Source organism: Homalodisca vitripennis, chromosome 5, assembly GCF_021130785.1.
Source record: "Homalodisca vitripennis isolate AUS2020 chromosome 5, UT_GWSS_2.1, whole genome shotgun sequence".
Taxonomy (NCBI): Eukaryota; Metazoa; Arthropoda; class Insecta; order Hemiptera; family Cicadellidae; genus Homalodisca; species Homalodisca vitripennis.
In genome coordinates this window covers 169,315,720-169,459,898 of record NC_060211.1, presented here as the reverse complement: position 1 = coordinate 169,459,898, position 144,179 = coordinate 169,315,720, and the positions used below count along the sequence as shown (strand labels likewise).

Below are 144,179 nucleotides of genomic sequence, written 5' to 3'. Positions count from 1 at the left end.
TCACTAAGATTAAAATATACTAGAATTGTTTCGCTTCATAATCATTAACATTAGAGACAGTTCGTGGTACTTGGCTCCATGGCTGATACAGGCCAACTAGTGTAAACATACACATCCACACTTGTGCCGGAACTTGGTGTTCAACTCAATGTCGAAGAAAAACAATCGGAGGTGTTCAGTTAAGATAGTTTAATCGTATAAAATACAAATTATGCAAAAGCACTTTTGAAACTAGTGTATTCAGGTTTACATTATTTTATTTCTGGTGCAAAACCATTACAGAATATTAATTGTGATATATTGGAGTAGAGATAAAATCTAAAGAAGAAGGTTAACTGAGATATAAGCTAATATCATACAGATGGATAGTACAAACTTTACAATGCCTGTAAATTCACAACTTTGTCAAATGTTTCATGCCTCATGTGACGTTCATCAATAAAGTACGTCTGTATAAACATAACATCATGGAATCAATTTTCCTTTTGCAAAAATAAAAATTTCCTTATGATTTTATTTCTTGGTGATTCCACCATAGAAATTTTGAATTAAATAATTAAATTTCAATATTAGTGGCTGCTAGAATCGTTCGAAAACCTAACTCTGTGGTGATTTATTTCACATATTTTTCTTAAACATGTTATTTCAATATAAGTTCATTTGTAATTTAAATAAGAAACTAGAAAGTCGGTGGTTCTTGATATTTTTAACACTTTTTTAATCAAATTATGAACGTTTTGCATTTTCAAAATAAAAAAGTGCAATATATTAGATAGTAATTAAGTTAATAATGTTTATTGTGTTACCACAGTTTGTGATCAGGCGGCTAGACGTATTTCTTCAAAACTAATTTCTTGAGCAAACAGTTTGGTTGCCATGCGATGTATCTCAATAATTTACTATTCCATTCACGTTCCGGCTCTGAAAAAGCCAACAATGTTAGGACTGAATGTGGAAGTCTATTCATTAATGGCTCTGCACTAATTAAGGTCCCGTCCACCAGGTGCGTGACAAGTCGTGAGACAACCCCCTCCCCCCTTGAACTGTTGAATACCACTTAAAACATTACCCTCTCTTGTGAAGTTGTCGATTTAGTTAATCTATAATTAATTATTATTAAATACTACGTAGTTTTTTAATTTTCCAAATTTTTATTCATTATTATAGTTTTTAAATGTTAGTTACGCTTAACTGGTGACATGAAAATATTGGAACGATTCATTTAATGTTTACTCTTTCAAATTATGGGATAGATTTTATCACGGAAAAGTTTTATTACAAATTATAAAAATGTTTATTTCATTTTCTGTAGAGACTCAAGGTTTTGCTGTCAAAATTTAGTTGCACTAAAACCAAACTTCACGAGCTACCCTGGCAGGGAACGCACTTCTGCATCGTTCGCATTATTAGGGCAGTAAAACACCTCACATTGTCTGTATTGATGGCTGATGTGAAACTGCGTCGTATTAAGTTACAAACCGGCAACTTTGTTGTTACTTAATATTGTTAATTTGTTTCTCAATGAAAATTATTTTATTTGAATATGAATATATTTATTTATAAGTTTTATATGAATATTTTATATGAAATGTATCAGTGGAATAGGTTTGGAAGAAACATTTTATGATCAAATACCAGTAATTAAACATCATCCAACATCAAATAAATCTATTTATGTGTGTAAGGAATATCCTAACAATTAATAGAAGTTTCGCTAGGAATAAGTGCTTGCTTTTGTGAATGATTTATTTTTTTAAATGTTTATATTTAATTAAATGTGAATGATTTTGTAACTAAAACACTCATAAAGTCAATTTCCAAAAATATAACAAAATAAAATTAATTTGATACTATAATAGGTAAATAATAAAAATACTATTTATTTCTTAAAGATGTTGTATAATGTTGACGCCGATAGGTTAAATAGGGAAGAAATTCCAATAATATTTCAAATTCCCTTTTATGAAATATTGAATCGAATTGAGAAATGAGTTTATCATGAATACTGACAGTGATAAAACTTTTGCTTTTCCTTTTTAATATTATTATTGGATAAATAATTGTATATTAAACGATATTTAAAAATTCCTGATATATTTATTCAAACAAATTTACAAACACAAATAACATAAGTAAAACTTCCCTTATGCAGTACTGTGTATAGTTTGGATTGCGATATATATGTATATATATATATATATATACAAATTAAACTTCTATTTACGAAACAACTGGTAAGATTCCATTTCAATCCCTCGATTTACGAGTGCTAATAATTGTATATTTTACAAGTTATTCCATTGTTTAAACACTTTTTAATGTAAATGTAAACGATAATTTGAAATTTAATTCATTTATTCCGTTTTATTAATTTCTCAAAATGCTAAACAAAAACGTGTATTGTCTGGTAGAAAGCAGCAGCAGAGATAACGCTGAATAACGTAATTCTGAACAATTGTTGTAAAGCGACACCTGTGTTCGCTGCTATTACGTCACTAGTCGCTGTCAGCTGACAGTAATCTGCAAAATCTAATAATGCAAATGAAATATTAGTCGACATAGTTTTACAAAATAGATTACATTGGATTCATGTAAAACACCTACAGGCCCCCGTCTCCCCCTCCGTGAAAGCAATGCTAGCAGTTATTGGTCATTTAGCCTACAGATGATTTAAATCATAAACGTTACGTAAACAGTTTGTGTGTGTGTGTGTGTGTGTGTGTGTGTGTGTGTGTGTGTGTGTGTGTGTGTGTCATGTAATTTTGTGGAAGTCAGTGGGTTACAAATTAAAACCAAATTATATTTTAAAATAAGACATTGATTTTTCATAAGATCATTAAGTGGTGAGAAAAACACTGGCTGCAACTGAACGGCAAGAAAAACAATTATACCTACAATAGCAAATTTATTATTATCAACAATAACTGTAATTTACGCCTCCTTGCAAAAGATAATGGTAAAGGAATTATTAAATGCAAGAGGTGGTTGTAACAGGGATTACTAAATGCAAGATGTGGTTAGATCTCAATGGCGGGGCGCAGGGTTGACCGGACTGATTTTGTTTTAAGTGCCCTCGTATTTACAGTTAGGAACTAGAATATAGTTGGAATTTGGTCTAGACTAACTACTAGTATTAGTCTCATAATGTATTTACTCATTTAAACTTTTAGAACATCGTTACTTATTCTTAATAAATTTCTTCTTACTCCTTGAGGAGTCGTTTCACTTGGATAACAATTTTAATGATTATTGATAAATTACTGGTTGCCTTGACGTTGACAAATATCACATTAAATATTTCGTATTTTTAAGATCAATCGCCATGATTCCATAACTTCCTATTTCACTGTTTTCGTTTTAAAATTAGAAGATTATACACCTACGATAACTTTGGTTCTGCTGCACATAATTTGAAGGGCTGGTCTGCAAAAACTGCATTGTGACGATGTTGTTGCTGTTAAATAAATTGAATGAAGTCTCGGACTAGTTTATTTGCTCTTTCCATACGTTTTTTCTAGTTTCTTGCTTGTATTAGATTATATGTAAAATGTTAAATTTTATTTTTGTGTCCTAAAACATTTAGGTGTATAACGGTATTAGCCAATTAACGAAGTGTAAACTTGATCATATCACACCATGTGAACTCGATTAAGTTTTGCGAACAACTGCATTAGAAAGCTGTCTCTGCCACTTATCTGTTTATGTTTATGTTTTGTAAAATGTAACACCATAGGGATTATTGCACTTTCCAAAGACAAAATAAAAGAAAAAACGTCAATATTTATCGTTTAGCACTTCTAAATAATTAATTATATAATAATTATTAAGCCTATAACAATTACTTTTAACCATTCTTAGTCTTTACGCAAGGTGAACGACACTTTGTATACACTACTTTAACACCACTGCTTATAAAGGACTTGAACAATTCCTTCAGATCACACCTGGATGATTACCGACAACATCAAACATGAACATGAACACCATCCACCTTTGTCACATCATTACCTTCTTTATACTCACAGAAGGTAATATCTAGAGGTGTATCTGTGTACCAACGACAATGTGCAGCCCGCCTTGGAGGAAACATAATATAAAGGCGAAGGTGTCACAGCCGAGCGGCGGCAGCGACAAATTTAATTTACCGTCCCGTTTGTCTCCACCTCTGTCTGCATCAGTGGTAACGAGGGGCTGATGACGACAAAACTGCATCATCTCTTAGTAAAAGCAAAGTGATAGACAAGATTTTTCTCCAAGCCTACTCAATTAATTTTCAATAGTGAAGCATATTCTGTACTGACGTTTTTTTCTCTTTTAAATATTAAAAAAATTTTCTACTGATTTAAAACCATACTTACCAAAACTACTCTATAGGAAAAAGTACAACATGCAATAGAGCATCTTTCTTTTTCATTGTCTTGATTTAATTCCCGTACTAAATAGATATATTAAAACTTCAAGCGCCCTAAGACTTAATCAGGAGGAGTTACATAAATCATCTAGTTCTGAACCCTCTTTGTCCTCTATTTTTTAACAAGGTTTTCTTCTTTTAACTTTAATTATAGCAGTATAGGAAGGATTCTTGTGTGACCCGAGCAAGACATCCGTAGCCTCAAATATGCCATATCCGGGGTACAGTTCTTCCATGATTTCAGTCCTAATTTTTTGTAAGAGTTGAAAGTATCTCGCTTAAAATTTGCAGAAAATATTAGATTTCAGTTTACCCAACAAACCTCCAATAGTAGTGTTCTCTTTTGTGCAATTTATATTGATTGTTGCAAAACGTACAAGGTTTTTTAGAAATTTCATGACATTTTTGGAAGATTATCTGTAATGAACATTTCACCTTGGTGTATGATACAGTTTTTGTATTAAAATGTTATTACACTGAGAAGTTTTTGAAATGTAGAACATCCTTCATTTTTGGAAAATTATTTGAAAGTAATGAATATTAAGGAAGACTTATTATTATATAATAAAAAATTTTATTTGTTTTAAACTTCAAGAACTTGCGATCTGTAGCACTTATTGTTGGTTACTAACCAAGGAAATGCAGGAGTGAGTTGTTCTTTTCTCTCAGTGATGTCACTCTCGACAACCCCTGGAGCTGTTGACGCCGAGAGGTGTTTCTGATTCTCAGAGAGATAAACCCAACATCAGATGGATGTTATCAATTGGAGTGGAGTAGAGATAAACTGCGGAAAGTGGTTATGTCGTTATTGAAGCAAGAGATAAAAACTGTCTGCAGTGTTTTCTTTTATATTACACAAAGTTGTAGTTTTATTATGTCACGTGATAGCCATTATCTCGATGGTTTTATTTCGTCGCTATCAGTACAGGGCTGGAACGAGGCCGCTTATTTAAAACAAATAAATCATCATAAGAAGAAAAGAAATCTACACTTGTTTCTACAGTGTATGATGTATGTAAAACACGTGGATTATTTTATATTTATATTTACTGGTACAATGACCTTATTTATTTGGTTTCGATGTATTCATTCTGGCACATTCACTCTGTTTGCTGGTCACAGCGAAAACAAACACGTCCAGTCAGTTACTGATCACACGCATTGAATTATTGTTTGCCTATTGTATCAAATACTCTCATTGTTACATATTCAAACCACAAACAACACCAGTCTCTCGCTAAAATGTGTGACTTTTCAAGTGTAATGAACATGGAGCGTTAGGTTCAAAGTATTGACTATGACTTCATGTATAAAAGAGAATATCACTCTTTAAAATATATACACAGCTTGATATTAATAATTATAAACTGGTTGCAATTCTGATATATGCCATCCAAATATTAAACTTCTCTATGGAAAAAATAACGATCTAAAACAATGTTTTGCATTATTCTTGCATTGTTACGGATTACTAAGAATAAGTTTTAGGGCGTTATCAGTGAAAATGTTGGTCTTATCACTAAACATAACGTACTTAACTTCCGGTCAGCAGGGTTATGGTTTGGAAATTAAACCTTTCCTTGTAATTAGTACGTTAAACAATATTACACTGAATAAATGGATAGTTTAACTAGAGACTCTATGGATATACTTGGTAATAGTAACCTAAAACGTAAAGAAATCAAATGAAGAAATTATACATTAGCCCAAACAAAAAGGAACATCAAAACACGAAATCAAAAAAACACTTTTTACATATAAAATTCGGACGAACTGAGAAATCTCCTATAGCGAAACACTGTATTGAATCTGGGACACAACATTTTTAATACAAATTTTCAATTATTACTAGAAGTTTAACAAACAAAACACATATGAATGCTCAAAAACATTTTACATAATGAAAAATCAAGAAAAGTTTATTAATCATGGAAACGGACCTATGGAAATTTCAATTTTACTCTCATCACAATTCATAAGAAAATTAAAACGTCATTACATTAAATATTTTATAGTGGATAACTAGTGATAACTAAACTTTACAAATTCTTTCACCATATGTTATTTTTGTACTTATTGCTTAGAAAAAAATGTAAAACATTTATTCATTTGTGAATAATTTCTCGATTCTGAAAGGCCTAGCAAGATTAAATTAATATTGGAAAATGTGTTGTAAACTCACAAGTGGTCTACAATAATTTAGAGCAATGGTTGGGGAAGGGTTGATTCAATAACAATGTTAAGTTCAGCTCCATTTCACCTTTCACTTATTGCAGTGTCTGCAGTCTAACGCTGTGCAATATTTGGCTCCTGGAATCTGGAATCAACGTCTGAAGAGATCCAAAATAGTCCGAAGTGGTATTCTCATTGTCTTATCAGTAATGAGAACACCACTTCATCTTGATTACATTTGTTTGTAGTCCAAGTGTCTCTGATATCGTAACGATGTAGAGAGTTCGTTTTTAACTTCTACGTCGCCGACTGTTTTGGATCTCTTCGGATGGATATTGATTCCAGATTCCAGGAGTCAAATCTGTCACAGCGTTTAGACTTCAGATACTTCCACTAAGTTGAAGGTGAACAGGAGCTGAACTTATCATTCTCACAAGTGGTATTTAAAGAAAATAGCACTGCTTATACAGGTACTTTTAACACACTGTTCAAATAATGATAATGCAGCCTCGAGTTTAAAATGTACTATAATTAGTGCTTTGTTGTGAAAAAATGTGAAACTTGCATATTTACTTATTTACAGACATAGTGGTAGTGGATAAACACCAAAACTGACAGCAGTGGGTGGACACGTGCTTGTGTTTTTAACCCTCCACGTGCGCTGAGGTATAAACAAATGTTTACATCAAAGAGAAACTTCTGTAATAAACACAAGGTCATGACCATCTTTTTCTCCTGACTACAGTAGCTGGTGTTTTTTAGTTTATTTTCGGATCTGAAAAATCTGTAAACATAGCTTATTGGACATTTAAATAATATTATATAGCATAGTTTATTTCCATATTATTATCATTATTAGGGAACTATACCCACCAACTCCAACAGTCATCTCACGCAGTAGACTAGACCCTATCGAATTACCCTTGCCTGCCTCAGAATCTCGACATCTGCGGTTAATGATTTGCCTCTCTGGACATCCATAACGTTGCCTCAGGTTTAAGTGACACATCGGTTTGTGCTCTACCCACTGTGGGTTCAACTGAGGAAGGTATAAACTAGCCAGAAGTGAACCCTTCTGGGGAGACATTTCCATATCTGCCATTCATTAGGTTCTAAATACTGCCCTTAAAAATATTACAATGTTGAGTTTCTTCGAATTAAAGTTCACTTTAGCCATTTGTCTTTAATAACAGTAAATATTTACTTAAAGTTGTGGATTGGTATTTTATATTCTTATAGTAATGTTTTTATTAGTTTCCACACTATATAGTGAGCCAATGGCGCAGTGTAGCGAGTACAACGGTTATTACGAGATAACCAGATCAAGCAACGTCGAGCGTGGCTGCTGCCTTGGATGGGTGACCGCTGAGCGAGCCTGGTCTCTTGCAAGTGGCAATAGCATTAAATACTATTTTATAAATATTTGAAGAGTAACATGAAATTGTTTAGTACAGTAACATCCAGCAGTTTCAGTAAAGTACTATATATATACTAAGTAAATTATATACCACATACTGTCATTTGTAAATTAGAGCCAAAATGTTTTAATATCTATTTGAAGCCTTTTGCTTCAAAGACTTTTTTAAGCAGCTCAAACGCCATTAAATTTTACACAGCATGACTGTAATTGTTCCTGCATATAACATCATAAACACTCGCTGATGTTCCGCTAGCTTTACAAATTTTTGTATTTTGTAACAGCTTTTTTTGTTATGAAAGTGTTGTTTAATTTACCATAATATTCAAACCAAGTGGAGGTCTAAACAATTTATCAAGTTCATTTAAATATCACTCAAGACCTAAAAATGGAATGGGGTGGAGCCGTATTGCTCCAACTTTAAAAAAATAACAAAATGTATACCTTCACAGTGATATCTTTTAAATAACACATCAACACATTAAAATTAGTTAAGCGTATTTCCCTGCACAAATAAATGTTTGTGTACTAGTGTATAACGGATTTATTAAAATTACTTTTAATTTAGCTAGACTTGAACATTCATGTCGCAGCTGGACAAGAACAGCAAGGGAATGAACTACTATCGTGTTCAGCAGCACAGAACTTCGAACGATTCCTAGTAAAACTTGAAATTAAAAGACTTGACAGTTTTTCTCAGGATATTGACATTAATCAAATTCAAATCAACCATAAGCTCGATTGAAAGTCCTGTTAGATGGCAAATGCATTTTAATTATTTTAACGAGTTCTTTGGTGGACACGAGGGAAATCGACTGTTTTAACAAAACCTTTATGACCGTTAAGGAGACCGACATTGTTTATGAGTGTTTATTAAACTATTTAATATATGGTTTAAAGCATTTTCATTAACCTCTTGGATTTTAAGATCTCTATCAACTTGCCAATACCTAGGTTATTTAACACATTCTGTGAGATTTTGATACTATGTTTAATTCATTTCTAAATCAAGTTTTAGCATCACTATAATTTTACTGGTAGTTATAGCGAGAAATTACAACATTTCTGTCATGTAATTGAAATTTAAGGAATACCATATACTCTCTGTTAGCGGAACGAACCTTATCTCCAATTTTTCTCATAGGAAAAAGAAGGTCAGAGATTGCACTAAATACTAAAAAGTGTCACGTTGCTTTCGGAGTGACATGATATTCTGGATGGGTAAAGTTGGGTGTAAGGGTTTCCTCCTGTCGATTGACATAAGGACATATTTTTGTACAGTAATCTCAGTCATGTCTCCTCGAAAAGGGAAGCCAGTTCTGAACCAGCCTTTCGGCAGTCATGCAGGCACGCCCTTAGGTCTATACTAGCAACAGGCCTTAACAATTGAAGAGCCACATCAACTCCAACAGTCATCTTCCACAGTAGACTAACAGCTATCGATCTCCGCTCGTACCCCCAATATCTCTACATTAATTAAGGTTAGTGATGTGTCGCTCCTGGATATCCATTAAGGTTGCCCTGATTTAAGTGACACATTGGTTTTGTTGTTTGTGCCCAGTCGTAGGTTTAACTGGAAGGTATAAACCTGCCTGATTGAACCCTACTGGGGATTATTTTTATCTCAATATAGTACATTAAAATTTGGTCATAAAACAATTCAAGAAATATATAATGCTGAGAAGCATAAAGCACCGACAAACAGTCGCTATCTATAACACAAGCACGTTTTGTTTACGTCTAACAAGAAAAACGTTATTGGATGTTGGATGCTAATAGACATTAGCGTTTTCTGAGAAATATTTAAATATATAACAAAATATTATACAAATATCAAGCTTTTTATAGTGAGCTAATATCTGAATTAAATTAGTGTTTAATTTTTAATTGTTTTAGGATATCTGTTTGATATATACACAGGGCGTTCGGAAAACAGTTATATCCATTATTTTAGTTACATTGTACTGAGCGCGTTTTAAAATTTAAACACATTATAATCACAAAGGCAAAAGTTTTTTTATTGTACGGTACAAAAGTATCCAATTTCATTGTCTAAAATATGATTTCAAATTTAGTAATCTCTGATGATTTAACATTTGTCAAATTTAATTGTTATACATCACTTTGTTAAAAATTTATAAATGTTTATACGTATTGTGCGTATTTCCTTAACACGCACGCACGCGCGTGTTAAGGAAATGTTTAATTACCAATCACACTAAAACAGTGAGCGGGTTTTGGACGAAATTCGGCATATAAATTAGTGTATGGAATCAAACAACCATATTTAATTCTAAAATAACACTAATGTTTAATTTTTAGCTGAAAATAATCTTTTCTGATTGCTAGATACAATAATATTACAATTATTCATATTTTAACTGAAGTTTCTCTCTCATTTAAGATCAACATCCCAATTATGCGTTGTCTGTATTAAAGATAATCTATCGATATCCATAAAAAAGTTTGAGTCTAGAGTTCTATTGTTATCTTTATAAAAGAGGTTCCATCAAACTTGCATTAGAGTTTTAAAGTTTGTAATACGATGTAAGAAAACATAAGGCAACGAAGATGGATTTATTTATTTTTAACACAGGATAATAAAGTATCAAAATCAAATCAAATCAAAATCAAATCAAATCAAATCAAATCAAATCAAATCATAATTTATTTTCCCAAAAATATTTACATGCTAGCACATTTACTATCAAATCTATATTATCTTGTTACTATAATATTTAAATGTGTACTTAAAAAAACATTAAACATGAAAATATTACACTCATCAAATTAAAGTGGCCTAGGAAATGAGCCTACATGGGCAGAAAGCCTGTGCGTAGGCTCGAGTTGCTTTCCTGGAGATTGTGGACGAATTGAATCGGGTGATTAATTATCATATAACATCAACACAAAACACACACTCACAACACACCCACACACACACACACACACACACACACACACACACACACACGCGCGCGCGCGCGCGCGCCAAAAAAACCGTATTTACGTATTACGGTATTGAAATTTATCAGCGTACATACTACCAATAGTTTAAAGGAAAGATTTACTGAGATGAAAAACAATTAAGGAATGGTGTATTTTCAAGATAAAAAGGTCAACACGCAGACAGAACAACCTAACCTATTACTAGCAGATTTCTTGCCGAAATGTTATGAAATAAAAAATAAATGTATAAAATAGGAAAAAACCATAGAGGCATCAGTGCTGTTGAAGTGGCATTTAAGAGGAGGGAGGCAGGGGTCCAAAAGTCAGGTCCGTCTGTAAGTCAGCCGTGATAATTGCCTCGGCCTCTTCTGCGCTGATAGCATACAGCCATTCATTCGAGCGTTTCTTGCATGTATATATCGACGGTGAGTTGAATATTTTGGTTGTCAGGAAAGTATTTACAGATATTTCTATACAGAATATGGGATATATAAAAGAGAATTTGTAGATGAGAAGGATTTACTGATTTGCATAGATGAGACACCAATATTCCGTGAGTATCGTGTGTGGTTATGAGAATGCGAAGTTTGTAGAGAAAATTGTATAAAAATGTTTATAAATATGAACGAGGAGTGTTTTAATGAATATTTTTCGAATTGATAGAATGGCAGTTTCTTGATATAAAGTGTCAGTAGGATAACTCCTAGATTTTTTGAAACCGGCTTTTAAGATTGCCTTTCTGAACCACTTTGCAGAGGTTGCAAAAGAAGTTTTTATACGCTCCACCCCAGGCTATTATTCCAAAACGGAGAACAACGATTGGGCATAGGCGAAATAAGCAAGTTTAATTTCTTTTTTCATTTAAAATTTCACTTAATTGTTTAAACAGCAAATATATATTTCCTTGCTCTCTTTTTTTACATATTCAACATGTACAGACCATTTTAAGCGCTTATCAAAGAATACACCCAAATATTTTATAAGACGATACATTTTCAATAGTTTCACAAGAACAAAGTTCATTGTTGTAACTGCCACAATTATGTACCACGAGGTCGCCGAGGGCATAGTCTGTGGTCTCCCGGAGAGAGATGGGCATAAACTTAGTCTTTGATGTATTTAAATGAAAGGATATTTTGGTCAAACCATTTTTTTTAAGACCATAAGGTCATGTAGAGCGTTAGAACGGGCATCAACCCAGTCGCTACCTTTTATTAAATTAAGCTATCTATCTGCAAATAAAACAGGATTGCCATTTTAAGTTCAATTTAGAGATATTGTTAATATAAATCAAAAACAGAATTGGGCCCAGCGTACTGCCCTGAACCACCCCGTAGTCCACCGGAAGCGCGTCACTCTCGGTCCCACAGACAGACACGGTCTGCAGCCTACTTGTGAGGTAGGTCGAAGAACCATGAAAGTGCATTACCCCGAACTCCAGTGGCCTCCAATTTAAGGAGCAACCTATTTCTATCAATGCTATCAAAGGCCTTCCTCAAATCAAGAAATATTAAAATAATGCGCAGGTTCTTAGATATAGCATCATTGATTTGTCTGTTGACATCAAAAAGAGCATCAGAAATGTTCCTATCCTTTCTGAACCCATACTGACACTCACACAAGATTTGGTTGTTAGAAAGATAGGCAACTAATTGTTCTTTAATTATACGCTCAAGGATCTTGGAGAATACACTCAAAAGGCTGATGGGGCGGAAATTATTTTTATCTAAGAAGCTATCTCCTTTATGCAGTGGAATGACCTTAGCGATTTTAAAGATATCCGGGAAAATTACCGGAAGAAATACTTAGATTTATTAAATGCTGAAGGGGCTTAGAGAAGACATAAACATTGTCCTTTAACACGTCAGCCGAGACACCATCACGTCCGGGGGCGGATCCCCCACGCAGTCCAGGTCACGTGCCGTATTACATCAAGTTTCAGTAACAGTGGTCAATGTGTGAACACGGTGTTCTGTCTGTAATCCGCATCACTCAAAACTGGGTCCCCACTCGAGTCGATGGCGACTAGCCAGACTGTGTCCAACCGCGGAGAAAAAGGAATTTAAAATCATTAGCTACTTTTTTTACACAAACCGTGAGCTATATACGGAGTATCTGGTAACATTTTTTGGATCGGAAAGGAATCTCCTCTTCTTAATTTTACCTGCGAGCTCATTTACGATAGACCAGAACATTTTGGGATTGTTTTGATAATTTTCAAGTTTAGTTCTGTAATATTGGCTTTTTAGATTGTTTAAGAGATTTGCTTAAATTGTGTCTTAATGTACGAAAAGATTGATAGAGATCATGATTAAGAGGTTGTTTTTTTAATTTTTTACTTACTTTGTCTCTAATGCGAATTAATTTGACCAAATCGGATGTAATCCAAGGTTTTAATTTTTTGAGACGTGTGGAATAGTTAATTACAGGTTTTGAACGAAAGCTTTAATAAGATGAGATATTGTATTTTTCAAATTTTTTAGCGCATGTTGTGATATCCTGGCAACTCAAAACAGGTTCCCAGCTCAAGTGAGCGAGATTACGGCCGAGTAGATGCTTATCAGTGTAGTATTGTGTAGTGGAATTCGTCAGTAGGGTTGTCATTGTGAGGCGATGTGGCAGTGGCAGTGATAGTCAGGCCAGTACTGTAGTGGTCACTCACGCCAGTCTGGAGCACAGCTGATTGTACATTGTTCATGTCATAGTAACGTAAAAAATATGTGATCCAGACATGACGAGCAGTTATTAGTAACTCTAGTTGGTTTATCTATACATTGGACAAATCCCGATCCCAGTAAGCAGTTTAAGTATCTGTCACATGGTTGGAGTATTTTTAAGTAAATCGATGTTGATGTCACCTAGAATTATTCCCATCTTGCTCTTATCTAAGCGATTACAATAAATTTTCTAGTTCAGATAAGAAAAATTCCAAGTCACTGTCAAAGGTACGATATAGGGCAAGTATGTAAAAGGTTTTGATTGCAGTAATTAAATTCTAAGTTAATGCCCGTAAACGTCCCCAAGTGTTACTTGTGAGGTAGTAGCTGATAAACGTTTGTTGAAGTAAATGATAACACCGTCATTTCTGTTACGTTGTTTGTTCGTCAGTACAATGTCAAACCCCTCCAAAACCTCCCCCTCCTCACCCTCTCTCAACCAAACATTCAGTCAGAACAACTATGTCCAAGTGTGGAATATCATTTAGATATACTAAAAGTTCATTAAAGTTTTTACAATAACTCCGGATATTACAATGAAATATTTTTTAAGGCTGTCATAACATTCCTGATTAAGAAAAAAAATTACTAATTTGTTGTATATTATACAATTCTAAACAATGGTTTAAATTTAAAGTGTCGTCATCTTCCCCATTCATGAGCAGGACCTCTCGGCACAGACCACCCGCCCAGTTGAGGACTCATCAACCTTTACAGAGTATTATACATAAAATAATAAAGAGATATTATAACAGTAATGGATAGTTATGATATGAATGTGTGATCAATAAAATAGTTGTGAGGTTACAAATCGCACAAGATTCTTAAATTAAAAAGTATAATTAAACTTAAATTGAGTATGACTAAAATTGAAGTATAATTAAACATCTTGTATATTTAAATTTGTTAACAATCTATTCAGGTAGGCACAGAAATTAATTTTACTACAAACTAGATAACAATGATTATTTAACTGTGTACATATTTAATAGGCTAGAACAAAGTACAGGAACTCTTAAACAATGTTTATAATATTATTTTAAAAGTATTTCATGATAGATGATTACATTTTGTACTTAAATTCAAATAATATAACTGATTTGAATTACTACTGTTGTGAAAAAAGCTATTTTATACATTCAAGGAAACAACACGTATTAACTGAGCAAACTTTATAATTTCCTATTGAAAAAGGAGAAATATGCAAATACAATACCCACACACACACACAAAAACATACATTATTATAGTAATTGATTTTGTATGTATTATATGTCTATTTTTTATCTATGGCATAGAAAACCAAACAAAAAATTAGACATTCTCGATAAAATTAAAAAAAATAAGAAGCCCTTCCTTTACATATATATGTAATTGACACCCATAATGCGCATACACTCGTGCACACATACATTCACATGCACACACATACGCTTACATTACACATACAGATACACACATATTTTACAATTAAGTATAACTAAACATAGATTATAGCTGAAGTTGCTTCACTACTTCAGCCATTATAAAACGCAAATTTACATTGGAAGAAAAAGAAAATACTTATTAAATAAAATTATTAATTGTATAATTCAAGCTTTTTTTTAAAAAAAAAAGAATATGTGAATATATCGTTAGAATAATTAATTAATGTGTATATTATGTTGACATTGCATTCTGTACAGTATTTCTGTCCAAATACACTTCATAAAAATAAAATTAACCATTTAGAATTTTATTAAAATATAAATTAGCTGTTAATAATGGAAAACAATTCAGACTTCTGCTGATCTCGATAAAATAAACTAAAATAATATCCTACCTGTGTGCCATATGAATAAATATATTTAACAAACTAAAAACGGTTGACTAAAATTGATATTAATACAATTTGTTAAATTAAAGTAAGGATTTCAAATAACAAGCTGCTAAATACAAAGCGAACAATACAGTGTAATATAAGAATGTTATTTGATGAATGATAAAATAATATATCTTAAAATTATGCAGACACGTATTTTATGTTAGTAGTATAAGTGTTACTATTGTACCCAAATAAATAATTAAAATATAACAAAACATTCCTCTGATCGACTTAATTCAATAAACTGTAAGTAATACATTAATCAGTGTACCTTATGCCGGAATAGTGTTAGTTCACTTATCAAATTTGTCAAGGTCAGCAAGCGCAGTAACTCGTTCGGTCTCTCAGCACCCTCAGCCACCTTGACAAGGATCTTCCCGTTGAAGAAACCGGCGAAGCTAATCTTCTTCTCTCTCGCTGTAGTCTCCGTTGCTCGCCCTAGAATTGCCTTGTTATGTGCCAGTTAAATGTTCGTTGATGAACACTGGGCTGTTGGTCAGCGCCTGGGTCGATGCCAGAAGCGTTCAGATTCCTCATCCTTCTTGCAGCCGTCAACCATATCTTCCCTGATCTTCCTAGAGACGAACTCTGCGCGATTATCGGCGGATAGACATGCTTTTTAGAGTACAGGCGCAGCCGGTGGGCAATAGAGAAGTCTTCTCTCTTGAATGGGACATTAATGGCGAGAGCGATCTTTTGTAGGCAATAATATATATCTTCCCCGTGTGTACCTGGTATCCCCGATAATCTCTATGTTGGCTGAGCGGGAATGCTGCTCGATGTCTTGCAGCTGAAGGTGTAAATCTCGAACCTCCTCCTTTAATTTTCTGTTCGTGTTTTTCAAGGTCGTCAACAGCGATCTTCCATCTTCTGGTGAGAGTTCTGTAGCTCAGTCACACTGCCACTGCAAGTTTTTCAGTTCAGCCGATATAAACAGTTAACAGATTCTAAAACAATTTTGATTTTATCATCTGTGTTTTTATTAATGGTCTTTTTTGAGAGACTGAAGGAGATCGGACATGTATTTCTTTATATCCATTTCTTCGTTGCTACGAACAGAGGACAAAGAGGCGTTTTCTTCAAAACACGTGTCACACTTCCAAGACTTATGTTTGCCTTTCGTGAAATTTTGCGACGAACCAGCACGCGAACACGCGGGTGTGAAATGAACGTTTGCACTCAACGCACTTAGCTATAACGTCATTAGCAAGAAAAACGCTTTCACACTTGTCACACCTTTCCGACATTGTGATAAAAAAGGTTTATGAACACAAAAATATAGAAAGATAAATTATTAGCGACAGGTATAACCTCAACTAGGCAGGCCGAATCGTGTGAAATCAGATAAGACGGGACGTTGTAAGATAAGCGGTCCGGACTCATCGGCGATTAGATAGCAACTGATAGTAATATTGTATATCAGGCTGAAACCTTTTGTGCCTGTATTATCAGGGCATGGAAGGTCGAATACCCTAAGGGCTGTGGGCTCAAATAAATTCAACAATGTTTGCCGAACAAACCAGATATTGCAGGGTCCATGGGTTCATGCGGCAATTATTTGGTCCAGATAATCTAACGCAATGTTATTTAAAGTGATAACTAAATCCTAAACAAATACCAACATCGTCGATTCCTTATTTCCTATAGGATAACGTTATGAATTATACCCTGTTAATTAGGGTGGCCCACGATTATATATTCGAAATATAGTAGGCCCTTATTGCATATCAAAAACATACTGTCTGTTTGACTGCGTTGAAGCCATATTTTTGCAATCACAGTAAATTTTAATATGAACAGCCTTAAAAACAACTACTAATAGTCCTTACTTTATCTTTTGTGTACAGTTTTCTTATTCAGTTTACAAAAATAGCATCTAGAATACATCGTTACAAACTTTATTTATGAAGATAATAAGAGTTTTAAAAATTTTGAACAATTGCCTAAAATACCTAAGACATTGAATTTACCAAATGAAACATATCAGCTGTTGTAAAAAATGACTGGGTTCCCAAAAGTCTAACATAAATTTAAACACTTTTGCCACTCTAATGGCAATATTACGTTTCAAGAGACACAATTTACCAAAAAGCCTAAATACATTGAAAATACTTTTTAGACTGGTAATTCAGAAGTCTACTAAATTTTACGAATCCAAACCTGTCTTGTTAGTACTCATTGTATACTATACTAAACTCAGAGATTTGAAGTTAAAACTTGGCATAGGATGTTTATCATTTATGAGCATCATTGTGGTTCTGCAGTTAGAAAATATGTCTATATTCTATACTTCACATTACTTACTCTGAGTAGCAAAAAAGTGATTGTATAAGAGTTACAGAGTATACAACGATATCGTAACAAGGCATTTATAACTATTAGATTGGTTGAAAGCGAGGTAAAGCATTGTACAGTGTACATCAGAATACATGCCAAAACTCCAGCTGTTGGTCTCTTCAAAAAATAAAAAATTAGTCTCGTATTATCTAATATGTTCTGTCCACTCTGTATTCCGCATAAATGTTTTTGACAAACAAACTTTATATTTAATGAAAGCTTTCATATGTTGCAATAAGATTTAGGATAATTATTGGTAAATATATATATTTTGTCAAAAACATCATCTATTGATAACTCTTTCCAGTTATTAAATAAATGTGAAGCATCAATAAAAATAATATTCAAGGAAATTAATAACAAAATAGAAACAGTGAATTCTTGTCTTATTTCAACAAGGGTTCCGTTATGAAATTCCAGTAAATAAAACGGAAATACAGAGTATCACGAGAAGTGGCGCGTAGGCAACGAAAACAGGAAAAGTGGCAGGTTGGTAAAGCCTGTCGCTGCCAACTCGCTGTTACCACGACTACATCAACAATGATACTTTAGCGCCAGCTGCTTATCTATTCTCCACGCACTAGTTGATTACTGTCAATCAATACTCCACGCACCAGCTGATTACTGTCTATCAATACTCCACGCACAAACTGATTACTGTCAATCAATACTCCAACGCACCAGCTGATTACTGTCTATCAATACTCCACCGCACAAACTGATTACTGTCAATCAATACTCCACGCACTCACTAGCTGATTAGTGTCAATCAATACTCCACGCACCAGCTGATTACTGTCTATCAATATCCACGCACCAGCTGACTACTGTCTATCAATACTCCACACACCGGCTGATTACAGTCTATCAATACTAACACACTATAGCTAATTCTGTCTAGCAATACTCCACACTTAAGCTGATTACTGTCTATCAATACTCCACACACCAGTTGATTACTGTCTATCAGTACTCCACACACACCAGCTGATTACTGTCTATCAATACTCCAGACACTAGTTTGATTACTGTCTATCAATACTCCACGCACTAGCTGATTAGTGTCTGTCCAGTACTCCACGCACTAGCTGATTACTCTCTATCAATATCCACGCACCAGCTGACTACTGGTCTATTAATACTCCACTCACTAGCTGATTAATGTCTATCAATATCCACAACACCAGCTGATTACTGTCTATCAATACTCCACGCACTCACTAGCTGATTACTGTCTATCAATATCCACGCACCAGCTGATTACTGTCTATCAATACTTTACACACACCAGCTGATAACTGTCAGTCCACGCACCAGCTGACTACTGTCTATTAATACTCCACTCACTAGCTGATTACAACTGTCTATCAATATCCACACACCAGCTGATTAGTGTCTATCAATACTCCACGCACTCACTAGCTGATTACTGTCTATCAATATCCACGCACCAGCTGACTACTGTCTATTAATACTCCACTCACTAGCTGATTACTGTCTATCAATATCCACACACCACACCAGTCTGATTACTGTCTATCAATACTCCACACTCCAGCTGATTACTGTCCTATCAATTATCCACGCACCAGCTGACTACTGTCTATCAATACTCCACATACACCGGCTGATTACAGTCTATCAATACTACACAGTATATAGCTAATTCTGTCTAGCAATACTCCACACTTCAGCTGATTACTGTCTATCAATACTCCACACACCAGTTTGATTACTGTCTATCAGTACTCCACACACCAGCTGATTACTGTCTATCAATACTCTACACACCGGCTGATTACTGTCTATCAATACTTCACACACCAACTAATAACTGTCTATCAATACTCCACACACCAACTAATTACTGTCTATCAATTCACCACACTCCAGCTGATTACTGTCTATCAATACTCCACACACTAGCTAATTACTGTCTATCAATACTCAACACACCAGCTGATTACTGTATATCAATACTCCACACACACCAGCTGATCAGTGTCAGTCCACGCACCAGTTGATTACTGTTTATCAATACTCCAGACACTAGTTGATTACTGTCTATCAATACTCCACGTACTAGCTGACTACTGTCTATCATACTTCACGCACTCTAGCTGAGTACTGTCTATCAATACTCCACACACCAGCTGATTACAGTCTATCGGTGCTCCACACACCAGCTGATTACTGTATATCAATACTCCACACACCAACTAATTACTGTCTATCAATACTCCACGTACTAGCTGACTACTGTCTATCAATACTTCACGCACTAGCTGAGTATTGTCTATCAATACTCCACACACCACTGATTACAGTCTATCGGTGCTCCACACACCAGCTGATTACTGTATATCAATACTCCACACACCAACTGATTACTGTCTATCATATACTCCACACTCCAGCTGATTACTGTCTATCAATACTCCACACACTAGCTAATTACTGTCTATCAATACTCCACACACTAGCTAATTACTGTCTATCAATACTCAACACACCAGCTGATTACTGTATATCAATACTCCACACACCAGCTGATCAGTGTCAGTCCACGCACCAGTTGATTACTGTTTATCAATACTCCAGACACTAGTTGATTACTGTCCTATCAATACTCCACACACCAGCTGACTACTGTCTATTAATACTCCACTCACTAGCTGATTACAACTGTCTATCAATATCCACACACCAGCTGATTAGTGTCTATCAATACTCCACGCACTCACTAGCTGATTACTGTCTATCAATATCCACGCACCAGCTGAACTACTGTCTATTAATACTCCCACTCACTTAGCTGATTACTGTCTATCAATATCCCACACACCAGCTGATTACTGTCTATCAATACTCCACACTCCAGCTGATTACTGTCTATCAATATCCACGCACCAGCTGACTACTGTCTATCAATACTCCACACACCGGCTGATTACAGTCTATCAATACTACACAGTATAGCTAATTCTGTCTAGCAATACTCCACACTTCAGCTGATTACTGTCTATCAATACTCCACACACCAGTTGATTACTGTCTATCAGTACTCCACACACCAGCTGATTACTGTCTATCAATACTCTACACACCGGCTGATTACTGTCTATCAATACTTCACACACCAACTAATAACTGTCTATCAATACTCCACACACTAGCTAATTACTGTCTATCAATACTTCAACACACCAGCTGATTACTGTATATCAATACTCCACACACACCAGCTGATCAGTGTCAAGTCCACGCACCAGTTGATTACTGTTTATCAATACTCCAGACACTAGTTGATTACTGTCTATCAATACTCCACGTACTAGCTGGACTACTGTCTATCAATACTTCACGCACTAGCTGAGTACTGTCTATCAATACTCCACACACCAGCTGATTACAGTCTATCGGTGCTCCACACACCAGCTGATTACTGTATATCAATACTCCACACACCAACTGATTACTGTCTATCAATACTCCACGTACTAGCTGACTACTGTCTATCAATACTTCACGCACTAGCTGAGTATTGTCTATCAATACTCCACACACTCAGCTGATTACAGTCTATCGTGCTCCACACACCAGCTGATTACTGTATATCAATACTCCTCCACACACCAACTGATTACTGTCTATCAATACTCCACACGTCCAGCTGATTACTGTCTATCAATACTCCACACACTAGCTAATTACTGTCTATCAATACTCCACACACCAACTAATTACTGTCTATCAATTCTCCACACTCCAGCTGATTACTGTCTATCAATACTCCCACACACTAGCTAATTACTGTCTATCAATACTCAAACACACCAGCTGATTTACTGTATATCAATACTCCCACACACACAGCTGATCAGTGTCAGTCCACGCACCAGTTGATTACTGTTTTATCAATACTCCAGACACTAGTTGATTACTGTCTATCAATACTCCACACACCAACTGATTACTGTCTATCAATACTCCACACACCAGCTAGACTACTGTCTAATAATACTCCACACACCAGCTGATTACTGTCTATCAATACTCCACGCACCAGCTGATTACTGTCTATCAATACTCCACGCACAAACTGATTACTGACAATCAATACTCCACGCACTAGCTGATTACTGTGTATCAATACTCCACGCACCAGCTGATTACTGACAATCAATACTCCACGCACTAGCTGATTACTGTCTATCAATACTCCACGCACAAACTGATTACTGATCAATCAATACTCCACGCACCAGCTGATTACTGGTCTATCAATACTCCACGCACAAACTGATTACTGTCAATCAATACTCCATGCACCAGCTGATTACTGTCCTATCAATACTCCACGCACGAGCTGATTACTGTCTATCAATACTCCACGCATCGGTAGATCGAATGTTTATTTCAAATAAGCCACACTTAAAACTAATGAAAGATTCAATCCATATACGTATAACTTTTGTAAACAAATTTTACATGATATTTTGGCATTCAGAGGGGGAATATTTGGACATTAAGTTGAAGTTGAAGTATTTACTAAATCGCCATACGATTAATTGTCATATAGAGAACTAGTAAATAAATAAATATGTATATTCATTATATATATATATATATATATATATAACGAAAATATTTTGTAGCGATGTATGTCTGTACACACTACTGTGGCCATATGTTGTCTGATTTTTGTCAAATTAAGAAAACAAATTTCTATTGCAGATACGAAACTTAAGCTCGTTATGAACCCAACCAGACACAAAGAGGCAAAAACGCAATGAAAAACCACTTTTTCAGAAGTTATTAATCAGTTTTGATATTTAAATTATCTCGATCGAAACTTGAAATAGTGACTTTAAGGTTGATTGAAGAATTAGTTCTTGGTATTCTTTAAAAAATAAAACGTGGTGGGAGTAGAGTACGTCAAAATTGGAAATGGGGGATAAAAATACTGTTTGGGATCTGTCATTCTTTGTTTAAAGATTATTTTTCCCAATGGATGAATTTTTTAAAAAATGTAAGTAATAATTTCGTAAACTTGCCATCGTAGTAAATAAAAAAAATCAAACTCAATGTATCGAGATTTGATCTCTACCCTGTACCTCAGGTTCCAAAAGCTCCTAATGCATAATATACAAAAATACATGCCACAGACTGGAGAGAATGAACCAAAATGATGTTACTGCACAGAGCCAAGAGTGCTAAATATCATGTATTAACTAGTTAAAGTGGACGACTGGGGTTCATGAGGTGAATCGCAAGTGAAATAATTTTGGCTACTTAATCTTACGTATTAAGAATTTTTATTAAGATTTTATACCTGAGGAAGGGGTAGATTTCAATCTTTAAACGCAGTGTTGTCTATTTAACTTAAAGTAAAAATGGCAAATTTCTAAAATCCTACGATCTCTTTATTGTTGGACGGATCTTAAACAAATTTGACGTGAGTATTTTGCTAACTTACAGGTGAGTCCTGGATTCATAGCGAACACGTTTGGAGCCTCAACGTAAAACAAGTTACCATAAACATTGTTTCCGTGAGCTTTGTTAAGGAATCCCTTACAGAACTTGTAATCATTTCTTAATGGAAACCCAAACTTAAGTTATGATCTCATACTAACTTCTCGTGGTAGACTATTACGTGATATGTGTAGTATGTACTGCAGATAGTGCGCGTATCTTGTTTGTATTTTCCTAAGTTTTAGCGAAGCCTATCCTTAGGAATGGGAACATTGTCATATTCTGTTTGCACGATATTTCATAAATGAACTGTCCTAAACCCCTTGGAAAATTAGTCCATGAAGCTTCATTTTGATATAAGGAACATTGAGTTCGATAATGGTGTAGCCACGTCACGGAATTTGGCTGAGCGTTAGTGAATACATAAGTATTATGGTTTCACCATGATGGAAATTGGTTAAACAAACAACTAATTGCAGCACCCTTAAGAGATTCTAACATGTTTCATACTAACACATGTTGCCCCACTATCACAGTACATAATATAATATAATTTGGTAGCGCTGCTGACCTGGAATGTAGACTATTGTCATTTAAACACTGATATAAAACCCAATTTAGTGAACACAAATGTGAATTTATCATTGAGCAAGACATGTAGAGAGAGATTTAATATTTAGACCTTAAAGTTTGCATGAAACTTAATTTCTACCAGAATAAAGTTCTATGATGTGTCATTATGTGTTAAATTCGTTTTTTATGATTGTTTTTCTGTCTCTACTACCCGCAGGACCTCTAGAAAATGTAATGTGTTAATTTTAAATGTTACTAGAAACCTAACGCAGCGTAACATGTAGTAACATGAGTAACATGTGAACGTGACCTCTACCTTGTGTTACAGAGCGTAACACGTCCAAAAGTACTAATTTGTAACATTTTAAATGTTTATTACAAGAACTGTGTGACCATCAATGTCATGTCTGATAACGAAACTTGAATTGTACCAATAATCTGGATTGTCCTGAGATAATTGTGATTGAACCTTTATTACAATTTACAAAACAATTAAATAATTATGTAAGTCTTATTTGTTTACATTCTTTTTCAAATCAATCCACATTACCTCTGTAACCATTCAATTAACTTAACGTTTCTCTGTGTAATATTATACTTTCCTCGACTAACTTTCAGAATAGTTACACTGCCTAGCTTTAATATTAGCTCCTGATATTATCGAAGGTAAGAAGGTAAGTTATTGGTCACTATATTTCTGGAAACTCTTATTCCACATCCAAATTCGTGAAATTAGAATATAAGTCTAAAGTATAAGTGTCTGTTCAGAAGAATCTTTTCTTGAGGAAAATTTACTTCACTTGACTTCTTGTGGAAATTTGCAGAGTATCTGAGTAAAAAGCTCCTAACATTAAAATATACCACAAAAATGAGTGATATGAGTAGGCTATAATGTCAGTCGCACAGCCCACAACAATGAGTAATGTGAGGCTAAGTGATGGTGACATATAAATGGACCTCAACTGTATGAATACAAGGCTCACTGTGGCGTTCCAGTATTGGAAAGCGATTCTAAGTTGAATAACTGTGAGCAGGTGGTGTTATTCTCTGAAGAGGTGAATTTTATTAAATTTATGAGTCCATTCCAACATATATCTCTAGAATGGTGTCTACTTTTTCTGACAATTTAAATTGTGTTACGTATACAAATATATTAAAATAGCTCTTATTCTTGCGTTTCTTATGTACTGTTAATATGACCTTCTAATAATTACAGATATATAACCATAATTATATAGATATATAAATTATATAATCATATTGAATTTAAATTCAGATTTCTCTCTAAAGAAAGTAAGTGTGAATTTTCTTTTCCTCATTCTGTTATTTAGTTTTCCATAAAACAGATATTTTGTTTGATATATACTATAAATATATATCGAAAAAATATTTGCATACAAATATTAATACATTTTTCTTTATTATTTTCATTAAATATCTCTAAATTATTAAAGTTTAATAAGGTTTAACATTTAATCTGCAGGAAACTATTTAGCGCATAAAAAATAATATATTCTCAAACTTTTCACCAAAATAGTACAGTTCTCAAATAGTACATTTATTCAAAATAATAAAAAATAATTGTTGTCTAGTTTTAAGGTTGCATACTAAACAAATGCAATTATCTTAAGGCAATCAGCTTAATTCATCAGCTTAATTCCTCTTCCACCTTTCAAAATTGGTTTATTGTTACACACTACTGCGTATTCAAATGATCAATCAACCCATCTTGGTTTAATGTATTAAAACAATTTTACAAGACTTTAAGTAGGTAGTTTATTTGAATAGATGGTTAAAGTGGATAAAGCTGTCGCATTATACTTTCATTATCTAAATATGACCTCCCCACACTCTTTTTTTCAAATACACGACACAAAACATTTTATTCTTATGGCAAAAGTAAGTTTGGATACCAACTTCACAGTGGTTCATAAATTATCGACGAAATGTATTTATTTAGCGTAAGGACGGTAAAAATGTTTTATCATCAATAAAATGTAAACTGCTATCACTATCCAATATCACTTGGCGATCAAAGATAGGAAGATCAGTAAAACTGTTGCTACATTGTCAGCGACGGGGCTTTATAAGGATCAATTTTACAAAAATATAAGTAAAAAATGTATTTTTAGATAAAAGTTTATGAATTTTATCGGAATCATTTAAATTCTTCAGTAAGTTAGTCCAAACGTTGGAGTGACTTAATACATTTATTTGGATAATGGATCATTATATATCTATAGAACCTATGAATTTAATTTATAAAAATCTCGTGCTACGATTTTTTAATCGCGAATCTCCGAAATGGCTCGATCGATTTTTATAATATTTTTGTAAATAATAATTCAACCATTATTTTCAATTTGTTTACATTAAAACTTAGAACAAGCATACACTTGATAGTAACTACGCTTCATGTTTCATCGGTGTTTTCTGCATGGGGGGTGGGGGGGGGGGGGGGTGGGGGGGGGGGGGGGTGGGGGGGGGGGGGGGTGGGGGGGGGGGGGGGTGGGGGGGGGGGGGGGTGGGGGGGGGGGGAATAATAAATTAGTTTGTGGTCAGTTGTTCTCATTTTTATGCAATGCAAAATACTTGGTGCATCAATTATATCACACTCTGCAAGCTGCATGGCTTTTATTAGTAATGATTTGATCAATTAAAGTTTTTCTTATATAGCAGTTACTAATGGGATCTGGTTGCCAAAGGGACAGTAAACATCCACAACATAGTTATGACTTGAATAATTTTAAGATTACGAGTTTATAGTAATGATTTGATCAATTAAAGTTTCTTATATAGCAGTTACTAATGGGATCTGGTTGCCAAAGGGGCAGTAACATCACAACATTGTTATGACTTGAATATTTAAGATTACGAGTTTATAGTAATGATTTGATCAATTTAAAAGTTTCTTATATAGCAGTTACTAATGGGATCTGGCTGCCAAAGGGACAGTAAACATCACAACATTTTTATGACTTGAATAATTTAAGATTACGAGTTTATTTATGTCTTGAGTGAACAGTTTAATAATAACAAAATTGATAAACAATTGGAAATGGAAAGTCCAAACAACAGTAAAAAACTCGATGAAATAACCACAACATCAAACAGTGAACCAAAAAATTACTTTTATACTATCCGGAGGCTAATATTTTTGGTTAACTGCTAGTAATATTATAATTTTACACGTTTATAAACGTGAAAATGCCTCTCTTTGGTTGTATTACTTTTACGTGTGAACTATTCATCCGATTGTTCTGAAACTTTACATGGACATTTTTACGGTCTCTGGGATTGCCTCTAAAGTTGAGAAACATTCATTGTATGACCATGTCTAATGTAATCAACTATTCTGTGTAAATATTGTTTATTATGTTCAATTTGTTTACATTCATAGTGAGTACATTCAAATATGAGTAATTTCTAATAATAGTAAAATATCATTATTTTTTAAAGCCGTTTTATATTTCAGCTATTAGTTATGTATTCATCTACCTTATAAAATGTCCTTAAACATAAGATAGTCAGACTTCGACTCCGAAGACTCCTTTTGAAACAATCGGCAAGAACTTACTAAAAGAAAGTTCGCTGAACTGTACTAAAATATAAACCAACTTTGTTAGTTTATAAAGAAAAACAAACAAACGAAATAAGACTACATTAACGTAGTCTTATTGTTTAATGTAGTTTTTAACGGTATTTTATCAAATACTAAGTGTTAGATCTAAAATGCAATGTTACTATACAACTTTTACTATAAATTTAAAGACATATAAAACTCATCTTAGTTCATGGCAAAAATTGGGCTTCCCAGAGGTGTGTGTTTATGTATAGTTTCTTGATCGGTGAAGAGGCAAACTCAGGTATGGAACAAAAATACTAAGACATGAGTAAATTAAAAATCATCATAAATATACATCTTTTACACTTTTCTTGATCTTGGGAAGAAGGCAGACTCAACATTATCGTTGGAAATAAAATTCACTCGAACTGGAGATGCTCGTAAAGGGGCAAAACCTGAGACATGCGTGAAGCCGCTGGTAACTACTAGCAAATATAATTCTAATGATGACTTAAAACATTAGCTACAACATTTTGTAAAATCATAATTAATCAGTAATAAATAACCGGAATAACAAGCCCAAACGGTCGTAAATAGTAACTGCAATATCAAACTTAACTCAACTATCTCAATAACTTTTCCGTGCTTATACATATTATAGGCTATGTACTCTTACGTCTGCTTATTAAGCATTGCATTTTTTTAAATATATGTTTAGTACACTTAATTATACCTTTGTTCACCCTAACTCATTTAATGGATGAAACTCCAGACAAAAAAAGAAAAAAAGGGCATTGAGGAGGTCCATGTAACATAATTCCATTCTTGGAGTATAGTAAATGGAAGTGTTTCTGTGAATTTTTCAAATTCTTGCTCGTCTATTGTACGGCGACCACCCATGATACATGAGGAGGTAGTGAATGTGGCAAGGTAACCATTTATAACGGGAGGGATCCCACGCTGAACCATGTGCTCTTGTCCGTTTTGTACGGTAGTGATGGATGAGGAGGTAATGAGTGTGGCGAGGTAACCATTTATAACGGGAGGGATCGCACGCTGAACCATCCGCTATTGTCCGTGTTGTTCGCTAGTGATGGATGAGGAGGTAGTGAGTGTGGTGAGGTAACCATTTATAACGGGAGGGATCGCACGCTGAACCATGCGCTGTTGTCCGTGTTGTACGCCCGTGATGGATTATGAGGTAGTGAGTGTGGTGAGGTAACCATTTATAACGGGAGGGATCGCACGCTGAACCATCCGCTATTGTCCGTGTTATACGCTAGTGATGGATGAGGAGGTAGTGAGTGTGGTGAGGTAACCATTTATAACGGGAGGGATCGCACGCTGAACCATCCGCTATTGTCCGTGTTGTTCGCTAGTGATGGATGAGGAGGTAGTGAGTGTGGTGAGGTAACCATTTATAACGGGAGGGATCGCACGCTGAACCATGCGCTGTTGTCCGTGTTGTACGCCCGTGATGGATTATGAGGTAGTGAGTGTGGTGAGGTAGCCATTTATAACGGGAGGGATCGCACGCTGAACCATCCGCTATTGTCCGTGTTGTACGCTAGTGATGGATGAGGAGGTAATGAGTGTGGCGAGGTAACCATTTATAACGGGAGGGATCGCACGCTGAACCATGCGCTGTTGTCCGTGTTGTTCGCTAGTGATGGATGAGGAGGTAGTGATTGTGGCGAGGTAACCATTTATAACGGGAGGGATCGCACGCTGAACCATGCGCTGTTGTCCGTGTTGTACGCTAGTGATGGATGAGGAGGTAGTGAGTGTGGTGAGGTAACCATTTATAACGGGAGGGATCGCACGCTGAACCATGCGCTGTGGTCCGTGTTGTACGCCCGTGATGGATTATGAGGTAGTGAGTGTGGTGAGGTAACCATTTATAACGGGAGGGATCGCACGCTGAACCATCCGCTATTGTCCGTGTTGTTCGCTAGTGATGGATGAGGAGGTAGTGAGTGTGGTGAGGTAACCATTTATAACGGGAGGGATCGCACGCTGAACCATCCGCTATTGTCCGTGTTGTACGCTAGTGATGGATGAGGAGGTAATGAGTGTGGCGAGGTAACCATTTATAACGGGAGGGATCGCACGCTGAACCATCCGCTATTGTCCGTGTAGTACGCCCGTAATGGATTATGAGGTAGTGAGTGTGGTGAGGTAACCATTTATAACGGGAGGGATCGCACGCTGAACCATCCGCTATTGTCCGTGTTATACGCTAGTGATGGATGAGGAGGTAGTGAGTGTGGTGAGGTAACCATTTATAACGGGAGGGATCGCACGCTGAACCATCCGCTATTGTCCGTGTTGTTCGCTAGTGATGGATGAGGAGGTAGTGAGTGTGGTGAGGTAACCATTTATAACGGGAGGGATCGCACGCTGAACCATGCGCTGTTGTCCGTGTTGTACGCCCGTGATGGATTATGAGGTAGTGAGTGTGGTGAGGTAGCCATTTATAACGGGAGGGATCGCACGCTGAACCATCCGCTATTGTCCGTGTTGTACGTTAGTGATGGATGAGGAGGTAATGAGTGTGGCGAGGTAACCATTTATAACGGGAGGGATCGCACGCTGAACCATGCGCTGTTGTCCGTGTTGTTCGCTAGTGATGGATGAGGAGGTAGTGATTGTGGCGAGGTAACCATTTATAACGGGAGGGATCGCACGCTGAACCATGCGCTGTTGTCCGTGTTGTACGCCCGTGATGGATGAGGAGGTAGTGAGTGCGGTGAGGTAACCATTTATAACGCGAGGGATCGCACGCTGAACCATCCGCTATTGTCCGTGTAGTACGCACGTGATGGATGAGGAGGTAGTGATTGTGGCGAGGTAACCATTTATAACGGGAGGGATCGCACGCTGAACCATGCGCTGTTGTCCGTGTTGTACGCTAGTGATGGATGAGGAGGTAGTGAGTGTGGTGAGGTAACCATTTATAACGGGAGGGATCGCACGCTGAACCATGCGCTGTTGTCCGTGTTGTACGCCCGTGATGGATTATGAGGTAGTGAGTGTGGTGAGGTAACCATTTATAACGGGAGGGATCGCACGCTGAACCATCCGCTATTGTCCGTGTTGTTCGCTAGTGATGGATGAGGAGGTAGTGAGTGTGGTGAGGTAACCATTTATAACGGGAGGGATCGCACGCTGAACCATGCGCTGTTGTCCGTGTTGTACGCCTGTGATGGATTATGAGGTAGTGAGTGTGGTAAGGTAACCATTTATAACGGGAGGGATCGCACGCTGAACCATCCGCTATTGTCCGTGTTGTACGCTAGTGATGGATGAGGAGGTAATGAGTGTGGCGAGGTAACCATTTATAACGGGAGGGATCGCACGCTGAACCATCCGCTATTGTCCGTGTAGTACGCTAGTGATGTATGAGGAGGTAGTGAGTGTGGTGAGGTAACTATTTATAACGGTTGATATGGTTGTATCTGGTTGATATGGTTGTAGAGGGACTAGAACGTCAGGATCACACATTAAGTGTGTTCCTAGACCTGTCTAAAGCGTTCGACTGCGTTGACCATGAAATACTGCTTGACACACTACATTCTCATGGCATCCGAGGTGTGCCGCTCTTATGGCTTAAATCATTTTTAAGTCAGAGAACTCAAGTGGTCCAGATATCAAACCAACTTTCTAAACCAATCCAACTGAGTTATGGAGTCCCTCAGGGCTCTATACTCAGCCCAATCCTTTTCCTGTTGTACGTCAATGACGTACATTCATCGCTGCTGCATGGCAAAATTGTGCAGTATGCTGATGACACGACTCTCTGTTTCAGAGATAACACACAAGAAGGTTTGGAGCTACAAACCTTTGTCGATATCAACAATTGTGTGCAATATTTCAATAGCCTCAACCTTCAAACGAATTCTTCGAAATCCAACGCGCTAAATTTCGCACTGCGTCCAATGGTCTCCCAATGTGGGTCAGCCGTCATGTTGGCAGATTCCATATTGGAAGAAGTCTATTCCGCAAAATTCCTTGGAATACTCCTCGACCGAGGCTTGACATGGAATAATCACATTGACCATGTGTGTGCCAAACTGTCCTCAGGAATATATGTTTTGAGGTCCTTGGCCCGGTACTGCCCCAGTCAGGTATTGATTGCGGCATATTATGGGCTAATTCACTCTCACCTTTCCTATGGAGTGGTGTTGTGGGGGGCCTGTACAGGCAATAATTTCCTGAGGGTGTTCAAATTGCAAAAAAAAGCAATTCGTATCATCGCAAAAGTTGAATTTCAGAGAGTCGTGCAGGACAGCATTCAAAACTTTGTAACTGTTGACTCTGCCCAGTCTCTACATTTTAGAAACATCTTTGTTCTGTTTGTCTAAATGTGCCCTAACCAGGGGACGTAACATACACGGGTATGAGACTAGAGGCAGAGATAACTACCGTACTGGAAGACACAGAACGGTGGTTTATGAGCACTTGCCTTCGCAGGCAGGTGTTCATTTTATCAACAGTATGCCAAATTCTATTACAAACGCCCAAACGCCCAAGGCGTCAAAAGCTCGTCTTAAGCGCTTCCTCGTGTCAAATGCATTTTACAGCGTTGACGAGTTTCTGGCGTTTAACTGGGAGACCGCCCAATTCGATGACTGACTCCAGCGCTGGAAGTGGGTTGAGATTGGCGATGGATGAATGAGACTGGAATGCATGAACATTATGTAAGTTTGGACGTGGTGGTAATGTGGAATGCGAGTCTTAAATTTATAATTAATTCTGACGTTTGCCATACAATGTGTAATTGTGACGAGCAATTAAAGATTTGATTTGATTTGATTTGAACGGGAGGGATCGCACGCTGAACCATGCGCTGTTGTCCGTGTTGTTCGCTAGTGATGGATGAGGAGGTAGTGAGTGTGGTGAGGTAACCATTTATAACGGGAGGGATCGCACGCTGAACCATGCGCTGTTGTCCGTGTTGTTCGCTAGTGATGGATGAGGAGGTAGTGAGTGTGGTGAGGTAACCATTTATAACGGGAGGGATCGCACGCTGAACCATCCACTATTGTCCGTGTTGTTCGCTAGTGATGGATGAGGAGGTAATGAGTGTGGCGAGGTAACCATTTATAACGGGAGGGATCGCACGCTGAACCATCCGCTATTGTCCGTGTTGTTCGCTAGTGATGGATGAGGAGGTAGTGAGTGTGGTGAGGTAACCATTTATAACGGGAGGGATCGCACGCTGAACCATGCGCTGTTGTCCGTGTTGTACGCCCGTGATGGATTATGAGGTAGTGAGTGTGGTGAGGTAACCATTTATAACGGGAGGGATCGCACGCTGAACCATCCGCTATTGTCCGTGTTATACGCTAGTGATGGATGAGGAGGTAGTGAGTGTGGTGAGGTAACCATTTATAACGGGAGGGATCGCACGCTGAACCATCCGCTATTGTCCGTGTTGTTCGCTAGTGATGGATGAGGAGGTAGTGAGTGTGGTGAGGTAACCATTTATAACGGGAGGGATCGCACGCTGAACCATGCGCTGTTGTCCATGTTGTACGCCCGTGATGGATTATGAGGTAGTGAGTGTGGTGAGGTAACCATTTATAACGGGAGGGATCGCACGCTGAACCATCCGCTATTGTCCGTGTTGTACGCTAGTGATGGATGAGGAGGTAATGAGTGTGGCGAGGTAACCATTTATAACGGGAGGGATCGCACGCTGAACCATCCGCTATTGTCCGTGTTGTACGCTAGTGATGGATGAGGAGGTAATGAGTGTGGCGAGGTAACCATTTATAACGGGAGGGATCGCACGCTGAACCATCCGCTATTGTCCGTGTTGTACGCTAGTGATGGATGAGGAGGTAGTGATTGTGGCGAGGTAACCATTTATAACGGAAGGGATCGCACGCTGAACCATGCGCTGTTGTCCGTGTTGTACGCCCGTGATGGATGAGGAGGTAGTGAGTGCGGTGAGGTAACCATTTATAACGCGAGGGATCGCACGCTGAACCATCCGCTATTGTCTGTGTAGTACGCACGTGATGGATGAGGAGGTAGTGATTGTGGCGAGGTAACCATTTATAACGGGAGGGATCGCACGCTGAACCATGCGCTGTTGTCCGTGTTGTTCGCTAGTGATGGATGAGGAGGTAGTGAGTGTGGTGAGGTAACCATTTATAACGGGAGGGATCGCACGCTGAACCATCCACTATTGTCCGTGTTGTTCGCTAGTGATGGATGAGGAGGTAATGAGTGTGGCGAGGTAAGCATTTATAACGGGAGGGATCGCACGCTGAACCATGCGCTGTTGTCCGTGTTGTACGCCCGTGATGGATTATGAGGTAGTGAGTGTGGTGAGGTAACCATTTATAACGGGAGGGATCGCACGCTGAACCATCCGCTATTGTCCGTATTGTTCGCTAGTGATGGATGAGGAGGTAGTGAGTGTGGTGAGGTAACCATTTATAACGGGAGGGATCGCACGCTGAACCATGCGCTGTTTGTCCGTGTTGTACGCCCGTGATGGATTATGAGGTAGTGAGTGTGGTGAGGTAACCATTTATAACGGGAGGGATCGCACGCTGAACCATCCGCTATTGTCCGTGTTGTACGCTAGTGATGGATGAGGAGGTAGTGAGTGTGGTGAGGTAACCATTTATAACGGGAGGGATCGCACGCTGAACCATCCGCTATTGTCCGTATTGTTCGCTAGTGATGGATGATGAGGTAGTGAGTGTGGTGAGGTAACCATTTATAACGGGAGGGATCGCACGCTGAACCATGCGCTGTTGTCCGTGTTGTTCGCTAGTGATGGATGAGGAGGTAGTGAGTGTGGTGAGGTAACCATTTATAACGGGAGGGATCGCACGCTGAACCATGCGCTGTTGTCCGTGTTGTTCGCTAGTGATGGATGAGGAGGTAGTGAGTGTGGTGAGGTAACCATTTATAACGGGAGGGATCGCACGCTGAACCATCCACTATTGTCCGTGTTGTTCGCTAGTGATGGATGAGGAGGTAGTGAGTGTGGTGAGGTAACCATTTATAACGGGAGGGATCGCACGCTGAACAGAAATCAGAAAAAAATCAGAAAGGCTTTATTTGTTAATCAATCACACATTACAAAATGAATAAAGAGCCACATGGGACGAATCCTGTGCGTGGCTCTGAGTTCCATTAAAAAAAACTGTGCGCTTACTACGTAATATATAAAAAAACAGAAAGAAACATAAAAAAGAAACACATTACACTAAAGAACTAAATAAATTTAGAAATATATGTACAGTTTTACGTTAATAAAAATAAGTGCAAACTAAGACTGCTACAGAATAGTTGTAACTACACTTAATGCATCAACCACCGTATTTGACTAGCACTACAGAAATACTTTTCTTCCTCATGTAGGTTCAAAGATGTTTTTAACCATTTACTTTATGAAAAATATTTACGAAAAAAGTAATCATTAAAAACAATTAATGAATTAAAACATAAAAACAAAGTATGAACTAATAATAAAACCCTCTACTTCAATTAATTTAAAATAGGATAAAAAGTTCAATTTAAAATAAATTCAATTAAAATTAAAAAATTGAGTGCTTTGCAAAAAATTTAGAACTTTAATATTTCAATACACGCATGGACGAGGGAAGACCAGCTCAGACACAGTGCTTGTGTAGATGGTGTCAGTCAGCAATTTGACATATTCATGTATACTCAGGGCAGATTAGCAGCTCCGCGTAGTCAGCCCCCACCTCCACCAGCCAGGCGGTGATCAGTTTTTTGTATAAACTAAGTGAAACCTGCAGATCCCTTACATGGGCAGGTATTGTTTCTGTAGAGAAAATTTGCGACATAGAAAGAATTTGTGCAATTAGCAGATGTTACTACTCTGGGGACCTGCATACCAACATGTTGTGCATGTCTGGTGAAATGTTGGTGTGTAACCTCAGTTTATCACTGAGTCACGATGCGTGAAGGTGTAGACCAAAACCGATTTTATATACAGCTGCCTTACTGTAAGTATTTTTGTTTCCTGAAAAAGCTGATTTGAGGGGTAGCGTTTCGGTTTTTTAAACCCGGCTTTTATTACTGATTTTTTGTAAAAATGTAAAGAGGGTAAATTATGTTTTTACGAGCGCCTCCCCAAGCAACTATTCCATACAACAGGATAGATTGCGCATAAGCAAAATATACACGCTTGATTTCATCACAATTTAGTATCCGATTCAGCTGATAAAAAACATATATTAATTTTTCTAAGGTTGTTCTTAATTTTCTCGATGTGGTTGTCAAATTTCAATTTCGAATCCAAAATTACTCCCAAATACTTATACTGGTCTACCCTTTCAATGACGTTACAGGAACAGCACTGATTTACTGCGTTACCACAAGAGTGGAGCATCAATCTGAGATCAGCGGGCGGCCCACCCGCGGCACGAAGGGCAATTGGCAAACATTTAGTTTTGCCTACGTTCATGGTTAGCACATTATCATTAAACCATTTATGTATTAATGTTATTTCCCTTGATGCAATTTGATACACTTCATTCCAGTTCCTACCTTTTAATATTATTGCCGTGCCATCTGCAAATAGAAAAAGTCTTCCTGTTAAATTCAGTTTGTCAATATTATTTATATATATTAAGAATAGTAAAGGTCCGAGTGTACTGCCTTGAACTACCACCATACTCTACACTGAGGACATCACTAGTTTGATTATTAATTGATACTACTTGTTTCCTATCACTCAAATAACTCTTAAACCAGTTCAAGGCCACACCCCTCACTCCAACACATTCTAATTTTGAAAATAGGATTTGTCTATCAATTGAGTCAAAGGCTTTCGCCAAGTCAATAAAAATAACTAACACTTTTTCATTAGCATTGATTGACTCCATGATCACTTTGTTTAGCAGGAAAAGAGCGTCTGTCGTATTTTTTTCCACTTCTAAATCCAAATTGGTTTTCTGATAAAATATTATTAAGTTCCAAATACGATTGCAATTGATATTTAACACACTTCTCCAATACTTTAGATAGTACACTAAGTAATGAGATCGGCCTATAATTGTTTAAATCGGTTTTACTGTTTGCTTTGAATATTGGAATGACCTTTGCAACCCTGAACTGATCTGGAAAGATTCCAGAAGTTAGACTTTGATTAATGATGTGGGTCAAGGGTAAAAGTAAATACTCAATACAATTTTTTGAGAATAGCGGCCGGAAAAGCATCCATGCCGGGGGCCGAACCGCCACGCATCTCCCCGACACACCTCAACACCTGGCTGGCGGAGACTGGCTCCAGATGAAACTCGTGCTCGACTCTGTACGCGGAATCATCGATCAACGGCGGGCCCAATGGCGGAGGCAGCTCAGTGGCCAACTTATTCCCTACATTTGAAAAAAAATGTATTAAAGGATTGTGCCACCGCCGGCACGCCCCCACCACCGACATCCGAGCCCCCCATAAATGATGCTATTGGAAAATAATTTTTATTAATTTTTTTACCGCTTAATTCATTGACTATTTTCCAGAAACGTTTTGGATCTCCAGATGAATCCAATATTTTTTGTCTATAATAAGTAATTTTTGAAATTTTTATTTGGCCACTAAGTTGGTTTCTAAACCGGGTGTAAATAAATTCTCAAATTTTCATTCCAAGGTTGTTTTTTAATCCGTTTACTCAACTTATCTCTTTTCCTAATATTAAGTATGAGAGTTATATTTATCCAAGGTTTTAGTTTTTTTATTACGAGTATTTGGTTGTTTTGATACTTCTGACTGATTTCTAAGATTGTGATAAATTTCGAGAAATTTATTGCAGCTCATATTAACATTTCCCTGGGCCAGGACACTGTCCCAGGGCTGGGACTGTATTAAACCTTGTAATTTGTCCATATCAACATATGTTTTAGTCAAGTCAGACGTGTCTGTGGTGTTACTGTTTGCACTCTGTATCCTCGCTGTGACGGCGTAGTGGTCAGTCACGTCAGTAGACAGTACCCCGGAGCTGATCGCAGTATAGTCAAAGTGTTTAATAAATATATGGTCGATACAGCTCAGAGAATGTTCAGTTACTCTAGTCGGTAATGTTATACACTCAGAACCATCCGCTATTGTCCGTGTTGTACGCTAGTGATGGATGAGGAGGTAATGAGTGTGGCGAGGTAACAACCATTTATAACGGGAGGGATCGCACGCTGAACCATCCGCTATTGTCCGTGTAGTACGCTAGTGATGTATGAGGAGGTAGTGAGTGTGGTGAGGTAACTATTTATAACGGGAGGGATCGCACGCTGAACCATGCGCTGTTGTCCGTGTTGTTCGCTAGTGATGGATGAGGAGGTAGTGAGTGTGGTGAGGTAACCATTTATAACGGGAGGGATCGCACGCTGAACCATGCGCTGTTGTCCGTGTTGTTCGATAGTGATGGATGAGGAGGTAGTGAGTGTGGTGAGGTAACCATTTATAACGGGAGGGATCGCACGCTGAACCATCCACTATTGTCCGTGTTGTTCGCTAGTGATGGATGAGGAGGTAATGAGTGTGGCGAGGTAACCATTTATAACGGGAGGGATCGCACGCTGAACCATGCGCTGTTGTCCGTGTTGTACGCCCGTGATGGATTATGAGGTAGTGAGTGTGGTGAGGTAACCATTTATAACGGGAGGGATCGCACGCTGAACCATCCGCTATTGTCCGTGTTGGACGCTAGTGATGGATGAGGAGGTAGTGAGTGTGGTGAGGTAACCATTTATAACGGGAGGGATCGCACGCTGAACCATCCGCTATTGTCCGTATTGTTCGCTAGTGATAGATGAGGAGGTAGTGAGTGTGTTGAGGTAACCATTTATAACGGGAGGGATCGCACGCTGAACCATGCGCTGTTGTCCGTGTTGTACGCCCGTGATGGATTATGAGGTAGTGAGTGTGGTGAGGTAACCATTTATAACGGGAGGGAATCGCACGCTGAACCATCCGCTATTGTCCGTGTTGTACGCTAGTGATGGATGAGGAGGTAGTGAGTGTGGTGAGGTAACCATTTATAACGGGAGGGATCGCACGCTGAACCATGCGCTGTTGTCCGTGTTGTACGCCCGTGATGGATTATGAGGTAGTGAGTGTGGTGAGGTAACCATTTATAACGGGAGGGATCGCACGCTGAACCATCCGCTATTGTCCGTGTTGTACGCTAGTGATGGATGAGGAGGTAATGAGTGTGGCGAGGTAACCATTTATAACGGGAGGGATCGCACGCTGAACCATCCGCTATTGTCCGTGTTGTACGCTAGTGATGGATGAGGAGGTAGTGAGTGTGGTGAGGTAACCATTTATAACGGGAGGGATTGCACGCTGAACCATCCGCTATTGTCCGTGTTGTACGCTAGTGATGGATGAGGAGGTAGTGATTGTGGCGAGGTAACCATTTATAACGGGAGGGATTGCACGCTGAACCATCCGCTATTGTCCGTGTAGTACGCACGGGATGGATGAGGAGGTAGTGATTGTGGCGAAGTAACCATTTATAACGGGAGGGATCGCACGCTGAACCATCCGCTATTGTCCGTGTTGTACGCTAGTGATGGATGAGGAGGTAGTGAGTGTGGTGAGGTAACCATTTATAACGGGAGGGATCGCACGCTGAACCATGCGCTGTTGTCCGTGTTGTACGCCCGTGATGGATTATGAGCTAGTGAGTGTGGTGAGGTAACCATTTATAACGGGAGGGATCGCACGCTGAACCATCCGCTATTGTCCGTGTTGTACGCTAGTGATGGATGAGGAGGTAGTGAGTGTGGTGAGGTAACCATTTATAACGGGAGGGATCGCACGCTGAACCATCCGCTATTGTCCGTGTAGTACGCTAGTGATGGATGAGGAGGTAGTGAGTGTGGTGAGGTAACCATTTATAACGGGAGGGATCGCACGCTGAACCATCCGCTATTGTCCGTGTTGTACGCTAGTGATGGATGAGGAGGTAGTGAGTGTGGTGAGGTAACCATTTATAACGGGAGGGATCGCACGCTGAACCATCCGCTATTGTCCGTGTTGTACGCTAGTGATGGATGAGGAGGTAGTGAGTGTGGTGAGGTAACCATTTATAACGGGAGGGATCGCACGCTGAACCATGCGATGTTGTCCGTGTTGTACGCCCGTGATGGATTATGAGGTAGTGAGTGTGGTGAGGTAACCATTTATAACGGGAGGGATCGCACGCTGAACCATCCGCTATTGTCCGTGTTGTACGCTAGTGATGGATGAGGAGGTAATGAGTGTGGCGAGGTAACCATTTATAACGGGAGGGATCGCACGCTGAACCATCCGCTATTGTCCGTGTTGTACGCTAGTGATGGATGAGGAGGTAGTGAGTGTGGTGAGGTAACCATTTATAACGGGAGGGATTGCACGCTGAACCATCCGCTATTGTCCGTGTTGTACGCTAGTGATGGATGAGGAGGTAGTGATTGTGGCGAGGTAACCATTTATAACGGGAGGGATTGCACGCTGAACCATCCGCTATTGTCCGTGTAGTACGCACGGGATGGATGAGGAGGTAGTGATTGTGGCGAAGTAACCATTTATAACGGGAGGGATCGCACGCTGAACCATCCGCTATTGTCCGTGTTGTACGCTAGTGATGGATGAGGAGGTAGTGAGTGTGGTGAGGTAACCATTTATAACGGGAGGGATCGCACGCTGAACCATGCGCTGTTGTCCGTGTTGTACGCCCGTGATGGATTATGAGCTAGTGAGTGTGGTGAGGTAACCATTTATAACGGGAGGGATCGCACGCTGAACCATCCGCTATTGTCCGTGTTGTACGCTAGTGATGGATGAGGAGGTAGTGAGTGTGGTGAGGTAACCATTTATAACGGGAGGGATCGCACGCTGAACCATCCGCTATTGTCCGTGTAGTACGCTAGTGATGGATGAGGAGGTAGTGAGTGTGGTGAGGTAACCATTTATAACGGGAGGGATCGCACGCTGAACCATCCGCTATTGTCCGTGTTGTACGCTAGTGATGGATGAGGAGGTAGTGAGTGTGGTGAGGTAAACCATTTATAACGGGAGGGATCGCACGCTGAACCATCCGCTATTGTCCGTGTAGTACGCACGTGATGGATGAGGAGGTAGTGAGTGTGGCGAGGTAACCATTTATAACGGGAGGGATCGCACGCTGAACCATCCGCTATTGTCCGTGTTGTACGCTAGTGATGGATGAGGAGGTAGTGAGTGTGGTGAGGTAACCATTTATAACGGGAGGGATCGCACGCTGAACCATGCGCTGTTGTCCGTGTTGTACGCCCGTGATGGATTATGAGGTAGTGAGTGTGGTGAGGTAACCATTTATAACGGGAGGGATCGCACGCTGAACCATCCGCTATTGTCCGTGTTGTACGCTAGTGATGGATGAGGAGGTAGTGAGTGTGGTGAGGTAACCATTTATAACGGGAGGGATCGCACGCTGAACCATCCGCTATTGTCCGTGTAGTACGCTAGTGATGGATGAGGAGGTAGTGAGTGTGGTGAGGTAACCATTTATAACGGGAGGGATCGCACGCTGAACCATCCGCTATTGTCCGTGTTGTACGCTAGTGATGGATGAGGAGGTAGTGAGTGTGGTGAGGTAACCATTTATAACGGGAGGGATCGCACGCTGAACCATCCGCTATTGTCCGTGTTGTACGCTAGTGATGGATGAGGAGGTAGTGAGTGTGGTGAGGTAACCATTTATAACGGGAGGGATCGCACGCTGAACCATCCGCTATTGTCCGTGTAGTACGCTAGTGATGGATGAGGAGGTAGTGAGTGTGGTGAGGTAACCATTTATAACGGGAGGGATCGCACGCTGAACCATCCGCTATTGTCCGTGTTGTACGCTAGTGATGGATGAGGAGGTAGTGAGTGTGGTGAGGTAACCATTTATAACGGGAGGGATCGCACGCTGAACCATCCGCTATTGTCCGTGTAGTACGCTAGTGATGGATGAGGAGGTAGTGAGTGTGGTGAGGTAACCATTTATAACGGGAGGGATCGCACGCTGAACCATGCGCTGTTGTCCGTGTTGTACGCCCGTGATGGATTATGAGGTAGTGAGTGTGGTGAGGTAACCATTTATAACGGGAGGGATCGCACGCTGAACCATCCGCTATTGTCCGTGTTGTACGCTAGTGATGGATGAGGAGGTAGTGAGTGTGGTGAGGTAACCATTTATAACGGGAGGGATCGCACGCTGAACCATCCGCTATTGTCCGTGTAGTACGCTAGTGATGGATGAGGAGGTAGTGAGTGTGGTGAGGTAACCATTTATAACGGGAGGGATCGCAAGCTGAACCATCCGCTATTGTCCGTGTTGTACGCTAGTGATGGATGAGGAGGTAGTGAGTGTGGTGAGGTAACCATTTATAACGGGAGGGATCGCACGCTGAACCATCCGCTATTGTCCGTGTTGTACGCTAGTGATGGATGAGGAGGTAGTGAGTGTGGTGAGGTAACCATTTATAACGGGAGGGATCGCACGTATGTCTGTTTCTTTGGAACATATTTAAAAAGGAATTGATAGCTATAATTCGGTCCATGTTTCTCCACGACGTGTTCTTCATTCTGCAATTCTTTCATTATGGGAAACTTGTTACGTAACAGGCGGTCTGGCGTTTCCCATCTTATTATTATTACAGATGCTGTAAAATGGTTTGTCATAGTATCACAACTTAGTATGAACTGCTTTGAATAGAACATACTTAATAGCTCTTGCAATTCCATAGAAGAAAACAAGGATATATGAAGTTGAACACGCACACGAACTTAAGGACATTTGTACAAACTCAGATGGATTGCAGTAACGAACACAAGTCTGGGCACATACTCTGTTGTTTGTGTAATGGTCTCACATTTTCGTGCTGTATTCTTGGTGGGTAAAACTTATTCACGTTGATTTTTTTGTGTAATTGTAAATAATGTTTTGTGTGTAACAATAAGAAACGAGATGTACCTGTTAAAACAGTCTATAACATTAATAAACTTTATGATCTGCTTATGGATTATAAATTATAGGTACGAATTTTTTATTAATGATCGATTCTCTTCCAAATGCTTTAGGGTTTCTTTTTATAAAATGCGATTATTTTATATACAACATATTTACAACAAAGTTTTTGAATAAAAAAAAAATCAATCACAATCAAAAAATCAACAACAATATCGGGAACTCTATGCTCTCGGATGCATAATAGGAATACCTTCAAAATGTGATTCCTTCCATAGTCTAAAATAAAAGTATATGACTAAAAGTATTTGAAATGTTACATGGTTTTTATGGGAGTAAAATTAAAAAGCCACCAGTATATTAGATTAAGTATTCGTTAATTAATTTAATTTTCACAATTATGAACAATTCTACTTCTATTATTTTAAAGCACGTCATTACAATCAAAACATAAAATAATTGAAGCTTTTAAATATAGGCCCCCTACTATTGAAATTAGGACAACATCCCATATTTTGTCTCTAAATAGAACCATATTTTTTGTATGTGCTGAACTTAAATCTGTAAAAAGCAGTATTAATTTATGTATTAAAATCTAAAACTGTAGTAGAACTAATAATTTCTCAGTAATTCATCAAATAAATCCTCGTGTGTTTGTTACCATAGCGGACAGGTTTGAATGCAATAGAAATTTCAATACACGTCAAGTGGTTTTTAAAATCGTTTTACGGAGACATATTTGAACCTCAGAATGTTAACCGAAGTATTTTTGTACTTACCGGAACAAATTGAATTTAATTCCGATCTCTTGTTGCAAGGAATAGCTGCCATGTCGGCTTTACGTTCGTGCTATTTCGGAGAGCTTCACAGATGGAAATTTCTGTCTAAAGCTCTTTTAAATAGTCTTCTTTCCAAGTTTATTAAATATAAAAAGTAAACCACTGAAGCTGCAGAGATCCACTGAAGTAATGTTACGTCATGATATTTCGAGTCATGGAACACTTTGTCTTTAATTTTTTATTGTGTTTATCGTATTGATAGCGTACCTGTTGCAAATTTTACAAAATAAATTGTTCCTTAAGCGTTCATGGATATGGCTCTCAGATTTCAGAGGTTTAAAAACCACAGAAACACTTTTATGTAAAAAAAAACAAAAAGCAATGATACTTAGAAATAATTAGACTTATGTCCAATTCTAGATTATTTTTCATAACAAGGAGACTATTCCAAAAAGTACCCGAACTTTTAAATATAATAAAATATTTAAACTATTAATTAATTTAAAATATTCACTCCTAAACACTCAGTTAAATAAAATTGCAGTTTTAAAATTGGAAACTTAAAATGTATTACACCAGTAACTAACCATAAACATATATACTGTATAATACAAAAATTCATAAACATAGAATGTCTACAATAAAAGAATACATATAAAATAAAACATATGTTTTCATCTATCACAACTAGGAAAAGGTAAGAAGCCTTTCAAAACTCTACACTGTGTTTCCTGAAGTCACCGTGGAACGTCATGAACACAGTGATAAAATGGTACAACGGTTATCGCAAGAAAACCAGATCAAGCAACGTCGAGCGTGGCTGCTGCTTGGATGGGTGACCGCTGAGCAGTCCTGTCCTTGCAAGCAGCCCGCCTGCCCGGCCATTGGTGGTGGTTCGGAAGTCATCTTCAAGTCGTTGGTCCTCAGATTAAGTGTTGGAGAGGGCTTATTAGCCCTAACTTCGCCTGGTAAAATAAAACATCTTTCCTTTACTTTACTTTTACTTCGCACCATGGTCTATCACCGATCCAAAACTACATCAAGGACCAAGCTCTTGGCTCTACTCAGCGGCTGAACAGTCTGAGTGAAGCAACATAAAGGAGTGGGTTTCTCAGGAGGGTTCCCTATCCCAAAAATACCAGAGACCTAAGGCAGTGTTGGTCAACCCGTCTTAAGTAACACCACTGACCCAACGAATGCCCACCCCACCTCTCTAATAAACTCCTCTCTCCAGACAAAATGTTCAAGAATATGTTAGCCTCCCTAACTTGCTCTAATGAACAAAAGCTCCCCTGAGAGTCAACAAGAGCACTATCTGTCCTCCAGTTATTGGGATTATTTCCCGGAAACTGCCCGAATCAGGGGTTAACATCCCCGTCAACCTTTCTAGCTCACGATTTGCCATTGCTTAAGTGTAGTCCAAAATGGTTTGCAGATTCACCTGTGATTTAATTAGAGAATTTAGTTTTGCTACTATGACTCCTATTTTTTCAGTGCCTTGGTGCCCCACGGTGTTCGACGGGTGGTCTTGCTGGGACACCACTCCCCCGGGCACCAGAGCTTTCATCCCCTGCCCGAGGTTCGTCACAGGGTTCGATCCTTCCAGTGAGTATCCCATGAAACTCATAATTGCTACTGTTTGCACAGCACCAAAACTGTTTTACCTCAAAAGAACCACCAAAACCTTGTACAGTGATGTTTAGAGTTAAGAAAGATTACGTAATCTTTAATTGATTCGCGGTGAAGAACCGACTGAAGTGAAATGATTTTGCGTTTTATACCAACAGTAGCAATCCCTTATTTTAGGTCGTGGACCTTATGAGTGAGATATTATTTGAAAGTTACAATTAATACCCATACAACTATTAAACGAAGATGTAAAAAAGTAATTAGAGGATTTTAATAATAAAAAATAATATCAATCATGTTTTATACGTCTCAAGTAACTTTTTATGAGACAACTACTTTAATTATTTGGTAAAAATAAAGGAGTAGAAGTGGAGATTTAACATTATTCTTTTTGGTTATAATAAAAATGAGTGCCTGAACAGCCTTTTTAAAAGTGAATAACGTACAGGGGCCTCTAGGATTTAAACAGCGAAATTGCAGAATTGATTACTGTATTCAATGGTTATAAGTAGTTTTTAAAACAAGTCGCGATTCTATGAAAATTGTGTTATATACATGAATTACATGAATATACAATAAGGGTCACTTTGGATTTCAGAATCAATTCACCAAAAACTTTGAGTATGCAACGTATAAAACGATTGTTATATTAAAGGCTCTCTCTCTAGCTTTTTCAAAAAACTAAACGTTAATTTTCTGAAATGACATCTTGATACAGAGATTATTTTGAGCAAATTCAAATTGTACTAATTTTGATTGTTAAAGAAGAACTAATAATAATTTTAATGTATAGATGTCCGCGTAAACTAGAAAAATAACGAAGTAAACAACCCTGAGTTGTGAATTGAATTTCAAATCCCTTTCCGTAATAACACTGAAAAGCCGTAAACAAACACTTGTAATATTAACACACTCAGTTTTACATTCAGCCAGCCAGTAAGAAGAGTTGAGTTTTCTGCATACTTGAGACGTGCAGAGCATACTGTAATGTAATTTCCTTTTTGTTTGAACGATGCTTGCAAAACACTACTTTGTTAAATTTGAACAATTGAAGTTGAGCGTTGTATTAAACTGTGGTAAGCCTAAGTTTTTATCGCTTGACTTTTATTATTTACAGGAACAGCGTTCAGGAACTGTCTGGAGAACGGCACGTGGTTCAGACACCCAGCGACGGGGAGACCCTGGTCGAACTACACAACCTGTGTCGACTTGTACGACCTCCGGGTAACCATTTCCTGTCCTGATCTGTTGGTGTTTCTGATTCTGAGTTAGATAGAAGCACTTAGGTTTGGGTCACGAGAAGTGAAGGTTTTTAAGACCAGAGACACACGAGTGTTGGTGACGGAGGTTAACCAACGTCCTTTGATAATGTCTGTACGCAGGGTTGAACACAGAGCATCGTCCGTCAGTTGCAAGGTGCGTCAAGCGTCCGTCGTTGCTAGGCAACGTAGAGTTATGCTACAACGGACGTTAGAAAACATGATTCAGCCTGACGGACAATGTAGCTTATTGTCTCTGTAGAGCAGGACACACACTCCGACTTGATTCAAGTCCGCTTGACCTTTGACCTATCACCCCTGTATCGATGTCTGAACAGTAGTGAATCTTAACATTCAGTCAAAAATTGATACACTGTGGAGGCTATGGAGGAAAACAGGATTTTCCGGACATTTGCCATCGTTCAGTGATACGAGAAAATCAGTAAACACATCAACCGACAAGTGGACCAACTTATCAGTCAACCTTCGGTCGAAATTAGGCCACTTTAGTTGCCAATTCTGAAAAATAAACTAATAGGGAAAACCTAAATCATCAAAAAGAATAAAGATTCCTAATAAACCAATGCGATGTCAGAATATGGTTTTGAGAAGATCGTCCAGAATGAGCAAAACATAAAAAGCCGTAATCCAGTTTTCCAAGTGATCGACACAGACTTTTCCGCCATTTTGTTTCCCCCTTGATTAGCTTCTGGTAGTTTTCAGTGGTTGGTCGGTAAGTGTGGATCTATTTTGACCTGTATTCTTCAGTTCGGTTTCAGTAATTATTGATTTGTTTTAAGTTACGTTTTCAGAAATTGTGTGCATGGAATTGACACACATCTTGTTTCTTTGTTTTGGTTTTTATATGGCGTGTCGCAAAGCTCTGATATGATTTTATTATTATAGACTAAAGTATAGTTATGTGTTTGGTTAGTTATTCACCTCTGGAAGAGATCAGATTGCAGATTTTCGAAATGTAGTGTTACTAATTTCTTGTATAACTGAACGATGGCATATGTCCGGAAAAATCCTGTTTCCTTCACAATCCTACCATCGTCGAAAACAAACCTTAAGCAAAGAATGAAGATTTTATTTTGTTTTCAGAGGTGTAAGTATATGGACTGAGTTTATAATCAAACTATAAAAGTATATAACAATGGAAGCAACAAAATTATACACGAAGTTAAAGTTCGTTATACAAGATATTCAGATAATCAAAGATTACACTTTGAAAAATGAAATAAAAAACAAGTTCAAAGAATACGAACTTCAGCTGGATTACGAGCTTATAATTTTGTCAAAAACTGGACTGAACAAACGTATCGAAAATGGGGTCGTTTATGTTTAACGTCCGTTAAAACTACCGAACGTTGGCTAACGTCCAGTCCCAACGCTGGTGTGTCTGCTGCCGGGGCCTAGAAACAATGGATGTTCCACATTAATTTCTTTATAACATCAATGATTAAATTTTAATAATATTTGTGCGGAATGAAACACATTTTTGAATCATAATCGTTTCCTTTCTTGTTATATGAAGGGGTATATTGTTTTCATACTGCATAAAATTACACAATAGTAATACTTGATTTAGTGAGATTGACGTATGTTATCATAAATTTACTCTTTCTTTCACAATACCTTTAGTAGTTTTTTTTTTTTTTTTTACCTAAAGTAGTTTTTATAATCAGATCCTTTACGTACCTGGAACTCTGAAACTATCCCTATAGGTCATAGACACTATAAAACTATTTTTTCAGCTACTGGGTAGGTTATGAAGTAGAAAGGAAACAATTAAAATTAATCTGGTCGATATTTTCACTCGTATCTGAAACGACAATACAGGGCGACCTCAATAATATAAAGACCGGGTAAAGTTAAGACTTCAAGCTCCCTGAATGCATCTTTGGAATACTCTCTGAAATTAAGGTTCAAACGAATTCTGACAGCTTTCTTTTGCGTATTTAGTAAATTCATAGAACAAAATTTTGAAAGTTTGTGCAGGACATAAACCCCGGAAGCAACCTTTGAACAAACACTTTTGATATGATAGTCCCATAAGTCAACCCTCCATCAAGGTATAGGTCAAGGAACTTGGTGGATTCAGCTTCTTGCAAGAGACCGTCATCCACCATCGCGTAGACATTTGCTCTAATCGCCTAAGACAAAAATTTATCACGTTTGATTTTGAAAGATTTGTTTTCAAATGTATTCTTGAAAATGCTCAGTGTATGCATTCCGCTCAATGAACGACTTCATTTCAAGATCGTATTCTGTTTTTGATCTAATACAGAGAGTCGAGTCGTCAGTATATTGAATCATCCTTCCTTTCTTAATTTTGTTCAATCTGTTAAAAGAATTCAATCTGTTGACATAATTGAGGAAAAGGACTGGCTCCAGTATTGATCCCTGAGGGACACCATGAAGCTTTTTCACTGTTGCTGGCAGTGCATTCACAATCTGCACGCATTGCTTTCTCTGCGTAAAATAAGACGAGAGGCAATCATGCGGAAACCCCTGAATACCACATGTCCTGGTGCAACAGTGTCTTATGACACTCACAGTCAAAAGCTTTAGAAAGGTCGAGTAATGTGCTTAGCACAAGTTCTCTCCTTTCCAGGCCATCTACAACATTGTAAATGAGATCTGATATAGCATCTATAGTTGATTTCCTTTTACTGAACCAAAAATTTTAAGGACATAGAATTTTGAAACAATTAAATTAAAGCGTGCGTTTAAGTTAAAAGCACGTTCAAGCCTGAAAACAGTTACATTTTTAAAATTGTCAAAATAAAATATATAATAGTAAACAAGTTCTAGTACGTTCAAAACTATACCTGAAAGGATGGAATGTGGGATAGTTACAGGACTCGGGTCTGGGGAAGGTGGAATTCTAAGGGAACTTATACTCGTCCCCGCGTAATCGAAAGTAAATATTCCAAAGTGCTCAAGGAGGCCGAAATATTGTCTTCAGTCCTCTCTCGGAAGAAGCTGCAGTACACTCGGTAAAGTAGTCAATTTCAGTAAAAGCAAACCAAAATGAGGTTTGCTGTATCAAATCCAGTTGGAAGTAATGGCTACAGCTTCCTCGAGTAAATTACTTTATATTTAGCGCCCTGTATTAATTGTGTTATCGTGTTAAGTTTTCATGTCATTGACTTGTAAATATTTATTCTGAATGTTTTGTAATGCAGTAATATGTTAAATACGGGTTATATTTACAGTCGAGGAACTGTTCCGTAAAAACAACACATGGGCGGGGAGGTTAGTATTTTTAAATCAGAAGTGTTGTCTTCAGATGGCAAGGGTCACATTGAACGTCAGAATATGGCAAGTTTCCAAGACACAATCTTTGTTTTCACCCCCGCAATGGTCCAATATTTACTTTTCTTTATTATTACAATTATTAAAATTACTAAAAGTATCTTCAATTTGAACTTACAATATCATTGAATGCAATAAAGAGACATAACCTAACTATTCTTGTAATATTGTCAAGAATTTTTAAGATTTTATTGATTATTAAAATCCACTTCACACTTTTTATTGAACCAATTTAATGTTATAATTAGAAATAAGCTAAAGCACAATAATTGTTCAAGCATCAAATATATATTTATTATTATATTGGTTATTTAATCATTCAGCTTTTACACTATTTTATCATTATTTTTCATACATTTTTGGAAGCAACGTGTTTACTTTTTTACATGGGTCTTTGTTCTACTTATGGCAAATAAATAGGCATGTTGAAAAAATAGTGTTCATGAAAAATTTCTATAAATTATATGACAGAAGCATACACATCCAAACTATCATGTTTAATATCTAATATTAGCTTAATTCTCTAAAATGCCACATATGTCTACATCGCGGGCCAAGCGACTCGCTGTCGAAATTATGTCATACGTATTATAATTATAATTATGAATGGAACGTATGAATTATCCATGAATCTGACACAATACAGAGTATGACCTTACGCAATACTCACTATGTAATATATGTTGGGTAAATATTTTATTTCCTTGCCTTAGGCTTATTCTTAAATAAGTTTTTTTACTCCTAGGCAAAAGCGTATTCCTCATCATAGCAAAAAGGACCCACTGCCCCCTCGGCGGTTTTCTCAGCATTCAAAAAGTTGCTGTTTGTATTTTGCAATTCCTTTTGCAATGGTCACGAGCTCGCAGTGCTCGCTTGTTCACTCAGATTGTATTCACAGAGCGAAAAGCTATTTGAGTTTTGTTATTGCTGTCTGTTTTTATTCCTTCAGCCGTCCCACGATATCGAAGGAAGCCAATTTTATTTGAGTACCTTACGAGCACGCTTTTATAATGTCATAGTAATGTCTATTTAAATAATATCCGGAATAAACTAAAAGGATGGAATTCGTAATTGCCTCCATCTAGAGTAAAAGATGAATAATTCTACTGCCATTATTACTTGCATTATATTACTTCTTTCTCCTTCGTAACAATTTTGAAATGTTCAGTTTAATAAATGTTTACTAATAATATTTAAAGCTGTCACAGTTAGTTTTGCGTTTATTAATAATTTAAAATAGTTAGTATTTATTTATTCTTGTAAACCTAAAATTATATGTCACTATCAACGTTCTGACTAGATCATATGCTTAAATATTTATAGATTATATTGCGTTTATAGTCATACTTATTTTAATTACTTTTCTGAATAATTATGGGCACAGGCCAGAATATAAGTATGCCTATGCTGTAAAACTGTACGTAAGGAATATACATTACAAATTTCCTTTCCAAAAGCTGTCCACTTGGCTTAATGTGGCTGAATACCAAACATTCAAACACATTACAATTTTCTTTATCGTGTTAATTAAATACTAAGATACGTAGTTTTCAATCAAAAATAATATAAAATGTAACTTTTAGTACAAAAAATGCTTAATAACTATTTATGAATAATTTTTTAATGATTTTTTTTAAAATAAAAGCAGTTATACCTCGTCCAAACCTTAAAACATTACTTAAATCTTTAAAATTATCAAAATAGAATATTTCACAGTAAAAACATTGTCGTATGTCAAAAAATTATATCTGATAGGATGGAATGTAGGATACTTATAGAACTCGGGCCTGTGGAAGATGGAATTCTGAGGGAACTCATACTCGTCCCCGCGTAATCGAAAGTAAATATTCCAAAGTGCTCAAGGAGACCGAAATATTATCTTCAATCCTCTCACAGGAGAACCTGCAATATACTCCGTAAAGTAGTCAATTTCAGTAAAAGCAAACCAAAATGACGTTGACTTTCTCGAAGCTAATCAGAAGTAATGGTTACAGCTTTATGGAGTAAATTATTTTATATTTAGCTTCTTGTATTGATTGTTTTATTGTATTAAGTTTTCACGTCATTGACTTTTGTAATGTAAAGCAGTTTATTATGTTAATGTAAATACGGGTTATAAATATAAGCCGACTGTAAATACAATCGAGGAACTGTTCCGTATAAACAACACATGGGCGGAGAGGATAGTATTCGTTAAATCAGAAGTGTTGTCTTCAGATGGCAAGGGTCACATTGAACGTCAGAATATGGCAAGTTTCCAAGCCACAATCTTCCTTTTCACCCCCGCAACGGTCCAATATTTACTTTGCTTTATCATACAATTACTAAAAGTGTTTTCAATTTGAACTTACAATATCATTGAATGCAATAAAGAGACATAACCTAACTATTTTTGTAACTTTGTCATAGAAAACCTATTATAATAATTTCCACTAAATTAACTATGCACTACTTATAAATTTCGTTAAGGTGTTTAACATTTTATTGATTATTCAAATCGAATTAACACTTTTTATTGAACCAATTAATGTTATAATTAGAAAACAGGTAACAGCTAAAGCTGAGAATCAAATATATATTTTTTATTATATTTGTTACTGACTTAATCATTCAGTATCAACAAAATTTTTGCACTATTATATGTTCATACATTTTTCAAAGCAACCTGTTTTACACTTTTTTACATGATGTTTTGATTTACTCGATGCAAATAAATAGACATATTGAAAAAATAGTGTTCGTGAAAAATTTCAATAGATTATATGACAGAAGCAACTGTTATATACAATATTTAATATTAGCTTAATTCTCTAAAATGACAAAAATGCTTACATTGCGGGCTATCCGACTCGCTGTTTTAATTATACGTAGTATAATTATAATTGTTTTTGGAACGTATGAATATCTATGAATCAGCACAATACAGCGTATATCCTTATTCAATATTTCCGATGTAATCTCTGTTGGGTAAAATTCTATTTCCTTGGCTTAGACTTATTCTTAAATAAGTATTTTTACTCCTAGGCAAAAGCGTATTCCTCATCATAGCAGGACCCGCTGCCCCCTCGGCGGTTTTCTCAGCATTCAAAACATTGCCCTTATGTTTTACAATTCCTTTTGCAATGGTCACGAGCTCGCAGTGCTCGCTTGTTCACTCAGATTGTATTAACAGAGCGAAAAGCTATTTGAGTCTTGTTATTGCTGTCTGTTTTTATTCCTTCAACCGTCCCACGATATCAAAGGAAGCCAATTTCCGTACCTTGCGAGCACGCTTTCACAATTTCATAGTAATTTTAAGTTAAATAACATCCAGAAGAAACTAAAAGGGTGGAATTCATCATTGCCTCCATCTACAGTAAAATATGAATAATTCTACTGCAATTACTACTTGCATTATATTACTCATTCCTCCTTCGTAACAATTTGGAAATTTTCAGTTTTCGAAAAGTTTTTTATTTAATTTATTATAGTTGGTATATATTCGATTATCATAACAACGCCTATGTGGAGATCATTTCCTTTTCTTTGTATGTGTGTGATCTGTATTTCTATGAGGAAATAAATATCGATTCATTCATATTCCTAATAAACTTAAAATTATATATCAATGTCAACGTTTTGACTCAATCATGTGTTTAAATATTAACAGTGTGTGCCATGTTTATAGTCATACTTGTTGTAATATTACTTTTCTGAATAATTATGCGAAGAAGTCTGAATATAAGTATACCTGTACTGTAAAACTGTACGTAAGTAATTTAAATTACAAATTTCCTTTAAATCTTCCCACCCACCAGGTGCTGCGTGGTTGAGTATAGAACATTCGGCCATATTTAAAATCTTACGCAATGTAATGCTAAGGTAAGAAGTTTTAATAGATAAATAATATCAAGTACAGCATTTAGTATAGAATTTATTTAATAGTGATTTATAAAAAAAGAATTTTGTTTATTAAGTAGAAGCAATGATACAAATACTGTTGTGATATGTTTAATGATAGTATTTTTATTTACTGTGTATCATGAACATCAAAATTCAAAATAATCTTAGGTTTGTAGAAGTTAATAAACATCATGTCTGAAGAAATGTGACTTAATATAATAGTAATACATTAACTGGTACACTACTTCTACACTAATACACATTTATTCTGGTCATAAAGGTTGTACTTATGTATTTGTATTTACTGAAGTTATTTTGTATTGTGTATCACACTAGGTGTTGTGTGATTGAGTATAGAACATTCGGACATATTTAAAGTCTTACGCAATTTAATGCTAAGATAAGAAGTTTTAATAGAAAAATCATATCAAGTACAGCATTTAGTATAGAAGATGTTTAATGAGTGATTTATGAAAAAAGTATTTTGTTTTTTAATAGAAGCAGTGATACAAATACTGTTGTGATATGTTTAATGATAGTATTTTTATATACTGTTATATCATGAACATCAAAATTCAAAATAATCTTAGGTTTGTAGAAGTTAATAAACATAATGTCTGAAGGAAATTAACTTAATACAATAGTAATACATTAACAGGCACACTACTTCTACACTAATACACATTCATTCTGATCATAAAGGTTGTACTTATGTATTTGTATTTACTGAAGTTTTTTTGTATTGTTTCAGTTTAGGGAGATAGTGAACAACCTGTACATCACCGGATACTCCATCTCGTTCGCTGCGCTTGTCATTTCACTCGTTATATTTTTTACATTCAGGTGAATTCCTACACTTTGTTATAAGTTAACTAAAACACTGCGAACATGTTTGTTGTGCTTGAATTTATATTCTCAATGCACATTTAATATAGTACTGTTGTTATTCAATATTATTAATTAATATTTTTCAGGAGACTGTGCTATGTGATTGTTAACGAATTTAGACCTTTCTGAATAAAAAATATCGTATATAAGTAATTAACGTATTGTGTAACACAAAGCATTCGTGTAATTACTTATCAATCAATTAATTTACTGTATTCGTCAATTTTTTTCAATTCAGTGAATCAATTTTATACAATGTAGCGCATACATCCGATAACAAGAGGCAGTGTCCAACATGTTGTTCTATAAATAATTCTTCACCGTCCAATTACGTAATGATTTACCGATAAAAAGGCTTAGAGGAGGAACGATTTGGGGATCTGACAATCCCTCGGGAGAAATCTTTTATCTGCGACATTGCGGTCGGTAATTACAATAGGCATTCGACCTTGGACCGACCTTGTTCAGGGGATGTTGAGTTAAGAGCGTGATTTAATTATTGTTAAACTATTCATCAAGTTCTGTTCTGGAAATTGTAATAGTATTGTTTTAACGGTAACAATTAAATATGTAGGCTGAAGCCATAGTTCAGAGGTGTGCTGTCTTATATATTTTTCTGATTAATTGGAAAAGGATGTGATCTGGGTAGATAAAAAGCCAGACAAACTAAATATAGGGCTGCTAATGAATAATGCATTCTAAAGTACAATTTATTATTTATTAGTTAAAAGAAAATCGGAAAGGTACTGTTGATATGAATATGTAAAAAACCTTCTTTGATGGTGATATATATATATTTTTATAAACTCATGTTTCTAAAATGATTTACGATTTATTATTGTAACTCCCAGTATAAAATCTAACCCAATATGTTAAAAATTATATTTTAAACATAGCATTACAATACATTTTACCAGCTTCTTCTTATTGGAAACTAAATGCTTAATATATAATCAAACACTCCAATAAATGAAAGATTTTTTATTTTGTGAGGCCTTTCGTGCTCAAAGAACACATCGTCAGACCCACATAACTGAAATAAAAGTAAATTAATAATAAAAACAATTTAGATTTAAATAAAAACATATGTCTTGAAAAATACAAAGAGAAGATTTTAAAGGCCAGGAAGCATGTCTACTGTATATACAAAAAAATTAATATTTAATTAGATTAAAGGCAGTAACGGTGAATTTTGTAGAGGTCCAGGTTCCATTATTTACTAAATAATTTTGGTTCTTCTGCATAAAAATAGTTTTCGTAAGCAACGAGGAAATTTGTTTGTCATTGATTTCTTTTAATAATTTTGACTTGTGAAAAGCAGTGTCCAGTATGGAGTTGCATGTTTCGTCGCCATGGCCGATCTTTATATATACAGTAAGACATGCTTCCTGGGCCTTTAAAATCTTCCTCTTTGTTATTTTTCAAGACATATGTTTTTATTTAAATCTAAATTGTTTTTTATTATTAATTTACTTTTATTTCAGTTATGTGGGTCTGACGATGTTCTTTGAGCACGAAAGGCCTCACAAAATAAAAATCTTTCATTTATTGGAGTGTTTGATTATATATTAAGCATTTAGTTTCCAATAAGAAGAAGCTGGTAAAAATGTATTCATCGACACTCAAGTCCTCTCAGCTCAACAAACTAACATCAACTGAAACAAAAAGTAAGGTTACTATCTAATGATATACAGTTATTTAAAAAAGTGTAAAGAAAAACAAAATATTTCCTCAAATTTATTAAAATATCGATTCCTATAAAGAATTCTGTTACAGAAAAAGTTCTACATAATGCTAAAATTAACTGGTTAAATCTAGAAATTAAGTCTTTATATTCAAAACAATCAAATTTTGAACTTCAAGCATTTTGAACTCCATCTAGAGATCACTAGAAATTTGAATAGCGTTGAATTTCCCATTTTTCACATGAAATATACAATGAATCTTAGAAAGTATTGAATACAAACACAAACATAAACTAGAAAAACTAGAAAAGAAGTTCAATATACTGCTCGACAAAAATATAAGCACAAAAATACTACCAGAAAATAGTTCTTCCAAAGATACATTGGTTAAAAAATTTGTCTTCAAACACATTTACGGTTGCAGAGTTATCAATATTGAATAAAGGTTTAAACTACGCCATAAAATCTTGTAAAGAACAAGAAGATGTATTTGTTGATGTTGAATCAAACATAAAATTTTTAAATAATGATCAAAGAAATGCAATTAGAAGTGATGTAAATTCAGCTCTTCTTAAAGTTAAAACTAAGCAATCTACAAAAAGTAATTCAAAATCATCTCAAGACGTCCTTTTAGAAAATAACAATAATGTAATAAAATCATTAAAAAGCAAAGATGTTTTCTACCTGAAAGCGGACAAAAGTAACACAATTGTTATATTAGATAAAAGTGAATATTATTCAAGAGTGGAAAATATGCTTCAAGATGGTCCTTATGTAGAAATTAACAAAAATCCTCTAAAATCAACAAATTGCGTCGGTAACAGCTTCATTAAAACACTGCAAGACAATAATATCGAAAGAAATTTCAAAATCACTCACAGTATCAAATCCAATTATACCAAGATTGTACTGTCTTCCTAAAATACATAAACCAGGAAACTTAATGAGGCCCATAGTTTCTTGTATAAATTCCGCCTTCTTATTTTATATCAAAATGGTTAGTGCAAGAGTTTCAACAATTTGAATTCCCCCCAACTTTTTTCCATTAAAGATAGATATGATATTCTTAAATTCTACAAAAAGATATTAAGATCGAACAAGACGAATATCTTGTATCATTTGATGTTCAATCTCTTTATCCTAATGTACCTATTAAAGATAGCATACAAATCATCGAGGACTGGCTGATTTCCATAAATTTAGAAAAAACTATTGTTAAAGAGTACATTAATTTAGTCAATCTTAGCATGTCACAAAATGTGTTTCAATTTCGAGACAAATATTACACACAGTGTTATGGTACTGCCATGGGAAATCCCCTTTCATGTTTTATCGCCAACATATTTCTCAGTAAATTTGAAACTCATGCAAAAGAAACAATGGATTATTTTCCAAGAATCTGGAAGAGATATGTAGATGATATATTTGCTGTTTTTGACAAAAACAAAATCTTCAAGATTTTATTATTTCGCTTAACTCATTTTACCCCTCGATAAAATTTACTTGTGAAATAGAACATAACAATCAACTCCCATTTCTAGATTTATTAATTACAAAAAATACAACTGGCCATTTTGAATTTGATATATATAGAAAATCAACACAAAACGACAGATTTATCCCATTTGATTCATTTCATCCCCCTTCACAAAAAAGAGCAGCTTTTCACAGTTTAAATCCACAGGCTCTTACATACCCCTCTATCAATTGAAAATTATAAAAAGGAAGTAAAGAAAATTAAAGAAATTGCATTATTTAATGGTTACAAAATTGAAATGATTGACAACATGATAAAAAAGAAAAAGAAAATTATTGAAAGAAATTCTAGAACAACTCTCTATCAAACTAAATGCAAAGAACCTGAAAAAATGGATATCTGTGTCTTACAACAATTTAACTACAGAAATTGCTAAAAGTTTTAAAACACATGCCAGTATTAATGTATCCTCAAATTCCAAAATAAAACTAAAAAAACATATTAGGAAATCCAAAGAATAAAAATAGACGATGAAGAAAAATCTGGAATCTATCAAATTAATTGTGACAACTGTGATTTAAAATATATATTGGCCCAAACAAAAAGGAAAATAAAAAAGAGAGTAAAGGAACATAAAGCATGTCTGAAGTATCAGCAAGAAGAAAGATCGGCCATGGCGAAACATGCACTCCATACTGGACACTGCTTTTCACAAGTCAAATTATTAAAAGAAATCAATGACAACAAATTCCTCGATGCTTACGAAACTATTTTTATGCAGAAGAACCAAAATTATTTAGTAAATAATGAACCTGGACCTCTACAAAATTCACCGTACTACTGCCTTTAATCTAATTAAATATTAAATTTTTATATATACAGTAGACATGCTTCCTGGCCTTTAAAATCTTCTCTCTTTGTATTTTTCAAGACATATGTTTTTATTTAAATCTAATTGTTTTTATTATTAATTTACTTTTTATTTCAGTTTATGTGGTCTGACGATGTGTTCTTTGAGCACGAAAGGCCTCACAAAATAAAAATCTTTCATTTATTGGAGTGTTTGATTATATATTAAGCACATAGCATTACAAATTTACGAGTAGTTTGAAAATAGATCTAATCTATTCTGTCACACATTTCGAATGCACATTTTAAGATTAATTTATCTTTTTTGTTTTCCACCATACTGAAGAAATTAAGAAAAATATATTTTAAGTGGACTCACTCTTTACGGGTTAGAATCATAATATTTTCAAAAATCTTTTTACTATTTAAGTTACTGTATATTGTTTCATATTTACTGAGTATATTATTTCAACAACTTCAATCTAAACTGTAAGATAACCAATAAAACCATTCAAAAAATTACGAACGACCACCGTACTGGCCCTTTTAATTGGATTTGTACCCTTCAGGGCATACAATCATACCAGATTTACTCTTGCAGACAATTGGATATATAGGAACGTATTCGCTCACAAATGTTTCAATGTTGTCGTATAATGAAATTTAACAACATTAAGAGTTTTACGGGCGCTATCTTGTATTCTTACAAGATGTAAAAACCTTGTAGAAACTAATGAGACAAAAAATAAGTTTACGTGAAAATCCAAAAAAAACTGCTGAGACGACTATTTGTACAAATTTAAAGGGCGTCGTATAAAAGTTTTGTATTGTTAATAACGACTTTGATAATGCATCTGTGGATAATATTTCTATTCTCAGTATGTTTAGAATCTGTTACATATATTTTCACCTATTTTATTGATTAGTAATGCTGCTATGATATTGTACGTAATTGCAGTGGTGTAATTAGGACAGCTTTGGGGGATGGTCTGATTGTAAAGCATAACACACGGGTGGTATGGAATAAATCTAAATTTAAATAAATTAGTCAGGTTTTATTCAAGGTAAAGTTTTTCACTGATTTATCTGATCAAGTTGGATTGTTTTTATGCGTATATTTTTAAAAATCTTTTAGAGATTTTGTAGGGGGGGAGGTCTATTTCCCCCCCTAGTTACGTTCACTGCGTATCAGTCTCTAAATGTTGTACTAGCACTGCTTGAAAACTTAAAAATTGCAACAATTACATAGGAACGAAACTTATAAGGGTCTGTAGGTTTTAACCATCTGAGATCTAACTATTCCAATTTGAAACTTGAAGGCCACCATCTTGAAACATTTTAGGTGTCAAAAATTTGTAAGTATAATTGTTTTAAACTCGGTAAATTTTTTATAGTTTTTAAAGAAGTAATGGATACGTAGGTTAAGATGGCGGAGATGTGGATGTTAGAAGTGGCCTGTTCCTTGTAATATTCTATCATTAATTATTATTAAATAAAAAAATTCCGAATATTTGAAATCCATAAATTATACGATGCACCAAATATTACGTTGTGTTACACCCTTGTAAGCTAAAGCCCATATATTCTTGATCCTCTACAAAAAGTTTTTATGAAATAATATAAAACGAAATAATATTCTTATGTAGTAGTCATTCACATAATTTTCATATAAATAAATTATAAAACGACGGTGAAATACTTTAAGTTGGTCTGTAGACATTATTATAAAGATAACAACGCGGCTTACTGTGACCTAGATGCTGAATTGTCATGAATCTTCTGGGTTGGCGGTCCGCCTGATGGTCTGGTGCAGAGAGAGATTTACCGGTTCACTACTCTCGTGGTCGTTGTTATGTTTTTAAAAATATAAGTGCATAATACGTTATTTAAAAAGTTATATATATATATATATAATATGTTATTAATAACATTATAAATGTTATCAAATAAGAATAATTTTATAAACTAATTTACAGTGTTATAAATTTATTTATTTCAACGGACAAATCCATTATACATACAGTGATAAGCACTATAAAACAATCCTAGTTCCTCAATAAAAAATAAACATATAATCTGTGGTGTAATCGTAATTTGAAAAATTAAATGCGATTTATATAATTGATGGAATAATATAATAGTGAATAAGTTAAAAAAAGAATAATCATAAAGAGATAAAAATTGATAAAGAGCAATAATAACACCATTAGAATAAAAGGTAATAAATGACAAAAGCGGAGGACGCAATAATATTACTAATTTAGAGTAACGTAAGATTATTCATTATTAATGCAGCTTTTAATTACAACAATAATAAATAGAAATACTTCCGTAGCGAAAAATAATATTTTAATAGCTACAATATTGTAGAATAAGAATAAAAACTAATTAGTTCAAACAATTAGTTTAGAGAATATCGATAAACAACTCGGAAACAATAAATAGAGTGGAAAATCATAGAGATACAAAAGATTATAAATAACGATCTAATGAATTTATAATCTTTTAGAGTGAGAATAGAGATAATATAAAGGATAAAAATAGGTTAACAATAATGCAGATTATAAATAATTAGCCTTCTTTGATCAGAGCGATCTGGAGTTTTCTCATCTCAGACTAAAGGAAGCAGCTGTTGATCAAAACAAAAAAGTCTCGGAAATCAGTTTGCCAGCTTTCAGCAAACGAGAGAATCTACTGAGTGAAGGAGAGAATTCATAGTGAAATATATTGAATGCAATTTATCTGTCTTAATATCACTTTGAATTATTTACCTTAAGTGGCCTTCCTGTGAAGTGTAAACTTTTACTCACTTTAAAGTAAACATAACAAAATATACTTCTCTCCAGAATTGCATTTTTATGATCATGCTTATGATTTTTACATTAACCTTATGTGAACTAATTAAATTTGTGAACACAGTTTTTTGTCGATTTATACATATTTTATTTCAATACATGTCTTTAAAAGAATCCAATATCCTACAATAGGCAAGGATATTTTGATCATAGTTCAACAATATAATTTTATAATCCGCTGATTTGAGAAGTTAAAATTGAAACAGGCTTTTTTACACGTAAATATTGTATTATTTATTATTAATGATATAATAATGGAATAAATACTAATATTTTATTATTAACTTCATATCTGTATTTTTCAAACAATTTGGGGTTTGATTTTCCATTTAGAAATTATAAAACCAAATTAAAATCAAATTTACAAATTGTTTATTATAATGGACCTGAATATTTCCTTAAAGAATTTGCTTGCAAAGAATGATAAGAAATACAAAATCCATCATAAAAATCAAAATTGGAAGCTTCACGAATTAAAAAAGACAGTGCCAGCACAAAAAAATAACATTTTCAATCCTCCGACAAAAGTGGGGCAGAGCTACTGGGACGTTGTTTCTGGGTTGTGATCAGACAGTGGCTTACGCCTCCTCTACCTCTACTACGCTGCTTCTACTACGCTGTGTAACTCAGTGGCGTATGAGATGGACGTGGTGGTATGGAGCCTATCTGAGTTCAGGAGCAATGCATCGTTGCTCTTACTTTATTAATGCGAATTTTATGTCTGTCACTTGGCTATTTTTGAGAAATAGTTGTATCGTAATACTATCTCATCGTTTTTTATTTTGAAGATATAATTTAGAAAATGATACTACTTCACTAACAAAATTGTAATATTATATTTCACAGTTTTAACTTCTCACATTGGTATTTTTTGCTTTATACTGGTATATTTCGTTTTCATTTTTTTAAAAGCTAAGAATTGTATAATCTATCCTTTTATTTTTTTGTAACTGGGGTGTCATCTAAATATTTTTTTATTTAGTCCACAACTCTCCCTTTAATAGGCCTTTTAATTATACTGAACAGTTATGGTCGAATGGTTTCATTTATTGTAAATATACTTAAATAGAGCTTAAAAATCAATAACAGAAAAGAAATTGAATTGAATTAAACTGTTCCAGAAGCCTTCGGTGCACGAGAATTGCTATACACGTCCACTTGTTCCTTAGCTTCGCAGCCAACGACCTGATGTGGTTAGTGTGGTACCACAAGGTAGTGGGCGACACCCGAGTCATCAGTGAGAACAACGTGAGTAGGAAGTGCACACATTTGGCCAACAAGTTTAATTTTGTCTAAGGATATTTGAGTTTTAAAATTAAGTTTCTTGTTTTTGAAGGATAACTTTAAACGGCTGTCTCTTTGTTGGGCACTAGATTGTCCAGAAAACAGTGCGAAAATTATTATCTTCAAACTTACTACAGTAGGGACCACCAGAGAATACAGTTGAGGGAGGAGCCTGTTTGGTGCGTGACCTTGGAGCAGCCAATGAGGACTTAGCAACGCGACGTTGCCAAACTTACTCCCCACTGCATCATAGCGCACAGTGCCGGGTGGCAGTTTCGTTGTGCCAATTGCATTATTTTGTGGCCCCTACTGTAATCTTTGTGATGAGTACCATAGTAATTTTTACCATGGTGTATTATCGATGTTAACTAAAAAAATCACGATAACTTAATATTTCGTGAAATAGAGAAATTTAACTGTGTTAAATACAATTGTTTTTAAACAGCCTACCTTAGAACTGTAATATTTCAATCGAATTGTAATTTTTTATTTCAAAAATTTCATTTAAATTCTCAATATTTTGTTATTTTAACTAAATTTAAAGAATGATAAAAATTTAATTAAAGATAAATGAAGCGTGAAATATTACAAGCAGATGAATTTGTGTAACGTTGGTATGTTTAAATATAAATTGTAATTGTAACACGACGTAACAGCATATACTTACAGAACATTTATAATTCAAACAGAGCAGCAGAGTTATTCTGTGATTGAAGTGACACAAATTAGATGGATGGGTGGATTCAAAGGACTATAATTGCACAACTGCTGATGCGTGATGTTAACACAAACATCATTTATAAATGTCTTCGCTCGCTCGTGAGCTCGGTGAGTGAGATATAACTCTAAAAATGAAGTTCCGCATTTCGACGAGGTTTTGTCTCTTCCTTCTACGTGATATAGTCAACGGTATTGAATTTGGTAAAATTTGGGTTGTAGCTTTGAGTGGATGTATATGATTTTAACTATTATTGCCAAAACTCAAGCCATAATTTGAATCAAACTATAATTCTTAAATATCTCATTGTACAACAAAGCCTAATTAGAGAAAAAGATTATTTCATTCTTCATTCTACAACTGAATGAATTTTTGTTGTTGTATAACGATAACAAAGATGATGAGGTCCACTTAACATTTATCAAGATCAAACATTTGTTGTAGATGTATTTCTACATTTAAGGATACGCATTGTTAATTATTTAATTATTTCAAACATTTTAAACTATGGTTCATGAAGTAACGGCAAGGGTCTGTTTTGAAGTAGGATGTGGTAACAACGAACTAAGGGAAGGTGTGTGGAAAGGGTTTTGTGGAGTGAGCACTCACAAACTGCAAATGGAATGCATAATACCTCAAGATGACGGTAAGGAGAAGAAAAATGACTGCAAGGAAACTAATTTCAAACCACCTTAGAATGTGAAACTTTCAGTTGTAATATTGCACCAGTTTCTTATAATGAAATGTTTGTATAAATACCAGTAAGATTAGAAGTACAGCAGATACAAATACTATCTTATTTTTAAAAGATTATGTATTTTAATAATTAAAAGAGCTGGGCTTCGTGGCAATTCTTAGTAGTGTCTCCATCCAAACCTTTTTGAAAGCGTTTATTGAAAGTTCTTCTAGCCTTTTATTACTATATTGAAACTCTTCTAGGGGCATGAAGACATTGCTGATTATTAAATAAATATTTTGTTTTTTTTTTCCAAAACAGCGGACAAATTTTGCTACTGCATTGGTTGCCTCACTAACATTAATCCTCAACACGATTAAAATTAACAAAAAACATTGAAACTGTCGTAAGTCCATAGTTATTTGGCTCCGCGTTAGCGAAAATAAGGAGCTAGAAAACACTTCATTTCTGTATATAAGTTTTTACACACGATATCTCGAGATCAAACTGAAGTTTAGACTTGAAACTTTCTATGAAGTTTCATTTCTATATAAGCAACGTCAAGTTTGGCGATGTGCATAGGAGCTGGCTGAGCGTAAGCGAAAATGTTTATATTGGTCTTATGGGTAAACATGATGGCAACGAAAAAATAATACAACAAATATAACATTTTAACATGTCACAGAGTGGTAAATGTAGCGAGTTATAGATTATATATTTCAAATGAAACTTCAGCTAAACCTGTTACGTGGTGTTGCATACTCCTACCTCGTAATAAAATAATATTATACTAAATACAAAAATGCTATTATTCTAAAGCAAAATATTAAAAATAACAAACAGTTTATTTATTCTTTCGCTCTTTATCTCCTTTGTAGTACGTGATTAGATATAATAATCAATCATATTTATTCTAATAATTTTCTTTGATTAGACCTCCATTTACAGATAATAATTTTTTGACTTCAGCGCTCAGCATTGGCTTTCCTTTGACAAGTTCATAATTCTTCAGTAGCCTATAACATCCACACACACCTTACAAAGCGTTGAGCACATCATATTGAGATAGTAACAGTAAATCTTCACTTTAACCCTGACATAGACCTGAGCTCAAATCAATAAAACTACAGGTAGGCCTACAAGAACACATAATAAATCAAGGATATTTTTGAGCACACGTTAACACAATTTAAGAGAGACAGGATGGTTTGAACCTACGATGTCCCCCCTCACATGCAAAATCCGACGCCTTAGGGCATTTGAAAATCGAGTCTTGAAATTCTGAGGAATATAGTGCAGTTAAATATTCATTATTTTTAAGAAACTTTCATTACAATGGGTATAGATTATATCTTTGTTAGTTTAGTATTTGTAGAGTCAGATTTATTTTAGAAAATGTCAAATGCATAACGATCGTTCTCATTTGAAATCCATAAAAAAATGTTTGTATCCTGTAGTCATAAGTAGGAACATATCCATAATATATTATATTACCTTTAACTAATATATTCAGATTTCATTTAAGTTTTTTTTCTTGTCATATAATACGGTAATGAATTTAAGGAGTAGATGTGACTTTCTCTAAGATTCCTTTTTCCCCTTAAACACGTTTTCACCCAAGGTCTACAGTAACAGCCAATTATAAGTCACCATTAAACACAACGTCGCACCGCTCAAAGCCAAAGTAGCCAAACTGTTAACATCACAGAGTAGTGTTGATATTTTAAGGCTTTAAATAATGGTCTCAGTGATTTTCAATCTCAGTATTATTGTTAAACTATCTTATTCATAAATTTCATCATACAAAAATTATTAATTACTAGCTGACCCAGTGAACTTCGTTTCACTTACCTCTTAACATAAACCATATTCATTTAAACTTTTTATTTCAGACATTACGTATTAGTAACAACATATATACCCAAGTGCACAACATTTAGTAATTATATCTCACATGGTTTAAATTTTGTTTTTTTTTTATTCTAGAAATTTTAATAATAATACAAAATGAATAAAATATTTTTGCATACATTAAATACAACATATGTATTGTCAAATTATCATCATTACCATATCGGACAAAAGGCAATCATCGATTTTTAAATTAAGGCGATCATTTGTATTATTTAAATGATTTATTTTTAACTTTAATGATCAATAGGAATATTTTATAGATGATCTAGCTATAAAGTAGTTAATTTGGCAACACCGGGTCTGCGAATTTCAATGTATATTTCTGAGCGCCCCCAACACAGACTAATTATGGATGAGTATAAGGGATCAGGTGGTGGGACCAATTGTGGCAATTTTACTTTACTGCCAGCACAACATAAACCTGCAGATTCACCGCTGTATTTTAATGCTTTACAATGTTGACAAATGATTCACATTTCCCCAATTGGTACAGATGGTTTATGATCTTGTTAAATTTCTGGATCGAAGGAGAATGCTGCTCGTTCCAGGTTCACAGAAGCATTGCGTTTGCGGAATCGGTCAATTTCCTTTTCCCGGGCTCGCTGCTGTTGTGATCGATGTGCCCGAACTCGTTGCTTTCTTTGTCTATCCACTTCATTCTGTTTTACTGTAGAACGCAAATGTGCCATACCAATACGACTGTTATCATTATCAGTCTCTTGCTGGTCATCAGTGCGATTAGCGCGTGAGGTAGCTCGCCGCACATTCGATCTACTTCGACGACCTATGTTAGGTCGTTTTCTTCTCGGCATTGTAAGCAGTATCTGATATTAATGTTTTCTTGCACTAATAATGTTAATCTATAATGGCGATAGCTTTTTTACCCAAAATTGCATGCAGTAGTAAGTAAACATATGATACTGAGACACTTCGTCATTTGTATTTGTTACAGCTGTTAAATTAAATTAAGTTAAATACATGAACATCAATCAAACGTTTGACAGGTAAGAACAGTTAGTATGGGAAAATCAAATTGTCGTTTTTAGTATTTTCCTTGCAATTTTGTTATATTTTCTCATCGTTTAAACCTTCCCTGGACTTCCGCGAACATTTCAAGACCAAAATTAGCCAAATCGGTTCAGCCGTTCTCGAGTTTTAGCGAGACTAACGAACGGAAATTAATTTTTATTTATATAGATATGCTATGCTATGCTAATTATAGTCAGGACTTACCTAATGTTACTGCCAAAGATGAGAACGTTATCCTGTCTGTGATGTTCGATAAGGAGTGTCTAATCTGTACTTTAATTTAACCCTCTGGGCTTTAAGTGAATAATTTGTTGTGAATCAATATAAACATATATAGTGCAGTAAAATCATCACCAAGGTTTAGCATATTGACCGTTTTTTTTCCCCAATAAAATTTGGATTTTCTATTCAGATCTACTGCCAAATACTTCATGTGGTCATCCAGTACCTCATGGTCGCCAACTACTTCTGGATGTTCTGCGAAGGCCTACACCTCCACATGGCGCTAGTCGTGGTCTTTGTCAAGGACAACTGGGCCTTGAGGTGGTTCTATTTCCTGGGTTGGGGCGTCCCTGGTCTGATCACCGGCCTGTATACCTTCGTCAGATACCACAGTATAGAAGACACATATCAGTGAGTATGTAGTGTATTTAATAGCACGTGATAAAATTGTTCCAAAAACAGACCCGTTACAAGTTTGAAACTATGAACGATTGAAATATAAAGTTGTCTACAAGTAGATTCGCAGGTAAAGAATGCAAGATTGTATGCGCAGTAACCGGGTTATGTAACGCGCATGCGTGGCCAGGCGGGAGATTGACTTGCCACCTCACTTTCTGCATGCTTTTCGTAATGAGCAGATTGCTATCAGCCATATAAAAAACATTGACTCGTGAGTGGATGACGGTGCGTCAATTATAAGAGCTGGCTGAAAGTCGATGCCAAACCACACGACTCTTATACTCAATTTGTTTCCAAATTGGTAAATGATTGAAATAAAATGTATATATTCATTATTTTATCATAATATAATGATATAGTCGAAGTTAGTTAAATATAGATTTAAATAGTAACATGAACTGTCGTTTGTGGTGTGGAAGGATTCAATTTAATTAATTCTTTCTAGTCCTAGGATGATTTGTATGGCCAATATTAATGTTGTGCAGAATACGTATATACACAACCAGATTGGGTGTACATATTATAACGTTATAACTGCTTCTTAAACAAGTACATTTCTTTTATCAGAAGTACTTTTGTTCAAGAAGAGTGTTTTAGAAATTTTTAAGAAAAAATATAGATTATCAATTAACTCTGTATTTCGCTTATTATTAATTTCAGGTGTGGCATCACCTGTACAGCCACACAATGGATCCTGACAGTCGCTGTATGTGTGTCCATGTTGGCGAGTCTCGCCTTCCAGATCAATGTGTATTTAGCTTGTTATAAAACTTTATAGATGTTGGATGAACGACAGCCACACTCAGTGAATCCTGACAGTCCCAGTATGTCTGGCCATGTTAGCGAGTCTCGCCTTCCTGATCAATGTGTATTTTGCTTGTTATAAACTTTATAGGTGTTGGATGAACGACAGCCACACTCAGTGGATCCTGACAGTCCCAGTATGTCTGGCCATGTTAGCGAGTCACGCCTTCCTGATCAATGTGTATTTAGCTTGTTACAAACTGTGCAGGTGTTGGATGAACGACAGCCAAACTCGGTGGATCCTGACAGTCCCAGTATGTGTGTCCATGCTGGCGAGTCTCGCCTTCCTGATCAATGTGTATTTTGCTTGTTATAAACTTTATAGGTGTTGGATGAACGACAACCACACTCAGTGGATCCTGACAGTCCCAGTATGTGTGTATATGTTGGCGAGTCTCGCCTTCCTGATCAATGTGTATTTAGCTTGTTACAAACTGTACAGGTGTTGGATGAACGACAGCCACACTCGGTGGATCCTGACAGTCCCTGTATGTGTGTCCATGCTGGCGAGTCTCGCCTTCCTGATCAATGTGTATTTAGCGTGTTACAAACTGTACAGGTGTTGATGAACGACAGCCACACTCAGTGGATCCTGACAGTCCCAGTATGTCTGTCCATGTTGGCGAGTCTCGCCTTCCTGATCAATGTGTATTTAGCGTGTTACAAACTGTACAGGTGTTGGATGAACGACAGCCACACTCAGTGGATCCTGACAGTCCCAGTATGTGTGTATATGTTGGCGAGTCTCGCCTTCCTGATCAATGTGTATTTAGCTTGTTACAAACTGTACAGGTGTTGGATGAACGACAGCCACACTCGGTGGATCCTGACAGTCCCTGTATTTGTGTCCATGCTGGCGAGTCTCGCCTTCCTGATCAATGTGTATTTAGCGTGTTACAAACTGTACAGGTGTTGGATGAACGACAGCCACACTCAGTGGATCCTGACAGTCCCAGTATGTGTGTCCATGCTGGCGAGTCTCGCCTTCCTAATCAATGTGTATTTAGCGTGTTAAAAACAGTACAGGTGTTGGATGAACGACAGCCACACTCAGTGGATCCTGACAGTCCCAGTATGTCTGTCCATGTTGGCGAGTCTCGCCTTCCTAATCAATGTGTATTTAGCTTGTTATAAACTTTATAGGTGTTGGATGAACGACAGCTATACTGAGTGGATCCTGACAGTCCCTGTATGTGTGTCCATGTTGGCGAGTCTCGCCTTCCTGATCAATGTGTATTTATCGTGTTACAAACTGTACAGGTGTTGGATGAACGACAGCCACACTCAGTGGATCCTGACAGTCCCAGTATGTCTGTCCATGTTGGCGAGTCTCGCCTTCCTAATCAATGTGTATTTAGCGTGTTACAAACTGTACAGGTGTTGGATGAACGACAGCCACACTCAGTGGATCCTGACAGTCCCAGTATGTCTGTCCATGTTGGCGAGTCTCGCCTTCCTAATCAATGTGTATTTAGCGTGTTACAAACTGTACAGGTGTTGGATGAACGACAGCCACACTCAGTGGATCCTGACAGTCCCAGTATGTCTGTCCATGTTGGCGAGTCTCGCCTTCCTGATCAATGTGTATTTAGCGTGTTACAAACTGTACAGGTGTTGGATGAACGACAGCCACACTCAGTGGATCCTGACAGTCCCAGTATGTCTGTCCATGTTGGCGAGTCTCGCCTTCCTAATCAATGTGTATTTAGCGTGTTACAAACTGTACAGGTGTTGGATGAACGACAGCCACACTCAGTGGATCCTGACAGTCCCAGTATGTCTGTCCATGTTGGCGAGTCTCGCCTTCCTAATCAATGTGTATTTAGCGTGTTACAAACTGTACAGGTGTTGGATGAACGACAGCCACACTCAGTGGATCCTGACAGTCCCTGTATTTGTGTCCATGCTGGCGAGTCTCGCCTTCCTGATCAATGTGTATTTAGCGTGTTACAAACTGTACAGGTGTTGGATGAACGACAGCCACACTCAGTGGATCCTGACAGTCCCAGTATGTGTGTCCATGCTGGCGAGTCTCGCCTTCCTAATCAATGTGTATTTAGCGTGTTAAAAACAGTACAGGTGTTGGATGAACGACAGCCACACTCAGTGGATCCTGACAGTCCCAGTATGTCTGTCCATGTTGGCGAGTCTCGCCTTCCTAATCAATGTGTATTTAGCTTGTTATAAACTTTATAGGTGTTGGATGAACGACAGCTATACTGAGTGGATCCTGACAGTCCCTGTATGTGTGTCCATGTTGGCGAGTCTCGCCTTCCTGATCAATGTGTATTTAGCGTGTTACAAACTGTACAGGTGTTGGATGAACGACAGCCACACTCGGTGGATCCTGACAGTCCCAGTATGTGTGTCCATGTTGGCGAGTCTCGCCTTCCTGATCAATGTGTATTTATCGTGTTACAAACTGTACAGGTGTTGGATGAACGACAGCCACACTCAGTGGATCCTGACAGTCCCAGTATGTCTGTCCATGTTGGCGAGTCTCGCCTTCCTAATCAATGTGTATTTAGCGTGTTACAAACTGTACAGGTGTTGGATGAACGACAGCCACACTCAGTGGATCCTGACAGTCCCAGTATGTCTGTCCATGTTGGCGAGTCTCGCCTTCCTGATCAATGTGTATTTAGCGTGTTACAAACTGTACAGGTGTTGGATGAACGACAGCCACACTCAGTGGATCCTGACAGTCCCAGTATGTCTGTCCATGTTGGCGAGTCTCGCCTTCCTAATCAATGTGTATTTAGCGTGTTACAAACTGTACAGGTGTTGGATGAACGACAGCCACACTCAGTGGATCCTGACAGTCCCAGTATGTGTGTCCATGTTGGCGAGTCTCGCCTTCCTGATCAATGTGTATTTAGCGTGTTACAAACTGTACAGGTGTTTGGATGAACGACAGCCACACTCAGTGGATCCTGACAGTCCCAGTATGTCTGTCCATGTTGGCGAGTCTCGCCTTCCTGATCAATGTGGTGCGTGTATTGTTGACTAAACTCCACTGCAACTCCGCCAACCCGGCCCCTATTGGCCTCCGCAAGGCTGTTCGAGCCGCCCTCATTCTTGTGCCTCTCTTCGGCATTCATCACATCCTCATACCCTTTCGCCCCGAGCCAAACTCCTCCTGGGAGAAGGTCTACCAGATTTTCTCTGCTGTCATGGTTTCGTCTCAGGTAGTAAAGTAATTTGATCATCTCGTGATGTACATTTAGTTACTTTTCAGAACAAGAATGTTTACTAGTAATTTTGTCATCATTTTTTAAACTCCAACAGATAACTACATATTTTTACTGAATGTACTTAATTATAATAAAATATATGATTACATTCTATTATTTCTTTTAACTTAATATAGTTTTCACGCCATTAAAATCACTGTTTAAAATATTAGCCATAGAAACTTATATTCAAAGAAATTTGGTCGACTTAGGTCGTATACCATTAGATACAGCTTTGGCCATTACATTCTTTTAATATAACATGGCCGTGAGCTTTGACTGGGAAGGGAAAATTGCATAAATGATCATTAACGACGTTTATTTTTTGAAGGGCTGGAAAAGGTCAATTTTTTCTGTTTGCACGATATCAGGAAAACGAATTGACCTATAGACTTTAAATTGTAAATAAAGCTTCACTTCTGTATGAGAACACTAAGTTTGATGATGATTTGGGGTTTGTCTGTACACTGATAAGAGATTTTTAACATTTGAATTATTTAACGCTCGTAACCTAACTATCCCAACGCATACATCATTATATAGTGGCTTTTGGTGTGTGGACTATTGTTTAAACACTGATATGAAACCCAATTCAATGAAAAATATGTGTATGTATCATGTGGCAAGATTTTATCCATAGATTTGAAGTCTTGCATGAAAATTCCTTTCCACATAGACAATGAATTCTATGATGGTAGAAGTCCAACCACGGAATTTTGTTGAGTGTTGTTGATGCCTGTCACTCAGAAGGCTAACGCAATTTCTCTGTTGTTTCAGGGGGAATATAACAATTTACTTTCCATACGATTGTCCATCACTCCATCTGTCAATAAAGACATTTTATTCGTTTGAAGTCTGCTTTTGACGATGTAAGGATTGTGAAAGAAATAGGATTTTCCGGAAATTTGCAATCGTTTAGTGATATAAAAAACCATTAACACTACGCTTCGAGATCTGCAATCTGATGTCTTCTTCAGGTAAATAACTAATCTAACACACAATTAAAAGCTTGGTTAAAACAGGTTAGTTATTTAACTGAAGAAGAGATCAGATTGCAGATCTCGAAACGTAGTGTTAATGATCTTTTGTATCAGTGAACTATGGCAAATACCCGGAAAAATCATCTTTCCTTCAAAGAAATTTCCTCAGCGAAGCCTGTTACGCGACACTAGGTGTGACATGCCTTGGACTGCAGACAACCTAAAATTTTGTTTTCTTTGCTCAGGGCCTGTGCGTCTCTGTACTGTTCTGTTTCGCCAACGTCGACGTCCACTGCGCCTTCAAGGCTGTCCTCAGGCGTCTCAACAGGAGACATGCGGCCAACGAGAACCTGACGGCCACGCAGACTCGGGAAGTTGTCTGAAGAATGGCCCTGCCCCACCGCATCATGGAGTCCTTCGTCTGACCATGACTGTGACCCAGTAAAAACCAAAAGGTCCTGCACAGACATCGATCAGAACTCAATATCTTAGTAGAAATCCTGACAGAACACGATGTGATCCTTCCTTCCGCTCAATGTATCTGTTTGTGACTTCAAAATGTCGTGTAATATTTGTATATATGATAGGCTATCCAGAGATTGTCCAAACCCTCTACCTTGTTTCACCTTAGCATCTCTGCAAATGAGGTATTTGAGTTCAAATATAGTAATCTAACAATTACAAAGATTGCAATCAATGAGCTTGCAGTCACTGAACCTTTGGTCAGTGTTTCATCTTAGCGTCTCTGTACATGAGGTATTTGAGTTCAAATGTAGTAATCTAACAATTACAAAGATTGCAGTCAATGAGCTTTACCTGTAAATTCAGTCTTCGCGTTGAAAATGACGTGGAGCTACTGTATCTGTGATAAGGGTTTTTATATTTTCATCACAAGTTGATGGGGGAAGATTATTACGTTTCCTGAGCCAATTTTCAAGGTGACTTATTTACTATTAAGGCTTTGCATCTTTACTAACCATTTTAGATTATGTACTAACTAAATAACGATATACAGTAGTAGAGTTAATATGTAAAAGTCCACGAACAAAGCACTGGTAAATATATTGTTCTTTCGTTGTATTATTTTATGTAACTATATTTAAGGAATGAATAAAGAATCCAAAATCTCTTTTTTATTGCTTTGCTATTGAGCTTTAATGTACATTGAGCAACAAGAACTGTAATTTTTTGTTTAATATTTGTTATTGACAATGGATCATTTGAAAGGATATTATGATTTCGAACATTTAGTTTTGAGATTTAGGTATTGCGAGTTTTGGAAACTGGCGGACAAGGTAGATTTCAATCCTTGAAACATAGTGTTACATTTTTTGTAACATGTAACACTGTCAAATGTTCGGAATCCTACTATCCTTTCAAGTTTAATTTTTCACCAGCTCGTACAATAACATTTTAAATATAAAATTCAATAATAATTTTTTTTAATGATGTAAAATTTATTTTGGAACGAATTTTCGTTGTTATTTGTACGTTTAAAGGATATTTAAACTGGAAATATAAATATGTATTTATTTTTATCAGTGTTTTATTTTCCTTGATGTAATTCTGTTGTGTACAGCATAATATTATAACAATCAAAGACTTTTAGACATTAAATTATTGGGTAGATTCGTAATCTGCCTTTTGGAGAAGTTTTGTAAACTATTCTGTTTCACGATTCTGCAGTTTTTCTAGTAGTTTCAGTGTTGTTCATTGCAGCAGTTGGAAATTAAGTGAATGGCTCTTGACAGCCAAAACTGCTTTCCATGTCAATTGAAATAATTGGATTGGATGACTGTTGAGAAAGCACATTTTCTACGTAACAGTTCTGGACGTCCTTGTGTAGCGTGCAATTTAAACAACTCGATGTGCACATTCACCTGCAAATACATATTTACTCATAATAGTCGTGAATTTTGAGTTCAGCCCAATCCACTTACGCTTAGTGCAGCGTCTGAAATCTGACGCTTTCACAGACGTGACTCTGGAATCAAACATCCGTTTGAAGAGATACATTTCGGTGACGAAGACATCAAAAGGAACTTTTTGCACCGTTTCGACATCAGAGACATGTTGATAAAAAACATATTCCAGATTAAGAGATGTTCTCATTGTCTTATTAGATGCACAACTGAGCTGAATTCATTTTTCCTTCTTCCAATACGGCTGTCAACTTTTTATTTTCTTATGTAATACCTGTTAATACTATTGATAGGAAAAGTGATAGTAAGACTTTATTTTGACACTTTATTGTGTTTCCCCTAGTAACAGACACGTGAAATCTCAAAGTGTTGAGATTCCTTACATTGTTTAACATTGAGAAACTCTCCATAAATAGGCGTCGATTTCAATATTTTCAACGTTAAATCGAACGTCTTACATTTGGAAATTTGCAATAGTTTGTAAGACATTCACAAATGTCTAAACAGGAAAGGAGACATATTCGTGTTAGTTTTAGTTCGTTAAAGAGTCTGAATAGAAAATGACTGCTAAATTACAGATTGTTATTTACTTTAAATTCCAGCTACTAAATGACTGTGTTTAAAATAAGGAGGTGCAGTAAATGTATTAAAACTCATCTATGGAGAAACAAATTTTGGAGCTATAATTATGAATGAAACCGTGACTATCAACGTGTGTTTGCTTAGTTTAAATGTCCCAAAGATATAAGTGAATAATAAAATTAGATGTGTATTGGAGCACATGCTATGGCCGCATTTATTGCACTGTTCGCTAAAGTAATTAGTCCACCGATTGATTGATTATTTCGTAGGAGGAAAGAGAGGGTCCTGGCAATTTATAGAAGTGTTTATTGAGGACTTATCGTTACCCTGGACGATGTAGACGTGATTCATTAGTCAGACAAACCTTTTGCCGCCTTTATCTACTTGAAAGAAAAACTATACATACATAAATAACGTTGCAATGAGCTTTTTCTATCATGTATTACGTGTTCTAAGCTAACTGCATTGCTCATCAATACAGTCAGATTGATAACCTAAATCAATAAACAAATCACTCTAGGTGGTAAATATTAGGCGCGAAATTGTGAATGAAGGATGAATTCGCGAAATGAATTCATTTCTATAAGACACAATGAATTCGATGATGGTGCATGTTACTCATGCATGTTACTGGTGCATGGTTTACGGGGCATGAATTTAATTGGTTTAGATTATATTTGAAGAGACGAATTCAATCAGGATTACTCTACTCATTTTATTAGAATTGCAAAATTAGTAGAGTTAGAAGTGAGTTAAAATTTGTCATTTACGGAGTAATTAAAGGTAGTACACTAAGGTTATTATTTCTTATTTAAATCAACAATTAGTGAAACAATTATATTTAAGGTAAACTATATTTTTGAAGACAATACTAATATATTTTTTAATCTGCAAGTTGGGAATCACTATTTAAAATAGTTACTATAGATTTAATGATTGTAAACAATAGTTTTATCTAAAGTTATTAACCTTGGATGTTCCAAATACAAAATGTGTATAGCTCTAAGGGGATTCACACGTTTGGCGATCACACCAGTGAGACGTGTGGTTAAAACATTTTCCACTAAAGATTCTTATTATGTAGCACACATCACACATACAAACGTGCCCTAAACTTTAAAACAGTCAAACTGTGGTACTATAACGTAAAAACATCGTGTAAAAGAATAGCTGAATAAAGTTAGTATAGAAACTACAACATCTCTCATAACTTAATACATTGGTTTGTACGTTTGTGTGTGGTATTGTTAGTGGAGATATGAGTGTGATTTTTTTTTGTTGACAGATTGATGGCAGTGTTGGTAGGTTGATGGGTGAAGGGGGGGAGAGGGGATGTATGTAAAGTTGCGTACGCACGCGCGCTGCTGAGCACACGTCACGCCGCGCTAGGCGGCCTGTTATATGTGGATGTCACATACTCGTCGGTTTATTGTTTTTGTCTTTTTATTTAATAAACAAGTTTCATATTTTTAAAATTAAATTTAAAATTACAGCATTCTTTTTTAAACATTTATAGTTTATTTTTTATCATAAAAGTTCTAACTGATTATAAAACTATACTTCAGTAGTTGTAACAGCAACTAGACACACAGAAGTCTGGACAAAGGTCGCATTCGATATCGATATACAAAAAACGTTTTAGGGAAGACCTTTCCAGATGAGCAATTTGTAATAGTGTGATGTAAAAACCACACAGTGTAAATTTATTCTTATGCTAACATAAGGAACTGTAAAGAAAGGGCAAAGAAAATTTACATTTTGAATGCCAAAAATTTACATTCCACTTTACATCGGTAACCGACCATTACGAGCCTCGGGGGGAATTCATTGCATTTCAGATGAATGTCTGGACGTTTTGTTGATGAAAATAAATTAACAATGCCATTATTTAGCGTTCGATTGCTTTGGCCTTATTTAAATCTATCAATGCTTTTGAATAACAATCCCGTTTTAATTTACTTGCGTTGTGTTAGCCACTGACATCAAGTAATTGTTCAATTAATTAACTAAAATGTTAAAAAATAAGAAATAAACTTTAGATAGTTTAGAGGCTATGGATACTATTAAATTAATAACTTATATTATACTAAATTTGTTATCGTTATACGTTACAAAAATGTAACACTACTTTTTATTTGAAATCTATTATTTTCATTAGGAGTCGAAAACCTTCACGCATTAGGTTAAGTGTGCACACAAATTAAAAAATCTAGTAAATAAGTGGTTACTTATATAAGTAATGAATAACTAATGAAAAGTTTGTACGTCAAAAACATATGGATCCAAGATGAGTGGAGCAATCACAAACCATCCCCGGGAGGTTAATTTCTGGCTGGTTTATACCTTTTAGCTGAACCTACACTGGGTACAGCCAAAACCGACATTTCAATAAAATCTGGCCAACCTTATGGATGTCCAGGAGCGGCACATCACTAACTGCAAATGTCGATATATTGAGGAAAAGGGTAGATCGTTAAGTCTAGTCTACTTTGGGGGATGACTGTTGGAGTTGGTGGGGCTCCCTTGGTGTTAAAGGAAGTAGCTAGGGCGTGTCACCATCTACCTGCTTTGCCTAGAGAGGTTGGTGCAGAGCTGTCTTCCTCTTCTGCCAAGAAGACATGACTGAGAGTAATACCTAAAATCCTTCCTCATGGATGTTGACACGAGGTTGCCCCTACCTCCTACCTTAACTATCCAGAATATCCTGTAACTCCGGAAACAAAGGTCCTTTTAGGATGATTTGTAATTTCTCAGATACTTGTGCTAAGAGATCAAAAATAAGCGCCAACAACGTAACTTAACCAGGTGCAATTTGATGCTTGCTGTATATACTAAAGACTCACGTCATGGGGTTAAAATTATCTAATTATACGAGGTAATACTTATTAATATTTTCTAACACTATGACGCAACCGTAATATTAACATAATACTACCACTGCTAAAATTAGCAAAATTTCATACTAACTGTGACAAATTTTACATTTCTACAGATGTGTACTTTATTTTATTTTTATGTGCACTGCAGAACCTAATTTCTTGCTGTGCAGTAAGTATTGAACAAATACTTATTTACGCTGACAAGTAAGTACTGAACCAATTATTGTCCTAGAAATGTCAATGTACTGTAGTACGGTATTGAAAAATTTCTAAACTAATAACTATTATATTAGATTGCCAACGAAGTGATAGAGGACTGTGACATAAAAAAAATCAATTCCTCTTTATTTTTTTATACTACATTGTTTATACCATGTTTATATTTCTATTGTTTTAATTCAATGCACAGATTAGAAACAATTAAAGTTTTCGTAAAGTCCGAATTAGTTATTTGGCTGTGAATTGAAATGATTTAAGGTTAAATTCAAGTTTTGGATCGATGTCGACTGTGAACCGTTAATCAAACTGGCAAACCGTAGAGACACTGAAAGGTCATCAAAAATATCGATCAAGTAGAATTCATAATTATTTGGGAGAGACGCAAGAGGATTAATGAAATCAGCTTTTCTGTCAGGGGAAAATCGAACGCTGTAAAGACGGGTAAATTAATTAATATTGTTCCTTGTTCGTGAAAATACCGCTGTTACAACTACTGGCTTGATTTATTACATAAACATGTAGCTGGGATGTCTCAAAGTTTAAATGTATACAGGCTTTTTATTTTACATTCTTGTTAAACCCAACGTTAAAAGTACAGGTTAGGATTTAATTAAATATAATATACTTAATTTTAATTCATTTTTATATATTTATGGCTCTTTCTCGGCAACAGTTTATACTTTCCTTAAGAACAAAAACACCGAGGCTACCAGTACTCAAGGAATCTCTTAGTAACCACTACAAACCCGCCAAAAATGATGTGTCCAAAGTTCCTAGGCTCCAAAAGCACTGAGGCCGGTTCAATACCTATATCTCCCCGGCTCATGTGTGTTTTATATAGTTTATATTTTGTTATTTAATTTTAAGTTAGTTTTAGATATTATTTAGTTATTTCTTGGATTTCATTAGGAGCCCGCCCTTAGCCGAAGGATACCGGGTGGAATTGGCATTTCTTGTTTCAAATTATGGGCGTTTCTAATTTTTGTATGCAGGTGCACCTGACAAGGATTGTTTGAGGTATATACTACTGCAGGCACTTTTTATTTTTTTTATATTTTTTTTTTATTTATAGTATATATATATATTGACTGGATAGGGCCTATGTTATGTCTTAGTGAATGAACCTGAGTATACTGACCACGGTGTTCTTTATTTTACCTAGTTAGTTTTGATCCGGCAATCCCGTTCGCCACCATGGGCGCGCGCTTCCCTGATGGTTTGCTGGTGGGTGTGCGAGCGGCGATGTACCCGGTTTCAATGGTAGCAGAGCGTGGTTAGCTGCTCTCTCAGCTGTCTCTCAGTTCTGGTTTTGTTTGTTGGTGTGTGTTAGGTTAGTGTTAGGTTAGGAGGGAGTTAGAGTACACAACTTTTTTTTCATTAGGAGCTCGCCCTAGCACAGGATAACCGGGTGGAATTGGTTTAGTGTCTTGCTTCCTGCAGACTTATCCTTTTGCAGGGAGCAAGGGACTCTAAATTGCTTAACCGCTAAATTTATCTAACTGTACTCTACTTCTCCCCTATCAATGTGTTGTTTTGTTATATTTATTGCTTCTGTGTTTGTAGTAGGTTGTGGTTAGTGTATATTTGCAGGGTATCCTTCTATTAGGTAGCAGGTATTAAGTTCTTCACTTGGACCTCGTCAGTGTAAGCCCTTTGTGAGTTGAGTCCACTTAGGTTACTAAGTAATTGTTGCGTACGCTTTGTTGTGTTATTTTTGTGTTTATTTTGTCTTAATTGTTTGGTATGGCGTTTTCCCTGGTGCCTGAACATCTACGCAAGCCCGAGTTGGTTTTTGAGGGTCCTGGCGAGAGGACAGAAGCCCGAGGGAGATGTGAGGGCATTAAGAGCTCAATTACGGGCTTGTGTAGCGTTGGACCGCAGCTGGAATGCAGAGTTCCAAATTAATACAGAATTTGAGTTTTGTGTAAAACCCGAATGGAGGAATTAGAAGACGATATTAATTTTGAGTCACTTCCCATGTCCGGGGTCAGCAAAGGCTAGATTGGCATCTCAGCTTTTACATTGGCGTGACAGAATAGTTTTACTTATGTCAACTCCTAGTTTAGACTCTGATATTAAAAGTTGGTCTTTTTCGGCCAGTAACAAAATTAAAACAAGCCTTAGATGGTTTTGAGTGAGGTGCGCTCGGTTGAAAGAGAAGGGAGGGGGTACTATTTACCGCTGTCACTCCAACGGAGGTTTCCCACTACCATTACTTTTGCTAACCATCCACCGGCTTCTTTCTTTCGAGCCTCCCAGAGTTACTATGTCTCCGATGGGTTAGTGACCCTCCTGAAGCGGCTGGTGAGGCATCATCTATAGTTGTGCCTTCCTTTTCTAGCTTTGGCAAAACTGCCCCATCCTTTGGGAGTGTTTTACAACACTTCCCCAGAGTTGATGGGCTTGACACTAATTTACTTATCCATTTCCTTCTGGAAGTTTTTAAGCTAAGAGGAATTTCCTGGTATGACAGATGCCCATGCTTATGCAGATTTTAGCGCAGTTTTCCTTAAAGGCCGCTTTTTGATCGCCTTCTAGACTGCCTTAAGAGAGGTGCCACCTTTGACCAGTTCCACGCCGAGATCTTGGAGTTCTTTGTACCTGCTCGGGTTAGGAAGCGCTTGCGGGTGGAACGCGTTTACCGTCCTCAGGCACCAGACGAGACGTTGAGCCATTTTGTCGGGGAGATACGGGATGTAGCCCGGGTGTTGCGCTTGAGCTTGAGGGAAACGGAGTTGGTGAGCCTTATTTTGGAGGGCATTAAACCTGAAGAACGCTCCCGTTTGATTTTTTTGTAGCCGTCCGCATCTTTTGCACGCCTCTCCATCATGCGGATTTGGGAACCGCGTCTCCATCATCTCCAGAGGGGTTCAGGATGCGGATGATCAAAGGGAGGCCATGTCGAGGCATCTTCCTCACTTGCCTCCGGGGCCGGTCCATGCTCCGGTGCAGTCTGAGCCAGCAGCTGCTCCTTCCCGTAGGCAGCCTCCTACCTGTTATGGCTGCAAGCAAGTGGGACATATTAGACCGTTTTGTCCACTTAATAAAAAAAAACTAGTAAGCTTGCGGACGAGTAAGCCCGACTCGTGCCGTAAAGGTAATTTTGAGGGCAAATATGTGTACCTAATTTTGATGGTAAAAGGGTAGCTGGTTTAATACAGAACAGAAAGAAAAAACAGAAAGAAATAGACTTGGGGACAGTTATCATCGTTGGCCGAGAGGGGAGGCTGGCTGCTCTGGCTGCGCAGGGAGTAAGGGCTGCCCGCTCAACCTGCCCACAACCTGGATGTGCTTGTGGGGAATGTGGTGCAGAAGGCCCTGGTTGATTCTGGGTCAGCACGCAGCCTGATTTCTTTGTCGTTTTTTGAAGATCTAAAATCCTCTGGGCTAATACGGCAGGTTGAGCCTAGTTCACTTATCTACTGGACTGCTTCACGCACACCTTTACCTATTATCTGTAGTGCCAGATTCACATCAAAATTAATTATTTCTCTTGGGATTGGAGCTTTTTGGTGGCTTAAGGACCTGACTTTTTCCTTTCATCTTGTGGGAGCAGATTTTATCGGAAAAAACTGGCATGATTTTGGATTTTGGCCTCCGTCATGTTTTCTTTGCTTTCGCCAGGCGGGTGCTCGTTCCCTTTTCAGATGTTGAGTCTCGTGGGACTGCTGCCTTAGAGATGGAAGATAAGAGCTTGACTCCTCCTGACCAACTAGGACATCTTACGCCGAAAGAGGCTGAGGACATAAGGCAGATTTGTTCCAGTTTTCCTGAAGTCCTAACTGACAAACTGGGCACGACCAATCTCTTGGAATACGCGATTCGTCTTACAGACACCCGTCCTGTACGTTCCCATCCATATAAGCTTGCTCCTCCCAAGATGGAAATTCTGAGAAATATGATTGATGATTTACTTAAGAGTGGGGTAATCGAGCCGTCTTACTCAAATTTTTTCCAGTCCAGCGTTTTTCTAGTGCCGAAACCTAATGGGAAGTCCAGATTGGTCCTGGATCATCGAAAGCTCAATGCTCAGATAGAAATTGACTCCGTGCCTCTCCCCGATTTGCATTCTCCTTTCGACTGGTTTGGTAAGGCCAAGTATTTCTCCATTTTTGATCTTAATCAGGCATACCATCAGATTCCTCTAAAACACGAGTCTCGACCTCTCACTGCCTTTTGTGTGCCTTGGAATTTGTACCAGTTCACCCGAGTGCCAATGGCTTGGCTGTGGGGACCCAAACACTCACCAGGACTCCTGGATTCTATCTTTCATGATGTCAAATTTAAGTTCGTGTTCAACTATCTGGATGACCTGCTTATGTACAGTGAGAGTTATGAGGAGCACTTGACTCATCTAGAGGAAGTTCTAACTAGGCTGCGAGAGTCTGGCCTTACCGTCAATCCTGAAAAGGTGAGTTTTGCTCAGCCTGAAATATCGTTTCTGGGTCATCTTGTCTCTTCTCGAGGTGTTTGTATTGATCCAGAGAGAACCCAGGCAATCAGGGAGTTTCCTCCTCCTAAGGATGCCAAGGGGATTGCCCGTGTTGTGGGAATGATAAATTTTTTATCGTCGTTTCATCCCCCAATGTTGCTGAAGTGGCGGCCCTCTGAACTCTCTTAGGAAAAAGGGTGCCAAGTTTGAGTGGGGTGAAGCGCAACAGACCGCTTTTGAGCAGCTGAAAGAGGCAGTGATGCAGCCTCCAGTCTTGGCTATGCCTGATTTCGGTCGTAAGTTCGTCTTGCAAACTGATGCTTTCTTCTCCTTAGCCGTTGCTGCTGTTTTATCGCAAGAAGTAGATGGTATCGGCAGCCCATAGCTTATGCTTCACGCACGTTAACCCCTTGTGAGAAGAAGAGTTGTTCTGTTTATGAGCTGGAAGGTTTGGCTGTCGTGTTTGGAATTAACAAGTTCAGGCGTTACCTAGAACATAAAGAATTTTTGTTGGAAACCGACAACCAGGCACTTTCTTGGCTCCTTGCCCACCCCCGTCAGCTCGGGAAGATTGGTCGCTGGGTTAGTCCAAATTTCTGCCCTTAAGTTCACAGTGCAGCACGTGCGAGGCACCCAAAATTATCATAGTGGACACTCTGTCACGCATGTATCACTTACCCAACGACCACCAGAATTTATCAGAGCCGCCATGTTGTGGCGTGCTCCTAGACTTTCCTCTGGCATTTTCGGACATTGTTCCACACCAACTTAAGGATCCCGAGCTGACTGCTATCATCAATGTGCTTAAAAACGGAGGTGCCCACTCTCCTTATTTTCTGTACCGAGGTGCTCTATGCTGCCGTGACAAGCAGCGGAGAAAAACCTAAGTTAGTGCTGCCAAGCTTTCTTGTACCGATGGTCTTTCAGTATTTTCATTCTTCTCCTGTGGGCGGGACATTAGGAATTCATAAGACCATCGCGAAGATTAGGGATCAGTTCATCTGGAAAGGTATGGACCGGGATATTGCAGCTCGAGTACGTTCTTGTGAACTTGTGCTCGCTAAGCAAACCCGCTCAAAATACCAAGTTGGGTCTTTTGTCATCTGAGGTGGCGGAAAAACCTTTGGAGAAGGTTTTCATTGACTATGTTGGGCCTCTCCCGCGTAGAAAGTCCGGAAATAAGTTCCTACTTGTTTGTGTGTGGATGCCTTCTCCAAGTTTGTTTCTCGTTGTTCCCATTGCGGAGTGCTACCGCGCAGCTCACGGTGCAAGCACTTATTAAACCATTTTTTTCAACACTTTGGAATCCCCGCAACCTTAGTTTCCGATAATGGTTCACAGTTTGTCTCCAATATCTTTAAAAGAATGTGCTTTGGGCACGGAATCCGCCATGTGACTACTTCCCCTTTCTATCCTCAGCCTTCTCACGCCGAACGGTTTTTAATCGCAATCTTCGATCTGCTCTCATTGCCTTTTCATGCGGAAAATCAGACCACCTGGGATCAACAACTACCTTGGATCCCATTTGCCTTTAATACGGCCAGCATGAAAGTCACAAGGCGGTACCTTTCGAGTTTATTATTTGGCTTTCCGCCAAACAACCCTTTGGCGAACCTTTGGAAAATTAGCGATCTTCTGCCACCTCCTGGTACTCCCAATGTGAAAGCCACTTGGGAGGCAGCCAGGCGGAATCTCATTCGGGCTAGGGAGTTAGTAAGGAGGAAGTACAACCGAGGTCGTATTGCCAATCCCTTCCAGGTGGGGGATCTAGTTTACTGCAAGGCTCACCCAGTTCAGTTCGGCTGTGGATAAAAGAGCTGCTAAACTTTGCTACAGGTGGACTGGTCCCCACCGCATCTTGAAGTTTTTTGACTCCGGTGACTGCCCGACTAGGAGATCCTCAGTCCGGGAAGATTTTCAGGAAGGCGCACATATCCCATCTGAAGCCTTGCCGGAGTCATCCGTTATTTCTCTTTAGTCTGTGCGGGAGGGTTTTAGGTCCCGAGGCCTGATAACCTCTGCTCCTTCTTCCTGATCAAGGTTCCTGTTTTCTTCTTTGTACCCACGCAACTCTTGGGAGGGATTTCTTGCCTCCAACTGGATTTTCTTGGTTTTCCCTTCTGCAGACTTCAGGGTTTCCGGTTTATAATTCTTCAAACCATTGGGGGGTGAGGCATTTCGTTTGGTTCTTCTTTTTGAAGAAATTAACAGAGGGGAGTTCCTCCTTTGGGGGGGGGGGGAGTCTGAGCCGGTTCAATACCTATATCTCCCCGGCTCATGTGTGTTTTATATAGTTTATATTTTGTTATTTAATTTTAAGTTAGTTTTACATATTATTTAGTTATTTCTTGGATTTCATTAGGAGCCGCCCTTAGCCGAAGGATACCGGGTGGAATTGGCATTTCTTGTTTCAAATTATGGCGTTTCTAATTTTTGTATGCAGGTGCACCTGACAAGGATTGTTTGAGGGTATATACTACTGCAGGCACTTTTTATTTTTTTTCTATTTTTTTTAATTTATAGTATATATATTATATATATATATATATTTATATTGACTGGATAGGCCTATGTTATGTCTTAGTGAATGAACCTGAGTATACTGACCACGGTGTTCTTTATTTTACCTAGTTAGTTTTGATCCGGCATCCCGTTCGCCACCATGGGCGCGGCGCTTCCCTGATGGTTTGCTGGTGGGTGTGCGAGCGGCGATGTACCGGTTTCAGCACACAATACTTGAAATAAATTGTCTTTTAAAAGATTTGGGTGAAAATAAGCCTCAATATCAAAGATCACATGTCATTTTAGAAAATTTATCAAAATCGTAATGCCTTACTCGTACTGTTGTTTGTGTGGTAAATATAACATCTCCATAACCATAACAATTAGGAGAGATATAGAACAATTAAAGGGTTAAACTTTATATTTTATGGAGAGTAGTTATATGGAGATTGTAAAATATGCTCTTATTGTTAGTTAAGTGGCACAGAGGTACATTAAGGTGAAATACTATAATAGCCATGAGATAACACCTCGGCCCTTACGCTGGACCTAGTTACTGTGTTTCAGCTTGTAGTCCGAAATCCTATTTGGATTTTATCTTCAAACAACTTGCTTTTTCTTGAAATCGTTTTCCAGAAATTTCCCTTAAAGAAGAATTCAATAGTCAGCCACGCTGGTTTTGGCGGAGGTCGCAATGAGGGGGGATCAAAAGGGTTCAACATATGAAATCATAATTTTGTCTAAGATCATATTTTCTTAGTTGGACAAACTTAAAAACAACATTTAAACACGAAAGTACAACGTAAAATAACTAACTATATACATATCCTTTTAAAGTGACGATTTCCAGTCTCTTTATTCAGTTTTCTGATGATGACATAACTATTATTTACGTCTTATTTTTGGTTCTAAATGTATCAACCTAGGAAATATTTAATTTGAACAAAACTTTCTTTATATCTTTCTAACCCTTTTGATGTCGGTACCCTCCCATTTCGACCTCCATCCAAGCGGCTGATGCTCAATTTCTAGCTTATGAAAAAATCCTCTATCGATATCAAGGACACACGTTTGTCTGCTTACGCAGTGCAAATTGATTCCTGTCTTCTAGGCTGCGAGATAACACCCTGGCTCTTATGCTGGACATTATTGTCATGTTGACTTAGTTTCTGTGTTAATGCTTACGTAGAGACTGCTGATGCTGCAATAGTGTGCTATATATATAGCTTGCTAAGTTACATTTATACGTAGGTATTATCTTCCACAGTAACAACCGAAAATGTATTATGCATTTTGCGTAAATTGATTAACTTCATTAATTAGTTATAATTTATAAATTCACTAGCAGTGGTTTCACTTGCAATTTGGTAGGACTTGCACGTATTTGAGCACTTCTGGTTTGAGTGAACTATATTTCCGACGCCTAATGTTGAATTTGTCTTTTTGGCGACCAAGAAAATATGTCAAAAGTGTATATTTATGGCCATTGTAGTTTATTCAGATCTTAGTATATTTTTTCCCGTAGTATATTTTGTCTTGTGTCCCCAAAGGTTAGATAGTAACTTTTTCTCGATAACTGCATTACAGTATTGATCAATCACTGCACATATTTATTAAAACTTTAAATTTAGTTATGGATTACCCTGAGCATTTACCCTTATTACCCTACCCCCTGGATTACCCTTATTACCCTACCCCCTGGATTACCCTTATTACCCTGAGCCCAAAAAAGGTTGAAATAAGAAGTGTCGTTGCTATCAAGCTTAATCTACGCTTGCTCTATGTTTCAATGTAAGCAAAATGAAAATTATGGTTAAATCATTAATTAAATCAACAAAAAATATCATAAAAATCAATCGAGCCGTCTCAGAGGAGTGCGACTACCAACACCGCGGCACGAGATTGTTATAATATAATAAATACATATACTTTACAGATATATAATGATCTATTATCATAAATAAATGTATTAAGTCACGCCAACGTTCGTACTAAGTTACTGAAGAATTTAAATTATTCTGATAAAACTCATAAACTGTTATCTATAAATACACATTCTGCTTATTCTTTTGTTAAATTCTTAATAAACTTATTTGATAATGCCCGGTCGGTGACAATGCTGTAATAGTTTTACTGATGTTAAAAAAGATTTGCGATTTTAATCAACGTAAGAGCACCTAACCCCATTTTCCTATCTGGGATCGCCAAATGATAATGGGTGGTGATCGCAGTTTATATTTTATTGATGATAAATTTTTGTCATCCTTGTACTAAATGAATAAATTTCATCAATAATTTCTGAACTCCTGTAAAGTTGGTTGCATCCGAACTTACTTTCGCCATAAGAAAAAAATATTTTGTACCCTGCATTTGAAAAACAAGTGTGGGGAAGGTCATGTTTGGAGAATTAAAAATATAATACGTCAACTTTTACCACTTGTGTGTCTAATAAAAACTAATAGGCCTACTATATATATTTTTATATTAATAATAATAAAAATAACTCTTATAAAATTAGTATAATGTTTTAAAGTAAGATTGGTTGATTGATCATTTAATATACTAGTAGTATTTAACAATAAACCAATTTTAAAAGGGGGAAGAGGAATTAAGCTGATGAATGGAACTGATTGCTTAATATAATCGCATTTGTTTAGTATGCAACCTTAAAACTAGATAACAATTATTTTTATTATATTGCATAAATGAACAGTGTACTAATTTGGAGAATTCTTTGAGAATATATTAGTCATTTTTATACGTAAAATAGTTTCCTGCAGATCGAATTTTAATCCTTATTAAAATTAGATCATGTTGAGATATTTATTGAAAATAATATAATAAAAAAGTATTAATTTTCGCAAATATTTTCTCCATACAGATTTTAAGTGCACGTCGAGCGAAATCTCTGTTTTTGGAAATAAGGAAAAGAAAGTTCATACTTACTGCTTTACAGAGGAAACTGAAAATAAATTCAATATGGTTATATAAATCTACAACAAAAGCAATATTAAAAGTACACATGAAACGTAAAATGAAAGCTATTTTAATGTACGTGTACATGTAACGCATTTAAATTGTCAGAAAAAGTCGAGACCATTCTAGAGATATATGTTGGAATGGACAATGAATTTAATAAAATTTACCTCTTTCAGAGAATAACACCACCTGTCCTGCTCACAGTTATTCAACTTAGAATCGCTTTCCAATACTGAAGCGCCACAGTGAGCCTTGCATTCATACAGTTGAGGTCCATTTGTATGTCAGCGTTACTTTGCCTCACATTACTCATTGTTGTGGGCTATGAGACTGAGATACACTCACATCACTCATTGTTGTGGTACATTCTAATGTTAGGAGCTTTTTACCTAGATACCCAGAACATTTCTACAAGAAATCAAGTGAAGTGATTTGTTGTCAAGAAACATATTCTCTTTAAACTCAAGTCTTCGACACATTGCACTTTGAACTTATATTCTAATTTCACGAATGTGGACGTGGAAGTAAGAGTTTGTAGTAATACAGTAACTAATATTTTGGACCTAGGCAGTGTACCTGTTCTAAGAGTTAGTCGAGGTTGAGATTCCTTATGTTAAACATTGAGAAAACCTTTATAAATAGGCGTCCATCTTAACTTTAAATAATCATCTCACATTTTAAAACTTGTAATAGTTTTTCAATATATATTCAATAGATATTCATAAGTGTTTAAACAGGAAAGGAGAGTTATTCGTGTTAGTTTTAGTTCATTTAAAGTATCTGAATAGAAAATAACTCACAGATTACAGATTGCTATTAGACTAAAATTTCCAGCTACTAAATGTTTGTGTTTAAAAATAAGGAGGTACAATACAATTATTCACAACTTTCTGTGGAGAAACAAAGTTTGGAACTATAATTATGAATGAAACCGTGAATATCAATTTGTGTTTCGTTTAAATGCCCCAAAAATACTAGTGAATAATAAAATTAAATGTGTATTGGAGCATCTGCTATGGCCGCATTTATTGCACTGTTCGATAAAGTAATTAGTCCACCGATTGATTGATTATTTCGTAGGGGGAAAGAGAGGGTCCTGGCAATCTATAGAAGTGTTTATTGAGGACTTATCGTTACCCTGGACGATGTAGACGTGATTTATTACGCAGAAAAAGTCTTTTCCCACCTTTATCTAGTTGAAAGAAAAACGATACATACATAAATAACGTTGGATGAGCTTTTTTTATTATGTATTACGTTCTAAGCTAATTCCATTGCTCATAAATACAGTCTAATTGATAATCTAAATCTGCAAACAAATCACTCTATGGGGTGAATATTAGGCGCGAAACTGTGCATGAAGTTTACTTTCTATATTTAGAACTCTGAATTCATTCATTGTGCTTGTTACCCCATAGGATTTGGCTGAGCGTTAGAGAATACCTCAAAAAGCTAGCAGTAATGTTTAACGTAATTTAATATTTTGAACTGTAATCGTTCTATTACCATGTCTGGTAGTTATAAAAGTGATATACCAAGCAATTATGAGACAAGTTATAGACTTTGAAGTGTTAGTAAAAGGTTGTAAATCATGTAATAGTGTTTTTAGTGAGACGATAAATTGTAACATTTTTACTACTACATCTGGACTCAACAAGTACAAACAGTTTTAACTACACAGGTACAATTACAACTAGACAGAGAATATAGGATAGTGATAGTAAAAGGTTTAAAATCGTGTAATATTTCTGGTGGGATGTTAAATTTTAACTTTTCTACTACGTTATCTAGTAGTTATATTGACAATTATAACAAAAACTAGACAGGGAATGGTAGTAAAAGGTTTAAGGCATGTAACATTACAAATTAATTTTGATTGGTGGCCCTATTTGACAGCCTTTGTGGTGGCTTGGCTCCAGGGTATGACTGTATTTCGGCCTCTGTTTTGAAGAAAAATATTCAGTCTAAACCTTTTCTACACATATTTAAAAAAAGCAGCTTCTCCACGGAGTTTTCCACGATATTCAAAATTCAATTCCCAATACCCTCTCTAAATAACAGTAAAACCTAACTTTAATCCTAACAGCCTGTAGAATGCATTTTCAAAATTGACTGAAAAAATAATAAAATGATAATTTAAATACACATTTGAATGATTTTAACATTTTAAATAAGGATAATATGACTTTAGAAAATGTTAAAACATTTCGGATACGAAGAAAACTTACTTAAATACATTGATATATCACTAAGTCTTTTTATGCAGTGAATAGGACCTAATTTGAATTAATTTAAATTACAGGACATGAATTCAAGTGGTTCAAATTATATTTGAAGAGACAAACTCAATTTAAAAACATTAATAGAGTTAGAAGTTAAAACCTGTTAGTTATGGAGTACTTCAAAGTAATACAATAGACCAATATTATATCTTATTTAAATCAACAATTAGTGAAAAAGTATATTGAAGGTAAGCAATATATTTTATAGACAATACTGCTATATTTTTAATCTGCAAGTTGGGATTCACTATTTAAAATAGTTTACTATAGATTTAATGATTGTAAACAATAGTTTTATCTAAAGTTAATAACCTAGAATGTTCCAAACGCTACATGTGTATAGACCTAAGGGGATTCACACGTTTGGCGATCACACCAGTGAGACGTGTGGTTAAAACATTTTCCACTAAAGATTCTTATTATGTAGCACACATTACACATATAAACTATCCCTAAACTTTAAAACAGTCAAACTGTGGTACTATAACGTAAAAACATCGTGTAAAAGAATAGCTGAATAAAGTTAGTATAGAAACTACAACATTTCTCATAACTTAAAACTATACATTGGTTTGTACGTTTGTGTGTGGTATTGTTACTGGAGATATGAGTGTGATTTCTATTGGTTTCTATTAGTGTTGGTAGGTTGAAGGGTGTAGGGGGAGAGGGGATGTATGTAAAGTTGCGCACGCACGCGCGCTGCTGAGCACACACACGTCAGGCCTGTTATATGTGGATGTCACATACTCGTCGGTTTATTGTTTTTGTCTTTTTATTTAATAAACAAGTTTAATATTTTTTAAAATTACAGCATTCATTTTTTTAAACATTTATAGTTTATTTTTTATAATAAAAATTCTAACTAATTATAAAACTATACTTCAGTAGTTAAACAGTAACTAGACACACAGAAGTTTGGACAAAAGTCGCATTCGATATCGATGTAAAAAAAAACGGTTTAGGGAAGACCTTTCCAGATAAGCAATTTGTAATAGTGTGATGTAAAAACACAGATGGTGTAAATTTATTCTTATGCTAACATAAGGAACTGTAAAGAGAGGGCAAAGAAAATTAACAATTTGAGTGTCGACAATTTACATTCCACTTTACATCGGTAACCGACCATTACGAAGCTCGCGGGGGAATTCATTGCATTTAAGATGAATGTCTGAACGTTTTGTTGATGAAAATAAATTAACAATGCCGTTATTTAGCGTTCGATTGCTTTGGCCTTATTTAAATCTATCAGTGGTTTTGAATAACAATTTCGTTTTAATTTACTTGCGTTATGTTAGCCACTGTCGTTAAAGTAATTATTCAATTCAATGAATTAAAATACATTAGAAAAACAAGAAATATACTTTAAATAGTTTAGAGGTTACGGATACTATTAAATTAATAAGCTTACATTAGATACTAAATGTGCTATCGTTATACGTTACAAAAATACAACACTGCTTTTTATTTGAAACCTATTATTTTCATTCGGTGTCGAAAACCTTCACGCATCATGTTAAGTGTGCACACAAAATAAAAATCTAGTAAATAAGTGGTGACGAACTTATATAAGTAATGAATAACTACTGAAAAGTTTGTACGTCAAAAAATATATGGATCCAAGATGAGTGGAGCAATCACAAACTATCCTCGGGATGGTTAATTTCTGCCTGGTTTATACCTTTTAGCTGAACCTACACTGGGTACAGCCAAAACCTATGTGTCACTAAAATCCGGACAACTTTATGGATGTCCAGGAATGGCACATCACTAACCGCAAATGACGAGATATTGCGGGAAAGGATAGATCCATAAGGATAGTCTACTGTGGGAGATTATGGTTGGAGTTGGTGAGGCTCCCTAAGTGTTAAGGACTCTAGCTTGGGCGTGTAACAACCTGCCTGCTTTGCCTGGAGAGGTCTGGTGCAGAGCTGTCTTCCTCTTCTGCCAAGAAGACATGACAGAGTAATACCTAAAAATCCTTCCTCATAGATCTTGACAAGAGGTTGCTCCTACCTCCAACCTTACCCATCCAGAATAACCTGTCACTCCGGAGACAAAAGTCCTTTTATTACGATATGCAGTTTCTCAGCTTCTTGTGCTAAGAGAATAAAAATAAGCGCTAACCACGTCACTTACCCAGGTGCAATTTGATGCTTGCTGTATACACTAAAGACTCACGTCATGGGGTTAAAAATATCTAATTATACGAGTTAATACTTATTAATACTTTCTAATACTATGACGCAACTGTAATCTATAAATAGATTGTTATCACTGCTAAAATTAGCAAAATTTCGTATGAACTGTGATAACATAATACATGTCTACAGATATGTACTTTATTTTATTTTTATGAGCACTCTGTAAGTATACATTCTTGCCTCTGCAGTAAGTATTGAACAAATACTTATTTACGCTGACAAGTAACTATTGAACCAATTATTGTACTAGGATTGTTATTGTACTGTAATATGGCACTGGAAGTCAAAATTTATAAACTAATAATTATTATAAGATTGCCAACGAAATTATGGAGTCTTGTGAAATATATAGAAATCAATTCCTATTTAACATTATTTATACTCAAAGTCAAATTCAAGTCTTTTATTGCCGTTGATAATAATACAATTATGTGGCAAAGGTCATACCGAATAAATCTAAAATTTTTACATTCGTTCACAATACCACATTCAGACATACAATCGTTACATTCATCCCTACCACTTACTCGCCAATTCTCTCCACCGCCAACGCCAGTGTCAGTCTTCTAGATTGGAGGTCTCCCAACTATAATTCAAAAACTCGTGACGCTATAGAATGCTTTAGATGTTAAAAAGCGCTTCAGACGAGTTTTTAACGCCTTGGGCGTTTGTACGTTTTTCATGGAATCAGGCAAACTGTTGATGAAACGGACACCTGCCTGCGAGGGCAGGTGTTCATAAACCACCGTTCTGTGTCGCCCAGTACGGTAGTTGTCTCTGCCTCTCGTTTCATATTCATGCACGTCACGGCCCCTAGTCAGGACACATTTTGACTTACAGAATAAAACTGCCCCCAAGATATAGAGACATGGCAGAGTCAACAGCTGCAATTTTTTGAAAGCAGGTCTGCACGACTCTCTGAATACTAAATTGTTTATACCATGTTTATATTTCTATTGTTTGGAATTCAATGCACAGATTAGAAACAATTAAAGTTTTCGTAAAGACCAAATTAGTTGCTTGGCTGTGAAGTGAAATGATTTAAGGCTAAATTCATGTTTTGAATCGATGTCGACTGTGAACCATTAATCAAATTGGCAAACCGTATAGACACTGAAAGGTCATCAAATATATCGATCAAGTAGAATTCATAATTATTTGGGAGAGACGCAAGAGGATTAATGAAAATCAGCTTTTCTGTCAGGGGAAAAGCGAACGCTGTAAAGACGGGTAAATTAATTTATATTGTTCCTTGTTCGTGAAAATACCGCTGTTACAACTACTGGCTTGATTTATTACATAAACATGTAGCTGGGATGTCTCAAAGTTTAAATGTATACAGGCTTTTTATTTTACATTCTTGTTAAACCCAACGTTAAAAGTACAGGTTAGGATTTAATTAAATATAATATACTTAATTTTAATTCCTTTTTATATATTTATGGCTCTTTCTCGGCAACAGTTTATACTTTCCTTAAGAACAAAAACACCGAGGCTACCAGTACTCAAGGAATCTCTTAGTAACCACAAAAAACTCGCAAAAAATGATGTGTCCAAAGTCCGTAGGATAAAAAAGCACACAATACCTTAAATAAATTGTCTTTTAAAACATTTGGGTGAAAATAAGCCTCAATATCAAAGATCACATGTCATTTTAGAAAATCACATGTCATGTATCAAAATAGTAATGCCTTACTCGTACTGTTGTTTGTGTGGTAAATATAACATCTCCATAACCATAGCAATTAGGAGAGATATAGAACAATTAAAGGGTTAACCTTTATAATTTATGGAGTGTAATTGTATGGAGATTATAAGATATGCTCTTATTGTTAGTTAAGTGGCACAGAGGTGCATTAAGGTTGAAATACGAAAATAGCCACGAGATAACATCTCGACCCTTATGTTGGACCTAGTTACTATGTTTCAGCTTGTATAGTCCGAGATGCAATTTGGATGGTATCATCACACAACTTGCTTTTTCTTAAAATAGTTTTTGGGAAACTTTCCCTTAAAGAAGAATTCAATAGTCAGCCACGCTGGTTTTGGCGGAGGTCACAATGAGGAGGGATCAAAAGGGTTAATCATATGAAATCATAATTTTGTCTAATATCATATTTTCTTAGTCGGACAAAACTTAAAACCAACATTCAAACACGAAAGTACAACGTAAAATAACGTCAGTTAACTATATACAGTTCCTTTTAAAGTGACGATTTCCAGTCTCTTTATTCAGTTTTCTGATGGTGACATAACTACTATTTATGTCTTATTGTTGGTTCTAAATGTATCAACCAAGGAAATATTTAATCTGAACAAAACTTTCTTTATATATTTTTAACCCTTTTGATGTCGGTACCCTCCTATTTCGACCTCCATTCAAGCGGCTGATGCTCAATTTCTTGCTTATGAAAAAATCCTCTATCGATATCAAGGACACACGTTTGTGTGCTTACGCAGTGCAAATAGGTTCCCGACTTCTAGGCTGCGAGATAACACCCTGGCTCTTATGCTGGACATTATTGTCATGTTGACTTAGTTTCTGTGTTAATGCTTACGTAGAGACTGCTGATGCTGCAATTAGTGTGCTATATATATAGCTTGCCAAGTTACATTTATACGTAGATATTATCTTCCTCAGTAACAACCGAAAATGCATTATGCATTTTGCGTAAATTGATTAACTTCATTAATTTTTTATAATTTATAAATTCACTAGCAGTGGTTTCACTTGCAATTTGGTAGGACTTGCACGTGTTTGAGCACTTCTGGTTTGAGTGAACTATATTTCCGACGCCTAATGTTGAATTTGTCTTTTTGGCGACCAAGAAAATATGTCAAAAGTGTATATTTATGGCCATTGTAGTTTATTCAGATCTTAGTATATTTTGTCCCGTAGTATATTTTGTCTTGTGCCCCCAAAGGTTAGATAGTAACTTTTTCTCGATATCTGCATTACAGTATTGATCAATTTACTGCACATATTTATTAAAACTTTACAATTTAGTTATATGGATTACCCTGAGCATTTACCCTTATTACCCTATGGATTACCCTTATTACCCTACCCCCTGTATTACCCTTATAACCCTGAGCCCAACAGCGGATGCAGAAAAGGTTGAAATATGAAGTGTCGTTGCTATCAAGCTTAATCTACGCTTGTTCTATGTTTCAATGTAAGCAAATTGAAAATTATGATTAAATCATTAAATGCAAAAAATATCATAAAAATCAATCGAGCCGTCTCAGAGGAGTGCGATTACCAACACCGCGGCACGAGATTGTTATATAATAAATACACATACTTTACAGATAAATAATGATCTATTACTTACTTACTCTTACTCCTGTGGCCACTCAAAACCCAGATGGTTTTTGACCTCGCCAACAATGTCTCTCCAACTTCCTCTATCTTGAGCCACTTCCAGTGTAGCGCCAATCGTTCTTAAATCCTTCTCGACCTGATCTCTCCATCGCATCCTAGGTCTGCCCAATGGCCTCACTCCCTCTGGTTCTCCTCGCCACACCTTCTTTATCATTTTATCTTCTCCCCTACGGGCAACATGGCCCATCCATCTCATTCTTTTACTCCTGATCAGTGCAATCACATCGGGATCTTAGTATATTTCTCTTAATTCTCTGTTCTTCCTGATCCGCCATATGTCTCCTTCTTGAACTGGTCCAAAATTCTTCTTAGTATTTTGTGTTCAAAGGTTACTAACTTTTTTTGTAGTGCGTCTTGTCTTCGTTTACTTGTAATCCTACTTTTGCAGCCTCAACTAAAAAGGCTTCTACTAGTCTGTTTAAGTCCCTCTTTCTCTCAGCTAGAATGGCTACATCATCTGCAAATGCCAGGATATTGAACTTATCTCCCAATTTTACTCCTTCAGGCATCCCCTTTATCTTTTTTAGTGCTTCTTCCAGAGCAAAGTTGAGTAGAAATTGGTGATATTCCATCACCTTGCCTCACTCCTGTATTTATATTAAACAATCTATTAATGATGATCTATTATCATAAATAAAATTTAAGTCACGCCAACGTTCGGACTAAGTTACTGAAGAATTTAAATTATTCTGATAAAACTCATAAACTGTTATCTATAAATATACATTCTGCTTATTCTTTTGTTAAAATTGATCCTTAATAAACTTATTTGATAATGACCGGTCGGTGACAATGCTGTAATAGTTTTACTGATGTTAAAAAAGATTTGCGGTTTTAATCAACGTAAGAGCACCTAACCCCATTTTCCTATCTGGGATCGCCAAATGATATTGGATAATGATCGCAGTTTATGTTTTATTGATGATAAAACATTTTTACCGTCCTTGCGCTAAATAAATACATTTCATCAATAATTTCTGAAATCACTGTAAAGTTGGTTGCATCCGAACTTACTTTCTCCATAAGAAAAAAATATTTTGTACCCTGTATTTGAAAAACAAGTGTGGGGAAGGTCATGTTTGGAGAATTAAAAATATAATACGACAACTTTTATCCACTTGTGTGTCTATTCAAATAAACTACTACTCAAAGCCTTATAAAATTGTTTTAATACATTAAACCAAGATGGGTTGATTGATCATTTAAATACTAGTAGTATTTAACAATAAACCAATTTTGAAAGAGGGAAGAGGAATTAAGCTGATGAATGGAAATTATTGCATAAGATAATTGCATTTGTTTAGTATGCAACCTTAAAACTAGATAACAATTATTTTTATTATATTGAATAAATGAGCAGTGTACTAATTTGGAGAATTCTTTTGAGAATATATTAGTCATTTTTATACGTAAAATAGTTTTCTGCAGATTAAATTTTAATCCTGATTAAAATTAGATCATGTTGAGATATTTATTGTAAAATGGTATAATAAAAAGTATTAAGGTTTTTACGCAAATATTTATTCGATAAATATTTTAAGTACATGTCGAGCGAAATCTCTGTTTTAGGAAAACTAAATAACAAAATGAGGAAAAGAAAGTTCACATTTACTGCCTTACAGAGGAAACTGAAAATAAATTCAATATTATTATATAATTTATATATTTATCTATAATTATATATCTGTAATTATAGAAGGTCATATTAACAGTACATAAGAAACGTAAAAATAAAATCTATTTTAATGTATGTGTATACATAACAGATTTAAATTGTCACAAAAAGTCAAGCTCATCCTTAGAGATATATGTTGGAATGGACAATGAATTTAATAAAACTCACCTCTTCCAGAGAATAACACCACCTGCTCACAGTTATTCAACTTAGAATCGCTTTCCAATACTGGAGCGCCACAGTGAGCCTTGTATTCATACAGTTGAGGTCCATTTATATGTCAGCATTACTTTGCCTCACATTACTCATTGTTGTGGGCTGTACGACTGATATATTATAGCCTACTCATATCACTCATTGTTGTGGTATATTTTAATGTTAGGAGCTTTTTACTCGGATACCCTGCAAATTTCCACAAGAAGTCAAGAGAAGTAATTTTTCCTCAAGAAAAGATTCTCTCTCTAAACTGATGGCTTCGACAGTTTATACTTTAAACTTATATTCTAATTTCACGAATTTGGATGTGGAATAAGAGTTTCCAGAAATACAGTGGCCAATAAATTTAACTTACCTTCGATAATATCAGGAGCTAATATTACAGCTAGGCAGTTTACCTATTCTGAGAGTTAGTCGAGGAAAGTATGATATTACACAGATAAACGTTAAGTTGATTGTATCGTTACAGAGGTAAAGTGGAATGATTTGAAAAAGCAAAGTAAACAAATAAAACTTATATAATTATTTAATTGTTTTGTAAATTGCAATAAAGGTACGATCAGAATTATCTCAGGACAATCCAGATTGTTGGTACAATCAAGTTTCGTTATCAGACATGACATTGATGGTCATACAGTTCTTGTAATAATAATTTAAAATGTTACAAATTCGTACTTTTGACGTGTTACGCTCTGTAACACAAGGTAGAGGTTACGTCACATGTTACTCATGTTACTACATGTTACGCTGCGTTGAGGTTTCCCGTAACATTTAAAATTAACACATTAAATTTTCTAGATGTCCTGCGGGCAGAGAGACAGAAAGACAATCATACAAAAACGAATTTAACACATAATGACGCATCATAGAACTTATTCTGGTGGAAATTAAGTTTCATGGAAATTTTACAGTCTAAATATTAAAATCTCTCCCGTCATTTCTTGCCACATGATACATTCAGATTTGAGTTCATTATATTCAGTTTCATAATAGTGTTTAAATGATAATAGTCTACATTCCAAGTCAGCAGGCTACCAAATTATATTATATTATGTACTGTGATAGTGGGGCAAACATGTGTTAGTATGAAACATGTTAGAATCTCTTAAGGGTGTAATTAGTTTGTTTACCCAATTTCCATCATGGTGAACCATAATACTTATGTATTCACTAACGCTCAGCCAAATTCCGTGACGTGGCTACACCATTATCGAACTCAATGTTCCTTATATCGAAATGAAGGTTCGTGACTAATTTCAAGGGGTTAGGACAGACTGATAAACAGATATAAATGAAATGTAACAAGCCCCAAGGAAAGGCTTCGCTAAAGCTCTGACAAATACGAGAACCTAAACAAAATAATTGCACTATCCAAAATAATCACGTAATAGTATACACGAGAAGTTAGCATGGGATCATAACCTAATTTTGGATACCCTTTAAGAAATGATTACAAGTTCTGTAAGGGATCCATTAACAAAGCTTAGGGAACAATCCTTTTGGAACGTGTTTTACGTTGAGGCTCAAATGAAATCTTTTCGTATAGAATATACTTTCAACCTTAAAATATTTATCCATAATATTTTAGTTTCAAATATATTTTGTGTCATAACGCTACTTTTTTTCATTTGGCGATTATAAAATGCTTTATAAAACATGCTTATTTTAAAGCATGCAACTTCATGTCAAAATACTCCCACTCTGCATACTTAAATATCATATAAACTTGTTAACAAAAATTATACAAATCTGAATTACTTAAATTTATTTTTGGTGTGGCTTATTTGAAATAATCACTCGATAAATCTTCTGACGTGTAAAGTATTGATAGACAGTAATCAGTAGGTGCGTGGAGTATTGATAGACAGTAATCAGCTGGTGTGTGGAGTATTGATAGACTGTAATCAGCTGGTGTGTGGAGTATTGATAGACAATAATCAACTGGTGTGTGGAGTATTGATAGACAGTAATCAGTAGGTGCGTGGAGTATTGATAGACAGTAATCAGCTGGTGTGTGGAGTATTGATAGACAATAATCAACTGGTGTGTGGAGTATTGATAGACAGTACTCAGCTGGTGTGTGGAGTATTGATAGACAGTAATCAGCTGGTGTGTGGAGTATTGATAGACAGTAATCAGCTAGTGTGTCGAGTATTGATAGACAGTAATCAGCTGGTGAGTGGAGTATTGATAGACAGTAATCAGCTAGTGTGTCGAGTATTGATAGACAGTAATCAGCTGGTGAGTGGAGTATTGATAGACAGTAATCACCTGGTGTGTGTTGAGTATTGATAGACAGTAATCAACTGGTGTGTGGAGTATTGATAGACAATAATCAACTGGTGTGTGAAGTATTGATAGACAGTACTCAGCTGGTGTGTGGAGTATTGATAGACAATAATTAACTGGTGTGTGGAGTATTGATAGACAGTACTCAGCTGGTGTGTGGAGTATTGATAGACAGTAATCAGCTGGTGTGTGGAGTATTGATAGACAGTAATCGGCTGGTGTGTGGAGTATTGATAGACAGTAATCAGCTGGTGTGTGGAGTATTGATAGACAGTAATCAGCTAGTGTGTGGAGTATTGATAGACAGTAATCAACTGGTGTGTGGAGTATTGATAGACATTACTCAGCTAGTGTGTGGAGTATTGATAGACAGTAATCAGCTGGTGTGTGGAGTATTGATAGACAGTAATCAGCTAGTGTGTGGAGTATTGATATACAGTAATCAGCTAGTGTGTGGAGTATTGATAGACAGTAATCAGCTGGTGTGTGGAGTATTGATAGACAGTAATCAGCTAGTGTGTGGAGTATTGATAGACAGTAATCAGCTAGTGTGTGGAGTATTGATAGACAGTAATCAGCTGGTGTGTGGAGTATTGATAGACAGTAATCAGCTAGTGTGTGGAGTATTGATAGACAGTAATCAGCTGGTGTGTGGAGTATTGATAGACAGTAATCAGCTAGTGTGTGGAGTATTGATAGACAGTACTCAGCTAGTGTGTGGAGTATTGATAGACAGTAATCAGCTAGTGTGTGGAGTATTGATAGACAGTAATCAGCTGGTGTGTGGAGTATTGATAGACAGTAATCAGCTAGTGTGTGGAGTATTGATAGACAATAATCAACTGGTGTGTGGAGTATTGATAGACAGTACTCAGCTGGTGTGTGGAGTATTGATAGACAATAATCAGCTGGTGTGTGGAGTATTGATAGACAGTAATCAGCTAGAGTGTGGAGTATTGATAGACAGTAATCAGCTGGTGTGTGGAGTATTGATAGACAATAATCAACTGGTGTGTGGAGTATTGATAGACAGTACTCAGCTGGTGTGTGGAGTATTGATAGACAATAATCAACTGGTGTGTGGAGTATTGATAGACAGTACTCAGCTGGTGTGTGGAGTATTGATAGACAGTAATCAGCTGGTGTGTGGAGTATTGATAGACAGTAATCGGCTGGTGTGTGGAGTATTGATAGACAGTACTCAGCTGGTGTGTGGAGTATTGATAGACAGTAATCAGCTGGTGTGTGGAGTATTGATAGACAGTAATCGGCTGGTGTGTGGAGTATTGATAGACAGTAATCAGATGGTGTGTGGAGTATTGATAGACAGTAATCAGCTAGTGTGTGGAGTATTGATAGACAGCTGGCACAAGAGTATCATTGTTGGTGCAGTGGTAACAGCGAGTTGGCAGCGACAGGCTTACCAACCTGCCACTTTTCCTGTTTTCATTGCCTACGCGCCACTTCTCGTGATACTCTACATTTCCGTTTATATTTACTGGAATTTCATAACGGAAACCTTTTTGAAATAAGATAAGAATTCACTTTTTTATTTTTTTCCTTAAATATTTGTTGTATTGATATTTCACATTACATACCTGAAAAGAGTTATCAATGGATGATGTTTTGACAATTTATTTAACAAAAATTATCCTAAATTTTATTGCAACATAATATGTAACCTTTCATGAAATTAAAATTTGTTTGTTAATAACATTTATGCGGAGTACAGAGTTGGACAGAACATATTAGATAATACGAGTATATTTTTTTATTTTTTGAAGAGACCAACAGCTGGAGTTTTGTCATATATTCTGATGCATTCTGTGTAATGCTTTACCTCGCTTTCAACAATCTACTAGTTATAAATGTCATGTTACTATATTGTTGTATACTCTGTAACTCTTATACATTCACTGTTTGCTACTCAGAATAAGTAATGTGAAGTATAAACCGTATTTTGGAACTGCAGAAGAACAATGATGCTTATAAATCATATACGAGTATATCGCATGCCAAGTTTCAACTTTACATAGTTTAAATTCTATTATCTCTGAGTTTAGTATAGTTTACAAATAGTATACAATAGTATCAAAAAGAGACGTTTTGATTACTAACATCTTACGGGACTTCTGATTACCAATCTAAAAAGTATTTTCTATGTATTCAGGCTTCTTGGTGAAATTTGTCTCTTGAAACGTTATATTGCCATTAGAGTGGCCCAAAAAAGTTCAAAATTTATCTTAGACTTTTGAGAATCCAGTCATTTTTTACAACAGCTGATATTTTTCATTTGGTAAATTCAAAGCCTTAGGTATTTTAGGAAATTGTTTAAAATTTTTAAAACTCTTATTATCTTCATAAATAAAGTTTGTAACGATGTATTCTAGATGCTATTTTTGTAAACTGAATAAGAAAACTGTACACAAAAGATAAAAATAAGGACTGTTAGTAGTTGTTTATAGGGCTGTTCAAATTAAACACCACTGTAACTACGAAAATATGGGTACAACATATCAAACGGACAGTATGTTTTTGATATGCAATAAAGGCCTACAATATTTTGAATATATAACGGGGGCCACTCTAATAAACAGGGTATAATTCTTAACTTTAAACTATAGCAAATAATAAGGCGTCGATGCGGATATTCATTAGGATCTAGTTATCACTTTAAATTATATCCCGTTAGATTATCTAGCCCATATAATTGCCGCACGACCCTACAATCCTTGGTTTGTTTAGCTAACATTGTTGTATTTCTTTGAGCCCACAGCCCTTAGGCTATTCGACCTTCCATGCCCTGATAATACAGGGACAAAAGTTTCAGCCTGATATACAATATTACTTTATTATCCTGTGTTAAAAATGAATAAATCCATCTTCGTTGCCTTATTTTTCTTACATCGCATTATAAACTTTAAAACTCCAATGCAAGTTTGATGGGACCTCTTTTGTAAAGATAACAATAGAACTCTGACTCAAACTTTCTTGTGGATATCGATAGATTATCTTTCATACAGACGATGAATAATTGGGATATTGATCTTAAATGAGAGAGATATTTTTAAAATATTAATAATGTAATATTATTCTGCTAGCAATCACACAAGATTTTCCGCTGATAATTAAAAGTTAGTAGTATTTTGGAATTAAATATGGTTGTGTTTTATTCCTAAACTAATTTATATGTAAAATTTCTTCTTAAATTAATGCGCGCGCACACACGTACATTATGTATATTATACATTAAATATCAGTGGCGTAGCGAAGGGGGGGGGGTCCAGGGGGTCCGGACCCCCCCCCGAAATCTTGAGACATATTAAAAAATAAAGCATGGGGCAGGAAAAAAAGGACAGTTATCATTACTCTTGTCTACAAACACTAAATTGATTGATTTCACTGATTGAAGTGACCATTGTTAAAAATATTATTGTCCTTTCGTTTAAATCATAAAGTATCAAACAATACTTTTGGGCTCGGCCTTTCGAATAGTGTAGTGTAATCACGGTATTTCTATAGGGCGCGGTCACGTGACGTCGCAAAGTAACCTGAACCGTAACACGGCGAACAGTTTAAATTAGCGACCACTTCGTTCAAATTCGTCGTGGGGACGTAAAGTGACTGCTTAGAATTAAGTTACGACGTTGATTTTAGGTGTCATTTAAACTGTAAACGTGTATATAATTATCGAAAAAAAAAACTTTCGGTCGGATAATACACTTGAAAAAAACTCTACTGATTAGAACTTCAACTAATTTGGATTTCAATGATTGAGGTAAACGTGGGGGTTTTCGATTGAGTTAGGACGACGATTTTTTGTTATCATTAAACTGTACACCATACCTATATAATTATCGAGAAAAAAAAATCACTTCCGGTCGGTAAATACCGAAGAAAAGCTCTCTACAGATTCAAGTTTTGACGATTTTGGATTTCATTGGTTGAGTGGTTGAGGTAAAAGTGGTACTTAGGATTATGTTAGGACGGTGATTTTAGGTATTAATTCAACGCCGACTAATACATATATAATTGTCGAGAAAAAAAAACAATTAATCCCTTTAAATTTAGCGACTTTTTTCCTATGGAGTCCCACATGGATCTATACTTGGACCAGTCTTGTTCCTTGTGTACGTCAGCAGGCTGAACTCATCGCTCCTGAGAGGGAAAATGGTCCAGTTATGTTGACGCTGCATTAAAGCTCCAAACAAAACATGAATTAGAAATCATTTTCTTTTTAGAACTGAATTCATGTATTCAGTTTTTTTTTATTAAAATCTGAGGACCAATAACTCCAAATCGAATGCACTAAATTTCTGTTTTGCGGTAAAGAGAGATTGAGGATCGCGCTGCTGTGATGGCGGACGATGTCCTCATAGAAGAAACTGATTCCACCTAGTTCCTCGGAATGTACCTTGATCGAAGTCTGACTTGAGACAATCACATTGAAAAGTACCTGCTCAAAGGTTTCTTCAGGCATTTATGCTATACGGAACGTTTTCAAAATTTTGCTCCCGGGATGTACTAAAAATGGCCTACTTCGGCCTTGTATACCCCCATCTAACGTACGAGTTGAGGCTATGGTGCAGCTGTTCTAAATACAAATTTGAGCGAGTATTTAGAAGTCAAAAGAAAGCTGTCCGCACCTTTTCAAAATTGGAAATCCCGAAATTCATGCAGAGATGCCTTTAGGGAGCTGGGATTGCTAACCTTGCCCTGTCTCTACATCCTCGATGTCGCCCTGTACTGTCGATTTAAGTGCGGAGTTGGTCCGGGGCAGGGACGTCCATCAATACGGGACAAGAGGCAGGGACAACCTTCGGTTACATCCGCACAGAACAGCTCCGCATTCAAACGTTTGCCATTCGAGGTTGGTGTTAAGTTGATCAACAAAACTCCCTGATGAAATCAAAAATTTGAATGAACCAACAAAATTTAGAAGCTCGATTGAGACACTTTTTGGTGTCGAGGGTGTTTTATTTCGGTGGAAGAGTTTATGATGAGCCGCTGGGATGAAATTTAAAGTAATTCGATCATCCTCTATTTCTGGGTGGTAAATTTTAGAAGAGTTTTAAAACCGTATGGCTGTAAGTATGTATGAGTCTTAGGAATGAGTGTGGACTGTGTATGAACGGGTATGAATGGGGGCAATTTAAAATAGATATACATATTTCTAAATAATATTTTAATTTGACGATTGTGTGCAATTTTTATAATTGTTGACACAATAAAAAGTATTATTATTACCTCCGGTCGGATATATCGAGGAAAAGCTCTACTGATTCAGATTTTGACGATTTTGGATTTCACTGGTTGAGTCGTTGAGATAAAAGTGGTACTTAGAATTATGTTTAGAACATTGATTTTAGGTATCAATTGAACGCCGACTAATACCTATATAATTATCAAAGAAAAATTTAAAAAATCGCTAATACACCGGAAAAACTCTACTGATAAAAAGTTCCGACTACTTTGGATTTCACTGACTGAGGTATTAATTTCATTTCCTTAGTATATTCCGATCGGAAGTGATTTTTTTTTTCTCGATAATTATATATTTATTAGTCGGCGTTGAATTAATCTCTAAAATCAATGTCCTAACATAATTTTAAGTTCTACTTTTACCTCAACCACTCAACAGTGAAATCCAAAATCGTTCAAAACGAATCAGTAGAGAGCTTTTCTTCGGTATTTAACCGACCGGAAGTGATTTTTTCTCGATAATTATATAGGTAGTCGAGTACAGTTTAATGATAACAAAAAATCGTCGTCCTAACTCATTCAAAAATACCACGTTTACCTCAATAACCGAAGTCCGAAGTAGTTGAAGTTCTAATCATTAGAGGTATTCAGGTGTATTTTATTTCCGACCGAAAGTGATTTTTCCGATAAGTATATTGCTCGTCTACAGTGTAATGATACAACAAATCGTCATTTATTAAATCATTCATAAATACCTCAATCAATGAAATCCAAAGTGCCCGAACTTCTAATCAGTAGAGTTTTTCCGACCGTTAGTTTGATCTGTACCCGAGCAACGCTCGAAAATCGCCCTTCTTTTCTAAAGGATTTTCGGCCGTCAGTGGCCCAATGTCCCCGAAGGGGTATTTAATTTTCCTCACAAAATATATTTGAGTCAATTATACGCTTGAGTGAAGCTCTGTTTTGTTCTTTTTCTTTCTTATCCAGTGAATCCAACAACACTTTGGTGCCTTTACTCGGCCAGAATCGAAACTTCGTAAAGTTTCTGCAGCTTTACAAGAAAATTTGTTGGTACTAGAGTTGCTGTGGAGAGTTTAATTTGCCTATTACATCTTTCCACTTTCTTATAAGGCGTAGTTACTAAAGCTCCATATTTTTGGTATTTACCTTTTACCAGTGAATTTCATTGGCAAATAACACACAAAACGTCCCCCGGATCCCCCCGGTTTCGGACCCCCCCCGATCGAAATTTCTGGCTACGCTACTGATTAATATATTATATTGATTTATAATAAATAAAATTGATGAATTTTAAATCATCAAGAGCTTACATATGAAGTCATATTTTAGAGAATGAAATTGGATACTTTTGTACCGTACAGTAAAAAACCATTTCTTTGATATTATAAAAGGGTTTTTAATTTTAAAACGCTCTCATTGTGAATGGTTTCAAAATTTAAAAAAAAAACATGATACTCCACACAAAAATATTAGTATGACACGTGTACAACATTTTATTTTACACACCGAGATGCTAATATGTTCAATATTTTATAAACTAATACAGACATGTAGACTGAACACAGTTTTTAATCAGAAAGACTTTTCAAGAATGATGTAACTAAAATATCAGATATAACCTTTTTCGAACACTCTGTGTACATAATATAAGATATGATTTTACCCCGAAATAAAAAATGATATACTGATTTAATTCTGATACTAATTACCTCACAATAAAAAGTTTTATATTGTATAATATTTTGTTATATGTTTAACAATGTGGAGAACACGCTGATGTCCATTAGGGAATGTAAACCATCCAAGCAACATTTTTCTAGTAGACTTAACAATGTACCTGTGTCATTGATCGCGACTGTTGTTGTTGTTTTATTGCTTCTCAGACTTAAAATTTTTGAATCGTTATATACCAGTATTAAATGTAATATATGGAGATAAAAAAGCCCTCAGTAGGGTCCAATCTGGCTGGTTTATACTGGTTTCCACTGGTTTAAGGTTCCATTAAACCTCCACTGGGTACATAAAAAACCGATGTGTCACCGAAATCTGGGCAACCTTATGGATGTCCAGGAGTGGCACATCACTAACAGCAAATTTTGAGATATCGAGGTGAAATGGTAGAACGAAAGGTGTAGTCTACTGTGAGAGATAACTGTAGGAGGTGGTGGGGCTCTTTAACTCATACTAGCCTAGACATAAGAGCGTGCCACCCCTGCTTGCTTTGACTGGAGAGGTTGGTACAGAGCTGGCCTATCCTTCTTCCATATAACTGAGATTAATGTTCAAAATACTTCCTTATGTATATCGACAGGAGGCAGCCTCTACACCCAACTTTACCCATCCAGGATATCATATCACTGGGAAGCAGCGTGGCACTTTTTTAGTACTGAGTGTAATTTCTGAGCTTTTTTTCTAAGAGAAAAATTGGAAAGAAGGTTGCTTCCACAAACATAACTATACAGTATGCCTTCAATTTAATTTAAATTACTGTTTAAAATAGAAGAGTTTATGTAAATAACAAATCCACCATGGCCAAGAAATGGGGATTTAATTGTTAATTATATTAATTGTTTATATTATTACGCCGATAAATCCAGTCTTGCTTTTGAACGCACTAATTAACCTTTATATATTTGATAAAAATATTTTAAAATTTGACACAGGAACACATATAGGAAGTTGATGTAACTATAAGTAAAATATAGTAATGCCAAAATTTGTTTGACAAATTAATGAACTTTTATGGTGTCTAAATCTCACAGAATGTGTAATAAAACTCAGGTAGTGGCAAGCTGACAGAACTTGACGTCCAAGAAGTTAATGAAAATTCTTCAACAATATAATAAATAATTTTATACACACTATTACACATTCATGCCCATATCAACTTTACTCGATAATAATCATCACTTATAGAATACAACAACTTCAAGGTTTTGTAAGACTGTCGATTTCCCTCGCGACCACCCAGGAACTCGTTAAAATAGTAAAATGTATTTGTCATCAACAGGATTTTCAATCGAGCTTTCAGTTGGTTTTAATTTGATAATTCAGTATCCTGAGGAAGACTGTCAATTCTATTAACTTCAACTTTTACTAGGAATCGTTCGAAGTTATGTGCTGCTGAACACGATAGTAGTTCATTCCCTTGCTGTTCTTGCACAGATGACGTAACTTTTCAAATCTAGCTATATTATAAATAATTGTGATAAAACTGTTATACAATAATACACAAACATTTATTTTTGTAGGGAAATACTCTTAACTGATTGTAATTTTTTGATACGTTATTTAAAAGAAATCACTGTGAAGGTATGGATTTTGTTATTTGTTTTAGCAATAGAGCTCAACCACATTGCCTTTTTAGATCTTGAACGCTTTTAAACGAACTTGATAAATGTTTAGTCTCCCACTTGATTTGAATATTATGGTAAATTAAACACCACTTTTATAACCTAAAAGCTGTTACGGAATATGAAAATGTGTAAGGCTAGCGGAACATCAGTGATTATGATGTTATATGTATGAAAAATTACAGTTATGCTGTGTAAAATGTAATGGCGTTTGAGCTGCTTAAAAAGTCTTTGAAGCAAAAGGCTTCAAAAAGATATAACATTTCGGCTCTAATTGACAATTATAGTATGTTTTATATAAGAGGATATAATTTACTTAGTTTATATACTGTATATATATATATATATATATATATATATATATATATATATATATATATATATAAAATTTACTGACACTGCTGAATGTTACTGTAGCAAAAAATTCATGTTACTCTTCAAATATTTATAATTGGTATTTAATTCTAGTGGACCATGAATCTGTAAAATATAAGGATCTTGAAGTTCTTGCCCGTTATTCTATTTTATGATTAAACAACTGAATAAAATAATTTAACGCATTGAGAATATTATTTAACGTTGCCATTAAATCACAATTTATAAACAGAACTCTCATGTACCCCATGCACTCAAGGGAGTCCAAATTGGCCTAATAAAGTAAAACTAAATAAAAATGTTACTGCAATTTTTTATTGTTTTATTTTAAGTACTTATTACATTGTGCACTTGAAAAAGTAAAGTAAAGAAAGCACTCTCTAACACTTAACCAACGGCTTACTTATAGGTGACTTCCGAGCCACCACCAATGGCCGGGCAGGCGGACTGCTTGCAAGGACAGGATTGCTCAGCGGTCACCCACCCAAACAGCAGTCACGATCGACGTTGCTTGATCTGGATATCTCGCGATAACCGTTGTACCCGCTACACTGCCCCATTTGCTCAGTATATAATGTACAAACTACTAGTACGTTACTATAAGAATAGAAAACACCAATCCACTACTAAGGTATAAATTTACAGTCAATGAAGACAAATGGCTATAGTGAACTTCATTCGAACAAATACAACATTGTAATATTTTAAGTGCAGTACTTAGACCTAATCAGTGCTGCTATGAGAATCAGTCTCCCCAGAAGGGATCACTTCTGGCTGGTTCATACCTTCCAGTTGAACCTACAACTGGGCATGGCAAATACCAATATGTCACTTAAATCTGGGCAACCTTATGGATGTCCAGGAGCGGCACATCACTAACCGCAAATGACGAGATTCTGAGGCACAAAGGTAATTCAATACATCTAGTCTACTGCGGGAGATGACTGCTGGAGTTGGTGGGGATAGTTTCCTAGTCATAGGTTCTAACCAGCCTAGACATAAGGTTGCCACCCCTGTCAGCTTTTTCTGGAGAGGCTGGTTCAGAGCTGACTTCTCCTTCTTCCTAGAAGGGAACATGGGGACATGACTTGAGATTAGAGCCATAAACTTTTCGTCATCATTCTTGACATAAGGTGACCTCTAATCCCAACCTATCTTGCCCATCCAAAATATTCTGTCACTCCGGAAGCAGCGCAAAGGTCCTTATAGGACTAAGCTTATTGTCCTAAGAGAAAAAAAAATTAAAATCATTATCCTTAAAACCATGTAAATACTTAAGGCTTATATTTGTTCAAAATCAAAGTAAATAGACAATCACAACTCTAACTATTTAGGGGCGTGTTGCTGGTTGGAAAGGTTGAAAGTCTAAACCATCTATAACGTTATAACAGGTTGGAAACTAATGCTACATAATATTGTTTAAATGTCTAATACCCTAAGTATATAGACTTTTTCAGATCAGAAAATAAACTAAATTCACCGGCTACGATAATCAGGAGACAAAGATGGTTATGACCTTGTGTTTATTACAGAAGTTCTCTTTGAAGTAACATTTTGTTTATACCTCAGCGCACGTAGAGGGTAAGAATACAGGCACGGGCCACCCACTGCTCTTCGTTTGTTGTTATCCACTACCAGTTTTTTTATTAACATTGCACTAAATATATTATATTTTAAACTCGAGCTACATCACAATTAAACAGTTTTAGAGAAACATAAGCAGTGCTATTTATTTTAATACCACTAGTGAATTACAAAATATTCTCCAATATAATTTTAATTTTGCGAGACCTTTTAGAATCGAGGATTTCAACGTCAGGCAACTTCGCAAATGAATAAATATTTTTCAAAACAATCATTACAAAAATAACATATCGTAAAGGTTGGCCAGTATAAAATAGTTAAATTTAATTACCTTTTAATTTTCTTACGAATTGTAATGACAGTAGAATTGGATTCATTATTAATGTTTTTCTAGATTTTTCAAGTGTGTTGGGGTTTTAACTTCTTTTAATAACTAAAAGTTTTAATTTTTATCACAGATGATGTGCTCAGATTCCATACACTGTTTCCTAATAGCAGATTGTTCAGTTCGTACATTTATTTATTTATTTATTTTTTATTTATTTATTTTCCAACGGCAGCAGGCAATTTACAAATACAAGCATAGATAGTAGTTACAGCGGAAAATAAAATTAATACGAACAGATGAAAAATCTACATAAAGTAACAAAATAGGTATCATACAAAATTTGATAATAAATAATTAGTATTCAAAGATGTAACAAGTTATAAATATCCAAAACATAACAAAAAAATAAAAATAAAGATTAACAAACAACAATAATTATTCAAGTATGGAGCGAACATAAATAAATTGTGCTAATAAATTAAAATATAATATATAACATTTAACAAATAACAGTGAAATTAAATAAATACAACATATAATACAATGAACATGCTCTTATTAAAGCTAACTACTGTAGGTCTTAATCACTAGTCCCTCACAGAAAGAAGAGAGAAGGCCTGCCGGCGAACCTGGTGAAGTCCATCGAAGAACAGGTCACACCCAGACGCAACCTGATTTCCCAGGCGAATAAACCTTGCGAAAGGACTGTTGAAGTCGAAGTTGGTTGAGTGGTATCTTCGACCCAGCAGATCTCGAGATCTTGTGTTTGCCGGAAACTCTGAGGTCGATTTCAGCTAGGAGATCTGGACAGTTCATGCGACCATTCACTATCTTCCAGAGAAGGACAACACATCAGCCACGTCACGTCGCAGGGCAAGAGGTGACAAGTTCAGATTGCTGGACAGTTCCTCCACAGGCACATCAAGATAGGCAAAACCCAGCCGGACACCAATCAAGCGAAGAAAACGCCTTTGTAGAGCCTCCAGTCTCGTCCTATTGCCAACAGTGTAAGGCGACCACACGGGACTTGCATATTCCACAAGCTGTCTCACAAAGGAACAATACAGAGAGCGAAGAGCAGAAGGGTTGTCGATGCCTCTGGAGAATCTTGCTATGAAACCAAGCATCGTGTTTGCTTTGCTACTGATGTGGTCTATATGTCCAGAAAATCCCATGTCGCTGGCAAATATAACTCCTAGGTCTTTTATACACTGGGACCGTGGAATGGATGTACCAGAAATGGAGTATACGTATATGACTGGGGATTTGATGCGGTGATAACTTATACAAGAGCACTTACTGGGATTTACAGACATGTTATTCCTGACACACCCAATCCTCAATTCCGGAAAGGCTATTTTGAATTTCTTGAGAGTCTTCTGGTGTAGACACAGCGATGAAAATCTTCAGGTCGTCAGCAAATTGTAAGGCCTTTACAGTTAATTTGTCTAGTAGGTCATTGACAAAGACATTGAAGAGGCAAGGTCCCAGCAAAAGAACCTTGTGGAACTCCTGAAGAAGGTGAGAACTGAGTGGAAGTGGCGGAACCAACCTCACGACCAGAGAACGTTTTTGAAGATAACTAGAAATCCATGACAAAAGAGGTTCAGCCACTCCGTAACCCAGCAACTTAGACACAAGAATTGTGTGGTCGACCTTGTCGAAGGCTTTTGCCATATCGATGTAGGCTGTATCAACTTGGTAGTTCTTGCGAAAAGCAGACAAAACATATTCTTGAAAGAGCAGGAGGTTGGAGACAGTAGACTTGCCCTTCATAAAACCATGTTGGGAAGGATGGATTATTTTGGATAGAAAAGGATTCAGTCTATCTACCACGATACTTTCAAAAACTTTGCCAATTGCCGGCAGAATAGTGATTGGACGGTAGTTCCGTATGTCGCTGGGATCATTTGCTTTATGTAAAGGAATGATGAAACCCAACTTTAAAGAGCTAGGGAAGATTCCTTTGTTAAGTGATTCATTGAACAACACTGTGAGGGGTTCAGCTAAGAGAGATCGGCAGTGATGAAGCATAGATGGCGGTATATTGTCAATTCCAGCTCCCTTTGTAGTGTCCAGATTCTTAAGCTTGCTGAGAACTTCTTCTGTTGAGGTTGTTATGACACAAAGAGAATCGAAGACGGGATAGCTAAAGCTAGGTGAAACTCGTAACGAAGGAGAGTAGACTGAGTTGAAATAACTGGAGAACAGCTGACAAATGCTTGTTGTGTCACTGGCTACTTCATCATCTAAATGCAGACTAGATGGCATATCAGGAGTATTTCTTTGAGCTTTAACTAGTCCCCAGAAAGCTCGTGGATTAGAAGATATGTTTGATTGAACATTGGACAAATATCGAATGTGGCATTCACGAGACAGCGACCTACAATAGTGTCTCTCAGCCTCGAGAACTCATAATAATGGGCAAGATTGAAACTTCTCTTGAAACGTGCATGCGCAGCTTTCTTTTCGATAATGCATTTTTTTAGGTCATTATTAAACCACCTATCGAAGCGTGAGATACCAAATTTATTCAACGGACTTGCATTTTAGACGATTTTCTCTAAGGAACTTTCCAGAATGTCGAACTTTTCATCAACTGAGATCGGCTGGTGAATAAATCCCATATCTGCCTCCTGTAGGGCTGTAAAAGCAGCTGGGAGGTCACATTTCCCCAAGTTGTAGCCGCTGTAGCTGTTGTCACAAGTAGAGGGCATATAGCACTCAAGAGTAAGGGACAGAGGAGGATGATGAATTTCAGGTTTAATCAACCAATCATTAGCCCTGCTAACTTGCACCTCACTATCAGAATGAAAGACCAAGTCCAATGTTACTCCTCTATGGTTTTGAACATGATTTATCTGGAAGAGAGAGTGCAGAGAAGACATGTCACGGAGGTATTCGCTGCAATGTTGAGGGAGGCCAGATACAGGTAAATTGACATCGTACATATTTTATAAGTGAAAATGGTTCTTTGTTTCGTGTCTTGATGTTACTTTTTGATTGGCCAATATATAATTATCTAATTTTTGGTTAGTATCACCAAATATATCCACCGAGTCTATAGTCACACCTTTCATTCATTCAGTGTAATATTGTTTCCTGTACTAATACAGAATGTTGGCGATTTAATTAACATATTTTTTACCTGATTATAATTTATTATGACTTTTATCAATGCTCTTATGGTCTTTTAGCTGATATAAGAGTTTTAACAATGTTATATATACGAATCATACACGAACAGACAAGTTCATACTTGAAAAAATAAATTACGGTTTGAGAAAAATTGTAATGTTATCATTTTAACCTTTTTGGGTCTTTTATTTTGACCTTCATCTGAACTAGCGCGAATGGCGATCGCGATATTCTTATGGGAAATTGGCTCTGGGCTCCTGGACTCCTGGACTCATACCGTAAATATTTACTCATACAATATGATTAGATATACTTAAGATATTATTGGAGAGATATGTGAACATTTTCAATCAGACTCAGAGCTTCTGAGGGGAAATTACAGATACATAAAACAAATGCACCTCTAGAAAGTGGGATTGTTACTACTGAAATAATTGTTCAGTGGTTTTTGTTACATTATTATAGATGGGAAACATAATAAACACGTTAAAATAATCAGAGTTTACCAACAACTGATTGCTAAAAGGAAAAAAAGAACTAATCGGAACTACATTTGTTTGAAAAGGTGTAGCCTATATTTGTATGCAGGACAATATACATATCCTCACATTTACAATTGTATTTTCAATTTTATATTGAATATGACGTTTAATATGGACGAAAGTTGGTCATTTTATTATTTCATTCCATATACCTATATTTATTCAAAAAAGGTTCATCAACTGTATTTTGGTGTTTATATGTATTTTATATGCCGACAAAATTATATTTCGATTTATAATGTCAAAATCGTAAACCTTTTAAAACAGTAGCAATCTCCTGCAGCTAAAATAGTGTTACCAGTCAAAAGCCAGTCTCAATAGTTGTCTGATTAAAGGTGTTTCTAGTTTCCGAACTTTCTGATACTGATACATCGGACCATGGAGATGAATAAAACATAGCTCCTAATACAACAAAGAAAAATATAGTAGGGGGTCTAATAAAAAATGAACGAGAGAGCTATGTTAAACCCATTTTCATAGATTTATTCTAAAGTAAAGTTGGATTTCCAAATCCAAACCCTGCTGAACGAAATTCACTATTTTTTATAGCGATATTACATAACTCTTTTTTTACTGATAACGCAATAAAAACTGATTCTCAGTAATCGGTAGCAATGCACAATAATGCACAATATTTTAGATGCACAATGTTTTATATCGTTATTTATCCGTAGAAAAGTTTAAGATTTGGATACATATAGCAGAATTTGACCAGTTTATAATTATATATCAAGCTGTGTATATATAAGAATAGCATTCTCGTTTTATAGTCAAAGTCAATACTTTGAACCTAACGCTCCATGTTCATTACACTTGAAAAGTCACACATTTTAGCGAGACTGGTGTTTTTTGTTTGAATATGTAACAATGAGAGTATTTGCTACAATAGGCAAACAATAATTCAATGCGTGTGATCAGTAACTGACTGGACTTGTTTGTTTTCGCTGTGAAACGACAAACAGAGTGAATGTGCCAGAATGAACACATCGAAACCAAATAAATAAAGTCATTGTACCAGTAAATATAAATATAAAATAATCCACGTGTTTTTATACATAATACACTGTAGCAATAAGTGTAGATTTCTTTTCGTCTTTTGATTTATTTCTTTTAAGCCATTTACGGCCTCAATCCAGCCTTGCACTGATAGCGACGAAAGAAAAATGTATCAAGATTGCGCCTATCACGTAACATAAAAAAACTGCACCGTTCTATAATATAAAGGAAAACACTGCCGACAGTTTTTTATCTCTTGCTTCAATAACGACATAACCACTTTCCGCAGTTTATCTCTACTCCACTCCAATTGATAAGATCCATCTGATGTTGGGTTTATCTCTCTGAGAATCAGAAACGTCTCTCGGCGTCAACAGCTCCAGGGGTTGTCGAGACTTCATCACTGAGAGAAAAGAACAACTCACTCCTGCCTTTCCTTGGTTAGTAACGAACAATAACTTACCTTAAGTGCTACAGATCGCAAGTTCTTGAAGTTTAAAAGAAATAACATTTTTGATTGTATAAAAATAAGTCTTCCTTAATATTCGTTACTTTCAAATAATTTCCCAAAAATAAAGGATTTTTTACATTTCAAAAACTCCTTTTTACATTTTAATACAAACACTGTATCATACACCAAGGTGAAATGCTCCTACAGATAATCTTCCAAAAATGTCATTAAATTTCTAAAAAAACCTTGTACGTTTTGCAACAATCAATATAAATTGCACAAAAGAGAACACTATGGAGGTTTGTTGGGTAAACTGAAATCTAATATTTTCTGCAAATTGTAAGCGAGATACTTTGAACTCTTACATAAAATTAGGACTGAAATCATGGAAGAATTGTACCCCGGATATGGCATATTTGAGGCTACGGATGTCTTGCTCGGGTCACACAAGAATCTTTCCTATACTGTTATAATTAAAGTTAAGAGAAGAAAACCTTATTAAAAATTAAGGGACAAAGAGAGTTCAGAACTAGATGATTTATGTAATCCCTCCTGATTAAGTCTTAGGGCATTTAAAGTTTTAATATATCTATCTAGTACGGATATTACATAAAGACAAGAAAAATAAAGATGCTCTATTGCATGTTGTAATTTTTCCTAGAGCTTAACTTAGCCTAGAATGATTTTAAATCCGTAGAAAATCTCCTTTTTATATTTAAAAATGAAATAAATGTCAGTTCAGAATATGCTCTAGTAATGACAATTAATTGTAGAGTACGGTTGCAGAGAAATAAGTTTACCGTCTATAAATTTGCTGTTACTAAGAGATGATGCAGTTTGTCGTCATCAGCCCCTCGTTACCACTGATGCAGACAGAGAAGGAGACAAACAGGCGGTAAATTCAATTTGTCGCTGCCGCCTCTCGGCTGTAACACCTTCGCCTTTATATCACATGTTTCCTCCAAGGCGGGCTGCACATTGTCGTTGGTACACAGATACACGTCTAGATATTACCTTCTGTGAGTATAAAGAAGGTAATGATGTGACAAAGGTGGATGGTGTTCATGTTTATGATGTTGTCGGTAATCATCCAGGTGTGAGAGAATTGTTCAAGTACTTTATAGCAGTGGTGTTAAAGTAGTGTATACAAAGTGTCGTTCACCTTGCGTAAAGAGTAAGAATGGGTTAAAAGTAATTTTTATAGACTTAGTTATTATTTAGAAGTGCTAAACGACAAATATTGACGTTTTTTCTTTTATTTTGTCTTTGGAAAGTGCAATAATCCCTATGGTGTTACATTTTACAAAACATAAACATAAACAGATAAGTGGCAGAGACAGCTTTCTAATACAGTTGTTTCGCAACTTAATCGAGTTCACATGGTGTGATATGATAAAGTTTACACTTCGTTAATTGGCTAATACCGTTATACACCTAAATGTTTTAGGATAAAAAAATAAAATTTAACATTTTACATATAATCTAATACAAGCAAGAAACTAGAAAAACGTATGGAAAGAGCAAATAAACTAGTCCGAGACTTCATTCAATTTATTTAACAGCAACAACATCGTCACAATGCAGTTTTGCAGACCAGCCCTTCAAATTATGTGCAGCAGAACCAAAGTTATCGTAGGTGTATATCTCCTAATTTTAAAACGAAAACTTAGTGTAATAGGATATTATGGAATCATGGCGATTGATCTCAAAAATACGAAATATTTAATGTGATATTTGTCAAGGTCAAGGCAATCAGAAATTATCAATAATCATTAAAAATTGTAATTCAAGTGTATGTAAAAGACTTCTCAAGGAAAAAAAATATATTAAGAATAAGTAACGATGTTTTACAAGTTTAAATGAGTAAATACCTCATGACACTAATACTAGTAGTTAGACTACACCAAATTCCAATTATATTCTAGTTCCTAACTGTAAATATTTACAGGTACTTAAAACAAAATCAGTCCAGTCAACGCTGCGCTGCGCCATCGAGATCTAACCACCTTGCATTTAATAATCCCTTTTACAACCACCTCTTTCATTTAATATTTCCTGTTACAACCACCTCTTACATTTAATGTGTCCTGTTACAACCATCTCTTACATATAATAATTTAGGTTACAACCACCTCTTGTATTTAATGTGTCCAGTTACAACCACCTCTTGCATTTAATATTTCCTGTTACAACCACCTCTTGCATTTAATGTGTCCTGTTACAACCAACTCTTACATTTAACAATTTATGTTACAACCACCTCTTGCATTTAATGTGTCCAGTTACAACCACCTCTTGCATTTAATAATTTCTGTGACAACCACCTCTTGCGTTTAATGTGTCCTGTTACAACCACCTCTTACATTTAATATTTCCTGTTACAACCACCTCTTCAATTAATGTGTCCTGTTACAACCACCTCTTTCATTTATTATTTCCTGTTACAACTACCTCTTACATTTAATATTTCCTGTTACAACCACCTCTTGCAATTAATATTTCCTGTTACAACCACCTCTTACATTTAATATTTCCTGTTACAACCACCTCTTACATTTAATAGTTTCTGTTACAACCACCTCTTGCATTTAATGTGTCCAGTTACAAACACCTCTTACATTTAATATTTCCTGTTACAACCACCTCTTACATTTAATGTGTCCTGTTACAACCACCTCTTACATTTAATATTTCTTATTACAACCACCTCTTACATTTAATAGTTTCTGTTACAACCACCTCTTGCATTTAATGTGTCCAGTTACAACCACCTCTTGCATTTAATACATTCTGTTATAACCACCTCTTGCATTTAATGTGTCCTGTTACAAAACACCTCTTACATTTAATATTTCCTGTTACAATTACCTCTTACATGTAATATTTCCTGTTACAACCACCTATTGCATTTAATGCGTCCTGTTACAACCACCTCTTTCATTTATCATTTCCTGTTACAACTACCTCTTACATTTAATATTTCCTGTTACAACCACCTCTTGCTTTTAATGTGTTCTGTTACAACCATCTCTTACATTTAATAATTTCTGTTACAATCATCTCTTGCGTTTAATAATTCTTTTTCCATTATATTATGCAAGGAGTCATCAATTACAGGTATTGTTGATGATAATAAATTTGCTATTGTAGGTAGAATTGTTTTTCTTGCCTTTCAGTTGCAGCCACTGTTCTTATCACCATTTTATCTTATAAAAACCAATGTCGTATTTTCTAAATAGAATTTGGTTTTAATTTGTAACCCACTGACTTCCTCAAGTTCGTGCGTGACACACACGCACGCATGTACACACACACACACACACACACACACACACACACACACAAACTGTTTACGTAACGTTTATGATTTAAATAATCTGTAAGCTAAATGACCAATAACTGCTGGCATTGATTCCACGGAGGGGGGAGACGGGGGCCTGTACGTATTTTACATGAATCCAATGTAACCTATTTTGTAAAACTATGTAGATAATAGTGTAATAGATTTATTGCTTTAAAAAAAGGGGGTTTTAAAGAAACCTAAAATTTCATTTGCATTATTAAATACGAATTAGGTTAGAGGACATAACGGACAGCTAAATATAACCCAGTTAGGAGAAGGACTTGTATGCAGATTGCTGGTGACGTAATAGGAGCGAACACAGGTGTCTCTTTATAAAATTAGTTCAGAATTACGTTATTCAGCGTTATTTCTGCTGTTGCTCTCTACCCGACATTACACGTTTTTGTTTAGCATTTTGAGAAATTAATCAAATAGTATAAAGGAATTAAGTTTAAAATTATCATTTACATTTACATTAAAAAGTGTTTAAACAATGGAATAACTAGTAAAATATACAATTATAAGCACTCGTAAATCGAGGGATTGAAATGGCATTTTACCAGTTATTTCGTAAATAAGTTTAATTTGTGTATGTTTATGTGTATATCGCAATCCAAACTATACACAGTTCTGCATAAGGGAGGTTTTACTTATGTTATACGTGTTTGTAAATTTGTTTGAATAAATATATCAGGAATTTTTAATAATCGGCGATATACAATTATTTATCCAATAATAATAATATTAAAAGGAAAAGCAAAAGTTTATCACTGTCAGTATTCATAATAAACTCATTTCTCAATTCGATTCAATATTTCACTACAGGGCATTTGAAATATTATTGGAATTTCTTCCCTATTTAAACTATCGGCGTCAACATTATACAACATCTTTAAGAAACAAATAGTATTTATATTATTTACCTATTATAGTATCAAATTAATTTTATTTTGTTATATTTTTGGAAATTGACTTTATGAGTGTTTTTAGTTACAAAATCATTCACATTTAATTAAATATAAACATTTAAAAAAAATAAATCATTCACAAAAGCAAGCACTTATTCATAGCTAAACTTCTATTAATTGTTAGAATATTCCTTACACACATAAATAGATTTATTTGATTTGGATGATGTTTAATTACTGGTATTTGATCATAAAATGTTTCTTCCAAACCTATTCCACTGATACATTTCATATAAAATATTCATATAAAACTTATAAATAAATATATTCATATTCAAATAAAACAATTTTCATTGAGAAACGAATTAACAAGATTAAGTAACAACAAAGTTGTCGGTTTGTAACTTACTACAAAGCAGTTCCACATCAGCCATCGATACAGACAATGTGAGGTGTTTTACTGCCGTAGTAACGCGAACGTTGCAGAAGTTATGTTCCCTGCCAGGGTAGCTCGTGAAGTTTGGTTTTAGTGCAACTAACTTTTGAAAGCCAAACCTTGAGTCCCTACAGAAAATGAAATAAACATTTTTGTAATTTGTCATAAAACCTTTCCGTGATAAAAATCTATCCCATAATTTGAAAGAGAAAACAAATTAAATGAATCGTTCCAATATTTCATGTCACCAGTTAAGCGTAACTAAAATTTAAAACTATAATAATGAATAAAAATTTGGAAAATAAAAAAAAACTAAGTAGTATTTAATAATTATTAAAACTCGGAAATAATTAATTATAGATTAACTAAATCGACAACTTCACTAGAGAGTGTAATGTTTAAGTGGTATTCAACATTTCAAGGACGGGCGGGGGTTGTTACAACGACTTGTCACGCACTTGGAGGACGGGACCTTAATTAGTACAGAGCCATAATGAATAGACTTCCACATGCAGTCCTAACATTGTTGGCTTTTTCAGAGCTGGAACGTGAATGGAATTGTAAATTATTGAGATACATCGCATGGCAACCAAACTGTTTTGCTCATGAAATTTGTTAGCTGTCCACGGCTAGCCGCCTAATCACAAATTTGACATGAAACATTTGACAAAGTTTGTGAATTCACAGGCATTGTAAAGTTGTACTATCCATTTGTATGATATTAGCTTATATCTCAGTTAACCTTCTTCTTTAGATTTTATCTCTACTCCAATATACCATAATTAATTTTCTGTAATGGTTTCGCACCAGAAATAAAATAATATAAACCTGAATATCCTAGTTTCAAAAGTCCTTTTGCATAATTTATATTTTATACGATTAAACTATCTTAACTGAACACCTCCGATTGTTTTATTCGACATTGAGTTGAACACCAAGTCCGGCACAAGTGTGGATGTGTCTGTTACACTAGTTGGTCTGTGTCAGCCATGGAGCCAAATACCACGAACTGTCTCTAAAGTTAATGATTATGAAGCAAAACAATTCTAGTACATATTAATCTTAGTGAATAATATAGTAAATGGTAAAAGTAATTGAGTTCTTACCTTTTTGTTTTTAATGATTGAAGCCAGTAAGCAAAGCTTCATGCGTTCATCCTTATGGTAAAACAGTTTTTATTTTATTAGTTAATAGCATAAAACAATAATTAGTCTGCGATTGTTTTAGGTGGGTTTGTGGCCAAATAATGTACTTCGTGGTGACCATCCATTGCAGCATCATTTCGTGGTCGTCATCATGCGTGGAAATCATCCTTACTTCTTAGAGTCAAGATTTTGTATCGTCTAGTGATAAAGAAGTGTTTATATTTGGAAATTTATTTGGGAAATCTTAGTCAGTCAGTGATTCATCACAGGCGAATTGGCATTAAGTTATAATAACAAATTTTATATAAAAATATTGTCAGTTCTATAGGCTAAGATTTATTTATTGTTGTACCACACCCTGCACTTCGACACAATTTATTTTACCATACAGACAGAATTAAATTTGAAGGTATTACAATTACTCCCTTGTATACACAAAAACAATCTCTCGGCGGCAAGAGATCTCGCTGTGGCGGGAAGGGATGTGATGAAACAACCCTGTTACTGTGTAACAGAAGGGCTAAACCACGCGCAATAAACTCAGTTTAACGCGGCGGCTGTATTCCAGTATTCGAGAGTAAAGGTTTTTTCAGCCAGCGCTTAAACCTGGGCAGCCTTATAGATGTCCAGGAGCGGCACATCCCTAACCGCAAATATCGAGATTGTGGGGCACAAGGGTAATTCGATAGGTTTAGTCTACTGATGGTTGTTGGTAGGGTTTGTTCCCTAAGAGCCAAAGGTCCTTGCCTGCCAGCTTTGACTGGAGAGGCTGGTTCAGAGCTGACTTCCTTCTCCTTCTTCCGAGATGACATGACTTGAGATTAGTACCCTAAACATTTCGTCATGAATCTCGTCAGAAGGCGGCCCCTACTACCAACCTTACCCATCCAAAATATCCTGTCACTCCAGAAGCAGCGCAGTTGTCCTTATAGGACTAGCAATTTTTTAAGCTTTTTGTCCTAAGATAATAAAAAAAACTCATCCACTGCTATAAATTGAGTAAATGAAAAAGGGAGCGCTCGGAGTGCCATCTGTGGAGTGAGAGAGAGATCAGGTAGTGAATATTTGAACGGTTTACAATCAAAGTTACGTGGCGCAGCCCTAGCGCCGGACTTCAGAACTAACTGAAAATCATCCCCCGGACCTCAGCACACCTTGTCCGTAATAATGATTTATCTCCTGTGTAAACTAATACTATCAAAGATATCAAGAAACAACGACATACAGTTGTGCATCATCTGAATATTTTGATTTTACAATCGTTACAGACCCCCAAATATTTTGGTTGAGCGCTATTGAAGCCTATTACTAGCGCTCAAGTCATCAGGCTGGTAACATTTCATTTTTCTGTCTGTCTGTACACCAAAATCTCGAAAATTAACTGATCTACAAACTGGAAATGTAGAAAGATGCTTCATTTCTATATAGGAAAACACAGAGGTCCATAATGTTGCATGTCACACCGTGAAATTTTGCTGGGAGTTAGCATATTTTTTTAATTGGTCTGATCCTATGAACGATAAAATATAATCAATACGTATGTAAAATAACTGAGTAAGATCGTATGAGTAAAGAAAAAAGAAATAGAGTCCATGTTAAAAGTTAGAGTCCAAAACTCAATATTAGAAGTCCTTATTTGTTTCAGCGCACTATTGCGTATAGGTAACTTGACTATCTTACAGGAACTTAATGAACAGAAATGTAAACTGATATAATGTGGCAGGATTTATTCAATCTGCGGACTTTAAATTTTGCATGAAACTTCATTTCTTAATAAAAGAAATGATTCTAACAGTTCTACGATAGTACATTTCAATCCTTGGAATTATTTTGTTAATTTTGTTCTGTATGGTTGTCTCTTTCTATCTGTCAGGACAATTTGAGAATGAAATGAGTGTAAGATTTGAAATTTTACATACAACTTTAGCACAGCCTGTTACGTGACACGTGGTGTGGTGTACTACTACATTGTATTAGCCTATATGTGCTTAATAAAATTAGGTTATAGACTCCAAATTAAGACCTCTTCCTTCCGTGTAGTAATGCATTCTATAAAAACTACTGAAATTTTTAATGTTGAAAAAATTGTTGGACCTAAAATGCATAGCATTTTTCGTAGAATTTATGTACTGTATATCGATGTGTATAGACGATGTTTCTCTCTTCTACTTCACATTTACAACACACAGCTAACATTTTTATATCCCATCATTTAAAAAATGATACGGAGATGAGTGATCTAATGGCCAGCACATATCCATCAATCTATGCCGTTGATATGCTTTTGGGACGGAGACGGCTATGGTGCCCCTGTTATACAGCTAAGAATTCTGTGCAAAGCTGTGGGCAGATATATTAAATTAATAATGAACTCTATACTAATTCTCAAATTTAGGAGAATTACTGTGCAAGGAGTATTCTAATAACAAATAGAAATACTTTAATTAAACAATTCTGCATTTTTAATGAAAGATTTGTAATTTAATGCCTGAAAAAACAACTAAAGATCATATCGTAAGATCTCGCCGAACTCGCTTGGTATTTTACTCTTTAATCTACAGATCATTGTGCTGCCAATACCGTCTTCATTCATCAAGAACTTATCCTTTTTGTTGTTCCCAATCATTTTTTGATATCCTGCCACAGTAAAAATATCTACTTTTTGTCCAAGTAATTCAGAAATCTTTCACTCTATAAACAATATTTTAAGGTATTATATTTTTTTATATAATTTACACCATACATATATGTTTTACTATATTATTATAATAAAGTATTTAATATATTTGTATATTTATTGAGGCTCTGTTCAATGAAATCTAAACCTCATTAAATCTAAGAGCATAAACGAGACACGTTATAAATTATCTTTATGGTGGCATTTCAATCTAATAAGGTTGGAAACATCTAAAAATGTATGTACTTTGGTCCTTGAAACTAAAAATTGTCCCAAAGTAAATTTGGATTAAAATATTTATCTTTAATTTAGTATCATTACTATTGCATTAAAAAAATCAATACATACCACCAATCTAGCCTGTGCATTTTCATTTTTGATTTGTTTACGTTCCTAACAAGACTTTTTATTTTGGTAGTCTCAGAGATTTGTGGGTTCACTATGTAATAATTTCTAATTTACTACACCAATCGAGTGCGTTTCCAAAATCCAATTTATTCCAAAATGTATGGAATGCCAGTTTCGTTCACGGAAACCCCAAAACCAATAGGGCAAACTTAAAGTTTGAGCAATGCATTCTTGTTAAGTTTACAATCCTAAAGTTTATACATGTACTTTAAAAGTCTGCTTATTTTTCCGCTCTTTTATCAATGAGAATGTATTTGACAAATTTAATTAAAAGTATTGTTAAATAAAATTGTAATGTTTATGATAGTTTGTACCAAAGAGTGACCTACATTCTATCTTTAGAGGACGTAATTCATGATGTGTATCGGGAAGTGAATCAATGATTGGAATCACGGATAGTTAAATGGTATACAAAGATCATTTTAAAAATGAATGATAAACATTTTGCACAATCTAATTAGTGCTATGCGCATTTATAGATAATTAAATTGCTATGAGATATTCAAATTGGTTGACCAAAATTTCCATAACGTCAATGGAATATTCAATGGAGGCTACACAAATCATCGGTGATTCAATTGAGTTTAAGCTCAATGAATTCTAATATGGGATATTTGTACAGTATTTATTCCAGTAATGATCCTTACGACAGTTACTGGTGACAATGATCATAGCAAGATTTGGAAAGATCAATATCATCTCGTCTCTATTCATCGTTCGTCACCTTATGTATGTCATTTATCATCTCACCCTCATCTCATCATTTGTCTACTCATCTCCTCTTATTCCTCTTCACCGCCACATCACTTAATCTTTCATAATTATTCAACTTCACCTCTCTTTATATCCATCCCAATTGATATCTCATCACTTCTTTTCTTCACCTCACCATATACCATCAGCTTTATTATTCATGTAATAATAAAGCTATGATTATGCTGTTAAAATTTTCCGTTAACAATGACAAGTGTGTTTATGTATGTAGCGAATTAAATATTATAAGCTTAAACTAATGAAAAAAATTAAATTTATAAATATAAAAATTAATTGGCATAGTTTTAGCGACCACTATTCACTCGTGAGGTTGAAAACATTTAATTTCCTTCTGTTTATCAGTCGACACGATATCTAGATAACCAAGTGACCTATGGAATGGAAATTGTTCACAAAGATTTATTTATACATGAGAAATGCTGAGTTCTGATACTGGATGCCATACCATAGGATGTGGCTGAGCGTTAGCGAACATATTTTACATAGGTCTAATAGGTAACCATTATGGAAACGAGAAAATAATAGAATGTATAAGAAATGTAATACACCAATAAGTGATTCAAATATATGACATATTGACACATATGGCCTAACTATCCGAACACAAACGTCATTTTATAGAGCCTTGGTGTGTAAACACTGATGTAAAAACGAGTTTAATGAAGAAACATCTAAATTTCTTATGTGGTGAGTTATGTCAAGCTTGATTTTAGATGTATATTTGAAAATTTTTCACGAAATTAATTTCTATATAAATGGATTACATTATGTGTCATTTTTCATGTCAACTAAATTTTTTATATGATTGTCTGTCTTTCTATCTGTCGGCGGAACACCTAATAAATGAGCTATAGACTTGAAATTTTGCTCACAATATATATGTATATATAGAAAATGACAATATTAATGCAAAATTTCAAGTCTACAGATAAAATTTCTTGAGATGGCAGCGTTTAAATAATAAAGGTCTGCACACCAAGTCACCAAAGTAAAAGGTTTGATGTATTAAATAAGGCTCCATTTGTTAATATATCATGTTTTAAAATTTCTTAGAACTAAACTAAGTTAGTTAACGAATTGTTTTTCTATTTTCTCCGTTTATGGTTCATTATGGTTACCCATAAGACCATATATAATATTATTCTTTAACGCTCAGCCAAATACCATGGAGTGACATGGACCGGAATTGAACTCAGTGTCCCTGATGTATAAATGAAGCTTCATGCACAATTTAAATCTTATAGGTCAGTTTGTCTTCGAAATATGTACGGACAGACAGACAAACAGAAATACAACTTTTCCAGATCCACAAGTGATAAGCTTCGCTAACGCTCAGCCACCGAAGTAAATAACATTCTTATTCGGAACACTTATCTGGGTTGAACCAGATACATATCAAGTAAGTAATCATTGTCTCGCCCTGCAGCTTCAGCAGTAAACTCGAAACTTTTAAAACATCGATCTTATCAAACTATTGTAAGTTTGCACATTTTCTTGAATTGTACCTGCAACTTGTGTGATCTACTACAACCAAGTTCATAATGTCCTGTTGCACTATAAACGAAGTTTCTACTCAATAACAAGTCTCGTGGTTTTACTGTCGGGTGATCTGGAATTCAATTAATGCCACACCATTAAGCCGATATGGACAGTAACTCAGTTGTGGTGGAGGCCACATTTGCAATATAGTCTGCTTATATAGTCTGTCTAGAAGAGATAGATATTCCAATTGCAATATAGCAGTTTAAGTGATTTGTCATAATAAAAGGTCAACACATCTTGCCATTGGAAATTCTGTACATCCCATAAATAAAGATCAGTGTTAAACGATAAAACTGTACATACCTCGTCACCAAAGAGATGATATGTGTGTGATGGTGTAATTAATTAGGCTCTATGTCACCTGTTAAAATCTCATATGATTGTACTCAGTTTATTTTAAAATGTATTTATCTAGCGATTATCTTGCTTACCCATCATGGTTACTGATAAAACTAATGTAAATATTTTTTGCTAAAGCTCATCCAGTTCCCGTGGAACGGCATGTACCATTATGAAATTTAGAGTTGCGTTCATAGAAAAGAAGCTCCAAGCAAAATTTCAAGTCAATAAGTACATGGTTTCCGAGTTATCGTGCGGACAGACAGACATAAATATTTTTTTCCAGCCGCTTGAGTGATTGGGTTCGATGACGCTCAGCTATAAAGTGAATACTCATTTGTGAAAATCTCTATTTAGAATATTTGGTAATTCTTGAATTTATTTGCATACATTTGGGATAGGTTTTCCCAGTATACTAGGGGTGTAAAACACATTTTTTGAACACTCTAGAACTGTCATCTGATTTGTGCGTAGTGCACTTGCAACGGCGCGAATTCTTTTTTTTCTGTATTTCCGTTTAATAGTGTGGTATAGTCCTGCCAGGAGTCTCTAGCCGGATGGCTCTGTAAGGAGTTTTCTAGTGAGACCTATGGATTCTATATTCTATGTGCATGTAGCTTAATGAAATGAGCTAATATAGACGAATTGGTTCATAATAACTCAGTGAAGTTGTGCAATACATGATGCGTGTACCTTGTTCTTTCTAAATAAGGATTTCATGGCCGTCTATTACATAGTAACTAACAGTGTAATCTCGCATCTGTAGCACAGAAACACAGTTCACAGTAACATCTGACGGTCGGGACTAGGAACCGACCATTAGCAGAACATAGCACATAAGTTGCACTATGGCTTACACAGATTATCTATACACTATATACATTTATGTACACTATACTTACAAGATCTACAACTATCTCAAGTATTGCAAATAAGTAATATATTTAATTTTGAAACTTTATATTTATAAGTTAGTAAACCAATGTTCACATGCTATTATACGATCTTTGACACTCTTGTAAATTAATTAAGTAAGTAATGTTCAGTGTTATGTTACGGTCAGGGTTACACGTACAAGTCATAAAGAATAGCCGGTTACGATAGTAACATGCAATAGTAGTAACAGTGAAGCTATCACAGTGGCAACTAAGAGTACATTCAAATTTTATAACTATTCAGACTCACTAGTTATGGTAAAATAATGTGATGTTACAGAGTATACCAATATTGTTTCTATGATTTTTGTTTAACGTATCAATTGGCAAAGTTTTGTTTTCAGTAAAATAGCAACACATAATTTTAAAAAACTACAATTATTTTTTATAATTTCTTACGTGGAATGAAAAGTAACAAGTAAACCGCAGCATAAAACAGATTTTATCCCGCAGAAAACAATACAGTGGAGTTTATCACTGTATAGGAGATAGTAAACTAAGTATGTTACCCAGAGCTGTACCCAACAGTATTTGTATACGGCAATACTGAAGGGAACATAGTAAACTAAGTATGTTACCCAGAGCTGTACCCAACAGTATTTGTATACGGCAATACTGAAGGGAAACATAGTAAACTAAGTATATTACCGAGAGCTGTACCCACCAGTACGTGTGTAGGACAACACTGTAGAGAAACACAGTAAACTAAGTATGTTACCCAGAGCTGTACCCAACAGTATTTGTATACGGCAATACTGAAGGGAACATATTAAACTAAGTGTATTACCCAGATCTGTACCCACCAGTATTTGTATACGGCAATACTGAAGGGAACATAGTAAACTAAGTATGTTACCCAGAGCTGTACCCAACAGTATTTGTATACGGCAATACTGAAGGGAACATATTAAACTAAGTATATTACCCAGAGCTGTACCCACCAGTATTTGTATACGGCAATACTGAAGGGAACATAGTAAACTAAGTATATTACCGAGAGCTGTACCCACCAGTACGTGTGTAGGACAACACTGTAGAGAACACAGTAAACTAAGTATGTTACCCAGAGCTGTACCCAACAGTATTTGTATACGGCAATACTGAAGGGAACATATTAAACTAAGTGTATTACCCAGATCTGTACCCACCAGTATTTGTATACGGCAATACTGAAGGGAACATAGTAAACTAAGTATGTTACCCAGAGCTGTACCCAACAGTATTTGTATACGGCAATACTGAAGGGAACATATTAAACTAAGTATATTACCCAGAGCTGTACCCACCAGTATTTGTATACGGCAATACTGAAGGGAACATAGTAAACTAAGTATATTACCGAGAGCTGTACCCACCAGTACGTGTGTAGGACAACACTGTAGAGAACACAGTAAACTAAGTATATTACCCAGAGCTGTACCCACCAGTATTTTGTGTACGGCAATACTGTAGGGGAAATAGTAAATTAAGTATATTACCCAAAGCTGTACCCACCAGTATTTGTATACGGCAATACTGTAGGAAAAATGGTAAAATAAGTATATTACCCACAGCTGTGCCCACCAGTATTTGTATACGGCAATACTGTAGGGAAAATGGTAAAATAAGTATATTACCCACAGCTGTACCCACCAGTATTTGTATACGGCAATACTGTAGGAAAATTGAAAACTAAGTATATTACCCACAGCTGTACCCACCAGTATTTGTATACGGCAATACTGTAGGAAAAATGGTAAAATAAGTATATTACCCACAGTTGTACCCACCAGTATTTGTATACGGCAATACTGTAGGGAACATAGTAAACTAAGTATATTACCCAGAACTGTACCCACCAGTATTTGTATACGGCAATACTGTAGGGAACATAGTACACTAAGTATGTTACCCAGAGCTGTACCCACCAGTATTTGTATACGGCAATACTGTAGGAAAAATGGTAAAATAAGTATATTACCCACAGCTGTACACACCAGTATTTGTGTAGGGCAATACTGAAGGGAACATAGTAAACTAAGTATATTACCCAGAGCTGTACCCACCAGTATTTGTATACGGCAATACTGTAGGAAAAATGGTAAAATAAGTATATTACCAGTATATAAATAAATCATATTACCAGTATTTGTGTACGGCAATGCTGAAGGGAACATCGTAAACTAAGTATATTACCCAGAGCTGTACCCACCAGTATTTGTATACGGCAAATACTGTAGGGGAAACAGTAAACTAAGTGTATTACCCAGAAACCTATCTATCAGTTTTTGTGTATGACAACACTATAAAGAATGTAGTAAACTAAATATTTTACACCGAGTTCTATCCAGTAGTATTTGTGTAGGACATTACTGTAGAGTAAATAGTAACCTTCTGACTTTAAATGTAATACCAGTCTTGAATTAATTTTAAAGGTCGTAAAGAGTTGAGCAGGCAGCGTGTTATCAGGTGAGAGACAGTCTCGTTCAGATAACAATAGACCATTCAGCTACAACTGCATTGTGGAGCAGACATTATTTATGTTTTCTTGGCCTAAAGTTCCAAATGTACGTATTTTAAATTACACTTACCATATGGTACTGTGATTCAGAAACACTATACTAAACATTAAGGGGAGATGTACGCCCGAAAATTAAAAATTTTGATTTATTTTTTTTATATTTTTTTTGTATTGTTTAGTTTGTTCTGATTAAAATGATATATAATACATGCATATACGGATCCTAAATAATATAAAAATAATATTTTTTTTCTTGCATAAAGCGTCCACGGACGACAACCCACAGCATCAGCTTTGCGACATATCATGGTGTAGGTATAAGCAAGCCATTCGGGATGCTAAAACATATGAACATAAAAATTCACTGGACCAGCCCATAATTGATCTGATAAAACCTATATTCAGGGACCTGGCAAAAACTGAGTTGTTAGAGTTGTTAGTCTGCACGTCCGCACTCAAAATATTAACGAAAGCTTCAATTCTGTTCTCTGGTCCAGAGTGCCAAAAAAATAACTTTGTAGGACTACAAACTCTAAAGTTAGGTACATATGATGCAGTTATTACTTTTAATGAGGGCAGTCAGGGGAGATTAGCAGTCTTAAAAGGGCTTGGGGTCAAAATTGGCAAAAATTGTGCAAAGTGCCTTAGTGAAATTGATCGAGGTCGGAATGATAAAATCAGAATATAGCATGTGAAGAGAAGACAAAGCTAGCCAGAAAAAGGACCAGGATGATCAGGAAGAAACTCCTTGATGTTGAGAAGGAAAATGATCAGAATTACGAAGCTGGAATGTTTTGAAATGTAAGTAAATATATGTTTATCATGTTTTCGCGATTTCCCGAAAATCTATTTTTTTTACACAAAAGTCCCATTATCTCAGAAAGTAGAAGGCCAATTCATTTCAAATTTTTTACAGGTTATTAAGAATGTCCTGTTTACACAACCCCTACTAGATTTAAACTTCTAGCTCAACAATAAAAAATTATTTTAAAATAGTAATCCCAAAATTATAAGCAAAAAAATTTACAAATATTTAAAAAATAAAAATAATGCCAAAAAGTTAATGGAATTCAATGAAATTAGTAGGGTGTCTTTAGAATACTATGTTTATTTCAGGGTAAAAATTTCAATATTATAAACTCTGATACTTTCTGAGATAATGGGTTATATATATGCATATGTTTAACATTACGGGCTTATGGGCGTACATCTCCCCTTAATCATGTTCTACTAGTACAGTACTAGCCAATGAAGGTAGAAAAGTGTCTTACTTAAATTTGTAATTATTAGTATTAGTACATCATACTTGTTATTGTTTAAGCGAAGTTTTAATAGTTCTAATGAAATTAGATAATACATTTTACTATCGTTAGTTACTATTTGTGGTAGTATCTTAATAAGTATCTAAAGTAACCATAATAATAAATATGAAATCAATTAAATCTCTTCAATAAAGATTTAACTTTAAGAAATGGATATATTCTATATTCGACATATTAATGAATATTTAATGTTTAATACAAAAGCAAAATATTTAAACCAATGTTTAACATTTAACTCATTAATCCTAAAATTAAAAACAGTTTATCTGCTCACTGTACACCATCATCCACAGCAAATTATTTCTTTATTCGGCTCCTAAACCTACAAAGGTAAAAATCACCAACAATGTTATGTGTACAATTTATGAATTTATTAAAACTAATAAGAGGCTTATTTGGGTTAATATTAATGTTTTACACGGGTCACCACATTGCCATAACAGTATAGTTATTGGTCGTTGTTGCTGTCCTCACACGTCACTGTCACTGTCACTATCCCTCATTAGTTACGCCTGAGTCGGAAGTAATAACCGCAAGCTCAACTATTACGTCAACTAGACTTTCTGTTCTACAATATTTCTCCTCTATTCTCAAAACGTGTTTCACGCATTTTCTAATGGTTCTCAGGTATATTGTCCACTACACAAACAAAACAAATTTTGGACTTCCTTTACTTTATTTTATTTGCGACTCTGTATGCATTGATAAATACTTAAGCAATATGCGGTTCTGTTTACAGAAGCAAATAAATCAGTGTGCATCCAGCGTTCTTTTAATGTTCAAATTAATTATTGCACTTAAAATAAACTCCCTCTGGTACTTTGGAATAAAAATATTTTCAATTTGAAAAAATAATTATAAAGGTAATAACTTAAAATATGATAAACTTACATTTGGCTCCGAAACTCGCCGAAACTTTTATACTTTTATTATGGCAATTCAATGATAAAATAAAGTAAAAAATGTTTGCCTTGACATTACTGGAAAGGATTGTGTATCTGATACGATAAGATGTGAAAACGCTGACCCTGTATCAGTAACCTTAATATTTTACTTTATTAATTAAATACATAAATAATTAAATACAGTAATACAGTAATTAATATTACTGTATTACTGTCTATTTATAAACGTACACGGATATGCTAAACAATCAATTCACGATTTTAAAACGCTCCATACAAAAAAATAATTTAATTCATATACATAAAACACTTTACAACTAATTACGTTTCTTTAATGAAATATCTATATGCTCTTGGACGTTTTTATTCAACATTTATGTCAATGTTTATATCCAAATCGTGTTATAAAAGTATTCGTGATGATCCGAGTATATAAGCGTGTAAAACACTTTACAACTCATATAACGAGTTTTGTGATGCTATCATCAGGTACAATAAACATTAAGGTCCCAGTTGTCATAAAGCGGGATCTAAGGTTAATACTTTCCTGCCAGAGTTAGCATCTTTAAATTACATCAGACACATACGCGGTGTAATGTTGCTATAATTTCAGTTTATTTAGGCTCTATTATTTTTAACGAGTATCACAGTTAGTAGGACCTTATTTTGTAAACAACTCGGTATAAAATAAATCGTCGTTAGTTCTGAGGCCCGTCGCAGGGCTGCGCCACGAGCGCCGCGTGTAATGAAGTATCATACGGGTTACAGCGCTAGCATCGCGATCGCCTCCTTCTTCCCTCTGTCACAGTGATCAGCGCTCCCCTTGGATAGCGGACTTGAGTTGCAATCCTAGTGAGCCGACCTGAACAGAGACATCAACTCATCACTAGCTACGTCATCGACGGAGAGAGATGACAGGTTCACTTCATGTCGTTTTTTAAATTGTTTTAATACATTTCCTTCTCAGTTTGTCCCCAAAATTAGCTGAATGTTTCCTCAAATACGCAAATAATAAAAATAGATAAGCAGTGGAAGGACAGCAAGAAATCGTGTCTTAACTTTGTTCTTTAATTGTTCTTAAAACTAAGTTTTAATTAATGTTATCGTCCAACTACGTCAGATTCGTGAATGATTTTGCTCATTATATATCTGTCAGGATTTTGCTGTCCTCATCGCTTATCGGATTAACAGCTCAATAACATCAGAGGAAGCAAGATAACCGGATCAAGCAACGTCGAGCGTGTCTGCTGCTTGGATGGGTGACCGCTGAGCGATCCTGTCCTTGCAAGCAGCCCACCTGCCCGGCCGTTGGTGGTGGTTCGGAAGCCACCTTTAAGCCTTTGGTCCCCAGGTAAAGTTTTAGAGAGGTCGTCTTAGCTCTAACTTAGCCTGGTAAAATAAGACTACTTTACTTTACTTTAATAACATGAACTGTGTTTCCTGTAAAATGTACTGGATATCTGGAATGGTAATATCGATATTTGTTTTATTAAGTAAGGTTTAAATATAAATTACGAATATCACTTGGTAAATATCAACGACGGCGCTTTCAATGTTTGGTGAGATACCTCAGAGTTTATTGCGCGCTGGAATAAGGTAAACAAGTTGGGTTGGTTCGAAATTTACTCTTTACAAATAAGCGGGTGATATTTAAACAAATAAAAAAAATCTCTGAAAAGCTGCAATGAGAAATCAAACCAACTAAATTGAAACCACAAGGAATGTTCATATTTCGTGCTTTATTGGATTCTGGAGCGGAATCTGTGTGATAACGACGGAATATTGAGGGCAGGAACGTTACCGGTGGGAGGTTTGGAGGTAAATGGCTTTATAGGAGGTGAGGAAGTGTTGTAGAAGTCAATATCACATATTCTAGGATCTCTAGTGTTATGTACTTGAATGTGTTAGGTATATTTTACGCTGAACATTACACGTACTACAACTCCGCCTTGCATCCAATCTCGTAGATTGCCCCGTTATATTTACATGACTGTCCAATTGCACTTTGAATGGTTTTAATACATTGGAAATAACAGTAAACAGTGAAATAGCTGGCCATCTGACTCAGCTAGTATATCACTTGTTTAAACCCGTAACATACTTATGTTACGTACTTTCATCGATCCCCGTATTTATACTTTAATACACTTTAGAAATTTACATAATTACACTAAAAACTTTGTGAAGATTATCATTTATGTGATCAATAACTGAAAATAAACCAAAATCAAAATTTATATACTATATAAAACCTATTTTTGCAAACGAAAACTGCCTGAAACCAGTTGAAAGTTACAGGAGTTCATCTTATAAATGGCTAAAATCGTTGGCCAGCACGGTAAGTAAAGCGATATATTGCGTTCCATTATATTAGTCCTTTGTTGTTAATATACACAACTTTGTTATTTATATACCTGTAGAATAAATAAAAATGGTTCTGAAATGCTTATCATACCTTATTCCTATACCTTTTATATTTAAACACTTTTTGTATTTCAAGTGGCTTTTTGGATATTAATTACTTGCAAATCCCAAAAGAAATGAAATAATTATTAAATATACTTACAATATACAATATAGACAATATATTACATGTATTGTTACAAAATCAATATACTTCATTCGACTAATTGTCAAATAAAATGCAGGATTTTGTTGTAAAAATAATAGTTTTAAAAGCTTTATATGTGAAAATGCGTTGAAACTATTTTTATGTACAATAGAATATGTTTGGAATTGAACGTAAATCACGCGAAGATGTCATCACAAATCCAGAGGCAGAGAGATATGAAAATCCTGGGTTTCTGTCAGATTTGTTGTTTCCGATTTGTCAACTACGTTTGGATAGGATCAAACAATTTTGCCGCGAACCGACGCCACGATGGGGGGGGGGGGGTGGGGGGGGGGGGGGGTGGGGGGGGGGGGGGGTGGGGGGGGGGGGGGGTGGGGGGGGGGGGGGGTGGGGGGGGGGGGGGGTGGGGGGATTCTTAATTAAACTTAACATCCAGCTTATTAAATATCTCAGTCCCATTCACTGTTTGGTGTCTAAATTGTTTTAATATTAAAAAGTAAGGGATGTTGAGAGATGAGAATAATTTAATCCAGATTACCTGAAATTTGCCAACAATAGTTTATCTCTATAGTTATGTATCTACGGAACAGTGCAGATCAATCAATGAAGATAAAGGTCGCTGCATGTCCACCACAAATACCCCTAGACCTTCACCTTCATAAGTGAGCTAGGAGAAAGGCTGAGGCTCCTCTAATCTAGAGCTCACGGGTTCGATTTGGAGGCTCACGGGAAGGTCAGCAAGTATTTGGAAATTCGTAAAACAAACAATTTTCCTTTAAAAAAATTTGGTTATAATAAACTAAATATGCCTCTTAACGCTGACAGAAACCCCTATCGAATAAGCGTCCCTGAAAATGTAAAGCATTTATACATTCGAACCTAAAAAAGTATAAAATATTTTATAAGAAAGTCATAAAACTGTTATAATTTATGATTTTCATATACAAATATAAATTTGTACTAATATTTTCCAATGTTTCAGCTTAATAAGTATAAAAAAAAACCATAAATTTTGAAAATTTTAATCCTGGGGTTGTTATAAAAAAATATATTTTGCTTTTTTAAAGAGTCTTTTTATATCGCGCTTGAAATACTGTGTTTGAGGAATAAGTTTGGCTGAGTAAATAGATCGTTTAAGAAATGTAAAAAAACATCTGCATCTACACTCGTATGGACATAAATTATTTAATTTTTTAATCCTACATTATATCGAACAGCCATTACTTTGATAGCTTGTTAGTGTTTTTATGAAACCTTAACTGCCTGTATCTATTGCGTGTAACCGAATATAACCCACATATGTAACTATTAGATTTATCCTAGAGTTGAAAGGATTCCAAAAATAATAATTATAAAATAAAAAATGGAGGAATGCAATTTAATTCATCATCACAACTAACAAACTTCGATATCAACGCCCGGAGCTATTTAATATTATTGTAATATATGTGATGTCAGTGAAATTATATTCAGCTGTTACAGTTGGAAATGTTAATACTACATATTCTCTACATGTAATACCTGAAAAAATTCCAGCTCAAACTATCAGTGTGTGTCTACTGAGGTATGTAGCTGAGTGTGGATTAAAGTTAGTCAATTTAAACCATGGGAGGAGCCAAATAGGATACTAACTATTCTTTCACCCCACCCCATACCGATTTATAGTAAAATCAGGTGCATTATACCATTAATTACTGAAAACCATGACCAGCTGCATTCCGTAATAAGCTGAAGAAGACCTTTTTCATTTTTTCATTCTTGAGACTTTGATCATCATTGAATTGATACCACTATCAGTGAGATCATGTTAATCCAATAACGCCATTGGACCTTCAGGTTGATTGTAAACGGAGCCGGTATTTTGTAGAATACTCAATAAAATCCATATAATTGTGTTTCCGTGTTTGAAAACATTCAATAGTTTCCACTTACGAGAAAATATCATTTAGTTATATAACCATCAACTTTTGGTATTGATAACCATTAACTTATGCTGTTTTATGCAGATGCCCTACATGTTTTGTGCCATTGCCGTCTCTACAAAAGTTATCCTTTATGGGCCTAAGGCTTATAACTAATTGTTGTAACAAACGCAGTATGGCTTCTTGAAAACACGTTCACGACTACTTTACTTGTCGTCGAATTTTTCAATAATAATGGCAAAAGATCGTAATCGTTTTTAACGATAAACGTCCAAGTAAGATGTAGGTAGGCTTCGCAGTTTTGCACTCAAAAATTATTTTATTGTGAGTTTTCTTAATGGCCTCAAAGGGTACCTTAAATATCAATTTACCTTAAAAATTAAGCAATCGTGCGCCCGACGTGGTGCACGATAGTCTAAGATACCAATACAGGCGAACAATAAAAACCCAATAAGGAAATGTATAGCAACGTGTACCACATCGGGCGCACGACGCGTTTTACGAAAGACCGCGTGTACCAGATCTGCTACACGTCGTCGTAAACGTGTCAAAACAAAATTTATCTTGATGGAATTTTTCCGTAAAATCCCTTGAGCATTTAACGCTCCGAAGCTTATTTTAAAAGTATAATGCGTGTCGTAAATTAATTAACGTTACACCTCTGTTATTACGGAACACAAGAAGTCGGAGGGTTTTAATTCAGACGCGTGTTAATTAGCGGTTATTAATAACACGTAGAACAAAATATTTTCGATGCGAACACGGGTGCTAATTTCGAGTTGTCTGATGAGCATAATCAAGCCCCTGCATGTCTTTTATGGCCACATTTACGTAGATATGATCTCGGGTGGTAGGACGGTCGGGCGAGCCTTGTGCTTCACGCCCGCCTCGGCCGCGGGGACCAGCGTTGGCACTTCGTTCACACTCGGCGTTAATTGAAACGGTCGGAGCTGCGATCCTGGCACAATAAGAGATTAAAGGAGAAAACAGGGGGCGTGGCTGCGGTAATTGATTCATTACGCGCATTAGTGAGTGTGGACAGGCGTGTTGGCTTGATAAAGTGGACCCCGCCGCCGGACTTGATTTGTGAACACACCATCTAATTATTGGGTTCATACTTGGCCGATAATTACTCTAAGCGGTACGAGCGGATATCCTTCATACGTACCTTCTGTTACTCCCCATCCTGTGCTTCCTCCCACCGTATTCCGCGACTGAATGGCATTTTATACCGCGCAATGAGTACCATTTACGTCTCTTATATTGCTCAGGCACACCCCCACCCAATTATCTGGGAATTTATAATTGGGAGCCAGCTATTTCAAGATGACCTTGAGTAATACACATCCAAATGATTTTTTTATTTCGAAGAATATACTTTATTAATACTTAAACTATGCCACAACCAATTTTAAAACGTTTTTCCGAATAAAAGTAAATATATATTGAAACATTTTTTGAATAAGATATTTTCCATTACTATTCAACCCAAAACATAACGATGTAAAAGTCAGCCACTAGTGCAGTTGACTCTTACGGTTGTTTCTAGTAGAACGGTTAGAGCAGTAAGCAAAATGATACCAAACGTTGGCAGACCAGAAGCCGTTATCGAAAAAGTCCGCAACCTTGGAAAAGTAGTAAAATCTGCAATTTCCCTTTAGTTTTATATACCCCATTAGCCAGAGATTGTAGAAAAGGTTTTTTTCTATTGGTCCATGAAAATCAAAATAGATTTAATTCAAACTGTCATACATATAAAAGCATTTACACGAGTACAAATCATCTAGGGGAAATTTTAACTAATGTTATGACAAAGTAAAAGTTGCACAGTTTTATGGTAAATCATACTCACAATGATAGAGGACCATGGGGCAACTATTATTTCACACTTCCTCGCCCAGTCTACAACATCTTCCTCACAACACCTCAATTAAACTAACTTTCTATATAATTGCCAATGGTGAAGTGTACGACTGTTACCGCAAGATAACCGAGTCAAACAACGCCGAGCGTGGCTGCTGCTTGGATGGGTGACCGCTGAGCGATCCTGTCCTTGCAAGTGCCCGGCTGCCCGTCCATTGGTGGTGGTTCTGAAGTCACCTTTAAACCGTTGGTCCGCAGGTTATGTGTTTAGAGAGGGCTTCTTATCCTCTATCTTTATCCTGTACCTTTATCTTTATCCTTTACCTTTATCCTTTATATTTATCCTTTATCTTTATATATATATATATATATATATATATATATATATATTTCTACAGCAATGCAAAATGTACACCTTGTGTCGCAATGTAAAAGACTTTTTACGTTTTTTATTCACAACAAAAATATACATTTTGATTCCTACTCCCTTTGCCTCTAATATTTTCTTACTCAATTTATATATATATATATATATATATATATATATATATATATATATACCTATATATATATATATATATATATATAGTATAATTTACATTAATAAAAATTTATATAAATGGCAATAGACGAATTTTAATCTTTCAATAAACATTGAATCACAAATTTGCTCCGCCGGGAATCTAACCCGGATCTCTCACTTGCCGGGTAAGTGTGCTACCACTAAACCACAGAGCCCTTACTTTTTACGATTCAATTTATATTGTATTTGGCCGCACCTGTCACATATTTAATATTTGTAATTGCATAATTATAACACATTATTACAATGTTATCCAGTTCTGTACCATGTTCAAACTTTCATGTCTCTAGGTATTCGTGATTTAGGTATGAGTTAATCGATTACAAAACTTGTATTGTATGTTCAAGATAAGAAAGCTAGAAGATAAAAGGTTTTTAATAAAATAATAAATTCGTTTTAAAATCTTGTAGTTTTTTGTTAATTTGGTCAGATTCCATTATATGCCCCCAACGCCTAAACTTTTTTCAATCAACTTAGAACGTTATACAACGATGTAGTTGGGTAAAACCTCGCGCGCACTATGACAGAACGGACGGAACGGAAAGACACGACAGAATTTTTCAAATATGAATAGTATTAATTATTATGGAGATGCGCGCACTTGAACGGACGGGACGGAAGAGACGCGCCGGACTCGTCGGACGTCAGTCAGATTATCTGAGGAAAAAAACTTTTGAACAAATTCTGCGCGTCGGCTCCGTCGGCGACGTCGGGTCCGTCCCGTCCGGTGTTGTAAGCGCACACACCTCAGACGGAACGGAAGGAAATTTTCTCTATTCCAGCTATATCTTCTGAGCCAAATGGATGTCTCCAAGTTAATTTCTCTTGTTCAAAACTACACCGAGCTGTACAACATGCGTCATCCTGAATATTTTAACGTCAATAGAAGAGAGAATTGTTGGGAAGAAATCGGTGCAATGCTGGGACAAGCAGGTAAGAGCCAATTACTAATGATTTTACTGTAGACACTTGTTGATTGTTAATTCGGCGAAGATAACCTCAAATACCGCTACTTTAGACAACGTTTGTTTACGCTTCTTTGTAACGCCTATACAGTACAGTATATAGTTTTATGTTCATTACAGGATTTTGAACATACCACATACCTTTTTTTTGAAGTACAGTACTTCGTGTTAAGTCTGTGAAACCAACTAAATACATGAGACTATAGAACAAACGCAGCTTTCGTTGTAGCATATGCAAGGGTTTTTGCAAGGATTTGATCAAACTTCTGTGTAAGGAACTTGATTATTTGATCCAAGAACATATTGTTACAGTTTTGGGTAAGTATATCTTTGAAAATAATAGAAACATTGGTAAAAAAGTATTGTTTCGGAAAAAATTAAAATAAAAAATTGATTTTGTTTAGGTGAAAAATACATTTTCTGTTTTAGCTATAAGAAGGGTTTTCTGGATCGTATGTTTTTTTTTTTATACATTTTATTATTTTTATATGATGTATATGATCATATTGAAATAATCTCAATTTTGTTTATATGATCTAAATTATTTAATAGGCTTATCCATGTTCAAAGATGTTTGTAATAAATAATATATGCATATTTCTTCTTCTTCTACCTACTTCTCCAAGGTCCAACTTTCTTAGAATTGCCTATTATTTTAGATAAAAAAACTATTCCACACATAACAAATAAATATGAAATAATCAAATTCATAAATAGAACTAACCATAAAGTAAGAAGAAGAAAATTCAAAACACTGTAAAATTAAGGTTTATTACAAACACATAGTTAATTTATGAATACTTTTATTGAGAAATAAGATTACATGGATAGATTTATTGATAGATAGATAGATTTATAAACACCCAAGACGAGTCTGACGTGGCGCGGCGGTTTCCGTCCTAATGCGCGCACCCTATCTTAAAATTTCCAGTCGTTCCGTTCTGTCGTTTTCCGTCCGTTCCGTCGTAGTGCGCGCGAGGCTTAACAGAACTAAAATTCCATCAATCAACAAGCATTTCCAGGTATTGCGTTTGTCGCTGTTATCTTATCTTTCTCGAGAATCCCGATTATGGCAGGCTGCGCGGCGTCACATGAATATTTAAGTTTTTTTACACTGTACATAATTGCCTTTCCATTACTATTCAATTTATATTTCTGATCAGCCCCTCTAGAATTTGATATTTTACTGATAGGTACTATCTCGAGGGATGTTTTTCTTTCGTTGACATCAGCGCGGGTTTCGGCAGCTACTCAACGATGGCCGGAGGCACTCGCATTTTGGGTGGCGGAGTGTGATCGAGAATAAAAAAAGTTGTGTGTGTTTTTTTTTCAATAAAGACTTTAGTTTTTGTTTGATAATGTTTGTTTTTTTTTTTTGGAATTTTTGTGTTTGGAGAAATGTAGGGGTGTGGTCGATATAATACGTAAGTACCCTTTTTTCTTAGCTAGTAACCAATTGTAATTCATTATAATCATCCGTAAATGAAAAATTAGCCTTGGGGGCATAATGTTAGTTCTGTTACTCAACTACATCGTTTTATAACGTTCTAAGTTCATTGAAAAAAGTTTAGGCGTTGGGGGCATATAACGGAATCTGACCGTTAATTATTAATTGAGTAAGAAAAATATTAGAGGCAAAGGGGGTAGGAAGCAAAATGTATATTTATGTTGTGAATAAAAAGTTCTTTACCTTGCAACACAAGGTGTTCATTTCTACCGCAATGTAAAATTCACCATTACTTCCCTACTTTGACAGTCCTGGTGTTGCCGTGTATCCAGAGTCTAGTCTATTGTTAGCTCGTGCGTGGGCCCGCACGTGGACATGTGTCTGTGACAGTCCTGGGACGGTTTTAAGACGCTACCATTGTCGGAGACGCGTGCGGTGGACACCCCTTGTCAATGGCTTTATCTCTTCCCCAACCCCTTCCCCTTCCCCGTCAACCAAACCCGTTTTCCTTGTCTTAACATTACATTACCATTTCTAGTCTGCATATACCTTGGTTTGTCCAAGTCACAGTAGATTCAAGGAAACTTTCAAATGTAATTTACGATAAGATAAGATGTATTGTTAGTATTATAATATATTACAGCTGTAGTAACGTTTGTTAACATTGTTAAATACGTATGTATGTGGTTTGATTGTAGAATATAAATAGTGCCATGAGAACCGATATATTCTTTAGTGCCCATTAGGGCAATATATTACTGTTCTTATGAACACCAATGTATTGAAATTTTTACTAATTTATCTGAATTGTGGACATATTTCGTTTATATGTTTTATCCCAGCAAATAAATTCCTGCACTTATTTGGGATATGAGGGTGACTAAAAATGGAAAAAGGTAAGAACTCTGCAATTCAATAATTAATGTGCTACCGAATATTTTAACCTTGTACTGTATTGGGATTTCATTGATTTCACGAGTAATAAACCAGAGAAATAACATAAGACATAAACAAAAACCAGACAGAAAGATCAGTTAACAAAGATGGTCTAATGCAAGGAGAGAATCTATATTTTTCGGCTAAGAAAATCAAGTGTGTTTACACATTTAATGTCCACGATTTCCAAACAGATTCCAGGTGTCATGTCTTGGCAACTTCACACACTGCACTAAGAAGAAGGTGTAACTGGAGCTGAACTCAGTATTCACAAGTAAAAAGGATGTTGAGAATGAGAATATTTTTTTTATTAAGGAGAAGCCAATCTCCTTTTATGCTTTATTCTGCCCGTCCTCATGGGCCACTGGCCTATGCGAGGATCTTATCAAACAGAATAAAGGGAGAGTCGATACAGTACAAGGTCGATGGTACTGATAAAAAGTGCAACGGTCACAGACAGGATTCGAACCTGCGCTATTTCTAACTCAGACTTAAAAGTCCAACGTCTTAGACCACTCGGCCATCGGCACTCCAAATCGAAGTATTTGAAATTAGCCAAGAATTGTTCTGAAACAACCTGTTTATCTCTATAGTTATGTATCTACAGACAGTGCAGATCAATCAATGAAGATAAAGGTACGCATGTCCACCACAAATACCCTAGACCTTCACCTTCATATGTGAGCTAGGAGAAAGGCTGTGGCTCTCTAAT

The 144,179-nt window shown here is 35.8% G+C and overlaps 1 protein-coding gene across 1 annotated transcript; it reads left to right on the top strand.

Annotated features, from left to right (window-relative positions):
* The first annotated feature begins 44,703 nt into the window (after nt 1-44,703).
* On the top strand, nt 44,704-73,917 carry LOC124363705 (calcitonin gene-related peptide type 1 receptor). The gene is made up of 7 exons (XM_046818968.1): nt 44,704-44,833; nt 45,975-46,081; nt 54,071-54,162; nt 62,195-62,321; nt 67,107-67,330; nt 71,082-71,367; nt 72,638-73,917. The coding sequence occupies exons 1-7, from the start codon at nt 44,704-44,706 to the stop codon at nt 72,773-72,775; spliced, it is 1,104 nt and encodes a 367-aa protein (XP_046674924.1). The 3' UTR covers nt 72,776-73,917.
* Nucleotides 73,918-144,179: the final 70,262 nt, after the last annotated feature.

Bases quoted from the DNA above. Each gene is read 5' to 3' on its own strand.
- LOC124363705 (XM_046818968.1), top strand. From the start codon at position 44,704: ATGACTCCTATTTTTTCAGTGCCTTGGTGCCCCACGGTGTTCGACGGG. The intron at 62,322-67,106 runs GTGAGTAGGAAG...TTTTCTATTCAG, and splicing joins GAGTCATCAGTGAGAACAAC to ATCTACTGCCAAATACTTCA. The intron at 67,331-71,081 runs AGTATGTAGTGT...CTGTACAGGTGT, and splicing joins ATAGAAGACACATATCAGTG to TTGGATGAACGACAGCCACA.